This window comes from Triplophysa dalaica, chromosome 10 (genome assembly GCF_015846415.1).
Source record: "Triplophysa dalaica isolate WHDGS20190420 chromosome 10, ASM1584641v1, whole genome shotgun sequence".
NCBI classification, from domain to species: domain Eukaryota; kingdom Metazoa; phylum Chordata; class Actinopteri; order Cypriniformes; family Nemacheilidae; genus Triplophysa; species Triplophysa dalaica.
The window spans coordinates 19390713-19514016 of NC_079551.1; the positions used below are offsets into that span (position 1 = coordinate 19390713).

At 40.1% G+C, this 123304-nt stretch overlaps 2 protein-coding genes across 6 annotated transcripts; both read left to right on the forward strand.

The window, feature by feature from the left end:
- The first annotated feature begins 26561 nt into the window (after nt 1-26561).
- Nucleotides 26562-29776, forward strand: LOC130429747 (V-set domain-containing T-cell activation inhibitor 1-like). Its single transcript, XM_056758493.1, has 4 exons — nt 26562-26723; nt 27497-27552; nt 27623-27949; nt 28070-29776. Exons 1-4 carry the CDS (start codon nt 26713-26715, stop codon nt 28306-28308), a joined length of 633 nt encoding a protein of 210 aa, XP_056614471.1. The 5' UTR covers nt 26562-26712; the 3' UTR covers nt 28309-29776.
- A 31111-nt stretch (nt 29777-60887) lies between these two features.
- On the forward strand, nt 60888-121537 carry LOC130430116 (uncharacterized). Of its 5 annotated transcripts, XR_008907729.1 has the most exons (10): nt 60888-60989; nt 61505-61592; nt 80662-80793; nt 83063-83150; nt 107967-108334; nt 108413-108502; nt 119967-120287; nt 120404-120550; nt 120728-120816; nt 120947-121537. XR_008907729.1 is itself a non-coding variant. In XM_056759090.1 (5 exons), the coding sequence occupies exons 1-5, from the start codon at nt 119830-119832 to the stop codon at nt 121055-121057; spliced, it is 693 nt and encodes a 230-aa protein (XP_056615068.1). In that variant the 5' UTR covers nt 117053-119829; the 3' UTR covers nt 121058-121537. The 5 variants fall into 5 exon arrangements, 1 of the variants encoding a protein (XP_056615068.1); XR_008907728.1 differs by lacking the exons at nt 107967-108334; nt 108413-108502; XR_008907730.1 differs by lacking the exons at nt 107967-108334; nt 108413-108502 and having other exon boundaries at nt 60908-60989; nt 61484-61592.
- Nucleotides 121538-123304: the final 1767 nt, after the last annotated feature.

Consider the following 123304-nt stretch of genomic DNA (forward strand, 5'->3'; position numbering starts at 1 on the left):
ATGTATGATTATAATTTCAATGCACCTTTCAAGAGTAAATGATTATTAATAAAACATCAATCAATATAACATAATAACATGATTATACGGGTTATATTTCCCACAGAGGTCAGAACGAAAAATATAGCCAAGTAGTCTATATTAGGCTAAATTAACGAATGAATAAAAAAACTAACTGAAATACTGCAATAATAAAGACACCTACCTACGCATCTCATTCAGTCATCATAAGTTTAAAGAGGGTGAACTTGATCATTTATCTGAACTGTGAACATACATTTTAGACACTTTGCGATGAGGTGTAGGCCTACAGGTATGTTAGAGATCCGTATGGGTCCCGGCGGCTTCGGATCTAAAACGTTGACGAAGGTCGTGTACGATATGGCATTGCGTGTCTGGCAATTTAAAATGAATTTGCTTTTACCGAATCGACTTGAAAGACACAAATTAATTCAGTTTAATTATGTAAACAACAAATATTTGTTACACCAAAATGTGCAATACATAATTAGGTTAATACCATAACTGACATTTTTGCATTTTATTAACAGACAGCAACTCAAGCAGTTTGTCGCACATTTTGGGAAACACCATCTTTCAGCTGTTAGATCCATAACGCCGTGAGGTATCTTGATTGGCTGCAATCTGCACACGACATTTGGGGTCTAGTCTGGTTCTAAAGCAGGTGCTGTCTATTTGTATCTGGTCAATTTTATTTGGCTTACTCAAGAAGTTCGCTTGGCTAAAAGACCGTTTTTTCTATTTTGTTTAAACAAAATAAAAACGACGAACGTTTCCACAATTCCAGAACATCCAACATTTTCTGAGAGTCGCAAATTAAAACAAGATCATGTGAGGAAAATAAAAAGAAAGTCTGTAGAGATTGCTGCTATGTCATATAAACAGAAGCACATACTGAGAGAATTGCCTACGTGTTAAAATCGGAGCAGTTATCAATGAGATGCTGGTTGAGATCTCAGTATTTGACCGCTTTAAACAGTTAAACACAATAAATGTCCAGTAAATGCTGATGATGCATAATATTTATGTGAACATGATGTGTTGAAGTAAAACATAACCTAATTCCTTCTAGCCAGAGCAGGAGATTCATAGTCTGAGCATAATAGGCCTAGAGTGTGTCTGTGCAAACTACTGGCAGTGCAAGCGTCAGATACATTTCTGAAAATGTTGATGATGCATAAGAAGCTATCTATAAGAACAACTAAATTCTCTTAATCGAGCAGATGAGTGGACTCCGTGGCCAACATTTAAAGAGTATCTGCATTTCTTGATTTGATCTATGTTAGAACTGTCTTGCACCACCTGCTGGTGAAGCGGTCAGGTAGCAGGAAGAGATCATGCATTTGTAGAATCGGCGCTCTATTGCTTTTCCACGGATTCCCGGATGTGAGACTTTGAATTTCAAATATTGTCGAATATTAAAGGTTGTATTTAAAAACAAGTTGATTTTTTTTTTAAAAGGTGAATTTTTATTATTTAAATTTTAGACAGTGAAACCGAGTGTGAAATGTTTCAATTTGAAATATTCACAGCTTAAATGTACAACCATATTGAATTGCGGAACCTTTAAATGCAAGAACTGTTAATACAATGCATTTTTTTTCAGTTAGTGCTATTCAGCACGTCTCTTTGCTTCAAAAACATTTGTCACTATTTTACTTCCATAGATTTATAAGAGGTAACTTAGCCAGTCAATATGATATCGAAAGCAGACCTGTGTGGGCTCAGCACCCGGTAATGTTATTGGTCACACCAATGGTTATATGTACTTATTACATACACTTATAACTGAACTGAAATTTTCTGTTACACAGGTGACTATTATTGGATCCTGCTTGGACACAGGGGCTACAGAATGACTGCAGGCAGTGTTAAATGACAGCATTCCCTCACCTGAACCCCAGCACACAAACCTATTATCTAGCTAGGACAAAGTCATGCATTGAAATAACCTATGGGGAACTGAAGAGAATATTTCAGTGTCTAACATTGAGGATTGCACCTGACAGGATTTATCCGTCTAACCAATAACTGTCTGTGTTTTCTGTCTAATAGAAACAATTGTCTTTCATGTTGTTGCTTAATGCAGCTTTAAATATCCAAGTAACATGGCCTTGTATACTATCGGTACTGTTTAGTGTGTTGACAAAATGTTAATATGCTCTCCTATTTGAAAGTTGCTTTTGATAAAAGCGTATGCCAAATGAATAAATGTGAATGGCAGGGCCTATGACATTATTGTGGAATGTGCTATACATTATCATTAGCATGGTGTAAGAGCAGCATGTGGTACATTTTTGAAACATTATTTTTTATTTTTCTTCTTGACAAGACAAACATGCTGATGATTATAGGCATTTCATAATAATAAGAAGCAAGCACTTATCCTTAATCTGAAATAAGAGATGTAGGCTAATATATTAACAATGCAATGTACATTGCAAAGATGGGAACTCAAGTTAGTGACTCGCACTCAAGTCACACTCGAGTCGCATTTTATAAGACTAAAGACTAGACTAGACAAAAAAATATTCTTGTGAATATTGAAAAAAAACGAGCTGATATATTATTTTTGCTGATATCATAAGGAAAGAATGTGTATAGCTGTAAATAGAACTTTCATCATAGAATTTCATGATGGACGTTTCACTGCGTATTCCGCGTAAACTTCAGTAACATGAAATATGGAAGCAGCCTCGGCACCAAATGTTCTCACATTCGGTTTTATTAATGTGTCAGAATCAGGAACGTCGGAAGATCAGCTAAATGCTAAAAATGTGGGAAAATAATTAAAGACACCGGAACGACAACACCAACTTTATTAGGCATCTAAGAATGAATACACAAAGGTTAGCAAGTAAAGCCAGCTATTATAATGTGATGTTATAGTGATACAAGTCAATAAATATACAAATGTATTGGTAAAGACACCTTGTCACAACCCTTCTTCCTCCCTAAGCCTTTAAAAATCTTATTTTAATACCTCTTTTTAAACAGGATAATACTTGGACATTGCCTGATCACCAGACATAATCAATTGCACAACATTACTAACCCTACAGAATTACAAAAACTTTAGTGCGAAACTTAATATGTTTAAAGTTACCTTCCCTCCTAAAATTTTAATTCCCTTCTCTTTTAGAATTTTGTTTTAGAATTTTCACAGGGAGTAGGTGTGTATCTTGCTTTATACATTACTTGTACAGATTGAAAATGAATCAGATCATCTAACTTTATTCTATTGAATTTAGAAATAAAGAATTTCTCTGAGCTCTAAAACCAACATTATGAATTAACCTAATTGCTCTTTTTCTTGTAAAAAAATTAAAATAGCCTACTTTTATACGTACAGTATTACCCCAAACCTCCACACAGTAATTTAAATATTGTAATATCAGCAGATAATAAAGAATGTGGAGTGATTTGTAGTTCAAAACAATCTTTGCTTTATTCAGTACTGCTATTTCCTAATTATTTTGTAATCTATTGTCACCCTGAGAAGCTTTATTTATTTACTTATAGCTTTTGTATATTCCTCAATAGAATCAATTAATACGAGAGATGTAGAGCTGTTTGATCTAAATCCATATTGATCATCTGATAGGATGCAGTATTTCCAAAATATTTGAGGATTGTGGAAGAAGAGAAACAGGCCTATAATTTATGAATCTGTGTTTATCCCTATTTTTATACAGTGGCACCAGTTTAGCTATTTTCATTTTGTCTGGGAATTTACCAGTTTTAAAGGATAAATAACAACTGTAAGTTATAGGATTTGAAATCCCCTTAGTTAACTTTTTTGCCATTTTCATATCAAATTCAGTCGTTAGATGATTTGTATTTAAATGTATTCACTATATCTAGGCCTATTATTTCATTTTCTTCCACAGTTGGGATTCCTTTCTATTAAATTCTTGTTCCAATCTCCCCTTGACAGTGGTTCAGGGATTTCTTCTGCCAAGTTTGGTCCTAAACTAGACTAGACCTGTGGTTGAATCTTGAATCGGATGCAGATTTTTTCTCAGACCACTTACATATTTATCACATTCACACAAAAGTCTTTATTTAAAAAAAAAATGATTGTGTTCTTCCAAACATTAAATGGAAACTGGCACTTTGCTGCATTAAAATGTTTAATTCATCAGAGAATGTTCAGTTTTAGATATTCATATTCAGTAACTAACTTATGTAACAAAGATCTTTATACTTCATACAGTTTGACTTTAATCTATAAAGTCAATCTCAGGCATGAGCCAAAGAATTAAATAGATAAAGCTGCCCTTTCATTGATGTTAATGCAATCATTTAAAGTCTAATTCACACTGATCCAACAAATGTATTTTGTTGATTTATTTATCTTATTTCTATTTCTTGTTGTTTTAAATATAAAAGTCACACATTGCTACCTTTTGCCATATAGATAAAAATGTTTGGTCATATGTATAATGGCAAGATATAATGTCATGATTTCTCATGGACGAACCCAAGTGCAGGCAAGCACGAGACAAGAGGTAGGGGTAACACAGGAATTTATTAACAATAAAGAACAAAAGGACAAAACAAAACCTACGAGGGGGAAAACAGGACAAGATATATATATATATATATATAACTAAACAAGGACAAGGACTAACTAAACTACAAAACAAAGTACTTGAAATGAACACTAAACTAACACTTACTAGACACGGGGAAACAGGAACAAGGCAAGACTGGGTACGCTTACAAGCAAAACAGATACAATCATCGAAGCACAAGTAACAAACCAGCACAGGAAAAAGAAACATGAGAGGTATAAATAGGGAGACAACACAGGGTAACTAATTAGGGGCCAGGTGACACAGATCAAACACTAAGGGGAAGCTAATTAACACAAACTAGGAAACAGGAGGGAAGGAACGATGACGCGACTCGGGGAGAGTATGGAAGGCCACAAGGTCAAAAACATCTCTCCCCACACGAAACAAAGGATTCTGTATGATTCCACCTCTAAACCAAGAAATACCTGACAAGGAGAGGTGAAACCATGACATATAAGGCACTGTAGACACCTTTTTGAACATTGTGACATGTTTTTGTGGGCAGAGCTTAGGTGGGCGCAGAAAGATCCCCCTGACCACATAACTAAGGCTAGGTAGTATGTTTTTTTTTTTTGATTGCTTTTTGAAAATGACTTCATAAAAATCACTAACTGTCTAGGGCGCAACTGTTCATAAGAAGTTAACTTTAATGCAAAGAACCTGGCTGTACCAAACTATACGCGCTCCCTAAATGGATGGACGAACTGACAGGATTTCCTCAAGTTAATACCGTATATTCTCTTTAATTTAATTATTCTTATTAAAAAGTGTATTATTATTTAATTAGCATTACCTTTGAACTCATAAGTGATTTCCTTAGAACATTTTCCTGTCAAACACTTAATTCTCATTAGACTGCTAGTTTTAAAAAACGGTCTAACAAACCAAGTTTAATAAAGTGAAGTGTTGAACACCATGGCTGCTTTTTTGCACTCACTTATAGTTATTCTGATAATCCAATACAGAAAAAACGAATGGCTTTTGTGCGGTTGAACTAAAATAAAGGTAGTTAATTTAAACCCAGACATGTATCAGTATCTTTTTTATGTTTGGGCACATGGCTCATAATATTAATTTGCCATGTGCTCCTCTGGCCTGTGTTCAGTATGTTTGTTCCTTTATGAATGTGCTGTATGACCTTGTCATGTCTTGACCCTAACACCATGACCTTATAATAATCCAACTATAAGCTCGTGCCATGCATCTGCTCCCATCATTTACCTCATTGGTTCCGGATGTCATCATCTTGTGTTTTTCATCTATGTGAACACCTTGGTTGTTTTCTTTTTTAAAGCCTTATTTTTCCATGATATATTTGCTTCAGTTTTGTTCACACATATTTGACAGTTGAATGCTCATAAAGAGTAAACATTTGTGTTTCCATTGTGGGGAGAGCTATTGCACTGTTGTTGGAAAGCTGGAATGATTTTGTTGGACAATGCTGGAGACACAGGAGAAATAATTTATTATCATTATACTAAAAAAACTGTTTATTTGTTAAAATAAAATAAAGAGATATTCTTTGTTTATTACTGACAAAGTCAGTTTTTGCCAAAACTGTGAACGCGGGCACTAGAACTTCGTGCAACAACTGACCACAATGTAGTATGTGCTAGTTATGATGAACTGTACCTCACAATTGTTCAGATCTCCGCAAAAGAAGCTGTCCATTCCAATCTATATATGTGTAATGAGCAGGTTCTCATTGCACAGAAAGAGCGACAACCAAAAGAAGAGTATGTAAAGACTAACGTTACCTCGGCGGAGGCAAACTTATATTCAGGTTCCTGCAGAGTTTGTAAGGCTAGCGATCACACAACAAAGACGCATTGCTTTAAAGAGGGTTTGTGTTTTAAATGTTACAAGACTGGCCACAGAGGCTTCAAATGCCCCAAACGAAAGCCACTACAACAAGAAACGACCAGAGGCCCTTCTGATCTTACTGGCCTTTTAAACTAGAAAGCTCGCACTGTGAGGGCGCCAGTGTGGGCACTAGTGAACTAAAGCCTCCAGAGGATTCAGTTAATGTCCATGTTAACATGATTGACAGTATGACTCCAGGAACAAGCAGTGAAACAGAAGTGAGTACCTTTGAGACCAATTTGTGTCCCCCTCGAGAAGTCGTTTATAAGAAAATAAATGACGAGGATGAACTTTTCCAAGTTCCTGTACTAGTTGAGGGACAAGTAGAACTGCGAGCCCTTATAGACAGTGGATCTGTAACCTGTACACTTAGTGAGACAGCTGAACGCATACTTCAAGTGCGCAAGATCATTGATAATATTGTGAGAAAGCCCACAACAAAAGTACTTACTGGATGTGGTGGTAGCCAAGCAAAACCAAAATGTTCCTACGAGCTAAATGTAGACCTGCTTGGATGTAAGATGACTGTCAACTTTTTAGTCGTTCCTGGTCAAGAGGATGATATGATTGTAGGCTCAAATGTTTTGAGACATGTGACGAAGCAGGCAAAGATGACAAACTGGTACTGGGAGAGTATTTCTCAACCTGTCACAAAAAGCAATCAAGACCCTCTTCTCAGTCTACTTTCGAATGTCGATCGTTGGCATGGAGACACTATTCCGAAAAGAGTTGGCACTGTCTTGCTGAGGCAATGTGTAACGCTCGAGCCACAACATGAGCATCTGGTCTGGGGAAGGCTGAAGGAAGAGGTCCCTCTGTCCATTGGAAGTACTGTAGTTGTAGAGCCCTCGTCTTCTCGATCAGCCCCGAGGAACATCATGATTGCCCGTAGTGTGTGCCCACTGTGGGGTGACAGGTGGGTCCCCATGAAGGTGATAAACATGCTGGATCGCCCTGTTGTATTGCGTCGAAATGCAAAGATTGCTCAAGTGTACCCATGTCTTGCTCTTGAAGAGTTGGAGCTTACCGAGAGCATGAAGCCTGAACCCAGAGGGGCTTTTCAAAACGTTCACAGAGGAAGTGAGATGTTGCAAGCAGATCACTCAGCTAAATTGCGAGAATCAGGACTGAATGAGATCGATATTGACTCCTGTGAGGTAGACGATTTCTGGAAAGGGAAGCTGGTGGATCTCATTACACGGTATGAGAGCATTTTCTTCCGTCATAAACTGGATTGTGGAGAAGTCAAGAATATCGTCCATAGGATACACTTAAAAGACGAAAAGCCTTTCCGTCTGCCTTTTAGAAGAGTCCCGCCAGCTCACTACCAGCAGTTACGACAGACATTGAACGAAATGGAGGAGCGTGGTATCATCCGTAAATCCAACAGTGAATGGGCTTCACCTCTAGTTTTAGTCTGGAAACCCTCTGGAGAATTGCGATTGTGCACAGACTTCAGATGGCTCAATCAGAGAACGGAAAAGGATGCATACCCACTAGCCCATCAGGCCGATGCCCTAGCGTCTTTGGGGGGGAACTGTTATTTCAGTACCATGGATTTAACATCTGGTTTTTACAATATCCCGATCCATGAGGAAGATCGTAAATATACAGCGTGCACCACCCCAGTAGGACTTTACGAATACAACAGGATGGCTCAGGGCCTATGCAACAGCCCAGCTACATTTTCGCGGATGATGACTGCAATCTTCGGTGACCATAACTACTTATCCCTCCTTTGTTACCTGGATGACTTGCTGGTGTTCGGAAAGACTGGGCAGGAGGCGCTTGACCGCCTCGAGATGGTATTTTCTCGACTTCAAGATCACAATCTCAAACTATCCCAGAAGAAATGTTACTTTTTGAGAAAGACAGTCAAATTCCTGGGACATATTGTATCAGAAAGCGGCATCGCAACCGACCCGGCAAAAGTATCTACAATCAGTGAGTTCAGAGTGGTGGATCTAATGGAAGGAGATGAAAAGACTCCATCGCCAACAAAAATCAAGTCTTTCCTTGGGATGGCAAATTACTATTCCCATTTTATAGATAGTTTTTCAACGTTAGCCAAACCTCTATATAAACTGACTGCTGGACAAAAGATGAAGGGACGAGGTGGAAAAGTTGGTCCCAGAGCTGTCAAACCCACACGGTTAAGCCCAGCAGACTGGACTGCAGAGTGTGAGGTAGCTGTCGAAAAAATCAAACGTGCTCTCATCAATACAGTTACTCTGGCCCACCCAGACTTTCAGAGACCCTTCCTCTTATCCACCGATGCATCTATGGATGGATTAGGTGCTGTTCTGAGTCAGACACCAGAGGGTGAGAAAAAGCCAAGACCAGTAGCTTTTGCGAGCAAATCCTTATCCAGACCTCAGTCCCGTTACCCGGCCCACAGATTAGAGTTTTACGCTTTAAAGTGGGCAGTCTGTGAAAAATTTGCCCACTGGCTAAAGGGGACCAGGTTCACAGACAACAATCCTTTGACATATATTATGTCAAAACCAAAGTTAGATGCCTGTGAACAAAGGTGGGTGTCTAAATTAGCTCCCTTTGATTTTGATCTGAAATACATACCTGGTACTCAGAACGTTCCTGCTGATCTGTTAAGTCGACGCCCATTTGCTAAAACTTTGGAAGTCTGTGAAGCTCTTGAGAGTAAGGCTCAAGTCGTAACATCAGAAGCAGTTCAAGAGGCTTTTCGGTTATCAGTGAATGTTCTCCATCGAATGCCTGAGAGTAGTGTGCGGAGTGCTGAAGTGGAGAGTCTGGTCCAGATTGAAAATGAGGGTGTGAAAGCAATTTTTGAGTCCTGTCTTGACTGGGAATCTGCCAGAACTGTGCATGGTACTAAGATTGCTTTCTGTGCTGACAGATTACTTCAAGGAGGTGTGGAGGCATTCCCTGTCTTTTCTGCGGATGACATACAGAAGAGGCAAAGAAGCGATCCCACTCTGGCACGTGTTATATTCTTTGTTGACAGGAAAAGGCGACCATCACGGAGAGAGAGAGATAATGAGACTGTGCCAGTACTGAGATTGCTGAAACATTGGGAAAAGCTAGTAGTCAAGGACAGTGTTCTTTATCGCAGATCCAAGGATAGATTGGGGAAAATCAGACACCAGCTGGTACTTCCACATTCTCTTAGAGCCGCTGTTCTGAAAGGAACTCATGATGATGCTGGCCATCAGGGGCAAAGTAGGACTCTTCACTTGATGCGCCAGAGATTCTTTTGGTCTGGTATGGACACAGATGTCAGAAAGTATGTGTCACACTGTAAACGCTGTGTCGTTGGGAAGACTCAAGAGCCTGAGGCCAGAGCACCGCTAGAGTCCATCAAAACTAGTGCACCATTAGAGCTCGTATGTATCGATTTCTGGTCCGCAGAGGGGAGACATGGAGAAAATGTTGATGTTCTCGTAATAACAGACCATTTTACAAAGTTGGCCCATGCGTTCCCCTGTCCAAACCAAACGGCAAAGGTGGTAGCTCAGAAGCTGTGGAATCAGTTCTTCTGCATGTATGGGTTTCCGCAACGAATACACTCGGACAGAGGAGCAAATTTTGAAAGCAAATTGATTGCGGAGTTGCTAATGGTGTCTGGTGTCCGTAAGTCCCATACTACGCCCTATCACCCAATGGGCAATGGGCAGACAGAAAGATTCAACCGCACACTTGGAAATATGATCCGCTCTTTGCCTCCTCGAGCAAAAGAGAGATGGCCCCAAATGATACAGACACTCACATTCTCATACAATTGCACCACTCATGAAACGACAGGGTTTGCGCCCTTCTACTTGATGTTCGGCAGAATACCGAAGCTGCCTGTGGATATCATGTTCGGAAGTGCTTTGAAGAATGAAGAGGTGCAAACGTACGATGAATATGTAAACTCCCTTCAGAAGGATTTCAGAGAAGCGGTAAGAATCGCTCAGGAAAACACAACTGAAGCCCAACGAAAGCAGGCGAAAGTGTATAACAAGAGGTCCAAGGGTGCTGCTTTGGAAGTGGGAGATCGTGTCCTCCTGGTGAACAAGAAGGAAAGAGGAAAACGGAAGTTGGCTGATGTGTGGGACTCCGTGGTTCATGTGATAACTTGGAAAGACCCAACATTGCACATCTACAGGGTAGAAGATCCAAGGACGAAGAAAAGCCGGGTAGTTCACCGCAACTTTCTCCTGCCTGTCAACTTTCTTCCTTTGGAAGAGCCAGAAGCGGAAACCACAGTTTTCTCCACAGTCTCTGAGGAGGAATCATGTGAGGCAGAAGCACAGGAGCGCAGATCTTTGTTCCATTCTGACAGAGAATCCAGGTCCAGCAGGATTGCGACTTGGATATTGGAAGGCTATAGACCAAAAGGAACTCGGCCTGATAGAACGAATTCTGCTCAGGGAAAGAGCTCTAGACCAGCTCCAGAGATGGACACGTCTACCTTAGCAGATGTGACAAGAGACCAAAACCTCTCAATCAGAAGCAGTGGGAGCGACCACAGTGAACATTCTTGTGACAGCTGTGATATGGATAATGTCAGCCAAAGTGATCAGTATACGGATGATGGCAGTAACAATTCTAAATCAGCTGAGATCAGTGTTGATGATGAAGAAGTGGTTGCAATGTCTGTGATCAGTCAAAATGTTCAGACAGACTTGAGCACCGTGCAAAGCGAAGCCAGCTCTGAAAGAAGATCAGACAGTTCCCCCAATTGTCAAGTCCACAGAAGCAAATCTAGGGTAACACAGAAATTGTCCCCAAGAAGAGTAACTGTACCAGACACTGTCCTGAAGCCAAATGAAGGGTTTGTTAGTACCAGATCTGGCAGGGTTGTGAAGCCTGTCAAAAGACTGCTTGAGTGCATGAGCATGGTAATCAGTGAGCCACATCAGAAAGACCCATTAGCAGAATTGTTCAGAGTTCTTTCTAGCTTTATGGGAAATTAAGGCTTATTTGTGGAAGTGTATATTTTCAAGTCAAAAAGTGACCAGGATTTTATTAAGCAGAGAAGCTTTGAGAGGTATTGAGAAGTACTTTATTCGGGGATGTATGGTTGTATGTATTCGGGCATACTTCTTCCAAGCAATGTATTTTGCTATTCATTTGAATGACTGAAGTCTGGGTATCCCCTTTATGAGGAAAAATGTCTCGCCTATTGCCTTAAAGTTTGCTGAAATTTAGGAGGGGAGAGTGTAATGATGTGTGTTTTATTCAGCAAATCTTTGTGTCTTTTATTTTGAAATTGTTTGAAGAAATTCATTATTTTCATTATTTTATGTTTTTTATATATATTTCATGCAGACAGTTATTTTCTTTATACAGTATAAGACAAATTGTGCTTTTTCTAAAAAAAGGTGTATTTACAAGTAAGTGATGTCACTTGAGTGCGCCGTCGCGCTTTAATCTCTCTCAGTTCAGCCGGTGACTAGATTGTGTCAGCTGACAGACCATTGACTGAGGATGTGTGTGTGTGTCCCTTGTCTTCTGTTTGATTAAACTGCAGATGTGATCCACCAAAGAACTTGGAGTCGGTGATTTATTTGTGGGGCTGGGTGGAATCCGCTACATATGCCTCAGATAAACTTCAGATGATACATGCATTTTTTTTGTACAACAGAAGTCCTGTTTCTCTTTTTCTCCCCCTGTAAAACTTTTATGTTTTGCAATAACATTATGTAGTCTGCTATAGGTTAAAGTTTGGTGACTTTTTTCACTGTTTCAACTGTTTATAGCTTAATATAATGCCATAAAAGTGAAATGCCTGTACTATCCATAACAACCATGAAATGTGTGATCAATGCTAATCCAGCGTGATGTGTTAAATAAAAAAAACATTTTAAAACATTTAGCAAGCTGAAATGTTTTTTGGTTAGCAAGTTGTCTAATATATTTCGCTTTTTTGTGCATATATCATAACAATTTTAGGTTCTGATTCCTCAGAAGAAGAAAAACTGTGAGAGAGAAATTCATTGCAAGTTTAACTTCCTCTCTTTGATGTGACTAAAATGTTCTCAGAAAACTTTTAAAGCAGAGTTTCATCTGTAAGGCTATTTTATTTTTGATAGGTAGTATTGATAGCATTGTTCATAACAAAATAACATACTTGGGGAAAATTTACATATGCTTTTTTAAAGACAGAAAATAATTCCATGGGTTTGGTCACTTGGTAACCGTTTACTGAAATAGAGTCTCAACTTTGACTAGACTTGAGGTTTAACCTTAAAGAAAGCGGTGCGTGATTCTCATACCTATAAACATATCTGTATCTGTATCTGTATCGCAGTTGTCTAAACCTCAGATGGAAACAGAGTGGCATTGCAGTTTGCTCTTTGCAATGATGCTCTGTTTGTGCAAATGTGCCCTTGTGTCTAGATTTAACCATACCATAGACTCACGAATCAGAGCTTGTTCTAAAATACAAAACAACCTTTTTAACCTGAAGACTATAAATAAAAGCAAAAAGCACAAAAATGTGAAAATTGTGTGATTTCAAAAAAGTTACACAGTGAATGTATAACAGTGTTATACAGTATTTTTATTAATATTATGGACAGAAGGGTTTTAGAAAATGACTATTAGTTGTTGAAAGATTCGACATTTGTGAAAGGTATTCAATTTTTCACATAAGCTGGGATTTATATATTTTTTTACCTGTGAACAGCCTACAGACACGATACAAAGTTTTATACATGAGGTGCCTTAATGTGCATTTTTTGTTTTATTATCTAAATTTTCTTAATGCTTTCGTTTTATTGAAATTTAAACAATAAGATCAATCCCCAGATAGCACAGACAGTTTTTTTAAGATGTCTGCTATTGATTTGGAAAACATCTGCTGTTTAAAAACATCTGATGTCTTTGAAAGGGCAGTTTTATAAACACATAATTTATATAATTTTAGTGTATTATTTTTAATCCCGCACTTAATACACTAATGCGGATTTAAATCTTCGGTGGAAAAAAATGTGTGAATGTGTTAAATCAGACTATAAACTGTGTGTCATGGTTTCGCCATCTTGGCTCTGCCCCAAGACCAAGAATAAACAAGACATGACATGGTGTGAGGTTGGACCTTACACATCCTCTCTCTCTCTGTCCGTGTCTCGTCGGTGTGTCCCTTTTGTCTCGTTACCTTTCCCATTAGTGTTTCATAACCGTCTTGGTTACGTATGTAACCTCAGTTCCCTGATGGAGGGAACGAGACGTTGTGTCGACAACGACAGATGGGGTTCCCCTTGAGACCCAATCAACTCTAACTACTATAGAAAAGTCCAATGAAATTTGGCGAATGAAATTTGCATGTCGGTCTCCGCCCCTGAATGTCCGGAATAAAAGGAAGCCGGCGTGCAGCATTCATTACCCACGGGGAGGAATATGGTGGATATAGGTATCGTCTCGTCCTTGGAGGAGAACGCATGGAACGTGCGGACTGAGTAGTTAACTGCGAGGTGGAGGTCCAACTGGGGAAGCTCATGGTTTACCGAGAGTGGGAACCATTCTCATGAGCATATATCAGACGGAACAGCCCAGGGGGGGGGTGTTACAGCGTCTGGTAGCACTAGGTCCGGTTAGAGCTATCTGTGATAGTTCACATGGTGTCCCGGCCTAAGGGGGAAGGCTGCTCTGCCCAGCCAACCCCCAGGGGGTGCTTGCTTAGTGATGGATGGAATGCCTGTTCTTAACCAGTGTTTGTGTAAGAAGGAAGGTTGGTGAGGTACCAGTTTCTTAGCCATGTGTTTGGGTAAGAAAAAAAGGTAGATAGCACACTGACCCAACCTCTTGGAGGGTGGGAAGGTGCTTTCGCAGACATACGCCCCCCCGGACGCCAGTCCTACATGTCGCCACGCAGGACGTGGGCTGACACCGGGTTTACGCAAAGGTTGTTAACCCTTGCGAAGGTGTTTGGGCGTAGCCCAACCTGCAGCTCTACATATGTCTGCTATACTCCGTGTGGAGTAAACCCTCACTGCCAGTGGGCATGGGAGATTCTGAGATCGGAATGCCATCGTAACGGCATCCACGACCCAGTGCGCCAGCCTCTGCTTGGAGACAGCCTTCCCCTTCTGCTGTCTTCCAACACAGACAAGGAGCTGGTCAGAGCTACTGAAGCTCTGCGTGCGGTCCAGGACACAACACGGATGGGGTTGGGTCTTCCTCCCCTATAGGGAGCGCCTGCAAGTCCACCACTTGGTCACGGAAGGGAGAAGTAGGAACTTTGGGCACGTATCCGGGCCTGGGTTTCAAGATAGCATGAGAGTTTGCCAGGGCCAAATTTAAGGCAATCCGGGGACACAGAGAATGCTTGGAGGTCCCCTACCCTCTTGAAGGAAGCGAGCGGCAACAGGAGGCCCGTCATACTCGTCAGGTGAGGAAGATTAGATCCTCCGAGGGGCTCTTGGACCCACGTTAGGGTCCCAAGAGGGTATGGAGCGGAGATGAGGCGGATTCCGTCCTTTTGCGCCCCTTAGGAACCTGGTGACCAGGTCTTGTTGCCCTAGAAACTTTCCATCAACTGAGTTGTGATGAGTGGCGATAGCGACTACATACACATTCAGATGTTAGTCTCCAGTCTCGTAAGAAGGACAACGCAATCCTGATCGAGCACCTCAGTGGGTCTTTCTCGTTAAGAGAGACACCAGGACGAGAAGAGGCGCCATCTAGAGGCGTGTTACCGCCTAGTAGATGGGGCCCTAGCCTGGGTGATGGTGTCCGCCGTAGAGTGGGAGTAGCCAACTCAGGATCTTCTCGTCCCGTCTAGAGACCAGACATGGGTGTTCCAGAGGTCTGATCTGGGATGCCAAAACGTGTCCTTCCCTTGAGAGAGCAGATCCTCTGTCAGGGGAATGGTTCAGGGGGAGTCTCTATCCAGAGTATCAACTCTGATTCGGTTAGTGTGCGGTTAGACCAGTGCGGTGTAACCAATAACAATTGCAGAGTGTCTGTGCAAGGAGGCTCCTTGGGGGGAAGTAGTGCTTCCGCCCGTCCCGCGGTCAGCTGTGCGCAAGGGTATCCGTGCCGAATGGTGGTGTTGCGGGAGGCGAACAGGTTTACCTGGGCCTATCCGAACAGCATCCAAATGAGCTGGACTGCGCGGGGGTGGAGTCGCCACTCTCCGCGAGGCGTATACTGACGAGAGAGCATGTCGCTATCTAGTCTGTTTGCCCGGGGTGTGTGTGGCCCGCAGGGAACGGGTCACCTGTTGACTCCACCAGAGGAGGCGTCGAGCAAGTTGTGTTAGCTGCTGTGAGCGAACGCCAACCTGACGATTTGATGTACGCCACAGCTGCAGTGCTGTCATCGGACCAGCACGTGCTTGTCCCGCACAAGAGGCCGCAGCCTGCTCAGTGCAAGTAGCACAGCCCACAACTCTTGGCAATTGATATGCCAGCGTATGCGGGGGTTCGTCCAACGCCCCGCCTGCGTGTGTGTTACACACTGCACCGCACCCCTGCAGGGAGGCGTCCGTCGTCACCACGACTTGCCTTGTATCCTGCCCAGAGGGACCTTAGTCCGTCGAAAAGTCATGGAAGACCAGGGGTTATGGTGCGTCGGCAGCAGGGCATCATCAACATGTGCCTTTTGCCGGTGTGCCACGCTCTCCTCTCCTCGGAACTCAACTCTGAAGTAGAATCTGTACATAACAGCTCTCGCAAATGTGCCAAGATAGGCCGGTCGTTGAGATAGTTTAGTAACCGCACGCCTTTTTCCCGAAGGGGAGAAGGGTTGGCTTCCACGATCTTCGTGAAGACCCGCGGAGACAGGGACAGACCGAAATGGAGGACTCTGTACTGATATCCCCTCCCCTTCGAACGCGAACCGTAGGAACGGCAGGTGTCTAGGGGGATCGAGACATGAAAGTAAGCGTCCTTAAGGGCGATTGCCACAAACCAATCCTGACACCTGATAGATGTCAGGATGCACCTCTGCGTGAGCATCTGAACGGGAGCTTGTGAAGGTGCTTTGTTCAGGGTACGCAGACCTATGGGGATCAACCCACCGTCTGTCTTGGGAACGATGAAGTGCGGGATGTAACCCACTGAACATCTTGGTTTTGAGGGATGAACTCGATGCCTGTTTTGCCAGAAGGGTGGTGACTTCTACCCGAAGTACGGAGGGAGACGTCCCTGCCTCTGACAGATGGAGAGATGATGCCCCGAAACTTGGGAGAGTCTCTGGAGAACTGTATCGAGTAACCAAGACGAACCGCCCTCATTAGCCACCGAGACAGTGTGGGCAGCTCTCGAGCTCCCAGGGACTGTGACAGGGGGACCAAGGGGACGGTCTGCTTCATCATTCCCACGGTTGGTGGTTCGTCGCCTTTTTGCCTGCCTGGTGGGACAGCTGCACGCACTGTCGGTGTGAGAGTGGTGGCAGATGTCGTGTGTGTACGGACTTTCTCGGTGTCACTCTTCTGCGTAAGGTACAGCCGGGGGTGTCTCTCTTGGACCACAACCTTGGACATCGCCCGACCCAGGGCCCGTGCCGCAACCTTGGTCGCCCGTAGAGCGCTGTCAGTGGGAGCCGATGCGGAGCGGGCAAGGACGTCGAAGAGGAGAAAGAGAGCGAGAGAGGGATCGACGGCACCGAAGCGAGGAAAGAGCCCAGCCGGCAGAGAGTGCTGCACCGCCGACCGAGAGCGGTGCCCAGCTACCAAAGAGTGCTGCCCAGCTGTCCGACAGAGCTACCCAGCCGCCAGAGACTGATGCCCAGCTGCCCGACCGAGCTACTAGCCGACCAAGGACGAGGCCGAGCCGTCCGAGAGCGCTGCCAAGGTGGGAGTCCCGTTCGCATGCCAGCCGGCGAGAGTGTACAGTTTTCGTGCCAGCCGGTGATCAAGTCCATCTTCCATCCAGCCTGGCAGTCCGTCTTCCAGTCAGTATGGGGCGTACTGTCAGGCGACATTTTCTCTCCCACCCCTACATCTTTCCGAGGCGCCTACCGGAGCCGCCCGGATACCAGGTAGACGCTTGGGGGGGGGAATGTAGCGAGGCGCAGATCGGAGATCAGCGTCGCCTGGGAAACGGCCCGTGCTTCTAGCACCCTTATTGACCCCCAGAGCGCGAGAGTGGAGGAACAGTGAGGGAGACAGAGTGATAGCACCCCAACACGAAAACGCAAGGCGAGTTTTAAAGAGGAGCACCCCGCCTTTTATTTATGTTGGACGCATGTTAAAAGCTGTCTAATAAATTCCCCGGTGGGGTTGTTTGTACCGCCATCTTGTGTGTGTGTCGTGTCTCTTAACCCATCACAGGGTGCTGTAGTTAGTTTGTTCAGCGGGTTTAACTTCAGGTTGCATTGTTATAATTTTTTCTCTTATATCTTGGATTTTACTAGTGAAGTAGTTCATAAATTCATCACTGTTATGCTGATAATCAGAATCTGACGTCGCTGACAACTTATTTTTTGTTAATTTAGCCACAGTGTTAAATAAAACCCTAGGGTTGTGATGGTGTTCCTCTATTAGTGATGAAAAGTAGGCGGATCTAGACGTTTTTATGGCATTCCTGTATTTTCGAGTACTATCCTTCGATGCTATACGAAATACCTCTAATTTAGTTTTCCCGGATTCATTTTCCGGGACGCTTTCTTTAGAGCCTGAGTGTATTCATTATACCACGGTGTTGGGCTACCATTTTTAATTTTCTTTAAACGCAGAGGAGCACCTGTGTCTAATATTTCCTAGAAGGTAGAGTTAAAATTTTCAATAGTAATGTCAAAATCGTCAACGTTTTTACTCATACAAGATATTTTAGACAATTCAGGCAGATTATCGAGAAACGCATCTTTGGTAGTTGAATTAATCGTTCTATTGTTCTAATTTGTAACAAGGAGTTTGATTTGCAGCCGTAGGCCAGTGTAGGATCTTGCCCAGATCAAAAGATGACCATTTGGGCCATTGTGAAATAGCCTGACCTCTCAACAGGGGTCTAACCAGTGATCAACAGATTTAGGTTTTGAAACAAAGAGGACCATTTGGGGCATCGTAAAACCCCTTTTCACCCCTCAATAGGGGTCTAATTGGCGTCAACCGATCGGGGTTTTCTTGAAACAAAGAAGACCATTGGGGGTCGTTAAAATCATGACCTCTCAGTGGAACTCTAATCGCTGCCAGCAAGTCTGACCCAACTGCCCTCTTTGTAGCATCATTCATTTGAACAGGACATCCCAACACATTGGTTGACCTCAAAGGAATTCCAACAGGAAGAAAGGGGGTCTGTCGTATACCAGATGTGTTAAACAGGAATGAGGGCAATTAATTAGATACAATCCAAATCTTGGAAGTATCTATCTCTTGCCCTTTTCCACAAAAGAATGGTTTAAATGAGTATAAACCTATATTCCCCACATTGTATGTTGTTCCCCATGTTATTTGGCCTCTCCTATAACCTCAGACGCATGGGTGTTTAAGTGTATTCTTCTTTATTGTGTTCTTGTACAAACTTCAGGTCAATGTACTTATAATCCTGGCATGTTTTATATCTAAATGTTTCTCTCTTCATTCCTTGAAAGATTATGTATAGCACAGAAATGTGTTGTATACAATACTCGTTTTATGTCATTGTAAAAGTTTTACAGCACCAAACTCCTAAGTGATCCTGAATGCAAATGAGCTAATAAGCGGAACAAAGAAACTTGATCTCGCCTCCAAAATCAGCTCATCACATTGGATCGCTCACCTCGTTGGGGCGTGCATCCCCCCAAGCTTAAAACATCCGTACACGGAGCAATCGAGGCTCATCTCGTGTCCTCGCGCTCCTGCCCGGCACGTCATCGAGACCTGTCTCTCCCCTTGGAGACAGTTTCATCCGGTAGTTTACATCGGCTAACTTCGTCCTACCTTCGTCAGCCAATCCCGGCTCTAAGAAAGAAGTAGACGGACTCACCCGCCTGCTTTGAAACCATCAGGACTCTTAGAACCTTTTCAACGGGCACAGAACTTGTCCCAGCACACTCAGGGAACCAATGCAAGTATCCAACTATATCCTAAATAGCCGCGTTTAAGCTTTAACCCCTTGTTACAAGGAGATTGTCCTCGATGGTTCATGCAGATGTGAATAGCTGTTTGTAAAACTGCCACTCTTTACTTTGACTATTTCTTACCTTTCTTTACTGCATTTATGTTTCATGTTTTGTTTGTTAGCATTTGTTATTTTGTTAGTCATTCGGTTTGTTTTCCCTTTAGTGTAGTAAATAAACCCGCATTTGGTATCTACAATTGAACTGTTGCTGTGTTTCTTTATCGCATATTAATGTCACTTAAACTGCTTGAATTCGTTATAATATCTGAGGCGGTACTGTACTACAGTAAGAGTGTTATGTTTCCAAGGCCAGGAAAGTAATATTTCTTAGATTTGATATACGATCTGCTGATCACTCGCTGGATGAGTGAATCTAGTTTGTCGCTATTATTAGGTCTGCTGAATCCGATAAAAGGTGTATAAGATAGGTATAGTTAATCATCATTAATTATCCGTATTTGACTGTGATCAAACTCATAGTTTTCCCCTAAATACACTACACCAGTGAAGCAAACATAATATCAGATAATGATCCGAAATGTCTTCAGTCTGCTGAACAATTTTAACATCGTCCACATCTATACCGTAAGAAAGTATTAAATCTAAATTATGATTACGAAGGTGAGTGGGTCCTGACACATGTTGACTAACGCCCATGGAGTTAAGAGTGTCTTTGAAAGCCATTCCCAAGGCATCTGTATCATTGTCTACATGGATGTTAAAGTCACCAACGACAAGGACTCTATCTGCGGCCAGTACTAGTTCTGATAAGAACCCACCAAAATCTTTAATACAATCTGTGAGCTGCCCTGGAGGCCTATATACAATAGCTAGAATAAATAAAAAAAAATGTTTTGTCCTTCGTATTAGGTGTTGATACGTGAAGTACCATGACTTCAAAAGAATTGTATTTAAAATTAGACTTCTGAGAGATGATAAAAGAATTATTGTAAAGTGCAGCGACACCTCCCCCTCTACCATTTAGACGAGGCTCGTGTTTATAGTAATAATCTTGGGGAACCGATTCATTTAGAGTAATATAATCATTTGGCTTTAGCCATGTTTCTGTTAAAAAGATCAGGTCTATTTTATGATCGGTTATCATATCGTTAACAAAAAGTGCTTTATTTGAGAGAGATCTAATATTAAGCAATTCAAGTCGTAACAGTTGATTATCTGTATTTTGTTCATGTTTGATTTGTTTAACGTTTATTAAATTACTTTCAAGAGGTTTACGCAATATCTTATGTTTGTTAATCCGGGGGACAGACACAGTCTCTATATTATGTTGTTTGTGAGAAGGGAGTATTACATGTTGTATATTTTGTGTATTCTGTAAAGTGAGACGGAAAGCAGACAGTTGGTTAATCCATTCTGTCTACTTCCTGACCTGGGCCCTAGGTAGTCAACCTTTAGCATTATTAAGACTGTGTGCCAAATTTCTAGAGAGGAGGGAAACCCCATCCCAGGAGGGATGGATGGAGACCATCTCGTTTCAACAGGTCAGGTCTGCCCTCAAAACTCTTTCAGTTATTTATAAAATCTATATTATTCTGCAGGCACCACTCAGACAACCAGCCATTTAGTGATGATAATCTGCTATAAATCTCATCACCACGGTAAGCAGTGAGGGGGCCAGAGAATATTACAGTGTCTGACATCGTGCTTGCGAGCTCACACACCTCTTTAATATTAGCTTTAGTGATCTCCGATTGACGGAGTCTAACATCATTTGTGCCGACGTGAATAACAATCTTACTGAATTTACGATTAGCCTTAGCCAGCACATTTAAATTTGACTTGATGTCATGCACTCTGGCTCCCGGTAAACATTTGACTATGGTGGCTGGTGCGTCTATGTTAACGTTCAGGACAATAGATTCACCGATCACTAGGGCACTTTCAACAGGTTTCTCAGTCAGCGTGTCACTGAGCAGACCAAGCCTGTTCGAGAATCTAATCGGTACGGTTGAGTGATGTTTTGTCCTGCGACTATGCCGTCTCACTGTCACCATCAGTTTCCCAGCTGGAGAGGATTTTCAACCGGAACCGAGCTGTGTGCGCTAACATTGCTCGCATCCAAAATGTTTTCTACGGTCCTAACACTCTTACTATCCTCAAATAAAGATTGGATGCGAGACTCTAATTCTAAGATCTTCTCCGTCAGCCTAACTACTTCCCTGCATCTATCACATGTAAAACCCTCGCCGCTGACAGAGAAGGCTAAGCTAAACATATGACATGAGGTGCAAGTAACAATAATAGGAATAGATGCCATGACTCACCGGGTATGAAGTGCAATCCTAACTTTAATAATGTAAGTTGATGGTTTCTGCAAATATCTTATGCTAATGTAAAATAAGATGTCATTTACAAATGGCCCTTGAGTAGTTTATACTAGGTGTACTTAACATTTTATTATAATCAGAAATAATTCCTTAAACAATAATTGAAAACAAAAAGTAAAGAATATTGTAGCCTCAGGATACTTCAATACACAGCCAGTACATGGTGCATATACGCCATTCATTCAGCGTTTTTTTTACCGAATTAATCCCCAGGTTTTGCAAACGATACATTTTGTGGTTTTAGTTAATTTAAATGTATGCTTTCGGTAGAGACTTCAACAAATTTATATACAGTGAATACATCGGCCATTTTCTATGTGCAATTTGTATAGTTTCAAGCCATCAAATCACGGAATGGCCAATTTTAGTCTCTATGGATTGATAATGATTTAAATGTTAAATCATATCTTATAGAAGTCTCAACTTCCAGACTCGGGATTTTCTGTATACGTTACAACACGCTGTTCAGTTCCCCAATTAATTAAAAATGACCCCACACACATTTTGAGAAGCCTACCAAAACAGCCGTGTTTGACTTCTATTAGTCTGTGTGGACTCTCTAGAAACATAAAGATAACTCCCAAAATGATGTTCTTCGGAATGAATCGGTCGCTCTGCTTTTAAAACAAGCGTGTGCATGACGTAGAGAGCGTAAAAACGATCCTCTTGGTCAGCTGTATGATTACCAGGCGCATATCCCCAAAACCCCAATCCCGCCACCAATTAAAATAAACCAAATGTATGCGATTTACTCAGGTGATCCCAGCGAGGTCAAAAATACGGAAATCTGTATTTATACGGAAAAATCACATGCCTGAGTACTGATCACATAGGAACCTTAACATTGACCATTACATTTATATTAAAAGGGAATACTCATTGACATTGAATATTAAATAACCTCATCAATTCAGTTTTAAAATTGACAATTATTAGAAGATATTGGAAATATAATAAATGTGGTAAGACTTAACCTGTTTCGCAGTGTTGATTCAATATACCACAGCAGGAAGGTTGAGGTGCCAATAACTGTGGTTGTTGTTGACATACTTCTTGAGGGTAATTTTGATGTTTTGATTTGTTCTTTCGTCCTTTACATATCAATGCATTTATTGCAGAAGGATCATCAGCTAGATTTGAAAGACTGGAGTTATTTGGACAACAACATGGATGTTGAGGCTGATATATGGGGAAAAACAAAAATAAACCACTAAAAAAAACGTAACTTTGTTGACAAACTCCTTCGCATAGTTGACTATTGTGGACCAATAGTAGCCAGCAATAACCCTGTTTTGAGTGCCTCTGCTCTGACACCACTGTGATTGTCAGGTCAAGGCGGATAGTCGCATGTACTGCCTGTTAGGTCTGTAGTAGAATAGTCATCTGTTTAAATAGAAAAGGTTGTAGTTCAAAGAAAAATAAATCATATTATCTGACTGAGATTAAACTACATTATGATCACTTATATGATATATATCAATGCCTTGCTGAAAAATATAAACAATTCTATTGCATGTAAAGGTTATAATATAACCGTTATTGGTTGGGAGAGAAACTGAGGTCTCTACTGTGGAAGATGTAAACCTCTGAATAATCCACTAAACACTACAAAAAATAATTTTGTAATGGTTTTAATGGTAAAAAGCTAAGGGTTCTGCTATCAAATATATTTTTCTTCAGCAGGGAACCCAAATACGGTAGCTGAACAGGTAATGTACAGTTAATGTATAAATTAAGCTCATGCCATATTGTGTAGACCAGGGGTGTCCAAAGTCAGTCCTGGGGGACCGGTCTCCTGCAGAGTTTAGCTTCAACCCTAATCAACACACCTGAACAGCTAATCAAGGTCTCATAAAGCAGACTAGAAACTTCAAAACATGTGTGTTAAACAAAGTTGGAGCTAAACTCTGCAGGACTGTGACGCTCCAGCAGAAGCGTCGCAACACCCACACTTTTCCCGGTGAGGGGGTAAAACACCCGCAGTTTTTCTGGTCGCTCTGTGTCTGCGCTCGCTGCGGCTGCTTCCTCTCCCCTCCCTCTGAAACATGACACCGGCTCTGAGTGTGACCGGATGATGACTGGCTGTTCTGCCTTAAGTCCCGCCTCTCTTGGTGTGTTAGATTTATCGGTCAGCTCGTGCTGAGGAACTTATTGTTATGATTATTTACGTCTCCCTTTTCCAGTTACTTTGAATGAGTGTTTATGCTTTCGAGGTTTTTAAATAACCTTGATATGTGTTTGGGGAGATGTTCTGTTTATGTTTTGTTGATATGTCGAGTGTTTCCTGAATTATATTTCGTGTTTTAGACTAATGCTAATTGCAAATTGGGATATTGTTCAGAAGCTAGCTTAATTCGATTATTTATGTGGCATGCAATGTATAAAATAACTGTGATGAAGAAGGCAGGGAATTGACGAGGAGGGACAAATTTTCCTTGTTAAGCAGTATGTTTATGGGTTTATTGCCAGTGCTATTGATTTTGATATTTTGAGCAATGTTTTTTTGATTAGCTGGATACTTTTGTGCATACTTACTGTAACAAGATTCAAATTAGGGAAGGAAGGAGACGGGAACCGGCAGACAAACATAAACAAACATTTAATAAAGTAATAACAGCCGGCGGCCCCTCACGGACGACCGCCGGCGAAAAAAACACAAATACAAATATAAATACATAAGCAATGTAATGTTCGGGCCCGGACCTCTCTCTTCGACGGTCCGGTCGCTCGTTCTCTTATATGCTCCCATCTCCTCCGTGATTCGAGCCCGGTGTTCGCACAGCTGGCGCTAATTCACAATTACTCACCGGACTCAAACCACGGTCTCGCCCCGCCTAGTCTACTATATACCCCCATCACCCCTCACAGGCCGGGGGGTACCCCCGCGACTGTGCATGCTCCCTCCCCCTCCCTCAGGGGGTGGGGTGGGGGGTATGCAGCGACGAGACGAGACAACGGAGACGGGAGCCCTCGGAGCGACCGGAAAGAGACAGGGGAGAGAGGGAAATAAAATTATAGTCCGGTTCCCTGACATGCTGCCGCTCGGTCCTCAACCAGCCAATGTACTCTCCTTTGCGGTGCCTTGAGGTGGCCCTGGGCCCTCGATGGACGGCTTCACCGTCCGCCCCCTGGCGGCCGGCGGTGGCTCCTCCTTTATCGGGGAGTCGGGGCGAGATCCCCGTCCCCTGCTCCTCCCCCTTGGGCGGACGGAAGCAGGCTCCGGCCACTAGCAGGCGGTGGCCCACTCGGCACTCCCGCCCCCTGCTCCTCCCCCTCGGGCGGACGGACGCAGGCTCCGGCCTCTGGCGGCAACTCCCCCGCACCCGCTTGGATGTTAGCTACCCCACCTCGACCCAGGGGCGCGGCAGCACAGGTCGTGTTCCACCGAGGCTTTGACGGTGACCGCACTGTGCACTTCCCTTTCCCAAGAGCCACTGCTTCGGGCAGCCACTGGCGGACGCCCTTCGTCCGCACTGCCCGAACTCTCCGGCACCGCGAGGCCCCTCGGCGGCGAGGACTCTCCGACAGCACGTCTCTCCTTCCTCCCGGGTTTCGGCACCAATGTAACATGATTCAAGTTAGGGCAGGAAGGAGTCGGAAGACATTTCAAAACATTTATTAAAGTAATATAACAGCCGGCTAACAAACAAATCAAAACATAACAGCCGGCGACCCCTCACGGACGACCGCCGGCGAACAAAACACAAATACAAATATAAATATAAATACATACACAAACATGTTCGGGCCCGGACCTCTCTCTTCGACGGCCCGGTCGCTCGTTCTCTTATATGCTCCCATCTCCTCCGTGATTCGACCCCGGTGTTCGCACAGCTGCCGCTAATTCACAATTACTCACCGGATTCGAACCACGGTCTCGCCCCGCCTACTCTACAACACTTACCTATTATGTTTGATTGTACCTATTGAAAAACTATGACAGAGAAGTGTATATTATTTTAATGTTTAAAAACAGTAAATTGTTACATTATTTATACCACCAGAGAAAAAGCTTCATGTAGGCATTTTTTTATATCTCCCCTTTTCAAGGCTCAAGTAAGCAAACTTTAGCAGTCTCAGTCACAGTCCTGTCAGACCCATGTCACTATCAAGCTTACCACAGTCTTTCCCCCCTGGGATTGTTAAAGTATATATGATTCATTAGAAAGTCTACTGTTGTGTATTTTCACAACAGAGTTTTGACTTATTTTCTGTGTGTTCCGAATGTGTTTTTATCCTTTTCTAGTAAAATTCATTTAAATGGGAAGCTTTTTATATATTGTATGTTATACCTTTTGTACCGTTCTATCATTACATTCATCGTTTTCATTGTTAAAAAACATACCACATCCATCCCCCGCACTTTTGAAAAGCTTGCTACGCCCCTGCCCTCCAGGCACGACATTGGACACCCTGGTGTAGACAGTCAGTTTCTCGGGATGGCGTTACATATGAGAGTATAATTCGTAGACTTTCGTCTCACCTTCCGACGCTCCGTGGGCTTTCAGACATTTCTCATTTTAAGATATTTTTTAAAGTTGTACATGAAATGCAAAATAATCCATACAGATATCATATTTACTCATCACTCTTTCCCACGAATCTAATCGAGCTTATCCGCAGAACTAGAAACGTAGATGCGCCTTGGCACATGCGCAGTAAATATCGTTTACCTGAATGGATCAAGTCGACTGTCGTAAAAACGGGAATAACAGGAAGTGGCGAAAGTTTCAAGCATACGCAACACAAATCATGTTTCCTGGCCTGATCGTGTTGTGAGTAGCATAGAGATGAACATACAACATTAGGCTTATAAAAATGAGACAAGTTTCTGATTTCGGACTCTCAAGTATTTGTACAATAATCATCGATTCCTAATACTGTGGAACCATGATCATTGGGTATGTTTAATGAATTCTCAGTAAAATGTTATAGATCGTCAACGTCGTCGTAACGTTAACGTATGTTGTTAGCATTGAATGGCTAATGCCATTTCCATTTACGAATTCTAACTATATAAAGAACTTTAACTATGCTCAGTGGTCAGGCTAAATATGCGCTTGCATAGTTAACGGCTTTATACATTTTTTCATTTGTCTTAATATAGTTTTGACTGGGTTAAGTTTAACGGTAAAAAGTGGAGGTGAAATCAACAGCCCTGTTTTAGCATTTGACGGGAACATAAGTCTATTGGTAGTTGTGTATGAAGTCTACGATCTTGATGTTGCTAGTACTATAATATAGTACAGTGGTTCTCAACTCTGGCCCGCAAGATCCACTTTCCTGCCGAGTTTAGCACCAACTGTGATAAAACACCTGAAGAGGATAATCAGTGACTTCAGTAACAGACGCGTTCAACTTAATGTTCGGCTGCGCAGATTGTTTGGCATATCGCATCAAAGTACCGCGAGAGCGAGTCAAATGCGTACCTCGCAATATGCAATTGAATCTCTTTTGCGGTGCTTGAATGTCATACGCTGATAGATTTGCGCAGCGCCGCATTAAGTTGAACGCATCTATTCTAAAGACGCTGATTAGCTTGTTCAGGTGTTTTATATCAGAGTTGGGGATAAACTCTGCAGGAAAATGGATCTGGCGGGCCAGAGTTGAGAACCACTGTACTATATTATCCTAGTAGCTACAGAAAAATGTTTTCTTTTATTTGTTCCTTCAGTTGTTGGTTCATCGGTGTATTTGTACTGCTGAAAAACGTCTGCACTGCTGATACAGGTAAGCAACAGAGTTGAAAAAACAAATTTGTCCACATGCAAAAACAAAAATTCTCTACTCTTTATTTCAGTGTATTCAGACGACAAAGTTGAAGGGGTTATTGGACATAATGCTTCCTTGCCATGTGCATCAAATATAAATGATCATAACCTTCAAGATATTAATGTGCTATGGAGACACAATGGCAGCACAAATGTCTTGGCCATCATTAATGGTGAAGCTTCTTTAGACTATCAGAAGCCCAAGTACAAATACAGAACTCAAACTTTCCCTGATAATTACAAGGATGGAAACTTCACCTTAAAGCTCAACAATCTCACACACACTGATGCAGGGATGTACCAATGCTACATCACACACTCATCTGAACTTGTGACTTTACAACTGCTTCTTAATGGTATGTCAAAACAATTTTTTACATACAAATAATTTTACCAATGTTTTCTTGAAGTCTAAAAGCAGCAATTGATTGTCTAAATGTATAAAAGCTAAATTAATTAATATTTATTTTGCACAGAATCACCAGAAGAGAAGTCATCAGATGTAGAAGGAGGAAAGAGAAACATATTAATTCTTGTGTTTTGTTTTTCCCTGTTAATTGTATCTATTGTATGTATAGTAATTGCCTGCGTGATGAAAAGTGGTAATACAACCTCTAGTCAAGGGTTTTTTGCTACTGGAGCATGCCTGCCCTGCCAATTTTGGTTCAACCCGATATCAAAAACACCTGAAAAAAAAAACAATCAGAATAATTAGGTTAACTCAAGGCACCCCTATAACATACAAGAACAGTGGCACTGATGCCTCAAAGTAAATATTATTTAAATGTTGGCTCAGCCTACATGATTACTAGGCCTCCACCTTCCTGTTTTTGGGGACAATTCTTCCTAAATACCTCCTCTACCCAATCTAATATATTCCACCTTATATCAATTTAGAAAAAAAACATTTGTGTATCATTATTTCTTTTAATACTGAATGGTTTTGTATAGAGTATTCTGTCTAAATGGGTTGCAGTGATGTTCATCTTAACTACCTTAAAGCGGCACTACGTAGGAATTGTCTCTTTGTCACCAACTCAGTTTGTAAGTGCTACTGAAGGTGATGTGCGGATGAGTCTGATATTTTGAGTCCTGGCCTGTGACAGTGCAGCAGTGGGAATCTTCACTGTACATCAGTAGTAGGGCTGGGTATCGATTCTGATGTTCCGATTTGATTCCGATTCACACGCATTCGATTTGATTTGAGTCGATTCTCGATTCAAGTCAATGATAACCCACATAGCAAGCAACCATTGAATCAATGTTAAAATAAATTATTTGTGAATGTTAATTGCATTGAATCAATATCACTTTCGCACCTGCAATTAATGTAGAATTGTAATTGTAGACATTTCAACAAATCTCCATTATTGTGATCAGGCAACTCTTTTACCACTTTCCAGATTTACACTAGTGCTTTGATAGGAACACTTATACATTGATAAAGAAATAATTGTTCGGAAAATTTACTTTTTATCATGACCAGTTAAAAACTTAACATTAACATACAAGAGTTGAGCTAAATCAAAAACTGATCACTATAATGGTGATTTGTTGAAATTACAAAACATATTCAACATTAATTGCAGGTGCAAAAGTGATATTGATTCAATGCAATTAACATTGACAAATTAACTATTTTTAACATTGATTCAGTGGTTCCTTTCTATTTGGGTATATATTTAATACAAATCCTATAGATATTTCTAAAAATGATCAGTAAATATTACTTTACAATGGTGAACTAAAAATTAAATGAAATCAGCCAGAAACCTGTATATTAAAATTAAAACATACTTGGGTATATTGAAACAGAACATTTATTTAAAATTTGAGATGCAGTATGTGAGAATTTGGATTTTGCCTGTGTCCCACATATTATGTGAAATGTATTTCAATGATTATTGTTCACAAATCATATTATGTGAAATGTATTTCAATGATTATTGTACATGAATTAGGACTAACCTTACTTGAGTTTAAGTGCTGACCAAGCTAACAGAATGTTCAGAACAATAATGTTAATGTACTTCTAAGAATTTCTAAGAACAAGGAACTAACTCGCGTGAATAACATCAATATAGGTCTTGTTTCAATGACATATTTACTTCCTCTTTTATGAATATAAGATATATATATATTGAAACTATATTCAATAAACTTTGAACTCTGATTGAACTGCACTTCTGTGTCTGTGTCATTCTTAGTCTCCAGGATCCTGAAACTCTGTGTGTTCCATCGACTAGTCTCTTTAACCTTATACCTAGACAAAAAGTAATATTCTTACAGTCTGGGGCTCAGTCCGTGAAAGAAGGAAGACTTCTTTGAACCGTGAGACCGAAGCATACCGGAGGCAGGCGCACTTACTATCGGTCACAGACCTACATTAAAAGGGGTAAGTGTTTTTTAATATTTTTAAAGAAATATAACGCTTACCCTGTAGGATTCTTGTGAGTGATAACTATTTCGTAGAGACGAAATAGGGGTTTTTCAACTCTTTGTTAGTGGGATTTGATGTCCCATTTTTGTGACAATGTGGCTGGGAACGTTAATTGATTGAACAATTATTAACCCACGAGTGAATTTGATATACAGTCCTGATCACACTGTTTTTTTGGATCACGGTGCACCTTTGCTACTCGGAGAAATAGGCTTTGTTACCCAGAAAAAAAATCTGTTTTGATGTTTATTCTGAAAAAAGAAATTTTTATTCGAAGAAGGTTGTATTAAATTGGGAAACAAATAATTGATATCACTATTACTGTATGTTGATACATTGTGATCGGTGAATTTGGTAAATCACCCACGATTGCAATACGATACATGCACTATAGTTGAAACTCTTGGTATTGAACACAAGAGTTATATAATATATATTGGTACCTAGAACCGAAACTTTTCAAAGTTCCTGTTGCTGTTATTTTTGTTGTATTATTTGTGTCAGTTCCGATATTGAAGTGAAAGATGGGGAGTTCTGTTTCATGACCGTTACCTGGCGAAACGCCAGTTACATTTATGTACAGAAATAATCAATGTTTTTACGTCGAACCGTATGTTAGCAACCTCGCAGGATGGTTGGAGGAAATGAAAACGGCAATTGAGGTTCCCTATTCAAGGGACGGTTCATTTTCTCATGACGGAATTGAATTTGGCAAAGGGCATGGTGAAAGAAGGTTGTGGCGACCCATTATGGGATTATCCATGCATGACTAAAGCTTATGCCGTATGGAAAGACATGAAAAAGGTTTGGGACCAGGGTCCCGAAAAACCCCCGAAGTGTTGCTTATGTTGCAAACCAAAAGCGATTGTTGTCAGAAAAGCCTCCGGCCTACTCTGCCCCTCGCCAAACCGAGTGATTTCCCTCTGCAACTCTGCTGCCATCGCAACCCAAAATTGTTGCGAAACTTAAAACTACGGGGCAGGAAAAAAGAGTTGATATGAAACCGCCTAATAAAATTGTTGCTAACTTGATTGATGATGAATCTGTGTACAAAACCTTAAAACTCAATGGTTTGGGTAAGAGCTGGAAACACTGTAAATGTGAGACCGTTAAGAATGTCTGATTTGGAAGCAATTTGTAAAAGTTTGCCTTCCCCACAGAAAGCGGGTAAATATGTGTCGATTTTGCAAACACACACACTCACCTAAAGGATTATTAGGAACACCAGTTCAATTTGTCATTAATGCAATTATGGTGGTGGTGTAATGGTGTGGAGGATGTTTTCTTGGCACACTTCAGGCCCCTTAGTGCCAATTGGCCATCGTTTAAATGCCACGGCCTACCTGAGCATTGTTTCTGACCATGTCCATCCCTTTATGACCACCATGTACCCATCCTCTGATGGCTACTTCCAGCAGGATAATGCACCATGTCACAAAGCTCGAATCATTTCAAATTGGTTTCTTGAACATGACAATGAGTTCACTGTTCTAAAATGGCCCCCACAGTCACCAGATCTCAACCCAATAGAGCAGGGGTATTTAACTAATATTTGAAGAGGTCCAGTTAGAGAAATGTATTGAAGCAAAGGTCCAGAATATCATAATGTCTAACTAGGTAGTATGATAGCTTATATATTTAAGTAGCCTAGTAGTTGTATCAGCATGTGCATGTAATAAATAACTGACTACCAAATCAAATGAATTCAGTACAATTCAAAAACGTTTTGACAATATTTATTGTCATGTAACATAGAACTGAACATGTATGCATGACTGTAGATATGTATAATGTTCTCTCATTAACAAAATAAAAGTAGGACTGTATTTCGAAATAAGGGAAAATAAATTAAATGTGAAAATTGTGTATGTTCAAATAAAGTGCTTAACTTTAGACAAATAAAATAAAGGGAGGAAAAGCTTGAATTTCTCCTTTTCTGTTTTACATATTGAATCAACAATAGCAAACAATTTTACAAATAATTAATCTCAACACATCTTAACAATTTAACAGTTTTAGAGTATAACTTTCTTATATCCCACTCCCCACTTTTTTGCTCAGTGAGAGAATTGAGCTCTAGCTTGTCTTGCCAGGATTTTAAACCTGGGTTTGAATGGAGTCAGGGCAATTCTCATTCACATGTGAAGGTGCTCATTGGTGAGCCTGGAACGATATTTAGTTTTGATTATGTTCATTGTTGAGAAAGCTGCCTCGCAGTTGTATGTGGAGCCAAACATGGTCAAGATGTGTAGAGCAACTTTCCTCAGACCTGGGAAAGCTGTCTCAGGGACCATTTGAAGCCAGAATGTGGAAGAGTCACTTCTTACAAACTGCTCTTTCAGAGCCACATCTGCTTGGAAATCAACCAATTGCATCTGGAGAGGCTCAGCATTTACCCATTTAAAGTGCTGTGTGACTTCCTTTGAGAGCTCCATGACATCTGTGATGAGAAATGGGTTCTGAATGAACATGGTGAGCTGCTGTCCAAACCTGAAGCTGTCAAAACGGTTGCTGAAGTTTACAATCAGCTTATCAATAAAGTCAACAAAGGAAGACACATCTCTCTGTCCTTGAACCTGATCCTGCACTGCTGGGAAGTGTACACAGTCTCCCTGCAGGTCTTCCTTGAACACCTCAAGTTTCCTTTGAAAGGAGCGGACAGCTGTCATCAGTTCACAAATTGAATTGTCCTTGCCCTGTAGCCTTAAATTCAGTTCATTCAGATGTTCATTCAGATTCAACCAAAAAGGCCACATTATCCATCTGTTTCTTGTTTTCTAAAAATAGTGAAAACTGTGTTGCTTTCTAACTTACTAGCTCTGTCAAAAAATATGCTACTTCCCTCCTGATGGACCAAAAGCGTGCTAACACCCTGCCTTTGCTGAGCCATCTCACATTGTTGTGCAGCAAAAGATCATCAGCATCGGCATCAACTTCTCTGAGAAATTCCCTAAGCATGCGATGCTGGTAGGAAGAGGATGCCCTGAGAAAATTTATCATTTTCATCATTGTATTCATCACCTCAGCATGCTCCTCTGACAGGGAGGCGCAGAGGACAGATTGATGAATGATGCAATGATAAGCTTTGAGCTCAGGATTGTCCTCTTTCAGTCTTGCTACAGCTCCTTTTTCTCTTCCTATCATAGCAGGGGCTCCATCTGTGGTTATTGAAACCACTTGTTTTGGCTTTATTCCTGTCTTTGTTAACATCTCTTTTATGGCCAGGTAGATGTCTTCTCCTCTTGTACTGGTCTGAAGGGGAGTGACACCTAACAGGTCTTCGCAGAATGCTTTCTGGTCTGTGTTGAAAAACCTTACATACACTAACAGCTGAGCATTATCACACATGTCAGTAGACTCATCCACAGCTAAGCTTACACACGATGCCTTATGCACGGCTTCATCTAGCTGGGTTAGCACTTCCTGAGCTAATATTTGGCTTTTCTTTGTGGCAGATGATGCTGACATGGGTATTTGCTTTATTTTATCACAAAGTTCTTGTTTTTGTTTTCCCTCAAGTAATGTTTCAGCTACTGCAGTCATGCATTCTTTGACAACCCCTCCATCAGTAAATGGCTTTTTGTGTTGACCCAAAATCCAAGCAACTCTGAGGGAACACTCATGAGCACGTTGTTGGGCAGTGAATGTGTGGCTCAGGATCCTGGTGGACTGCTCATATTGGGCTCGGAGACTACTTATTTTCTGTGATCTCCCTTCAGATTTGAGTGGGTATGTTTGTTCATAACCTTTATGTTTTGTCTCATAATGGCGTTTCACATTGCCACTTTTAATAAGAGCCACGGTTTCTGAACATATGAGACACACTGGTTTAGTGCTACCAGTGGGAAGTATGAACATAAATGAATCTGTCCATTCTGGATTAAATGCTCTATTTTCGCTGTCCACTTTTCTTTTTTTAGAGAGCGCCCGATTGTTCCTTATTTTTCTCTCCCTTCGTCTCACTTGCCTGTTTCTCTCTTTCTTCTTCAATTGTCTATTTCTCTCTCTTTCTCCGTCTCACCCGCCTGTTTCTCTCTCTTTCTCCGGCGCAGTCGTCTGTATCTCTCCTTTTGATTACATACACTACATATATCGCTATCTTATTTTCTTTCTACCGTCTTTTAATGTGTAACTTGCCGCAACTTTCTCATCTGTCTGCACTGTCGAGTCGCAATGTTTACCAGACTTTATTGGCTGAGCGGTATCACGTGGGATGGCTTCACTCGCATGCAATTGGTCTGTGCGTTTCCACTACCACTACCGTAAAGACTACAACAGCTGCGCCGATGAAATAGAAGCGCCCCGCCAGTTTTTACATCATAACGTTATATTTTTGGCTGTAGGTCCGGGTCCGTAAGGGATGACTTCTGGGTCCGGACCCGGATCGCGGTCCGCCTGTTAGTGACCTCTGCAATAGAGCATCTTTGGGATGTGGTGGAACGGGAGCTTCGTGCATCCCACAAGTCTCCATCAACTGCAAGATGCTATCCTATCAATATGGGCGAACATTTCTAAAGAATGCTTTCAGCACCTTGTTGAATCAATGCCACGTAGAATTAAGGCCGTTCTGAAGGCGAAAGGGGGTCAAACACAGTATTAGTAGGGTGTTCCTAATAATCCTTTAGGTGAGTGTATATAATATGCACATTTCACAGGTAGCAATTTCCGAGCGGTTTTGTTAAGAACACTCGAGAAAGATGTAACAGAAGAAATGCTGCTTGAAAAGTGTCCAGCACTATCAATTGACAATGATAAAATTACCAACAGTGGTACGGCTGCAAACCCGTATGAATTGTTTTTGGAGACTTCTGCAAATGTTGAAACATTTTTAGATGCTAGACGCATCCGGAGGGTTTACTGTCAAAGTTGAGAATCCTATGTTTACAGGCTACCAACCTAGGGGGAACAGCAGCCGTACTGCTCCAAATTTGCAGGAGCTGCATCCGAGTCAAAAGAGGAAGTCTGGTGTAGTATGTTTTCACTGTGGCAAAAGGGGCCATTTCAAACGAGAGTGCAGGCAGTTGCACAAGTTTGAGTCAACTCCGATGACTTCTGGTGACACACACAAACCACTGCATAGGGACGAGATTTGCCTTATTTTTCCCTTATGGTGAATGGGCAGCCTCAAACCTTTCTGCTTGATACAGGTGCAGATGCTTCGTCTATGACTTCTAATAGTTATGAGGGTCCTATAACGAATCAAATAATTCACTCTGTGGGAATTTCCGGAACTGACATTGCCTGTACTCTGACGCCTCCAGTGGACGTTAAAGCTTGGAATAATTTTTCACAAATTCACAATTATTCCAGGTGCTCCATTAAATCTTTTAGGTCGTGATATGATGCATAAATTAGGTATGGATATTAAGTTTGCTGATCGAATGCCGCAGCATGCCTACACGGGTATACTCCATGATTAACACTTTGTTATGGTCTCAGTTCAAGGATGACACTGGTTTCATTGACCTGGAACCTTACAGGGCTAAACTTAAAACAAACAAGACTGTATACATTGAACAATACCCTTTGTATAAATATAAGGAAGAAGGTATTAAGCCTTTGATTGAAAATTTTGTCAAGCAGGGTGTCCTCGAACAAACACTTTCACCATACAACACACCAATTAACCCTGTAGTGAAAGCTGATGGGAAAACTTGGAGATTAACTCCAGATTTGAGAGCAGTTATTCAGTTAATCATACCACTCGCACCAATTGTGCCTGATGTTTTGACTGTTATGAATTCCGTACCACACTCGCACAAGTATTTTACAGTCATTGATTTGTGTGCAGCTTTTTTCTCTGTACCTGTACACCCAGAGACTCAGCCTTTGTTAGCTTTTACATTTAAGGGGCAACAGTATTCTTGGAAACGCCTTGCACAGGGACATACGGACTCAGCTGCTGTTTTTTTCTGTAGCAGTGCACAGAACTTTGGCCAAAATGACTGATTTGCCTTCAACAGTGTGTGTGCTTCAGTTTGCAGATGATATCCTCGTGTCGGGGGAGACAGAGGAGGACTGTGAGAAAGTATCTGTGATTGTTTGCAATGTACTTGCTGAAACAGGTTTTAAAGCCTCGAAAGAGAAACTGCAATGGGTCAAAACTAAAGTGACCTATTTGGGGCATGTGCTGATGCAGGGTCTTAGAGCAATATCCAAAGACAGGGTCCAGCTGATCAGACATGTTAAGTCTCCACGAACAGTGCAGCAGCTCCAAAGCTTCCTGGGACTAATTAACTATTGTAGTTCGAGGATACCTGACTAGGCGATTCATGATAGGGACCTGAGGGGTTTGATAAATCACAAAACTCCGCCAAACACACCACTGAAATGGACTGCGTAAGCAGATGAACAATTCAATGCCTTGATAGCAGCTATCACAACCGCACCAGCATTGGGCCTGCCGGACTACATCAAGCCTTTTCACTTGCACGCTAGAGAGGCAGTGGGTGCAGCCTTAGGGGTCCTTTTGAAACAGCATGGGTCGGAATATAGACCAGTAGCATATCTGTCCAAAACATTAGATAACATAGTCACAGGTATGCCAATGTAACAGAGTCAAGCCAGTGAAGTGCTGAGCAAGTATGTAAACCTCACTCCTCTGCCTCAAGGAAACTGCGGTCTTTAGCCTCCTCGCTAGAGCGCTTGACTCCCATGCAGAACCGAACCGGTTCGAAGCCCGCCTGGAGCAGGTGTGGTTCGTTCCGTCACATTTGTGCCGTGACCCGGATTGGGAGTGAGGTTTAGGGGGGTGAATGTAACAGAGTCAAGCCAGTGAAGTGCTAAGCAAGTATGTAAATCTCACTCCTCTGCCTCAAGGACTCTCTAGCGACAGACGCTAGAGACTGCGATCTTTAGCCTCCTCGCTAGAGCCTCCAAACTCCCATGCAGAACCGACCCGGTTCGAAGCCCGCCTGGAGCAGGTGTGGTTCGTTCCGTCACATTTGTTCCGTGACCCGGATTGGGAGTGAGGTTTAGGGGGGTGAATGTAACAGAGTCAAGCCAGTGAAGTGCTGAGCAAGTATCTAAACCTCACTCCTCTGCCTCAAGGACTCTCTAGCAACAGACGCTAGAGACTGCGGTCTTTAGCCTCCTCGCTAGAGACCCCGACTCCCATGCAGAACCGACCTGGTTCGAAGCCCGCCTGGAGCAGGTGTGGTTCTTTCCGTTACATTTGTGCCGTGACCCGGATTGGGAGTGAGGTTTAGGGGGGTGAATGTAACAGAGTCAAGCCAGTGAAGTGCTGAGCAAGTATGTAAACCTCACTCCTCTGCCTCAAGGACTCTCTAGCGACAGACGCTAGAGACTGCGGTCTTTAGCCTCCTCGCTAGAGCGCCCAACTCCCATGCCGGACCGACCCGGTTCGAAGCCCGCCTGGAGCAGGTGTGGTTCGTTCCGGTTACACCAGCATGTCTTCGTGCTGTGACTGCAGCGGGTCTGATTGTGCAGATGGCTGAGAAAACGGTTCTGTTGCACCCTTTAACATTGTATGCATCCCATCAGGTAGGCGCAATTTTACACAACATCCAAACACAACACATGACAGCAAAACGACGCTCGGGTTACGAGGCTACTATGCTGGCAACAAAAAATCTTAGCATTCAAACAACAACAATCATTAATCCTGCTTTGCTGGGTATTTTGGGTATGGTAGACATGGCAGAATGTTGAACATGATTGCATCTTTGAACTGACAACCTCTTACTCTTCTAGGGTCGATATGTTGGATACGCCCCCAGAGGGGGCACAACACATTGTTGTTGATGGGTCTTGTTCAAAGCCCTGTGATGGTGTCTACCTCTGTGGCTATGCTGTGGTTTCCCGGCAAAAAGTAATATTCTTACACAGTATAACAAACAAAATATCCTGTAAATAGAGGCTGCAATAATGTGAACCGCTGCCTTTTATATGAAGATGATAGATCTGGATAGAAACATACACTTGTTTCTTGTTTTATTTCATTGTATTATTCTATTTCATTTATTACAATATTCATCTATCATATGTATTCAATAATTTACAATGTGCGCGTCATTTCTTTCAGTTCCTTCTTGTCCAACAAGTAAGACTCGACCACATTAATAACACTATACAAAATGCACTTACCAAACAGTAGTATTGTAATAATGCTCCGTCACTTTTCGAAATAAACCAAAAAGCCATTCCCGAGTCTTCTTCTTCTTTACAGTTTATCGCGGATGGTAAATCAACTGAAGGCGCATTACCGCCACCAACTGGACTGGAGGAGGAATCACGGATTTTGACAGCACGGTTTTGGCAATCATCCACTTTAAATTGTGAAAGCAGATATTATAACATTATATCTGATGTATATGTTTATGCATAACTTTCATAAAAGTAATCAATTGTAATGTCGGCCTACAGGAAACGTCTCGAATAACGACTGCAATCCAGTGGCTTTGTAATCACTTGACCACACAGGGCGCTTTGCAAATAAAATTTGTCATTTAACTAAATTAGATGAATACAAATGATTGTGTATTTAAAAAAAAGATTTCCTGCTTTTTACAATGTGTGTTGCATGATGTGTAACGTCAGTGGACGTCTATTCACAACATTTTTAAAACTAATTGGGCACTCAAATGAATCATTGCAGTATTATTCAAGGTAAGCACAATTTATTTTGCTTATTTCATAAGAATTTTACAGAGGGTCACGATGGACTAAAAATGCACGTGTAGAGGACGTCACAAAAGGACGCCCTTTCAACCGCTTCAATATTTATATAATTACACGTAGCAAAAGTCAAAGTAACAATCATACATGCAACCCTACAGATCTGATGACATGTACACATGTATCTGAATGCATTTTTAGGAAATGTTATATGTCACATATTTTTACCGGTTTATGCCGTCCTACCGCGACTATTTTAGGCCAGGGACACGACGTTGCCGTCGGACCAATGTTTGTTGGGCTGCGAACGTAAACCCGCCAGCCAAGTGCTCACGGGCCGATCGCACCCCGATTCGCTCTTCTGAACGTTCCCCAACCGGCGGTGGTATACCGCCCGGATCCTCAGCCACGCATTCGGAAACGATGTGTGACGTAGATGAGATGTCGCTCGCAGCATCGGAGGGAGACTGGCATCCGACTCTGACGAATCCGAGCTCCACCCCCAGCGGTCGAGTTCAGGAGGGGGCAGAAGTGATGTCATCCGTGCTAACCCGGGGATACGTGGTTTCTGAGGTCGGAGCGCGGAGCCTCCGACAATTAACTTTAATGTGTCAGCTCATGGTTTTCTGAACCACAAATGGAAACAGAGAAGCATTGTAGTATGCCCAGCCGGCATTTCAACGTTGATTCACCGTTGAAACAACGTCAGGTACCATGGTTGAATCAACGGTGAATTACCTTTCGATTTTGCAAAGCGGATCAACGTTGATATTGTGACGTCGTTTCACCGCGGAAGAAACAACGTTGATTCACCGTTGAAATCGCGACGTCGTTTCACTCTTGCCTTTCGGGTTATGGTCTTCTGTCGACGTTGAATCAGCTTTCGATTTTGCAAATTGAATCAACGTTGATATTGTAACCCTGTTTCACCGGCGTACCTGTAATTTTGCTTAAACGTCAACATTGAGATGTAAACTATGATTTTCGGTATACATAGTGTTTTCAGCAACTAATAAAGTTTGCTGTACATGATTTGCAATTGAACGGCATAAAAAAAAAAATCTCTTTCTAACAATTAGATGTTCATTAATCTGCAATGCAGGGATGAGATGCTTCATTTTCTAAAGGAAAAGTTTTGAACAAGTACACCAAATGGAAAAATAATTTTCTTAGAATTTAAATATACTTTCACATAATTTATTGAAAAAAATTCTCATTCAACAACAAAGCACTTTCTTAAGGGTTTAATGATATCAGAATGCAGAGGGAAAAAGCTTTTAATTCTAATTTCATACACACTGCAAATATACACAATAGCCTATATATAAATAATAACAAACATATGTACTCATTTCGTAACATTCTAAAATCTCAACAATTAAGTGAAAAAGAATCCAAGTAAAAGTAAGGAAAGTTTGTAGAACAAGAAGTCAGTAGAACTTAACATTTTACTAGCAACAGTCATTAAAAAAGAAGGAAAAAAAGGTGTCTTCAAGGAAGAGTCTTCTTACGGCCACCACCACCCATCCTCTCTGGTGCATATTTTAAATATTTGGACATGGTCTCCATTACTTTTGTACTGGTTGTGTTGTGTGCATTGACGACTGCATCTAAAGGGAAAAATCAAAACAGCCAAGATCAACAAAATTGCTATACATTTATGGAAAAGCTTTTAAGGATGTCAAAGTTATTATGATCACAATTGACCTTATGCACAGTAGCTTCCCTGTTTTCGATAAGCCAGCTCAGTCATTCTCGCACATTATACATATCATATATGTCTGCTTCAATTCAAACATCTTGATCCAGTAATACCAATTTTCTCTTCCATTCTATTCTGTTCTTTAAAAAAAAAATGAATTACATAAAATTGTTGTCCTACTGTTAGTTTAACTGCTTCTATTGTTCTCATTTGTAAGTCGCTTTGGATAAAAGTGTCTGACCATTTTTACATTTGACATTTTATTCATTTAGCAGTGTTAAAAAAAAAAAATACTGTGAAAATTACTTTATGTAACCTGATTAGAGTCATTACTGATATGCTCTGTCAAAAAAACTATAATAATAATTTAACCAACTAACTTTCAAAGCTGCTACATAGGAACGACTTTCTACTTTGATAGAAATGTAGTGGAGTGAAAAGAACAATATTTTTCGTTCAGATTTAGTGAAGTTACAAGTCAAGTTTCCAGGAAAAAAAATAATACGCAAGTACAGATCCTCAAAAAAAGTGTACTTAAGTACAATACTCAAGTAAATGTACTTCACTACTCTCCACCTTTGCTCACTGCCTTCAGGATCTGCATCAGGTCAACAATGATGTGATCTAGATACACTCAAAGGCTTCATCAAGCAAACAGGAGAAAGGACTTAAGTTGTACATTTCTAGTTATATCCATGACTATGAAGGTAAGTAACAAAGTTTTTGAGCTGGCTTATATTACTGCAGAACTAAATCAGAACGTTCTGTGCATCAGGTCAATTAGGTGACAAAAGAAATGTGCACAAATATTTTACAGAAAAATACAGATTTACAGTGGCAAGCTGAAAACACTATCTTTCTCAAATATAACTTCATATACAAGAACAAGATGTACTATTAATATAAAACTAACTAACAATGATAATGTGGTACAAGAAAACGAATGTGGAGACATCGTTTCAGTCAGTATTTCGAATCTAAAAAGACATCTCTCGAAAACATGAAAGTGTACTACGTGAACACGCTGGAAGAAAGAAAACGGTTAGCAAATTGAATGCGGTAACTTGTAACAAAGTGTAAATTTTCGAATTAATTTGACAAAACAAATGGATTGTTTTCCATATCGCCCATCTCTTTCATGCTCTTTCCTTTGGCCAGTCTCGCTTCCAATCTCGCGATATTACCGTGAATGAACAGTAATGACGACGACAAACGGAACATTTAGCTTATGTAACGTTACACTTTTTTTCCTGAAATTTTGTATCTGTGTGCACACGTATAATGTCTTATCCCTTAAAATCGACGTAGCAACCGCAAAAGCACAAAACGACACAGAAGCGGCACGAGTAACGTTAGGCCTCAATCGACATCTGTAAAAGTAACGTTAGCCCTCCGCGACACAAATGTGGAAAAGCATTCCCTGAATATCGAGTTAGTAAATTCATTCAACTAACTGTGCATTTACAATTTTCCAAGAACTGACATAATGCGTTTAACTCATGACCTTGCGTATATTTGTGAAATCAGACTTACCTTTTTGATCCCGCGCCCTCGCAGATCACTTTCTATCGTGCTCTTCCCTTGGCCAGACCAGTCTCGCTTCAAATGACGTCCTCCTCGATCAGAAAGACGGTCAGGATAACGGTCATATTTTCAAACTTAAAATTGCGCGCACAGTTTCATTGGCCAGTTTCATGAATGACAGACAGATTAACCAATCATAATCAAACCAAATAAGGTTAAATAACCAATAGGAGTTGTTTCAGTGTGGTAAAGCAGCGCAATCTTTTATTGCTGTTGATAATATTTATACCAGAAGGTTCATGATAAAAATGTAAATGGATAATAAAATAATAATAAAAATGATCTTAATAATTTAAAAGGCAGAAATTATTTATTCTGTGCATACATTAATTGATTCAACATATGGATCTTGTAAAAAAAAAAGTTGATTTATAAGTATTTTTATTACCCTTTTTCAACCATCTAGCATTTCAATCAAAATTGAAACAACAGCTGTCATTATTTCAACCATATTTCAACGTTGAAGGTTGGTAATGTACCGGTTGGTTTTCAACCATTTAGCATTAAACGTTATATCAACGTTGTTTCAACGTTGAAACAACAACTGTCATTATTTCAACCATATTTCAACGTTGAAGGTCGGTCATGGGTGGTAACTTGGGTTTATACATTTACTCACAAGTTATGCATATTTAATATCACACACAATACCACACAACCTTAAATACTTTTTCATAGACATGTTAATAGGAGTGATGGTGAATGAAAATACTGTCGTCATGTATCCAACTTTGCTTGCTGTCACGCAACATATGTGAAAAACTGCAATCAGAAGTGAGCAACACTATACGCTATTGTACAGGGAAGAGCTCTTAAAGTGGGAAACAACAATATAACTTATTATTTAATATTAGTATCCTTTTCCCTAAGCACACAAAAGCACATAGATTTCAATCACAGACTTAAACAGACAGTATATGATGCTCAAACACATCCGAAGATCCAAAAATTGTCATTCAAATAAACAATTTGGATACATTTCCATCACCTGTGGTGTCCTGTTAAATATCCACAATGACCTTTACTTAGACATTGTATAAACAAAGACAGTGCTGGTTAATCTTGAGTCTAACCTTCATGTTCCTGGTGTTAAAAAATAAAAGGCTTGCAACAGGACGTCAAGTATAGACATTTCAAACGTAAAAGTTTATTCATGATAAATGTTTTAAAATATAAGACAATATAAGCATAAGTGCACATTACATGTACATTTTGTACAAGTGTACATTTGGGAGAAAAATGTGACAATAAACTGAAATCTGAATTCAAATGTTATTGGGTTCACAATAAACAGATTCTCCTACAGAATTCGGTCATCATTTACTCGCCAGAGAGTTTAAAACCTGAATAAATTTCTTTACGTCACGATGAACATAGAAGAAACATTTTTAAAGAATGTTAGAAATTTTCAGTTCTGGGACATTATCCACTACCATAGTAGGAAAAATAATTGTATTTTTTTTGCTATGTTGAACACAAAATTAGATATTGTTAGAAAAACAAACATTTCTGGGGCACATTTAACTGCAATCAAACAGAGAACAGAGACGTCAAAATACACTGTAACACACACACTGCAGTCAACAGATAGTCAATATAAGGAGGGCTCTAGTTGGTTTGTGGGATTTTTTATTTACTTTTTAATGCTCTCCGTTATCATTGTATTTTATCAAATCTAACACATGCATGCACATGAGATCATTCATTGTGTAGAAAAAACTGCACATTGTCAATATTATCAATTATCAATATTCATCCCCACTTTTATGAGTGAAGTGTCACCAACATTTCTGTGAGAACCTATAAAAGTATGCAAATAAAACAACCTGTGAGTACATGTGATTTAGATAAAGCAATATCAAATTGTGTTTATTGCAGTATTTTTTTTATTTTCACATATCATCTTTTTGTCGTGCATTCCAGCTAATGAAAGACTATATAGGTCCGTCACACAACATTGGAAATTGTGACCAAAAGAAAAAACCTCAACACGAGGCAAAATCCCCCCTCAGAATGACTCTATTGTGATGTTTCTGTTTTTAATTCAAGAAAAATGTTTGTGTTCTGGTGAACTTACTGAAATATTTTATATTGCTATTAAGTGTTAACACGCAAAACAAACAAAACTAAATTGACTTGAACTGCTTGTTCAGACACCACGTGCATGTTCATATACACTTTTTGCAAAGATCATTGGTAAATTGACAATTTAATAGCATAAAAGTGTATTTTTAGTTTTTTAATAAGCTTACAAATACTTTGTCCTCAATCGCATCTGATCGTGTCACTTCCGGAATCAGAATTGCGCTTGTTCTTCATTCGCTGAAACTGTCACAAAAACACGACTATACTTGTGATTCTGTCCATTGTGCTTTCATTGATAATAACGGAATAAAACACATCAGAATTGAATGAACTCCAGTGTCCGTAGGGAGAGCTGTGCTCGTATTGTGACTTTCTGTTGATGATGCTGACACATGGCACGTGGATGACATCTGCTGGTTAACTTGTGTAAATGCAAATACTCGAGACCTCATGACACAATCATGTTTCTGTTAAATAACATTATTTCGCCAGAACAAATGCATCAGAGATTGTATATTTACAATAAATTGAACATATCTGTATATTTTCCTAAACCCAATGTTGCAGTCCAGACATCAGAAAAACATGAAATTATACACAGTTTCTATTAAAATATGGAAATAAACATGACCATGTAATGAATGTGATGAAAAAGGTTAGTTTTTGAGAGATGACATAGTTTGTAGGATTTCAGTGAATAAAAATGCACAAAGAAGAAACGATAATACACAACAAATAGAAAAGGGATAGCTCTTCACATATCATACAATTGTTATTGTATTTTATTTGTGTGAGGAAAATTGACCATTATGGACGTGACAATTCTGAAAGTGGCTTGAATAAATCATGCTTATAAACAAACAAAGATGTCTTTAAAACTGAGAGAATTTACATGGGCAAATATTGAGATCTGTGTTATAAGTGGCCTATGCTGAAAACCTTTAGTAAGAACTTTAGTTTACAGTCATGTTTACCTTTGTATACCCTTATTTACGCAAAGGGTGCTTGTTGTCGCCTTTCCTCTTCCTCCTCGCCATCGACTGGATTATGAAGACGTCAACCAACGATCGGAACGGAATCCAGTGGACTTTGTGGAGCCAGCTCGATGATCTGGACTTCGCTGATGACCTTGCTCTTCTTTCACATAGCGGACAGCAGATGCAAGAGCAGACAAGCGTAGCAGCCACATCTTCGGAAGTCGGCCTCAACATCCACAAGGACAAGACAAAGACACTGAAGATAAACTCCACCAGTACCGAACCAGTCACCCTGAACGGAAGTCCCCTGGAAGAAGTGCAGTCCTTCACCTACTTGGGTAGCATCATAGACCAGCAGGGCGGCACAGACGAGGACGTCAGGGCAAGGATCGGCAAAGCAAGAGCCGCCTTCATCCAGCTCAAGAACGTCTGGACCTCCAGAGAACTGTCCTTGACCACCAAGATCCGATTGTTCAACTCCATTGTGAAGTCGGTCTTACTATATGGAGCAGAGACATGGAGGACAACCAAGACCACCATCAGGAAAGTCCAGACCTTCCCAAACAGTTGCCTCAGGAGGATTCTCCAGATACGCTGGCTCGACACCATCAGTAACGCCGACCTTTGGGAAAGGACCCGCCAGCTTCCTGCTGAAGAAGAAATCAGGAAGAGGAGATGGGGATGGATAGGGCACATACTACGCAAGCCAGCACCTACCGTTACCTGGCAGGCAATGAAATCAACCCCCAGGGAAAGCGGAAGAGAGGCCGCCCAAGAAACACCTGGCGACGCGATATTGAGACCGACACCATCAAGATGGGCTACAACTGGAGTCAGTTAGAAAAAATGGCCCAGGACAGGGGACTCTGGAGAGCTGTTGTTGGCGGCCCATACCCTGGCAGGGGTGACGGGCATTAGTTAGTAGTAACCTTTGCGTGGGATTGACACATTACAAAAAGCCTTTTAAGGATGATACAAGAACTCTTCCTAATCACCCCGTCTGGATTTATTTTATTGTGATAACAACCTGCTTGAGGGATGGATCTTTTCTGTGTTGAATGTTTGTTCATATTATTTGCCCATAGAATCGGAGTAAACATTAATCTCTATGCTTTGAGAGCCAGATTGAACAAGAAAATCTGTCCTAAATTACTCTTACTATAATGATAAAATGACAACTGTTAAGGCAGATTTTAAAAACAAATACATGATAAATAAATAAAAAATGCTTTCACTTTGTAAGTTCACTTTCTCTCATGTCTGTTCTCCTTCACATTCTCCTAGGAAATATTATTTATAATACATTTGAATGTCAGTGTGTATTTTTCAGCAGATGTGAATGATTTTTGATTTAGTCATTTCAAAGCTCAATTCATTAGATAAAATGTCAGACAGTTTGGTTGACACCTATTACAGGAGGTTCACATAAAGTCACATGAATATTTGTTCATCCAACACGATCTCACCCCTCATCGTCACTTATCGACGTTTGGTCATTGCCCCCTGGCGTCGACATCACACACGTGAATAAACATTTCAGTGACCAGTTTCAGCTTATTCGGTCAAAAAGAACCGCTAACCTAGACAAAATCCGAGATCCGAGACACGAGAAAGCACATGCCATGTCAATATATAAACACAGCCATGTCTACCTCACACTAAACACGTGATACTATCATGGTTCTACCTCAAGGCTGGAAAAGCCTGAACAGAAATGGCAGAACCATGACATGTGTGGGCTCAGCACCTGGTAATGTCAGTGGTCACACCAATGGTTATATGTACCTATTACATACACTTATAACTGAACTGCAATTTTCTGTTACACAGGTATCTATTTTTGGATCCTGCTTGGACACAGGGGCTACAGAATGACTGCATGAAGTGTTAAATGACAGCAGTCCCTCACCTGAACCTCAGCCCACAAACCTATTATCTAGCTAGGACAAGGTCATGCATTGAAATGACCTTTGGGGAACTGAAGAGAATATTTCAGTGTCTAACATTGAGGATTGCAGCTGAAATTATTTATCTGACTAACCAATAACTGTCTATATTTTATGTCTGATAAAAACAATTGTCTTTCATTTTGTTGCTTACTTCAGCTTTAACTCTCCTAGTAACATGACGTTGTAAACTATCGGTACTAGGTGTTGACAAAATATTAATATGCTCTCCTATTTGTAAGTCGCTTTGGATAAAAGCATCTGCCACATGAATAAGTGTAAATGACAGGGCCTGTGAAATAACTGTTTCATGTGGTATACATTATCATTAGCACAGTGTAAGAGCTGCATGTGGTACATTTTTGAATTTTTTTTTTTCTTGACAAGACTAGCATGATGATGTCTATAGGCATTTAATAATAATAAGCAGCAAGCACTTATCCCTAACCTGAAATAAGAGATGTGGGCTAATATATTAACAATGCAATCTACATTGCAAGATGGGAACTCAAGTTAGTGACTCGCACTCAAGTCACACTCGAGTCGCATTTTAAAACACTTAGGACTTGACTCAAAAAAAGGACTTGTGAATATTGAAAAAAAACGAGTCTTTTATCCTTGACTTACTGATATCATAAGGAAAGAATGTGTATAGCTGTAAATAGAACTTATATTATAGAATTTCATGATGGACATTTCACTGCGTATTCCGCATAAACTTCAATCACATGAAATATGGAAGCAGCCTCGGCACCAAATGTTCTCACATTCGGTTACATTAGCTTTCCTGTCACGTTCAGCTTTCCTGTAGCTCAGTGGTAAAATCATTGCGTTAACAACACAAAGTTGTGGGTTCGATCCCAGGGGATTGCAAATACCTGTGCAAAATGTATAGGATAAAGCAATGTAAGTCGCTTTGGATAAAAGCGTCTGCTAAATGCCTAATGTTAATGTATATGTGTCAGAATCAGGAATGTCGGGAAGATTGGCTAAATGTAAATTATGTGGGAAAATAATTAAAGACACCGGAACGACAAGGTCATCTTCATTAGGCATCTAAGAATGAATACACAAAGTTCAAAACAATCTTTGCTTTATTCAGTACTTCTACACTTTTAGAAAGTTTATTTTCTACTTGATTTATATGAGATTTCAAAATTATTTTATAATCTATTGTCACCCTGAGATACTTCTTTCCAGTAACCCATTCTAGGACTACGCCATCAACCTGTATCTGCAGTTGTGTACTCCTTTTCAAATAACATACGTTTAGTTGTATTAGTGTTTAATGATAATTTATTACTATTGAAGCACCTTTTAATTTGCCCATTTCTGTAGCTATAGTCTGTACCAGTGTTTTTAAATCCCTCCCAGAAAAAAAAATATTTGTATCATCTTCAAATAAAAAAACTTTGCAAATATCATTTATGTAAAGAAAAATTATTTTTGGGCCAAACACTGACCCCTGAGGAATACCTCAAACAATATCCAAACATGACGATGAATATTCTCCCAACTTCACAAATTGTCTCCTATCTCTTAAATAACTTTCCATACAATGCAATACTACACCCGATGCCATATCATTCCAGTTTTTTATTTAATATATTATGATTGATTGTATCGAAAGCTATCTTAAGATCTATAAATACTCCAACAACATATTGTAGCTTTTGTATATTCCTCAATAGAATCAATTAATAAAAGAAATGTAGACCTTTATGATCTAAATCCATATTGTCGGGATCTAAAGCGAGTACTTGTTTATGTTTTTGTGTGAGTGTATTAGTGTCTGAGCACAAGGGGATTGGTGGTAACAACCTCACATGCTCACAGTCTGCGTGTTTGTGTATACTCAACTGCCACTTATTAGCCTTCATTTTCCACAAGTGTTTTCACCTAGTTTTCGGTAATTTTGTCCCTATTTAATCCCCATCACTCCTCACCCCCATTGAGCGATCGTCAACTCTGGTTGACCCAGTTCTGTATGCTCTTACAAGTATTCCCCATGTAAACCTTGCTTAGCCTTGCCTTGCCTTGCCTTACCTTGCCTTGCCTTGCCTTGCCTTGCCTAGCCTAGCCTAGTCAAGCCTAGCTGTATCTGGGTGTGTTGTGGTGGTTATACCTTGGTTGTGGTTCGCGTTTACTCTATGGATTGCTTTACGCTCTAGTTTCACAGCCTCACTACCTTCGAGGAGTCCACGAGGCCTTCACTGATCTTCTCTCCACACTGCTGATCATCTCTCCTTCCTCCTCGCGAGAGACTCTGACCCTTGGCGGGTTCAACATCACGAACAGTTCTATTGCATCCGGTCTGGGATTCACTGCTGATCATCTCTCCACATCCTTCGCTGGCGCTGCCTTATACTGGGATCTCCCAATTGGCCTCGCAGCCACCGCGAGAGACTCTGACCCTTGGCGGGTTCAACATCACAAACATTTCTATTGCATTACCTGTGTACGAACATTAATAAAGTTATCCTTACCCCGCTATTGAATCCGAGTGTTCCATCCCCTGACACATATTGACCGTCTGAAAGTATACATTTTTCCAGAATATTTGTAGATTATGTAAGAAGAGAAACAGGCTTATAATTTATGAAGCTGTGTTTATCCCTATTTTTATACAGTGGCACCACTTTAGATATTTTCATTTTGTCTGGGAATTTATCAGTTTGAAAGGATAATTAGAAATGTATGTTATAGGTTTTGACATTCCCTTAATTAACGTTTTCACCATTTTCATATCAAATTCATTGCAGTCGGTAGATGATCTGTATTTAAATGCATTCACTATATCTAGGCCTATTATTTAATTTTCTTCACCTTTGTTAGGAACATTGAGTTGGGATTCCTTTCTATTAAATTCTTGTTCCAATCTCCCCTTGACTGTGGTACAGGGATTTCATCTGGCAATTTTGGTCCAACACTCACAAAATAAATCAAGAAATGTGCTTTTCTAGCAATATCCGCGTTTTCTTTCAATAGATGTTCGTTAATGAAGACATTAGATCCTTGAACCTTTCTTCCTTGTTTTAACAGAACCATTTTGTATTTTCTGTCAATCAATCTCAAAATGATTGCTATAGCTTTTGTTTCTCAGAAGAACAAAGAAATAGATGTTACACTCAACATGTTTTTGTAGGGAATTAATAATTTCACAACACATAAAAAAGAAAGTGTCTTAAAACAGTTGAGTTTTTTACCCTTGTGATGTTAAACATGCTTCATTCTCCACTTGCCTGGGAACTGTTAAAAGTGTTGGTGTGTTACATTTTGCCATTGTGGTGATCTACAACTGCACTGTAGCACCAGTTTGATTACCACTAAACATCACATCACCTTGGAATTCAAACACATATCATTTATTAATTGTCTTTTCCCCAAACAATATGAAAAACAGTAGCTATACATTACTGCTCTATAATAATTGACATAATAATCATGATCTTACTTGAGATGATTATTAAAATGATTTGACAAATAGAGCATTCTGTTTTGAAAAAGAGTGTAAAATGTGGTCAGAGCAAACTTGACGTACTTCCTCTGCTTTAGACGTTTTTTCCTGTCTGTGTGTCAGAGCTCTTTGGTAAAGTTCATTTTAAACACGGTGAGATGAAGCAAGTTTCAATATATTGAAGGTATCAGAGCAAATCAACAACATGAGGATTATTTACCTTCAACTCTGTAAGTTTATTACAAATGTCTTCTTGTATTGTTGTTTTTACAATTGTTATACTGCATTTGAGTCATCCTAAAATCCTTATTATTGTCTTTTATAGATCTATTAATCTGGTGTCGAGCTGCAGAGGCTTTAGATCAACTGACTGATTTTGGACAAAATGTGACTATAAACTGTGATCTGGATGATGAGGACGTTTATTGGGTTTTACAGAAACAATCAGATTCTCCTACAGTGATACTGCGCTCATTCTCAAACCCAACATTAGCCTATCACTTCAATGAAACATTGAAAAACAAATATTCAGTACAATCTAAACATCGTCTTGTCATATATAATGTCACTGTAGATGAGTTAGGAGTTTATTACTGTATGAACAAAGATACACCTCCAAAACTCAGTCACAGCACAAGACTGAGCATCATTGGTGAGTACTTTTGCTCTCTCAGAGACCAAAACAAAGTAACTTGTAATACATTAGAAGTCATTCACAACAATGTCAGAAAAAGTACAGAACTTTCCCCAATACTGGAGTGGTACCCTGAATGGCTCCTTTTTGTTCATAAGGTACAAAACATAAAGTATTTTGTTTGGGTACATAGTTGTATGCACCTATTGTTTATCGTTAAATGTACTGTTAAATCCTGGAGAACATAAACATTTAATATGTACCAACTCTGTGACAACTATTGTACTATTGTACTGTATAAATGTTTCAGTTTTGTACATTTCTCCTCACAGTACTGCAGTTTTTGATTAATATAATTGATGTTTATTTGTTGCTTGACCCACAGATGAATTAACTTGTTTGTAATCCCTAATGTTATAAAATCAAGTAATCATGACCATGGAGTTCCGCATAAATTAAGGGAACAAGTTTACTCAGTCAGCTATCTATAGTCAAATTTCAGTCAGTCAATTTTCAGCATAGATATTAATCTCAACAAGTCAGATTTTGTCATCCACAGACAGTAAAACTCATTTCTAAAACAGACTAATTTCTTTTCAGAACCTACTCAACCAAGTGAGTTCAATACAACTGAGTGCAAGAATCACACAAATGTAACAGAACAAAATTCAACACATTGGACGACTTTGACTCTCATACTTGGTCTTCTGAATGCTGTTTTATTCATTTTACTCATAGGTGAGTTCTTTTTTCTAAATTCAGGCTCAATATACACATTGTGCTTTAAGTGTTTAAACATGTTGAATCTGATTTTATTGTGTTGTTCTGAAGGACTATTAAAAGTTTTTATTAAAGGAAATAAAACATTTGAAAAATGTCCTCTGCTACTTCATAATACTGATCTACAGCAAGTGACCTATAGATGCTTTTCTAATCCCAATCCAGTTAAAGGTAAATATCTCAAATCACAATACTGTACAGTATCTCAGCATCATTTAGATAAATGTAACATAAATCAACTGCCTTCATCTTGCTTAGAGATGTATTCATTTGTTCTTTCAGTGTGCAGAAGTGAAATGTTCAAAGCTTCATAAAGTCTTGATCGGGAAATCCAACAGCAACTGTGCTGCTTCACAGCTGCCAAAATAATCTGAAAAACTACCCTGACATACAGTATACATCTCACAGTGTAAAGAAATATGTATGATGAATTACATTACCTTACCAATTTAGTGATATTGGCTGTGATGCTGTGATGTAATGATGTTTCTATTCTTTAAAATAATTATGATAGCGCATGATAGTCTCATGATGTTGTCAGTTTATTTTAACATCCACTCATATTTCTACAAAGGAAGCTATCAATTGGGAATTTCTATGAGCATATATGTTTGACAATAACCATATAGATCTGATTGGTCATTTTGTTCGATCTGTAATAAAGCGATAATTTTCTCACCTTACCAAACTGTGTATAGCTTGAGCCAAAGAAAAGTTAAATGATTATAACTTATTAATGTCAGTCATCACTGAAAGTTTCTCTTTTAGTCAATAATCATGACAACGAAAATGTGACTTATGCTTATCCACTGTGGTTTTGGTATAAAAATAGATAAAGTGTGAAGTTTTGCATTTCTGTTTTTTATAAATTATAAATGGTTGGTATAATACATTTTTAGTTCAACTAAAGTGGTTTGGCTTTAAGTATTGAAAAATGAGTGTTGCCAAACCAAATAAAAAACCCTGTCAGTATATGTTTTATGTATTTTGATTAAAAAAATGTATGGTTGTTACAATGCTGTTACACTCAACTGAAGTGTTTAATAAACCCAGAAATGTGTTCCAATGGTCTCTGTAACCAATGACTAAAACACTCTCACCTTTGACTAAACATGTGGTTTAATCTTGAACCAGATGCAATTTTTTTTTCAGACAACTTACATATTTATCACATTCACACAACAGTCTTAAGTCTTTATTCAATTTGTAAGTGTTACTCCAAACATTAAATGGAAACTTTAGTACTTTGCTGCATTAAAATGTATAATTCATCAGAGAATGTTCAGTGCTAGATCTTCATATTCAGTAACTAAATTACTATATGTAACAAAGATCTTTATACTTCATACAGCTTGACTTTAATCTCTATAGTCAATCTCAGGCATGAGCCAAATAAATAAAACATTTTTTTTTTCAATATAAAAAGTCACACATTTCTACCTTTTGCCATATAGATAAAAATGTTTGGTTATATGAATAATGCTGTTAGTGACTATAGACACCTTTCTGAACATTGTGACAAGTTCTCTGGGCAGAGCTTACGTTGGGGCAGAAAGATCCCCCTGACCACATATCTTACGCTAGGTAGCATGTTTTGTTTGCTTGCTTTTTGATAATGACTAGATAAAAATCACTCACTGTGTAGGACCGCGATTGTTCTTAAAAAGTTCACTTTAATGTAAAGAACCTGACCAAACTCCCTCAATGGATGGATCAACAGGATTTCCTCAAGTTAATACCGTCTATTCTCTTTAATATTCTTGTAGTATTACACCTCATACGACCACTTTCAACAAGTCGGTATGATTTATTAGGGTCTCCATGAAATTTCTGGAACATATTTTGCTTAAAAAGACTCAATGGCTGTGTGAACAAAACCCTTCTTGCCTCCTCAAAAACATCTCTGCTCACAGCAAAACGATGAGTTACAGTGCACCCCACCCCTTCCGTCTGGCTTTTCAACACACGAATAGTGTCCAAAAATATAAGTAAATCAACTGCTGTCTCCTCCTAAGTTTGGACTCTGTGCAGCGACCACATTGCATGTTGTTCACAAACTGTAACCATGGCGTCAGTCACATTTCTGTGTTGCTAGATGCACCGGGGCCCGATTATAGCACTTAAACACAGAAAAAGTGAGGTAGTCTCTCTCTAGTGTTAACATTACAAACACTTGACTTCCTATTTGATGATTGAGACCTTTTGTATAGAGCTTTGCAGATCAGTTCACTTTATCCAGTGTGTGGTGTGAAGCAGTTTTTATTATATTAATGTCCTCAGATCACAGCAACAACATGAGGATTATTCAGCTTCAGCTCTTTAAGTGTATTGTGTGTTATGATGCTCTTTATTAGAAAATGTTTTCTATTTTTTTAAAGGTGGTTGATAATACCTGCCACTTACAGTGTTGCATTTTTATTAATCCATGTGACATTATTAATGTGTGTGTTCCTTGTTTTTATCTTAAAGATCTATTAATCTTGTGTCAAGCTGCAGAGACTTTAGATCAACTGACTGCTTTGGGACAAAATGTGACAATAAATTGTGATCTGGATGATGAGGACGTTTATTGGGTTTTACAGAAACAATCAGATTCTCCTACAGTGATACTGCACTCATTCTCAAACCCAACATTTGCTTTTCACTTCAATAAAACATTAAAAAACAAATATTCAGTACAATCTAAACATCGTCTGGTCATATATAACGTCACTGTAGATGAGTTAGGAGTTTATTACTGTATGAACAAAGATACATCTCCAAAACTCAGTCACAGCACAAGACTGAACATCATTGGTAAGTACTTTTGCTCCGTCAGTGACCAAAACATTTTGGATACTGTGATTATTAACATCAGTTGAGCTTCTCTTTGGTTCATCTATCCAAAAGTGAATATTTTTTAGTATAACAAAAGTCTGTTTCCATTGACTTAATGTGTTTGAGAAGACTGACAGTCATTACTGTAACTGGATGCAATGCCCCTTTAGTTTCAGAACCAACTCAACTGAGCGAGTTCAATACAACTGAGTGCAAGAATCACACAAATGTAACAGAGCAAAACTCAACACAATTGAAGACTTTCACTCTCATATCAGGTCTGCTGAATGCTGTACTTATCATTACAGGTGAGATCTTTCAGATATACAGTAATGTGATTTTAATCTAATGCTGGTAATCGAAGTGTCGCTCTAAGTGAGGTTGAAATTGTGGAATGACTTAATAATAATTAGAAAATAATTAGGAATTATTATTAATGACCAGAAAATATTGACTCTAAATTCACTGTCATTAGGATTCTTAAATGTTGTTACTGTTGAAAGTGGATGTTGGAACAGATCTGGAAACAGTTCACAACTTTATAACACTGAACTGCAGCAGACGCAACATTTAAAAGAGCCTCAAGAACCAAATCAATTACAGGTAAGATTATTAATATCATTAATGGTATTCATTAATGAAAACAACCAATAACTGGATTACTGTCTTTTCTTTGTTAATACTGATTTCCTTTTCATCTTTCAGTATGTGACAGTGGTTTTCCAAGCTGTTTAAAATATTAAGAGCAGCCAGATCATCAGCACCTACTGTATGTTGCTAAAAAGCTGCCAAAGTAAATCTATATTCATTTAAAAAATATATGGATCATTTACTGATTAATTAATGAATAACAAAAATTCTTGTTTTCAATTAAAATACCACAAGCTAAATTGCATCAAAGATTTTAGGAACCGATCCATGATATAGCTTGTCTGTAGTTATAAAAATGCCTTGGAAACCATTTCCCGACCATTGAAATTATTTGCAATATCTGAAAGATTATGTTGAGAATGGTAATGTTTATTTCAAGAGTTAAAATCAGTATCTATTTGTATAAAAATGCCAATTCTGAAGAAGAAAATAGCCTTAGTTTAAATATCACTGGTTGATAATGACTATTTTCAGTTAAAAACCTTCTGTTTTGCCTTGATGTGCAAACAAAAATGTTTTATTACCAAATATATCCAATAGTTGGAACCTGGAATTGTATTTTAACATCACATGATCATGTCAGTTTATCTGTTATGTATTTTCAATTTCAGCAAATACTTGAATCAAATGTTTCCAATGGTTTGGTCATGCAGCCCATGACTAATATAGTCTCACCTTTGACTAGACCGGCGCTTTAACCTTGAACCAACTGCAGTGTTTTTCTCAGAATAATTAACTTTAATGTGTCAGCTCACGGTTTTCTGAACCACAAATGGAAACAGAGACGCATTGTAGTATGGTTGCTTTTGCTTTATAGTATACAATTTCACACTTTTGTAACATGGAATAACCTTAAAGTGATAGTTCACACAAAAAAGAAAACTCGTTCATCATTTACTCAAACCCGAATAAATGTATTTGTTCTGATGAGCATAGAAGAAGAAATTTTAATGAATGTTAGATATGTTCAGTTCTGGGACATTATCCACTTCTATAGTAGGAAAAATAATTGTATATTTATGTTGAACACAAAAAGAGATATTTTAAAGAATTTGGGAAAACAAACAGTTCTGGGGCACATTTAACTGCCATCAAACAGAGAACGTCAAAATACACTCTAACACACACACTGTAGTCAACATCTAGTCAATATAAGGAGGGCTCAAGTTGGTTTGTGGGATTTTTATTTGTCTTTTAATTCTCTCCGTTATCAATGTAGCATTTTAAATTGCTGTAGCTATTCATTCATTTTCATGTATTTTATCAGATGCTGGAACAGAACAATTGCAACTGTGAACAGGTCACAGAACATATGAAGAGTTCATCTATAAAGACAGATAACTGCTTTTTAAAAGTTTCACATATCATTTTTTTGTCTGCATTCAAGGTAATATCAATCAAACTCCAGTTGGGTTGTTTTGATTAATAATTCAAAAATACAACTAGCTGACACAATAAAAACATAATAACACAATAAAAACTCATTCTTCTAAAATATTAATTGAGATAGAACATTAATAAAATTGGAGTTATCGGTTTCTCCACAAAATTAATCTATTGTCGTGTTTTTTTAATTCAAGATATGGCTATTTAGTGTTAAAACGCAACACAAACACAACTAAATTGACTTGAACTGCTTGCTGAGACACCACGTGCATGTTCACACACACTTATTTGAAAGATTAATGGTAAATTGTCAAATGAATCACATAAAAGTGTATTTTTAGTTTTTTAATTAAACTTACAAATACTTTGTCCTCGATCGCAGGTGATCGTGTCACTTCCGGAATCAGAAATGCGCGTGTTCGTCATTCGCTGAAACTGTCACAAAAACACGACTATACTTGTGATTCTGTCCATTGTGATTTCATTGATAATAACGGAATAAAACACATCAGAATTGAAGGGACTCCAGTGTCTGTATGGGGAGCTGTGCTCGTACTGTGACCTTCTGTTGATGATGCTGACACATGGCACGTGGAGGATATCTGCTGGTTAACTTGTGTAAATACAAATACTTAAGTCACCATGACACAATCCTGTGTTTGCTTAATAACATTATTTTGTCAGAACAAAGGCATCATAGATTGTATTTATTAACAATATATTGAACATATCTGTATATTTTCCTAAACCCAATGTTGCAGTCCAGACATCAGAAAAACATGAAATTATACACAATTTCTATAAAAAAATGGAAATAAACATGTGCATGTAATGAATGTGATGAAAAAGGAAAGTTTTTGAGAGATGACATAGTTTCTAGGATTTCTGTGAATAAAAATGCACAAACCAGAAACGATAATACCCAACAAATAGAAAAGGGATAGCTCTTCATGCAATTGTTATTGTATTTTATTTGTATAAGGAAAATTGATCATTATGCTGTAGATGTGACAATTCTGAAAGTGGCTTGACTAAATCATGCTTTTAAACAAACATAATATGTCTTAAAAACTGAGAGACTTTACATGGGTAAATATTGACGTGCTATCAGTCGACCTATGCTGAAACCTTTAGTAAGAACTTTATTTTACAGTCAGGTTTACCTTTGCGTGGGATTGACCCACTTCAAAATAAACCTTTTAAGGATGATACAAGAACTCTTCCAAATCACCCCGTCTGGATTTATTTTATTGTGATAACAACCTGCTTGAAGGAGTTTAATGTTTGTTCATATTATTTGCATACATTCATCTGTGTAGGCTATAAAAACACAATGACTCTAAATGACTTATGCTTTGAGAGCGAGATTGAACAAGAAAATCTGTCCTAAATGACTCTTACAATAGTGATAAAACGACAACTGTTAACGCAGATTTTAAATACAAATACATGATACATAAATAAAAAATGCTTTCACTTTGTAAGTTCACTTTCTATCATGTCTGTTCTCCTTCAAAATATTTGAAAGCTTTCAGGATGTACCATTGTTTTTTTTGCTACCAGAAGTTCTTGACATTTCTGTCGGTCATGTACAGATGTTTATCTGTTTCACCCTCACACCCTGAAACCATTTGTTATCAGCCCAGGATCAAGAAATAAGATGCAAATATGAGTAGAGCATATACATTCATTTTCACATTTTGTTTTACAACATTTTTGTTATTCAAATGTATGATGTATTGCACATACAGTATGTTAGTCAAATAGTGGGGGTACTGTATGAAAAGTAACTCATTTGATCACTGTGTATTATGGCTCATTGAACTTAATTTTGACCCTTTATTGCTATCGTTCAGTTATTTTAAGAGTAATTTGGCCCCAATTGTGAATCAGTTAGAATCATTTGTGCCCTTTATGACGATGGTGAAGTCTATTTTCAGAATGACCTGTTTGTCTTGTTTAAAAGCATCCACAAAATCCATTCAGTGTACAAAACAGTATCAGTTCAGTGAGTTATCATTGTTATGTGAACAGATGAGGTTCAATCTCTGCTCAACTGGGAAATGATGATGATTCTGTTTCTGTTTGTCTGGTGACAAATGTAAATACTTTACGTGGAACATGAACACACTGACCACATGAAGTAACCAAATAATGGCAACTATTCACCTTCATTGAAACCTAGCATTGCTTACAGAGAAATTTGCAGCTGTTTTGTTCAACAACCAGTTAAACTAAAACTGCCTTCTGCTTGCACTGAAAGTTGCTTTGTTATTTTCATCTATCAGTCTTTTGCTTCATGAATACTTATTGAGATCAAAACTGAACAGTATATAAGCCACAAAATATTTGTTTAAATCATGTTCAAAGCTACACTGGTTAATAACATAATGCGACCACTTCTTTAGCCTTCTTAACTAATCTTGTTTGTTCAACACACATCAAAATACTAAACCTTAATTCAGTTTTCTGTCTGATTTTAGTTCTCTTATGGCGATTTCTTCATACCTTATACTTAAAACAACAGATTACAGTGTTTTTGTATCACGACAAATACGTTTTGCTGATCTCAATTGAATAATTACAACCTCCAATGATACATAACATAAGAATGCAGTACATTCAGTAGGAAAACTGAAAGAGGGAACAAAATGAAGGTATTTTTTAATTTGCATCGTGACTTTGCTTTGCAAATTCTGCTTCACGAGTTACCTTTCTCTAGCTTTCAGAGTGTCTTTGACATATTTTCTTTACCGACTACATGGGTAGAGGCCTTATACAAAGACAGGGACCCTAAACATACTTAAAGCATGTCGAATATACTTTGCCACAAATGTCAGATGACCTGATTGACAACTTTCTCAAAAGAAAAGACAGAGTTACCTTACAATAGTGGTACATTTGAGTAACCATATGAACAAATGCAAAAACAAACAATATCTCTATCTCTTGTCTCTATGGACACAAGTAAACATGCCAGCTGTTGTCATTAACATGTTCCTGGTTCAAACAAGTCTGTCTGGAGGGTAAGCATTAACATTTTTGGGCATTTTATACAAAAATATACAAGGCATTTTTTAAAATAAAATTATATATTATTGCAAAACAGCAACAGTCTAGCTGTTATATAGTATAACCTATAACCAGTTTATTATTTACAGTCGTTATTTTTTATAGTTATCTGCTGTTATTCATTTTTGATATTGCCTTTTTTTAAATGAGCTACAAAAGAACATTTGACATTTTACAAAACATGACATGATTTGTTGGTAATGCTATAAGTGCGATGCACAGTAATGTACAATTTAAACAGTTCTTATTTTGAAAGATGTAAAAGCAGAGATACACTTAATAACCTGATCTGACATTCATGAAAAACATATTTGAATCTTTCTGTTAAAACTAAAGTCTATTGATAAACTTGGCCTTTGCTTTAAATTATCCAAAGGATGTTGTGGGAACAAAGTCTGTACAAGGCTGACCTTCATATGCAATATCCAGTACGTTTTGGGCTAAAAGGTTGCTTTAAACTGTGCATTGTAAAGTTTGAGAGTGAGATTATCATGAGGCCACTGTGTTTGATTTGCTTTTACAATGAAAAAGAAGAGAAAAACGATTTCAGATCCATGTGTTACAAGACAAACATTGAATAGCCACTGACCAAAGTCATTGACATCAGCAGAGAAGTTCCAAAGTCAAAGATTAGATAAAGGCATGATAACAAATAAAAACAAATAAATAAATGAAAATAAATAAAATAATCGGTTGATATGTTGTGGAATTTTCAATATACAGTCTTAACTGGAAAATCTGTATATTTCAGCTCTATGAGTTTAAAGACATTAGGCTATAGGAGTATATCTACCTTCCTCAGTATTTTGCATAAAGCCAAATAAGTTTACATTTGCAAATAAACAGACTGAATTCAGGTTGATGTCTGTTGTCGTCCCAACTCAAAGAAGCGCAGAGAGACATAAAAATGACGAGAATATAATGACAAATGATTCAAATGGCGTCCAAGAACTGCAATATCATTAAACGTGTATGAATTAGTAAATGATTGAGTTTCCACTTGACGCATTTCCTGACAGGTGAATATGACACGAAGCTGATGCGGTTGTGATAATTCTCGGTAAGCGATAATGATTGACTGCAAAAAAGCTCCTCCCTGATGCTTTAACTTTCGATTGTTATTTCAGCTGTTTAGTTGATGTCCTTGCCGTTTATAACGAACATGTATGAAGAAAATATGGAATATCTTCTGCGAAGCCGTTTAAAGCCCCGTAAATACAGATCGCAGGTGCGTAACACGACTAATAACTATTAATATTAATACTCTTGGGATCACAACAGGTGCCGACACCAGTAATAATGATTTACTTGTATAGCTTTTGCATGCCTTTGAAACCATTTAAGACTTATTTACCGTTGTCAAAGAATGGTTCAGTAGTCTAATTATGAAAAAGGGTTTTCAGATATCAATACGTACTTTCTCTCTACAGAGAATAAGGGTGATAACCAAACAAGCAATGTAAAATAAAAATAAAATATGGTAGAAGAAACATACTGGAAATATTCTGGAAATATAGAAAAAGTATGCTGGAAAAGTAATAGTCAACCAAATTATTTTTTGAAATATTTATAAAATATAAAATTGATTTATATTTAATCGTCTCGACTATCCCTTACATAACATACATAAGGTTTCTATTTACACTGTCTTAATGGAGCTTGCTCGGGTGCTACAAATGCGTTATACAAAATTGTTAAAACAGGGATTTTTATATTTGACAGATTTCTCAATTTGTTTCTTAGTTCCTGGATCACGTGTTCTCCTGAACCTATTTACTAATGTGTAAACATCACTGGTCATTGGCCGTGACATTTCTGGAAGTGGCATGAGGTAGGTCACTTACTAAATCCTACTGGAGACAGAGCATGTGACATAAAATAAGCTGTCGGTCTAAACATAAGCAATATTATTTTTGGGTTAGGGGGTAATTATGATGTTGTTCATTTGTTTAGTGAAGGGTTTAGCCTTGCCTAGTAGTTAAACAGGTAAGTTAAGATGTTTGACGTGATTGTTGAATTCCGAAATGACGTACAATGATGAGAACTTTAAAACCACACTCCACTCCTTAAAAACAAGCTTTACATGTTTGACGCATCAATTACATTTTTTACATAAGCCTACACTTATGTCTGTATTAGGAGTGACATAAATTAATTAACGATAACCATAATATTAAAAAAGACTATGATCAATATTGTGTGCATTTGTAATACACTTTTTAATAGCCATTAAAAAAAATGCCTTGAGAGTTGCAATGCTTACCAAATCTCTCTCTGCCTCTGTTCTTGTGATTTTGTTAGACACAATAACCTTGTACTGACACATTCATTTATTTATGCACATATACTTTGGAATGAGCAAAATTCAGATGACAGAACCTTACAAAGGTAATCTAAACCTAATGCTGTAACAATTGGGCAGAGTAACCAGGCAGAGAAGCGGACCCACATGCTGTTTAAGATTTAATAAGATAAAACAAAACAAGGTCATCCATAATCTGAAAATAGAGACAAGAGGAAACATGCAAAATGACTGACAACCATCAAATGAAACATAAGGGCGTAGATACACTGGGAAAACAAGAGCACAAGAAACACCCGGGGCAATGATTAACATAGAACCACAAAGAACTACATAGGACTACAAAATCAAAAAGGAAACAGGAAGAAATAAAAGTCCACAACAAACTGGAGAAACACAAAACAGATCATGACAACTGCTCTGTTAATAAAACAATGTTACACAGGTTACATAGATAAATACATACACTAAATATAGATATAGGCCTACACATATATTGACCGATATTAAATTAACAAAGTATGTATAGATTCAGCAGAATAAAAAAGTGCTTAAAATATGGGCTCACAGTCTTATAGTTTAATTTAAGGTAAGTCTATAAACTATGGGAAAAGTTAAATTATTGCAGATTTAAATTAAGTTCACTGTTTGCATCTCCTGTGTGCTCAAATTTTACAAATTCTTTTTGTTTGAGAAATATATTTTTGGAGACTGTTGCAGGAAAACCTATTGTGTATCTTTCTGTTTTGTTATTTGCACATAAATACACTCACCAACCACTTTACTAGACACCCTTCTAATACCTGGACGGACCCATTTTGCTTTCAGGACTGCCTCAAGAAGGTTCTGTTCACTTTCCTCTGATATATTTATCATATTGCCTTGAAATATGCAAATGTGTCCGCTGCAAATGCATGATGCAAATCTATTGGTCCACCACATCCCAAAAAAGCTCTGTTAGATTGAGATCTGTTCACTGTGGAGACCTTCTGAGAATGTTGAAGCAAATCCTGAAGAAACCATGCTCAAGAGATGATCTGATCAAAATGAAATGACATTGGACAGACACACTGCTGTAGCACATCTGCTTCAAGGTTGTACATCAATGGATGGTCATCTGAATACATATCATTTACTCTTGCCTTTTTTCAGCTTGAGCTTCCTTTGACATCAACGAGGCATTTTCACTCAGATAACAGTTTCTTACTGCATATTCAATTTTCTTTCTTCCCATTCTCTGTGAACCAAAAAAAGGATTCTGTGTGAAAATCCTCAGATCAACGGTTTCCTAAATACTCTGGCACCAACAACTGTCATGCTCAAAGTCACCTTTTAAACCTATTCAGCGTCTGCATGCCTAAAAGCATTGAATTGCAGCTCTTTGATTGACTAATTGGATATATAAACATGTACCTAAAGTGGCCATCAGTTGTTTACATTAGGCAAAATCAGAGTTATGTGTGCCAGAAGAACAGCAACTCCATGTAAAAAAGAAAAAATAGTGGTTGTAAGGTTCCTAGCATTATATCAACTCGACCTGCCATCTAGTGGACACTAAATGTAAGTTAAGTTCAGGAGGGAGTGTCCTCAGATTCCCATTGAGAACAATGGAATATCCACCTGCTTAGTAGTCAAGGCACAGATTTATTCCACCAAATGAGCATACTTCATGAAAAACAAAATGTAAATCCCAGCATTTGCGTGCAGATAAAATCAGGACATCCGTCAGGATTGGTGGGACACCAGACAAATAAGGTTGGCGTTTAGAACCCAGTGTATAGAGACCAATTAAATTGTTCACCAGTCTGTTTAGGCCCTAATAGATCTCTTTGGGGTTTGATGTCATTGTTTTGCTGTTCAGCTTTCATCCAAAATATGAATGAAACCTGCTTAGACCACTATAGTTCCACAACATTGTGAAAGGTGCACTTTGAATTACTGTTTCATCTTTCTGAGAAACAAGTAAAAAAGAAACCCAATAGTAAAATAAATGTCAATGTAGGTGAAAATAAACTTTTTGTTTAAACTACAATCTAGATTTGAAAAAAATTAAATTGATTCGATCATCAATAATAAATGAATTAGAATATAGTACTTTTTTATCTTTCAACTGAAGTCACAAAAAACATATATAACATGGGGTATAAAATATGACTTTGCTAAAAAGCTTTCCTGTGACACTTGTCCCACGTTATAAAAGCAATAAAAGCGATTTCTCTCCTCACTAATCAACTGTTTCTTGTTTTTCACTGACATGTCTTTAAGTGTTGAGGACTAGTGCTTCTTTGAGCCCACATTCAGTACGAGTAAAATACTTAAGTACTGTTAATATCAGATACTTTTACTGAAGTCATTTTGGAATTGGTGACATGTAACTTGTAACTTGTAATGGAATAAGTTTCGCTGCAAGGGATCTTTTACTTAAGTATGGTTTTCAGGTACTCTTTACACTTCTGCTCCAGGTTCGGTCCTGGAGGGCCGGTGTCCTGCAGAGTTTAGATTCAACCCTAATCAAACACACCTGAAGCAGCTAAACAAGGTCTCACTAGGCACAGCAGAAACTTGCTGGCAGGTGGAGCTAAACTCTGCAGGACACCGGCCCTTCACGCCCAGGAACAAGTTTGGGGATCCTGCTGTAGACTATAAAAACACACTTACTCTAATGCTTTGAAAGACAAATTAAACAAGAAAATCAGACCTACACTCAAAAATATTCTGTAAAATAGGGCACAATATACTGTATTATTATGAAGAAATTTTCTGTATCCATTATCATAGTTGTTTTACATGTATTTTACATTTTGCATTAAATTGCATTTTAACATTTAAAACTGTGTTTTTCTGTAAATCAATTGTCCAATGTGCTGTCATCTTTATTTAACACTCAACTCTCCTCTCAACATTATTTATATAGAGCTTTAAAAAAAATCAATTGTCACAAAGCAGCTGTACGAGACATATTGACTATAAGCAAAACAACTAAAGTTAATATACCTGTAAAAACAAGACACACACGGACGGACACACAAACAAGCATGTGCGCACACACACACAGACAGACACGCATGCACTCACCGTGAAAGCACACATTTAAGATAAAGTAGAGAGAAACACAGGTCAAATATTAAACAGAGTATATAATTCTATATGCAATATTAATTATGTAAAACTTTGGTATTCTAAAGCAGCCCCCCCGGCCAGCCAAATAGTGCAAAACAGTAAGCAAACGGTGGCAAGGAACCCGAAACTCCAGTCGAGAAATAAACCTTAGGAGAACCCAGGCCCAACCAGGGGATTACAGTTCCTTTCTGCAAAAAGCTGCTGCCTCTGCACAAGCTTGACAGTGCTTACAAAACAAGGCATTATTAAAAAATAAATAAACTTACTAATAAGGTAAATCATAGATTTAAGATTATCATTAATAATCTAATAGCATTTGAAAATAATACATTAATAACTGCATTAAGATATTGATGTGATAAGATAAGCTACACAAAATTAGAAACATGAGAAACATAAAATCTTAGTCTTTTGTAATTTACTGCCTTTGTTTTAAATATTCTATCAAATGAGCATTATTTGCTGATATGGTTTCTCTACGGCTTCCCCTGGTGGTTCTTTTGTGCAACATATTCTGCAAACCCATCCAAAGTAAAACAAATAAGTCCAGTAAACAGATAAGGGTTTACATCTTAAGTCAGGGAACAAACAAATACATGTAGTTATCACATAAAATTGATAAAAAACCTAAACCCAAATTATTATGTCAAACCAGCAGAAAAGGTGTTTTGTAGGTGTGGCAATGAAACAGCACACATTACAGCAACATTTATTTTAAAAGCAAAGATTAAAGACTTAATCTTTGCTACTGAAGCGAATTATGATATATAAATATGATAAGGTGTGATATATTGTTAGGGCACAATGTAAAGCAGAATATTAACATTACTCCACATCCTCCTTCCAGTTTCTTACAGCGGTAAAAATGTTACAATATATAATATATATAATATAATTGGGAAAGTCCTGAAATAGCTCAGAAAAAAATAAGTTATTTTTATAAGTTACAAATTATGTGAATAGCACTTGCATTAATTGCTTAAAGTTAGAGATTCCATTGGTTTTAGTTATCTGAATGGATTGTACTATAGGATGCATACACAGATCTAATGGGACCTGCATATCCTTTTTTAAGTACAGAAAGATCACAACAACAAAAAGTTAAACAGCAACAACAACAGATACTGTAATAAGCTCCAGTGGGTTTTTTTGGAGCTTGGAATGTCAAATTTATTTTCCTTGATGAGAAGATGTTTCACAGTCATTTAAGGTAAGTCTATACAGGGAAAGTTGAATTATTTCAGATTTACATTAAGTTCACTGTTTGCATCTCCTGTGCACTCAAGTTTCTCTAATTCTTGAGAAAATCTTTTCGGAGACTGTTGCAGGAATACCTACTGTGTATCTTTTGTTGTGTTATTTGCACATACATACACTCACCAGCCACTTTACTAGACACCATGCTAGTACCTCGATGGACCCCTTTTGCTTTCAGAACTGCCTCAAGAAGGTTCTTTTCACTTTCTTCTGAGATTTGTATCATATTGCCATGAAATATGCAAAATTGTCAGCTGCACATGAATGATGCAAATCTCCTGTTCCACCACATCCAAAGATCTGTTTACTGTGGAGACCATCTGAGAATGTTGAGAATGTTGAAGCACATGCTGAAGAAAAATACTCAAGAGATGATCTGAGCTTTGTATCATGCGACATTATTCTGCTGGATATGCCATTAGAAGACTGGTGGATGGTCATCTGAATACTTATCATTTACTCTTGCCTTTTTACAGCTTGCGCTTCCTTTGACATCAACAAGGCATTTTCTTACTGCATATTCAGTTTTCTTTCTACCATTCTCTGTGAATGATTCTGAAATCCTCAGATTAACGGTTTCCTAAATACTCTCGCACAAACTGCATGTGCATATATTAAAAGAAACATGAGTGATACGTGCCAATAGAACTTAAACTCCAAATAAAAAAGGACAAAATAAGAGGTCCACCTGCTATCTAGTGGACACTAAATCCAACATCCACCGGCACATTTATTTTCCACAAGATGAGCATACTTCATGAAAACAACCTATAACAATAATAAGACAATAGATAAATTGTATATCCCAGCATTTGCATGCAGATAAAATCAGGACATCTTTCAGGACACCAGATAAATAATGTTGGCGTTTAGAACCCAATGTATAGAGACCAATTAAATTCTTCAGCTGTCTGTTTACACCCTGATCGATCTCTCTGGGGTTTGATGTCATTGTTTTGCTGTACAGCTTTCATCCAAAATATGAATGAAATCTGCTTCAACCACTAAAACTAATTCCACAACATTGTGAAAGGAGCACAACCTGAAAAAGCACAATGTTTCATCTTTCTGAGAAACAAACAGTTAAAGAGAAACCAATAGTAAAATAAATAAATACATGTAAATATAGGTAAATATAAACTTTAATAAAAACATTATTATCATCAACGATAAAATTAATTAGAATATAGTACATTTTTTATCTTTCGACTGAAGTCACAAAAAAACATCTATACTATGGGCTATAAAATATGACTTTGGTAAAAAGCTTTCCAGTTACACTTGTCCAATTTAGGATGAATAACAGGCACACCAAAACAACATCTGTCAGTATTTACTCACCGTCATATAGGGTTTATACTATAGGAGTTTAACAGGAAGGGATACAGCAACATCCACTGGGCATGTACAATTCAATACAGCATAATTTTTGTCTCGCTGAGAACAGTTGATTATTTTTTTTTTATTTTGTAAGGTTGGGTTTAGGGTTGGTGTAGGCTTTAGCTAATATAATTTATTGTTTTTGTACGGCGAGATTTTACACCACTTCCGGCCGTAGCTGTATCCCTTCTACCAACAACACCCCATTGATTCATAGACTTGGCGAGCACGCGCAATTTAAGTCCACCACGAGACCGTAAGTCTACATGAAGTATTTGGGAAATGTGATTGACACAACGTGAGGTCGTATTTATTTTTTAATGTTTACATTTCGGACTCAAATGTGCAATTACTAGCCTACAAAAAAAGTCATCTCTGAGGTCATGGATTACTTTATCCAGTATGATGTGGTGCAAAAAAGATACTGTAAAGCATATACAATTAGTTTAATTCAACTTTATGGAGTACTTGCACACTTTTAACAACAACCTTCCTTGGCCTTTTAATGTACAGAAGCATAAGGTTAGCTTTGTGCATAGAAAACAAACACAGCAACAATCACGTGCAAAAAATCATAACACATAGTACAGAGCTCTTTCAGTCACAGCAGTCCATTCAAATCTCTCAGTTTATAAGATCAATAAAATAATAAAATGTAACATAAATTATTGAAATAACATTTTTAGACTTGAGTATATAATTGTGTTTAAATACTGTATAATCCCTATTCTCTGTTAATCCTTTACTGTACTTTATCAACCTTGTTTTGACGAATGGTTCATATCATCCTTAATATGTAAGACGACTCTAGTCATGAAATCATATTTGTGTAACATGAAATCGCTCCGAGTGGGAGAAATGTGTTGTATTCAGTTCCGGAATTGATATTACTGTTTGCTCGTCAGATCGCAATTTAATGGGTTCATCACATTTTCGAAATAATCTGTCAAATCTATCCATCGGTCAAGAAAATTAAAACTGTATTTTTATATACAGCACTGCTCTAGGCATATTTCAGTAGCTGGACAAAGAAGACGTCCGTGTCCGTACTAAAACTCGACGCCCTTGATTTGTAACGTTACGTTACGAATAATAAAACATATCATAATTAATGAGAATACTCGTCCTGTGACTAACTCAGTTTCATTCTGAAGGTCATATATTACTATGACCTTATCGTTACCCTCCAGTCCAGAGTGAATGGGACCACAAAGGTGGGTATGACTTCCCCCTGTATGTATCGGCTTGAAAACGCACGGTTGACGAACCCAAATCCAATATCCAGTCGTCTATTCGATCTTAAGCACGACTGATTATTTATTAAATATAATGAAAGATATCCGGTGTTTCTCAAACGCAAAAGGAGGCGTCCTGAACAGGTTGCAAATCTGAAATATGATTGGAAGGAAACCATCAACAATCCTTTGCACACGTTCCCAAAGAACATCGCGCGAATCCAATCAGCACTTTCTTCACATAATTTGTATGTAATAAATGCAGAAAATGAGTAATTAAATATGTATAATGATTTATAATATGGTAACGTTACATGACATTATTAAAATGAAAAGTTGTATCTGTTAATATTATTTTTAAACCTGAGCTAACATGAGCTAAAAATGAACTGTTGCGTTGTTAAGCAGAACTGTATTATGCACGACATAAAATAAAATGAACAATAGGAGGTGCTCTGTCTATGATTTTATCTATTTTTCTATGGTCACATGACTTCTCTCTTTAAAGTAACCGCGGATGCGATAAAATGACTAGACCGTCCTTTAGAATGACCGCTCTAGGCAAGAGGAAGCCTCAGTAGTATGTATCCTTGCCTTCTCGTAAACAACTCCATCCCCCAAGAAACGCTTGATTTTTTAAAGACCCACTGTGAACATACCGACACTCTGTGGCGACAACCCAAAATACACTTGAATGTGCAAAAGCCTCCTGAAAATCCCAAATTGTCATGATGGTTCTACGGGTCTTAATCAATATTTAGATTTTTACTATGATGGTGTTACATTCCAAAAAAGGATGGGGTGTTTCAACAAATGCTGGAAAAAGTAGAATAATCAAACACCTGTGCTTAACCGTGGATATAAAGATGAAGAGGAACAACATCAGACAGTAGTGCACAGAGTTTATTAAATGGACATAATTATCATGCACAGTCTAACTAGAAACAGTTTCAACAGGTTATTATGCAAATAATTATAGTCTTATACCATTTCCCATGATGTTTTTGAACACTAAAAAATGAAATGTTTTTGTAAAATCAATACATCGCCCAAGATAAGATTACAAACAAAATTAAATACAGAACTAAAGACCCAATCTCAGTCAATTTCCAGACAGTCATGCGCACACTCGTATTTTATGTATAAGGTGAAGAAATAAAAAAAGAACAGGTAAAAGTACACTTTTTTACAATAAATAGACTGGTAAATATTTTGAACATATAAACAAAAAAAGGCCTTTAAGCAAGTGTACTCAGACTGAAAGAAACCTAACCTTATGCAACATTACTGCTTGACCTAATTCTAACAAGGCAACAAAGAAAATCAACTCTTAAACAAAACAATAAACCATCAAAAAATACTTTTAGAATAACTGTGAATAACAGTGTGGGTGTTAATACTTTCTACTTTAATTTGATTCAGGTAATGGAGTCAAGCAGAGTTAAATAGAGAAGGCCAAGTTAGTTCTTGTTATTAGTTTGAGCTTCAGGCACAACAATTCTGCTAGCGTGAATATAGAATATTTCAAAGCAGAATGAGTACAGAAGGAGAATAAATATTAAACTATATTTGGTGGCCTTTTAATTGTATTAATATGACTTAAGCAGCCATTTGTCATGCAGTCTAGTCGGATATACAAAAACGAAAAAAAAAATCCAGCCGGACCAGTGAATAACGTCTATGGACCCTGCGAAAAAGCATAGTGACGAACTTCTGAGTCTATTGATTAACAAACGAACAGTTTTGAAATGTAGCAGAGGAAATTAAATTTTAGACATCTATCTCATAGACAGCTCTTTTCAAAGTCACAACTTGGCTGTCATCTGGAATTCAGAGCATCTTAATCAGCTTCAGTAGCCCCCTAGGTCATTAAGATGAACATGACATGAGCTGCGACCCATTTCGACAGAATACTGTTACAAATTCATTCAGTCTAAAAATAAATAATGATACACACATGTGGTGTTCTGAAATGATGGAATAAGAAGGTGGAATAAAGTAGCTGGGGCAAAGGAGGTATATATATATATAGGAAGAATTGTCACTAAAAACAGTAAGGTTGAGGCCTAGTAAGCAGATAGGATAAGCCAGTAAATCAGGTACCTGAGCCAAAATGTACAGAACTTTTACTTTGAGGCATCAGTGCCACTGTTCTTATATGTTAGAAGGGAGCCCTGCGTAATCCTGATTATTCTGTTTGGTTGATTCAGGTGTGTTTGATATCGGTTTAAGCCAAACCCCTGAACTAGAGGTTGTATTACCCCTTTTCATCACGCAGGCAATTACTATATATACAATAACAGTAACAATAAACAGGGAAAAACAAAACACAGTAATTAATATGTTTCTCTTTCCTCCTTCTACATCTGATGCCTTCTCTTCTGGTGATTCTGTGCAAAATAAATATTAATTCAGTTAGCTTTTAGACAGATTTAAAGAAAACATTGGTAAAATTATTTTTAGGTTACAAATTGGTTTTTACATACCATTAACAAGCAGCTGTACCGTAACACGTTCAGATGAGTGTGTGATGTAGCATTCGTACTTTCCTGCATCAGTGTGTGTGAGATTGTTGAGCTTTAAGGTGAAGTTTCCATCCCTGTACTCATCAGGGAAAGTTTGGATTCTTTTCTTGTACTTAAGGTTCTGATACTTAACAGAAGCTTCACCATTAATGATGGCCAAGACATTTGTGCTGCCATTGTATCTCCAAAGCACATTAATATCCTGAAGTTTCTGATCATATTTCCTTGACTCACATGGCAAAAAAACGGAGCATCCAGTAACCCCTTCAACATTGTCCTGTGAATACACTGAATTAAGAGAAAAACTTATTTGGATCTGCTGTTTTAGCAGGCGTCCTGAAAACAACTTTTAAACTCTGTTGCTCACCTGTATCAGCTGTGCAGATTTTTCTCAGCAGCACAAATACACAGATTATCCACCAACTATTGAAAAAAAAAAATGTTTCTATAGCTACTAGGATAATATAGTAACTAGCAAAGCAACATCACGCTCACAGACTTACAGCTTCATACAAAACTACCATCAAACTTATGTTCCCTTCAAATGCTAAAACATAGCTATGGATTTTCACACGCTTTGTCTTTCTTTTTACTACTGTGCGCTTAACACTAAACTTATCCCAGTCAAAACTATATTAAGACAAATGCTAAAGAGAAAATGTATAAAGCTGTGATCTAAGGCGTTTGCAAAATCATATTTAGCCCGTAACTTTAACCTGAGCATAGTTTAAGGATCTTAATATGGTTAAACTTCGTAAAAAGGGAAAAGGCATTAGCCATTCAATGCTAACAATGACGTATTTGACGATCTATAACATTTTACTCAGAATTCATTAAACATACCCAATGATCATGGTGCCACAGTATTACGAATCGATGTATATCGTACAAATACTCGAGAGCCCGAAGTCAGAAACTTCTCCCCTTTTTAAATTGGCTTTGTAAACTAAGAACTATTTGTGCTTCCGTGTATACGCCTAATGTTGTGTTCGCTCAGTCTGATCGCAAAATACCGCGAGAGTACCGCGGTACCTTGATGTCTGTTGGTTGGTGCGGGATGGCATGATGTCACCCATATGACGTTGCGGGCTGCTTTTAACCCTCCTATTACTTTGATTTCAAACTTGTAGCCTATTTGAATTGAGAAGTACTTGGCTTGAGCCAACAGATATAATAGTTTAAATCACATGACATTATGTTGGATTTTTCATATGCTATAAGCAATTCAAATAATTGCAATTAAAAAAATCTCTTGAACTCTAGGGGGCCTGTAACTTTACTCTCAGAATTCTCCTTTTTCGCAATGCGCAAAATTACCCATTATGCCTCTCGTACGCTCGTTCCGGTTCGCCATTTGATCACATTGCCATTTTGAAATAAGTGGCGCCCCCCATGGCCATGGTTCGACTTGGCATTACTTAAAGGTTCTGTGTGTAAGTTTCAGAGGCCACTATTGGCGATGTAGGAAATTGCAACCTACAGCTCCGATACCCCCCTCTCCCTCCAATTAGAGAAGCTACGGTTGGCGTCATAGGACAAAAGGGTTCCGTAAATGATAGCGGCCATTATCGGTGGTGTTGATAATTGCTATCTACGTCTCACAGGCGAACAACAGACCGAAGCTACAGACACAGGACAGAGATGTCGTCGTCTGAGACAGCAGAGAGTAACCTTTGCAAGTCAAGTGACGAGGCATATTTTCAAAGAAAAATAAATAAATAAAGGTTACTTAATTCATCATTTACTGTTTAACATTGTGTCAGTGATTTTTTCGCTTATTATACAAAGCATTTTTTGGCACGGTAACTTGGTTCGTAACTTACTGCCTATTGAAACCGCTTGCTAATGCTAAAGGCGTGTAATCTAACCGCGAAAGTCTTAACAGACGTTTGGCATCAACCCAATTGATCAATTGTATCTTCTCAAATCTTCGTTGACTTGCTGATAAACTATGCAACTTGGAAGTTTGGATTTTATCCTATCAATTATTAAATTACACATTTGTATGCACAGAGGCTAAGCAGTATTATAATATAATTTACACCCGATTTATGCAAATTATGATTGTAAAAATGATTTCTAACTTGATTTGCACTCGGCCATGCAAAAAGGAATTATAGTACAATTACAAAGTGCTAAAAACAAGGAAAAACTCACTTGATGCTCATGCTCATCTATTAGCTAAAGCTATCAAACAAACAGTTCACTTAAATTTCGGAAATTAGACAAATTTACCGGTCCAGCAGAAAGCTGCCAATTTCGGCGTCGCTTAGCACCTTTGCAGAGTATGTGTGGTCCGCCATTATCGCCAATTTTGCTTCTTACAGCAACAAAGAACAGTTTATATTTCTAATAAAAAACACGACAAGTAAATGCTTTTATTGTTCTTCCTCTTCTTCTGCTAATCCTTCTATGTAGTTGCTTTGCAAGCTGCCTCAAAACACAGCCGAAGAAGATGAACTAGTCCCGTGCATCCTTCGTTTTACGAAACGCGCTTAGTTTGTCCGTGTAGTGCTACTATAGAAACATGGCTGTGCACATTGATAAATTACATGTAAGGATGTGCCTGCACTGTGTATACATAAAATGGCTCATTGTAAGGTAATATAAACATTTCGGTTCATTTTGTAAGGTATTTCTTCACCACTCACAACATAGTTTTGTATTATATATTACATATTGGTGAATAAATCCTTCAAAATCCTACACACTGTACCTTTAAGCACGTTGATTATTTAGTACAAAGTAGTAGGGTCTGTTTAAAGACCCTCTCTGAACATACTGCCACTCAGTGGGGACAACACAAAATTCACTTAATTGTGCAAACAACTCCCTTAACACTCCCCTCCCGAAAATCTAAAATTTTCTTGATGGTTCTACGGATCTTCATCAATATTTATATTTCTACAATGGTAAGCTGAGCATGGTGCTACACTCCAAAAAAGGATGGGCTGTTTCAAGATGTGGTAAAAGTAGAATAATCAAATTCAAACAACAAGGCAGATACAGAGATGAATAGGAACAACATCAGACAGTAGTGCACAGAGTTTATTAAATAGATATAATCATGCAGAGTCTGACTAGAAACAGATTCAACAGGTTATTGTTGCAAATTACAGTCTTATACCATTTCCATTGATGTTATTGAACACTAAAAAATGAAGAAAAAACAATACATCACCCAATATAAGATTACAAACAAAATTAAATACAACACTGTAAAACCCAATTTAAGTCAATTTCATGAATATAGAAAATTTCAAAAGTAGAATGAGGACAGGAGAAGAAATATTATACGCTATGTCATGGCCTTTTAATTTTATTAACATGACTTCAGCAGCAATTTATCATAAATAAAATGAAATTGTATAAAATTGAAATGTAGTAGAGGAAATTTAATTTCAGCCATCTACCTTGTGAACACGCTCTTTTCAATGTCACAATTTGGCTGTCACCTAGAATTCAGAGCATCTTAATCAGCTCAGTAGCCCCCTAGGTCATTAAGATGAACGTGACATGAGTTGCAACCCATTTCGACAGAATACTCTTAGAAAAAACATTCAGTCTTAAAAGAAATAATGATAAACAAATGTGGTTTTCTGAAATGATATAAGGTGGAATATAGTAATTGGGGTAGAGGAGGTATATAGGAAGAATTTTACTAAAGAAAGGAAGTTGGAGGCCCAGTAAGTAGGTGGTATGAGCCAGTATATCAGGTACCTGATCAAACATTCACAGAACTTTTACTTTGAGGCATCAGTGTCACTGTTCTTGTATGTTAGAGGGAACCTCAGAGTAATCCAGATTATTCTGATTGGTTGCTTCAGCAGCAGACACCCCTGAATTGGAGGTTTTATAACCCCTTTTCTTCACAATGGCAATTACTATACATACAAAAACAATAAACAGGGAGACACAAATCACAGGAATTACTATGGTCCTCTTTTCTCCTACATCTGATCTCCTTTCTTCTGGTGATTCTGTGCAAAATAATTAATTCCATTAACTTTTAGACAATCAATTCCTGCATTCAGCTTTTAGAAAACATTGTTAAAAATTGTTTTATGTTACAAGAATTGTTTTTAACATACCATTAACAAGCAGCAGCACGGACACATGTTCTAATGAATGTGAGATCAGGCATTCGTACATCCCTGCATCAGTGTGAGTGAGATTGTTAAACTTTAAAGTGAAGTTTCCATCCTTGTACTTATCAGGGAAAGTTTGGGTTCTGTTTATGTACTTCAGCTTCTGATGGTCAAAAGAAGCTTCACCCTTAATGATGGCCAAGACATTTGTGCTGTCATTGTATATCCAAAGCACATTAATATCCTGAAGTTTCTTATCATTTTTACTTGATGCACATGGCAAGAAAGCATTATGTCCAATAACCCCCTCAACTTTGTCCAGTGAATACACTGAAATAAGAGAAAACTTGTTTTGATCTGGGGTTTTTGAATGTGGCCTGAAAACAACTTTCAAACTCTGTTGCTCACCTGTATCAGCTGTGCAGATGTTTTTCACCAGTACATATACACAGATAAACCAGCAACAACTGCAGAAGAAAATAAAAAAACATGTTTCTGTAGCTACCAGGATAATATAGTTACTAGCAAAGCAACTTCGCAAAAGCATATTTAGCCTGTAACTTTAACCTGACCTGACCTTAAAGTTCTTTATATAACGTAGGTTAAACATCGTAAAAGCGAAAAAGCATTAGCCGTTCAATGCTTACAACTATGACGTCTTTGACCATCTGACGTTATAACATTTTACTCAGAATTCGTTAAACATACCCAATGATCATGGTGCCACGGTATTATGAATCGATGAATGTCGTAGAAAAATTTGAAGTCAGAAACTTCTATCCTTTTTAAAATGGCTTTGTAAAACAAGCATTATTTGTGCTTCCGTGTATACGCCTAATGTTGTGTGTTCACCTCCCTGCGGTGGCGCTCAGTGCCTCAGTCTGATCGAGTATGACATCAAAACACTGCAAGAGCGATTTAAGAGCTTACCTCTTCATATGTTTTAGAAATGCTCTCGCGGTACCTTGATGCCATCAGCCTGTTGGTTGGCCCGGTATGGCATCATGACGTAAAAACCCTATATTGACAAGGCGGGCTGCGTATAACCCTTGTATTGCTTCACAATTCAAATTTAAGTTTGAAATCAAAGTAGTTGGCTTGAACCAACAAATATAAAAGTGTAAATCACATGACATTTTGTTGAAATTGTTATATGATATAAGCAGTTAAACACATTTCAATTAAACACAATATATTGATGAATAGTGGGCATAAAACTTTACAGGTAGCATTACTCTCAGAAAATGGTCATAATGAACAACAGCAAGTGTAGGCCTACTGCATTTGATGACAAAATTAAAAATAAATGGCACCCCAAAGGCCGACCGTGGAACATTTGGTGTGGTTCGACTTGGCATGACTCAAAGAATCAAACTAGACCACTCTTTCTGATTTCAATGAAAGATTTCAGAAGTTATTCAATCAAAAACATCATTTTTTATCTTGTGACCAGTTGGCAGTGCTGTGCCGAAACTTGATGTGTCACCTCAGGTCTAGACCTATATACGTGACATATTTACAGTTTCATATTGATACTTGAAAGTTTGGCTAAGATACAGCCTTATTTGTTGATGCGCTAAACGAGAACATTAGCCAATCAAAGATATTCTGAATGTCTCTGCTTTATTCCAAATTTGGTGCAAATCGGACAAATAGTCTAAGACAGCGGTTCCCAATCCTGGTCCTCGCGACCCACCGCTCTGCATATTTTGTGTATCTCTCTTGTTTAACACACCTGATTTAAATCTCTAGCTCATTAGAAGAGAGCTTAATGAATGAACCGCGTTCCGATTGACGTGTTCCCTGAACTGTGTTCATTGCTCTCTACTCCCTGCACACATGAAATCGGCTGACGTTAATTTAAGAACACGAAGAACAAAACTTACTACGGAAGATTGAAGGGTAATTTAACCTTAATTTTGAGATTTGCGCAACATTATCCACATTTCGAACGGGATTTATGGCAGAATATCTAGTGATGTTTTCTTCGCAGGGCTCTTATGGGCGTATTAAACAAACCTCCGAAGCGGTAGGAGAAGCATACAAAATATGCAGAGCAGGGGGTCGCGAGGACCAGGATTGAGAACCGCTGGTCTAAGTTAAAAATAATTTTGTTCCTAGGACTTAGGATAGTGGTCAAATTATCCAAACACTAAGTCATACATTGACAACCAAAAAGGAGAGGCGCTTCAGGCTAGCCGTTTCAAGCTACATTCACAAAAATTGTAAAAAAATAAGTCAACTTTTTCACTTACTCGAGGCTTGATCACAGAGGCACACATCAATGCTCAGTTGTACCGCTGTCAGTTCGCTGTAATTTTTTGGAGGGTCTAATGACAGAAATGCAATAAAATATACATAAAAATGTCTTAAGGTGTATAAATAACTAACTTACATTATGAAGCGTTTTTATAACCTAAGAATGAGCTATTTTTATCTACATACACCAATTACATGGAATTCCCCATGTTGCACCGCCATGTTTCTCCAGTAGCCCTGAACAGACAAGTGGCTTTACAGATAGTGTTCTGTCACTGTGTTGTTCTTCTCTTCCTGTGTTGAGTGTCAGTAACTGTAATGCTTTGAATGGGAGGGGTGAGCAGTGGAGTGAGCCGTTGGTTGCAATTCGAAACCTCAAAGCTAGATTCCACTAAAATCTACTCACTGGTCCTTTACATTTAATTTACATTGATTCATTTGGCAGACGCTTTTGCCGAAACAATGTCTCATAATTTTTCTAAGAAAATTTTGGGAAGGGGCTGAATTGGCCGCCTCGATTCCCCCCAGAACGGTCAAAAGGACTGACCATAAGAAGAGCTCTCCCTGCTCCAGTGTCACGATCAGCAGCTTCCTTGCTACAGCCACCACGACTCCTACACTCCCAGCTCCAGCGTCACAGCCACAGCGGCCATTATCTCCTCCGCTCCCAGCTCCAGAGTCACTGCAGTCATTATCTCCTCACAGTCTCCTACAATCATTATCTCCTCCACTGCTGGATCCAACGTCATGGCCACAAGCCCCGTTATGTCCTATCGTTCCCAGTGTCATGGCCATGGCGGCCATAGTCTCTTCCGCTCCTGGCTCCATCATCATGGTGGCAGTCCTCTCCTCAACCTCGGTGCAGGCTGCACCACCCTGGCCCCCTGAACCTCCCCTACTTCCTGTGCCAACCTCATCGCCCTTAACCCTGGTGCCAGTAGCACCGTCCCAGCCCCCCCCTCTCCCTGGTTGTACCTGAGTAGACAGGAGGACGAACCTTCCTGGAGTACTGTCACGGTCCCATCAGTTCCCCTTGGTCTGCGTAGTGCCACATGATGTCAAACACTCATTATGACAAGCCAGGTGGTGTTTAAAGTGGGCTTCATATGTTCGATTGATTATAAATATGTGTCATTGTAGTGTGTTCAAACCCAGTCATTTTTATAGTATTAGATTATAATATTAGAGTTTTCTGCCTTCCCGTTATGTCATACTGACATAACTATTATTCCACAAAGGTGTGACTGTCATGGAATCGGCTGATTTTCACCTTACTCCCTCATGACACTCACAGATACCAGAATACTAATCATTCGCACTTGCAACTCATCACCAACATCATCAGCCACAGGATAAAAAGCTCACCTCTGCACCCACTCTTTGTCTGGTCTCACTTGTTGAATGAAGTCAAGTCCGAGTCAAGTCCGAGTCAAGTCCGAGTCAAGTCCGAGTCAAGTCCGAGAATCTTACCTAATCTGCAAAGTCTCCATTGTCCTCCAAGTCTTCCTGAAAGTCACGTCAGTCACACAAGTTATGTCATCATGTCACACCTGGAAGTTCAGCCTGTCATCCACGATCTCCTGCAACCTCAAGGACATTATCAGTACGCTTTTCATCTCAGTCCTTATCATATTTACTTGCCTGTTTGTTTTACTTACATGTCTTACTTAGCTGTGTATAAATGTCAAATGTCATGGCCACAACGTCTGTTGGGCCAGGGTGGTGTAGCCTGCACCGAGGTTGAGGAGAGGACTGCCACCATGATGCTGGAGCCAGGAGCGGAAGAGATAATGGCCGCCATGGCCATGACACTGGGAACGATAGGACATAACAGATGTTGTGGCCATGACATGACATTTGTAAGAGGTAACTTAGCCAGTCAATATTATGTAAAAACAGACCTTTGTGGGCTCAGCACCTGGTAATGTCAGTGGTCACACCAACGGTTACATGTCCGTATTATACATTTACATTTACATTTTGACATTTAGCAGACTCTTTTATCCAAAGTGACTTACAAAGAGTTTGGAGCAATAAGCGATAGTTCATACAGGAGCCATAATACATAAGGTGCCAATACAAAGTTACTGGTTTCAACAAAAGCTAGACCACTACCTGTTGAGAGAAAGGTTTTTTTTTTATTATTATTATTTTTCATTTGTTTGTCAAGTATTCACAGAAGGGATGGGTTTTAAGTAGTTTTTTAAATGTTGTGAGAGATGTGGTTGAACGGAGTTAGGAAGAATGTTCCACCAGGAAGGAGTTGTGAATGAGAAATAGCGGGAGAGCGATTTACTGCCCTTATGGGCAGTATATGCCTTATATACTGCCTTATATACACTTATAACTGAACTGCAATTTTCTGTTACACTGGTGACTATAATAGGATCCTGCTTGGATACAGAATGATTGCAGGCAGTGTTGAAGACATCATTCCCTCACCTGGGGCCTCATGTATCAACGCTGCATATGCACAAAAACGTTGCGTACGCCAGCTTTCACGCTCCCGTTCGGAAGTACTAACAGTGAAATTTAAGTATTTGTAAATGAGAACCCTAAACCAAAGCCCACAAACCTATTATCTAGCCAGAACAACTTCATGCCTTGAAATGACCTTTGGGGAACTAAAGAGAAGATTTCAGTGTCTGAACCAATCAACTCTGACTTCTATAGAAAAGGCCAATGAAATTTGCCGAATGAAATTTGCAGCTTTCATTTACCTTTTGTTCTTCAGAGCCTTTGCTCATGACTACGAACAAACAGAATTCAACAAATTCTTCTTCGACATTGCCGGATCTACGATGTAGAGCAGCGGATCGTCCCTACCTGCAGCGACCTTCCCCTGGGCGTCTCGGTGGTTCCGGAGGTATTCAAATTGTTTAACATTTGTGTATTAACAATGAAACAAATCTACTTATATTTATGCAACACTAAGCAACAATTTGATAAACAGAGTATCCATTCGTTTATTCAAATTCTCTATTAAAATTGGGTCAACTCAGGGAACAAACACTCATTGCAGGTGAGAGAGACCCATCATCATCTATCTGATGTTATAACCTCCAGTAGTCCACATTAAAAGCAACTTCTCATTAGGGCATATACAGTATTGTTCAAAATAATAGCAGTACAATGTGACTAACCAGAATAATCAAGGTTTTTAGTATATTTTTTATTGCTACGTGGCAAACAAGTTACCAGTAGGTTCAGTAGATTCTCAGAAAACAAATGAGACCCAGCATTCATGATATGCACGCTTTTAAGGCTGTGCAATTGGGCAATTAGTTGAATTAGTTGAAAGGGGTGTGTTCAAAAAAATAGCAGTGTGGCATTCAATCACTGAGGTCATCAATTTTGTGAAGAAACAGGTGTGAATCAGGTGGCCCCTATTTAAGGATGAAGCCAACACTTGTTGAACATGCATTTGAAAGCTGAGGAAAATGGGTCGTTCAAGACATTGTTCAGAAGAACAGCGTACTTTGATTAAAAAGTTGATTGGAGATGGGAAAACCTATAAAGAGGTGCAAAAAATGATAGGCTGTTCAGCTAAAATGATCTCCAATGCCTTAAAATGGAGAGCAAAACCAGAGAGACGTGGAAGAAAACGGAAGACAACCATCAAAAGGGATAGAAGAATAACCAGAATGGCAAAGGCTCAGCCAATGATCACCTCCAGGATGATCAAAGACAGTCTGGAGTTACCTGTAAGTACTGTGACAGTTAGAAGACGTCTGTGTGAAGCTAATCTATTTTCAAGAATCCCCCGCAAAGTCCCTCTGTTAAAAAAAAGGCATGTGCAGAAGAGGTTACAATTTGCCAAAGAACACATCAACTGGCCTAAAGAGAAATGGAGGAACATTTTGTGGACTGATGAGAGTAAAATTGTTCTTTTTGGGTCCAAGGGCCACAGGCAGTTTGTGAGACGACCCCCAAACTCTGAATTCAAGCCACAGTACACAGTGAAGACAGTGAAGCATGGAGGTGCAAGCATCATGATATGGGCATGTTTCTCCTAATATGGTGTTGGGCCTATTTATCACATACCAGGGATCATGGATCAGTTTGCATATGTTAAAATACTTGAAGAGGTCATGTTGCCCTATGCTGAAGAGGACATGCCCTTGAAATGGTTGTTTCAACAAGACAATGACCCAAAACACACTAGTAAACGGGCAAAGTCTTGGTTCCAAACCAACAAAATTAATGTTATGGAGTGGCCAGCCCAATCTCCAGACCTTAATCCAATTGAGAACTTGTGGGGTGATATCAAAAATGCTGTTTCTGAAGCAAAACCAAGAAATGTGAATGAATTGTGGAATGTTGTTAAAGAATCATGGAGTGGAATAACAGCTGAGAGGTGCCACAAGTTGGTTGACTCCATGCCACACAGATGTCAAGCAGTTTTAAAAAACTGTGGTCATACAACTAAATATTAGTTAAGTGATTCACAGGATTGCTAAATCCCAGAAGAAAAAAAATGTTTGTACAAAATAGTTTTGAGTTTGTACAGTCAAAGGTAGACACTGCTATTTTTTTGAACACACCCCTTTCAACTAATTGCCCAATTGCACAGCCTTAAGAGCGTGCATATCATCAATGCTGGGTCTTGTTTGTTTTCTGAGAATCTACTGAACCTACTGGTAACTTGTTTGCCAGGTAGCAATAAAAAATATACTAAAAACCTTGATTATTCTGGTTAGTCACATTGTACTGCTATTATTTTGAACAATACTGTATTACCCCTCGTCGTTGGATTTATAAAGTCCCTAAATGCACATTTCCCTATTTGAAGACTGTCCCAGATTACCCAAAGCATGCTGTCCCACATTATCAATCACATTTGACAATGTGGGACAACACAAAATGTTTGAAATAAAAAAAACTCTAAAAAAAACCTCTAAACACATTCTCAACACTTTGGTAGTACATATTCTGTTGCTAGAATAAACCACAGACATAATTTGACAGCTATTAGGAACATTCTCTTATTTTTGACAGATTTATGTCCTTAATTCGGTCAGAATATGTCATCAGACTGTCTTAATGGAGCTTGTCGGGTGGTACAAATGCGTTATACAAAATTGTTAAAACATGGATTTTTATATTTGACAGATTTCTCCATTATTTTTTCTTAGTTCCTGAATCAAGTTTTCTCCTGAACCTTTTTACTAATGTGTAAACATCACTGGTGATTGGCCGTGACATTTCTGGAAGTGACATGAGGTAGGTCACTTACTAAATCCTACTAGAGACAGAACAGAAGTGACATAAAATGAGCTGTTGGGTTAAACATAAGCAATTTTAATTTTTTTGGTTAGGAGGGATAATTATGGTGTTGTTAATATGTTTAGTGTAGGCTATAAACTTGCCTAGCATTTAAACAGGTAGGTTAAGATGTTTGACGTGATTGTTGAATTCCGAAATGACGTACAATGATGAGACCTTTCAAATCACACTCCATTCATTAAAAATAAGCTTTACATGTTTGATGCATCAATCACAATTGATTAGATTAGATTCAACTTTATTGTCATTACACATATACAAGTACAGTGTAACAAAATGTAGTTTAGGTCTAACCAGAAGTGCAATTAGCGAGTGCAGGATATACAGTGTGAATAAATACAGAATACAATATTAGGAAAATACTATACAATGGGCATGTACTATGAAAATATGACAGTCGGTATGTACTATGAACAATATAATATATACTGTGAACATTAATGTACAGGTGGTTATGAACAGATAACAATATAGACTATACAATAGTGCAAGTGACTTGAGTGTGCATTAGTTACAGACTTTAGCTATTAAAGTTACAGTGCAGTAGATGAGTTGATGCGGTTATTAAAGGTACGGTGCAGTACATGAGTTAATGCAGTTATTGAAGTTATAGTGCAGTATATGAGTAAATGCAGTTATTGAAGTTACAGTGCAATACATGAGTAGATGCAGTTATACAGTTACAGTGCAGTAGATGACTTAGTGCAGTTATTGAATTTACAGTACAGTAGATGCGTTAATGCGGTTATTAAGGTTACAGTGCAGTAGATGAGTTAATGCAGTTATTGAAGTTACAGTGCAGTAGATGCGTTAATGCGGTTATTAAGGTTACAGTGCAGTAGATGAGTTAGTGCAGTCATTGAAGTTACAGTGCAGTAGATGCGTTAATGCGGTTATTAAGGTTACAGTGCAGTAGATGAGTTAATGCAGTTATTGAAGTTATAGTGCAATAGATGAGTAGATGCAGTAAGTTATCCAATAGATGCAGTAATGCAATAGATGAGTTACAGTGCATTAGATGAGGTAATGCAGTTATGAGAGTAGTCCATTAGTGCAAATGAGCATTCAGTGTAATATTCCTGGTGTGCAAGTGAGCAGTATAGAGTGCAAATGATGCTGAGTGTGTGTAAACAGTCCGGTAGAGCAGATAACATGAAGTACTGGTGTGTACAGTTCAGTCATGCATGGCAGCCCTGTAGTGCAATGTCAACTATGTAATAGCAGCATTACAGTGTAAGTTATGAGGGGTAGTGGAATCAGTGGGGAGCAGAGTTCAATAATGAAACAGTTCTGGGAAAAAAGCTGTTTCCTAGTCTGCTGGTTCTTGCCCGGAGGCACATGAAGCGCCTACCGGAAGGCAGGAGAGTAAACAGTCTATGAGCAGGGTGAGTGGAGTCCTTGAGATTGCTGCGAGCTCGACGCAGACAGCGTTTCTTTTGGATGTCCTCAATGGAAGAGAGTGTAGTCCCTGTGATGCGCTGGGCTGTTTTCACCACCCGCTGCAGTGCCTTGCGCTCAGCAACAGAACAGTTCCCGTACCAGCCTGTGACACAGTTGGTCAGGATGCTCTCTATCGTGCAGCGATAGAAGTTCACCAGGATAGTTGAAGACAGATGGTTCTTCTTCAGTGTCCTCAGAAAGAAGAGACGCTGGTGAGCCTTCTTGACCAGGCATGAGGTGTTGGTGGTCCAGGACAGGTCCTCCGAAATATGGGTCCCCAGGAACTTAAAACTGGAAACACGTTCAACAGCCATCCCATTAATGTGGATGGGTCGTGTGTGCCTCCTTTCGCCTTCCTGAAGTCCACGATGATCACCTTTGTTTTGGAGGTGTTAAGGAGCAGGTTGTTGTTTGAGCACCATGTGGCCAGGTGCCGTACCTCCTCCCTGTAAGCAGTCTCATCGTTGTTGCTGATGAGACCAATCACTGTTGTATCGTCTGCGAACTTGATGAAGGAGTTAGGTCCATTCACAGGTCTGCAGTCGAGTGTGAAAAGGGAGTAGAGAAAGGGGCTCAGTACGCAGCCCTGTGGTACACCAGTGTTGAGGGTGATGGTGGTGGAGCAGATGTGGCCTAACCTAACAAGCTGAGGCCTGTTCATCAAGAAATCCATAATCCAGTTGCAGGTTAAATTGTTAATGCCTAAGTTTCCAAGTTTGATGATTAGCTTGGAAGGGATGACGGTATTGAATGCAGAGCTGAAGTCTACAAACAGCATGCGTACATAAGTGTCCTTATTATCCAGATGTGGGAGCACGGAGTGCAGTGCCATGGACACCGCATCATCTGTGCTCCTATTGCTATGGTAGGCAAATTGGTTATGGGTCCAGTGTGGATGGTAAAGAGTCTTTTAGTTGTGACAGGACCAGCCGCTCAAAGCACTTCATAACAATGGGTGTGAGTGCTACAGGGCGGTAGTCATTCAGGCATGTCGTGCTGGAATGTTTTGGAATGGGCACAATGGAGGTGGATTTGAAACAGGCTGGAACCACTGCTTGGGCGAGGGACAGGTTGAAGATATCCGTGAAGACCCCAGCGAGCTGCTCCGCACATGCCCTGAGTACGCGACCAGGGATGCCATCAGGACCAGCAGCCTTGCGTGCGTTTATCCGGCTTAGTGCAGTGTAAACATCTGTGGAGTTTAATGTGATGATTGGGTGGTCAGTAGAAGGTGTGAGCCTGATGGCGGGTTCCTTATTGTCTTTCTCAAACCGTGCATAAAAGTCATTAAGCTCATTCAGAAAGGCAGCGTCTGTGGCTATGGGGATGGAGTCGTTGGGTTTGTAGTCACTAATGGCCTGGATGCCCTGCCACATGCGTAGAGGGTCAGAATTGGTAAAATGCTCCTCTAGCTTCAACTTGTAGCAGTGCTTGGCCTTTTTGATGCCCCTCTTCAGATTTGCCCTGGAAGTACTATAGGCCTGTGCATCACCTGATCTGAAGGCAGTGTTGCATGCTTTCAACAGGAGGCGCACTTCCTTGTTCATCCATGGCTTCTGATTCGGGTATATGGTGATCTGCTTTTGAGCTGTGACACTATTGATGGTGGTATTGATGTAGTCCAATCCAGAGGAGGTGTAGCTGTCTATGTCCGTGTGAGAGCCACTGGTGGCCTGAGAAGCAAACATACTCCAGTCTGTGTGTAGAAACCTTTGCTGGAGTGTAAAGTCTGCCCCCGCAGGCCACACCTTGATGGTCTTCCCTGATGGCTTCACACGATTAATGAGAGGTGAATACTTGGGGGTGAGGAACAAAGAAAGGTGATCAGATTGACCCAGGTGGGGGAGGGGGGTCGCGGTGTAAGCTTTAGCCATGTTTGTATAGACATGATCCAAAGTTTTGTTTCCTCTTGTGTGCCAGGAAACATGCTGGTGAAATTTAGGGAGCACTGTCTTTAAGTTAGAGTGATTAAAATCTCCCGCAACAATAAATGCAGCCTCCGGGTGAGCAGTCTGTTGTTTACTGATAGCTGCATGAAGTTCTTTCATAGCAACCTTGGCATCAGCATCCGGTGGAATATACAGTTGAAAGAAAAAGTATGTGAACCCTTTGGGATTACTTGGATTTCTTCATAAATTGGTCATAAAATGTGTTCTGATCTTCATCTAAGTCACAACAATAGAGAAACACAGTCTGCTTAAACTAATACCGCACAAACATTATACGTTTTCATGTTTTTATTGAACACAACATGTAAACATTCATAGTGCAGGGTGGAAAAAGTATGTGAAACCCTAGGCTAATGACTTCTCCAAGAGCTAATTGGAGCCAGGAGTCAGCCAACCTGGGGTCCAATCAATGTGATGAGATTTGATGTGTTGATTAATGCTGGCCTGTCCAATAAAAAACACACACCAGTTTTGAGTTTGCTGTTCTGAAGAAGCGTTGTCTGATGTGAACCATGCCTCGCACAAAAGAGCTCTCAGAAGACCTACGATCAAGAATTGTTGACTTACATAAAGCTGGAAAGGGCTACAAAAGTATATCTAAAAGCCTTTATGTCCATTAGTGATGGATCATTTTATTGACTCGGACCTTTGAGTCTCGTTCATCAAAATGAACGAATCTTTTTTCGAGTCATATCGTTCCTTTCGTTCATTTAAGCAAAGTATAATTAAAATGTTACATGTCACTTTCCTAACAAATCTACTACTTATTCAAACGTTATTTAATATCACATTACAACAAATACAAAACTATAATTCTACAATAAACAGCAAAGATGAATTACTTGTTTACATGGGTATTTAGTCTATGATTAGCTCACCTCACCTCTTATCTTGATTAATTTGTCATTTCACTGTCTTTTTCTATCACTAAACAAACACTAGGACTAGGCTATTCACCCGTTTGTTAGGAAGGTTGTAAATTAGCTAATTTCTCTGTCCAAAGCTGTCACATCACATTACAAAAGACCGAACGACTCGAACCCGAAGACTCAGGAGGTGAACTAATCAATTCTCTTTCCGGCTCCAAATGCATTTGTTTAGTGTGCAAGGATGTCACGTGATGAACGAACGACTCGAACCCGAAGACTCGAGAGATGAACTAATCAATTCTCTTTCCGGCTCTAAATGCATTTGTTTAGCGTGCAGGGATGTCACTTGATGAACGAACGACTCGAACCCAAAGACTCGAGAGGTAAACTAATCAATTCTCTTTCCGGCTCTTACTGCGTTTGTTTAACATGCAGGGATCTCACGTGATGAACGAACTACTCGAACCCGAAGAGTCGAGACATGAACTAATCAATTCTCTTTCCGGCTCTGATTGCATTTGTTAAACGTCCGAGCGTGTTGCGCAATGCGCATGCGCGACTGAACGAATCACTTTCCAAGACGACCTTTTCTTCCCGAGTCACATTTAAGATTCGTTCAAAATAAACGAATCGTTCACGAACGACCCATCACTAATGTCCATGTGTCCACGGTAAGACAGATTGTCTACAAATGGAGAAAGTTCAGCACTGTTGCTACACTCCCTAGGCGTGGTCGTCCTGTAAAGATGACTGCAAGAGCAGAGCGCAGAATGCTCAATGAGGTGAAGAAGAATCCTAGAGTGTCAGTTAAAAACTTACAGAAATCTCTGGCACATGCTAACATTTTTGTTGACAAATCTACAATAAGGAAAACTTTAAACAAGAATGGACTTCATGGGAGGACAACACGGAGGAAGCCACTGCTGTCCAAAAAAGACATTGCAGCACGTTTGAAGTTTGCAAAAGAGCACCTGGATGTTCCACATCACTACTGGCAAAACATTCTGTGGACAGATGAAACCAAAATTGAGTAGTTTGGAAAGAACACACAACGCTATGTGTGGAGAACAAAAGGCACAGCACACCAACATCAAAACCTCATCCCAACTGTGAAATATGGTGGAGGGGGCATCATGGTTTGGGGCTGCTTTGCTGCCTCAGGCCCTGGACGGATTACTGTCATCGATGGAAAAATGAATTCCAAAGTTTATGAAGACATTTTGCAGGAAAACTTAAGACCATCTGTCCGCCAACTGAAGCTTAACAGAGGATGGACGATGCAACAGGACAACGACCCAAAGCATAGAAGTAAATCAACAACAGAATGGCTTCAACAGAAGAAAATACGCCTTCTGGAGTGGCCCAGTCAGAGTCCTGACGTCAACCCGATTGAGATGCTGTGGCATGACCTCAAGAGAGCGATTCACACCAGACATCCCAAGAATATTGCTGAACAGAAACACTTTTTGTAAAGAGGAATGGTCCAAAATTTCTCCTTACCGTTGTGCATGTCTGATCTGCAACTATAGGAAACGTTTGGTTGAGGTTATTGCTGCCAAAGGAGGGTCAACCAGTTATTAAACCCAAAGGTTAACATACTTTTTCCACCCTGCACTATGAATGTTTACATGTTGTGTTCAATAAAAACATGAAAACGTATAATGTTTGTGCGGTATTAGTTTAAGCAGACTGTGTTTCTCTATTGTTGTGACTTAGATGAAGATCATAACACATTTTTTGACCAATTTATGAAGAAATCCAAGTAAGCCCAAAGGGTTCACATACTTTTTCTTTCAACTGTAAGCTGCCGTTATAATGGTGGAAGTGAGTTCCCGTGGCAGATAAAACGGTCTACATTTAACCATGAGAAACTCAAGGTTAGCCGAGCAGTGTCTCCCGACAATAACAGAGTTTGTTTATTGACATAAATGCACCTCCTCTTGTCTTACCGGATTCCTGTGCCGTTCTATCCGCCCGGTGTGTGTTGTAGCCAGCTAACTCAATAGCGTTGTCCGGTATGCTGCTGTGTAGCCATGTTTCCGTGAAGATTATGACATTGCAGTTCAAAAGTCTTTTGTTGTTTATGATGCAGAGTCGAATCTCATCCATTTTGTTAACTAATGATCGTACATTAGCTAGGAAAATGCTGGGTAAAGAGAGCCGGTGTGGTGTTAGCTTTAGCCTAGCTCTTAGCCCTCCGCGCTTCCCCCGCCTTTGTTTACGATCTCGAACATTTGTTTACGAACATAAGCCTACTCTAATGTCTGTATAAGAAGTGACATAAAATAATTAACAATAACTATAATATTAAAAAAGACTATGATCAATTTTATGTGCATTTGTAATAAACTATTTAATACCCATTTAAAAAATCAGTTACCAAATCTCTCTCTGCCTAGGTTCTTGTGATTTTGTTGGCCACAATAACCTTGAACTGACAGTCTGACAGCCCTGACCTGTTTATTTATGCTTATATACTTTGGAATGAGCAAAGTTCAGATGACAGAACCTTACAAATGTAATGTAAACCTACTGCTGTTACAATTGGGAAGAGTAACCAGGCAGAGAAGCGGACCCACATGATTTATTAAGATAAAACAAAACAAAACAAGGCCATCCAAAATCTAAAAATAGAGACAAGAGGAAACATGCAAAATGACTGACAACCAACAAATGAAACATAAGGGCTTAATACACTGGGAAAACAAGATAACAAGAAACACCTGGGCAACGATTAACACAGAACTACAACTACATAGGACTACAAAATCAAATAGGAAACAAAATAAAAGTCCACAATAAACTGGGGAAACACAGAACAGATCATGACAACTGCTCTGTTAATAAAACAATGTTACACAGGTGACATGGATAAATACAGTATACACTAAATATAGATAGGCCTATAAATATATTGACCGATATTAAATAAACAAAGTATGTATAGATTCAGCAGAATAAATAAATGCTTAAAATATAGGCTCACAGTCTTACAGTTTAATTTAAGTTAAGTCTGTAAACTATGGGGAAAGTTGAATTATTGCAGATTTACATTGAGTTCACTGTTTGCATCTCATGTGTACTCAAATTCCTCAAATTCTTCTGGTTTGAGAAATAGCTTTTTGGAGATTGTTGCATGAATAACGCTATCTTTCTGTTGTGTAATTTGCACATAAATACACTCACCAGCCACTTTACTAGCTACACCATGCTTTACATGAAGCAAATCTCCTGGTCCACCACATCCCACAAGTGCTCTGTTAGATTGAGATCTGTGCACTGTGGAGACAATCTGAGAATGTTAAAGCAAATGCTGAAGAAACCATGCTCAAGAGATGATCTGAGCTTTGTCTCATGACACATTATTCTGCTGGATATGCAATTACAAGACATAGACACTGTGCTTTGGTCTACTGCTGCTAGAACATCTGCCTCAAAGTTGATGTGCTGTGCTTTCGTGTATGGTCATCTTAGTACTTGTTATTTACTTTTCAGCTTGAGCTTCTTTTGACATAAACAAGAAATATTCTGACATGTGTCTCCCTCATCATGTCATGTTTATTTTTGGTCTTGTGGCAGATTCACGACGAAGCCTTAGGTTTAATGTGGAGAGAGAGATTTTGAACCTTTCGGCCTTCTATACTCTCTCTCCGGTCCTCGTCTTTGTTCCCTCCATTTTGTTTCCTCGTTAGCTTTCCTCGAGTGTTTGATTCCTTACACCTGCTCCTTGTTAATTATCCTTTGTCTATATCCCTATATAAGATCCTCATGTCTATTGTCCTGTTCTCGTTCGTTGTAATTACCTGTATCTTTGTGCTTGTGTTTGCATGCTATCGTGTCTTGCTGTCTTGCTGTATTAATACGTAAATTGTTTGCCTTTCTCGTGTTCTCATTACCGTTCATTTTGGATTACCTTGCCCATTGTCTGGACGTTAGTTGTGAGTTTTAGTTTTGACCCTGTCGTTATGTTTTGCCCCCACGTGGGAAGTCTTTGTTTTCAGTTACATTATTAGTCCTGTCCGTTTTGCACCCCATTGTGGGTTTTTGTTTTGTTTGAATTATTAAAGTCTTTTGTTACCCTGTATTGCTGCCTGCATCTGGATTTTTACCTCACCGATCGTTACAATTATCACTCAGACAACAGTTTCATACTGGATATTCAATTTTCTTTCTACCCATTCTCTGTGAACCAAAATGAGGATTCTGTGTGAAGATCAATGTTTCCTTAATACTCTGGCACCACCAACCCAGCTAGCACATGAACGTCTGTAAGATGTCTACTAGAGATCTAGAAAACATCTCAAGTGTGCTTTATTGTCAATTCTTCCACATGTACAGTACATACATACAGAGAATCGAAATTGTGTTACTCTCAGACCCTTGGTTCATACAAATAACATTAAACACTGACAGTAGATGTTGAAATAAAGATAAATACGATTTAACGATATGTACATATAAACTATATGGATATACAAATGAGGACATTGTAGAGCAATAAAAAAATAAAAATAAAGAGAGATAAAGTGACAATTGGCACATGGCAGATAAAGTGCAAACCAGTTGAATAAAAATAATACTGTGCTGATGAGAGTAGTGCAAGAAAAAAAAGAACAGTCTTTTTATCAGACTGTCAGAAGAGGTAGATTTCAGACAATGCTGGGTGAGGTAGAGATCATTGCTGCAGTGACGCACAAAGTGACTGGTGCGGGTCACAGTTGTAAAGGGGGGGGGGGGATCGTAGTGTCAGAGTTCAGTGTTGCTTGGGGTTAAAAAGGGGAGGGGGGGCAAGGACGGGAGGGAGTTCAGCTTCCTGACAGCCTGATGGATGAAACTGTCCTTCAGTCTGCTGGTCCTCGCCTGGAGACTCCGCAGTCTCCTCCCTGATGGCAGCAGACTGAAGAAGCTGTGTGTCGGGTGGGTGGGATCGCCTGCAATGCTGAGGGCTTTGCGGGTGAGACGGGTGCTGTAGATGTCCTGGAGGGGGGGGAGAGAGACACCAACGATCTTCTCAGCTGCTCTCACTATCCGTTGAAGGTACTTGCGGCAGGACGCATTGCAGGCGCCATACCACACAGTGATGCAGCTAGTCAGGATGCTCTCGATGGTGCCTCTGTAGAAAGTGTACATGATGGGGGTCGGGGCTCTGGCTCTTCTGAGTTTGCGGAGGAAGTAGAGACGTTGCTGTGCTTTCTTGGCCAGTGCTGCAGTGTTGTTAGTCCAGGAGAGGTCCTCTGTGATGTGCACACCCAGAAACTTAGTGCTGCTCGCTCTCTCCACAGTAGCACCGTTGATGGTCAGAGGAGCATACTGAGTGTGCGCTCTCCTGAAGTCAACAACAATCTCCGTCTTCTCCACATTCAGTGAGAGATTGTTGACCCTGCACCTCCCAGCCAGGTGGCTCACCTCACTCCTGTAGTTTGTCTCATCTCGGTTGCTAATGAGACCTACCACAGTCGTGTCATCCGCAAACTTGATGAAAAGGTTAGAGTTGTGTGATGGTGTGCAGTCGTGGGTCAGCAGAGTGAAGAGGAGGGGGCTCAGCACACATCCTTGGGGGGCCCCTGTGTTCAGTGTGATGGTGTTGGATGTGTTTATGCCGACCCGTACTGCCTGAGGTCTTCCGGTCAGAAAGTCCAACAACCAGTTGCACAGAGAGGTGTTGAGCCCCAGCTGAGCCAATTTGTGAGTGTGCTGCTGAGGGATGATTGTGTTGAATGCTGACCTGAAGTCTATGAACAGCATCCTGACATACGAGTCTTTTTTGTCCAGATGTGTGAGGGCTGGGTGGAGGGCAGTGGCGATGGCATCATCGGTCGAGCGGTTGGACCTATATGCAAACTGGAAGGGGTCCAGGGAGGGGGGGAGGACAGACTTGATGTGTTGCATGACTAGCCGTTCAAAGCACTTCATTGGAATAGGAGTGAGTGCTACTGGACGGTAGTCGTTGAAGCAGGATGGAGATGACTTCTTCGGGACTGGAATGATGGTGGTAGCTTTGAAGCATGTGGGGACACTCAGCCTGACTTAGTGAGATGTTGAAGATGTCTGTGAAGACATCAGTGAGTTCCACTGCACAGTCTCTCAGTACACGCCCAGGAATGTTGTCAGGACCCGGAGCTTTGCGTGCATTGATCCTGCTGAGGGATCTCCTCACGCTGTCCGAGGACAGCGTCATCACCTGGTCGCCGGGAGGAGGTGGAGTTTTCTGTGCAGTGGTGCTGTTTTGTGCCTCAAAGCGAGCAAAGAAGGCATTCAGCTCGTTCAACAGGGGGATGGTGCTGTCACAGGTCTGTGGTGGGGGCTTGTAGTCCGTAATGGTCTGTATTCCCTGCCACAGGCTCCGAGTGTCTCTGCTGTCGCTGAAACGATGGGCTATCCTCCTGGAGTACTGTCTCTTGGCCTCCCTGATGCCGCGGGATAGGTTGGCCGTAGCTGTCCTCAGGCCCTCCTCATCTCCAGCTCTAAAGGCAGCGTTCCGAGCATTCAGAAGTCTGTAGACCTCCCCTGTCAGCCACGGCTTCTGGTTGGCCCGGACCGTGATAGTTTTTGTGACCGTTACATCATCAATGCACTTGGAGATGTAGGCAGTGACAGTCTCAGTGTATTATTGTAGGTCTGTAGTATTGTTGTATGTGGCTGCCTGCTTGAACATGTTCCAGTCAGTGGTGTCGAAACAGTCCTGAAGTGCCTCTGACGACCCTTCCGGCCACACTTGAATCTGTTTGTGTGTCGGTTTGATGACTTTAACGAGCGGCCTGTGTGCAGGCATTAGCATGACAGTGATGTGGTCTGAGGCTCCGAGATGGGGGAGGGGGAGGGCCTTGTATGCTCCTCTCTGGGTGGTGTAAACAAAGTCCAGCGTGTTTTTTCCCCTTGTAGGGAAGTCAACATGCTGGTATATTTTCGGGAACACACTCTTTAGGTCTGCGTGATTAAAGTCTCCAGCCAAGATGAGAAAAGCATCTGGGTGGGCTGTCTGCTGCTCACTGATGTGCTGGTACAGATAATTCAGTGCCTCACTCCTGTTGTTGTTGGAGTTAGGAGGGATGTATACAGCGACGAGAAGAATGGCTGTATATTCCCTTGGTAGATAGAACAGCCGGCACTTAATAATCATAAGCTCCACTAGGGGAGAGCAGTGTTTGCAGACCACAGCAGCATCGCGGCACCATACATCATTGATGTAAACACAGAGCCCGCCGCCGCGTCTCTTACCTCCCTCGACGAGAGCTCTGTCTGCTCGATAGCATGTTAGCTGCTCGAGCTGAATGGCGCAGTCCGTAACGCTGTTGTTAAGCCATGTTTCCGTAAATACAAAAACACAACAGTCTCTTACAGTCCTCTGAGCAGAGCGAAGTAGTCGGATGTAGTCCAGTTTATTGTCCAAAGAGCGTACGTTCGCCAGTACGATGGTGGGGATAGCTGGCTTGTGTGGGTTAGCACCTAGCCTAGCTCGGATACCTCCGCGTTTACCCCTCTTCTGCTTCCTCTCACACCGCTTGTAGCGCCTCCGCTGTGGGCGAGATGCAGTAGTGGGGGTCGGTGATGGAGTGGGCCTTTGGAGCAGACCGAGGTCCCGCAGCTGTTCAATAACATCTGCTAAACATCTTGGAGCAGTTTTACATCCATAAAGATCCCACAGACATCTTTTGGATGTCTATATTACATCTGACAGCAGATGTCCCAGAGACTTATTGCAGATGAGCAAACTATGTCTTTCAGATGTAAATTTAATTCAATTCAAGTTTATTTTTATAGCGCTTTTCACAATGTGCATTGTTCCAAAGCAGCTTTACAGGGGCAAACAGGAAAAACAGAAAAGGAAAAACACAGCACAGTGAATGGTGTTTATAGAACGAGCAAGATCATTCTAATAAATAATATCTAATTAATGAATAATGCAGTCTCCTGGTGAGCTAGCCAATACTGCCCTGCTGTGGCAAGGAACCCAAACTCAAATGATTGATTAATGGAGAAATAAACCTCGGGAGAAACCAGGCTCATCCGGGAGGGCCAGATCCCCTCTGACGTGTCATAGCTGCACTTCGTCACCACGACCAAAAGCCACCGCGCAAATATCCACGAGGAAGAGGGTGAGCCCACCATCCGCAAACCAGAAAGTCCCACTCGCCGAAATTCGTGTAGGTTTAACCCGGTCCCTCTCCACGATCGACACCAGAAAACAGATGAAGAACCAGGGAAACTACTAATGGGAAGCTGTAACTCTATTCCTCTGTTGTCCGACAACGACCACAAAACAAGGCCAAACCGGACCCACACAGCCCCAGCCATGAATCCCCTCAACCACAACCAACAAGCCCCCTCACTCCCAACAAACACCCACCCAGGAACCTCCAATCAGGGCCACTGAATGCAGCTATAGCTTCAAACTGCTGACATGTTTAGCATTAAATACCAAGTATTGTAACTTCAGCATTAATGTGACAAGTAGTCCGTTTTTCCCCTAGGTTGGGGATGTAGTGGTCTGAGCTGGGATGGTCCGATGGTCGTATTTCTCCTGGGTGGTGCCAGAATTGTCTTAGATGGAGCTTGGTTGGTCAGTCAGTCTGTAGCTGTAGCTGGCGTAACCTCTAGTTGGGGATGGGCATATGTCGATCATCTGGACATGGCGGAATTTCTTCCTACCTCGGGGTGGGCATCCCGAGGCAGAAAGAGTATAATTAGCGTTGCTTCTGTTCTTTAACTATGCATTAAGTGAAAGCTTGGCTGAAAAGATGTGTCTTTAATCTTGATTTAAATTAGGAGAGTGTGTGTAACAATGTTCGCAATGCAAGGAAGAAGGAGCCTGGGTCGGCGTGGCTGGGAAACGTAAGATTCTTTTATTACAATCACTTCCGGGTTTACAACTTCCAGCATACACAATCACTTCATACAACTCTCTGTCAAGTAAGATTCCTTCAGATAATCCTGGACGCAACGTTCCGAGGCTTCTTTCGTGGTCCGTTTCCGAGCCGGTCTCTCTCTCCTCTTCCATCTCCTCCGCTGGCTTTTAAAGCGTCTCCTCGCAAATTACTACAATGAGAAGCAGATGTTTTCAATATGTCGTTGATCTGCTTACTCACCGTTCTTCTCCCGTCTCTCTCTCTCCGCACAGACCGTGCTGAACCACGGCCCCCTTGCTACATACCCCCACCGCCCGACTCAGGCCGGGGCCCCATCCGGCCTGCCAGCTCCTGCCCTACCCCCTTCTGGAGAGGAAGTCAGTCACCGCCATCTGTGTCCCCGGCCTGTGGATCACCTGAAACTTGAAGGGTTGTAATGCAAGTTACCAACGAGTGATCCCCGCGTTGGTATCCTTCATGTGGTGGAGCCATTGGAGGGGTGCATGGTCTGAACAGAGCGTAAACTCCCATCCCAGGAGATAATAGCAGAGGGTGAGGACCGTCCACCTGATCGCCAGGCATTCCTTCTCGATGGTGCTGTACCTCGTCTCCCTCCGCGAGAGCTTACGACTGATGTACAGCACCGGACGATCCTCCCCCTCTATCTCCTGGGACAGGACCGGCCCCACGCCCCTGTCCGACGCATCAGTCTGTAAGAAAGGGATTAGAAAAATCGGGAGAATGCAATAACGGCACGCCACACTGAGCAGCCTTCACCTGGGTTAACCCCTGCTGGCACTGCTCCATCTATTGGACGGTATCTGATGCCCCCTTTTTAGTGAGGTCAATCAGCCGGCTGGTGAGTTCCGAATAATTTGGTACAACCAAACCGTCGTTAATATCCCCCCAGCCCCAGGAACTCCCGCACCTCCTTTTTGGTCTTGGGTCTCGGTGAGGTCGCATTCGCGGCCGTCTTATCAATTTGGGGACGCACCTCCCTGTGACCCAAGTGGAAGCCCAGATAGCTTACCTCTACCCGCCCAACCGCATACTTCTTCGGGTTAGCCGTCAGCCCCGCACCCCTCAACGAGCCCAGAACCGCTCTCAAATGCTGCATATGCCGCTGCCAATCATTGCTCTATATAATGATATCATCCAAGTAAGCCGCGGTATATGCAGCGTGAGGTCGGAGTAGCTGGTCCATGAGACGCTGAAAGGTAGCTGGAGCTCAGATCAACCCGAACAGAAGTGTGACAATTTGGTGTAAACCTAACGGCATTGTAAAGGCTGTTTTGGTAACACTTTATAATAACTGCATGCTATGAATCATTAGTTAAGCATCAGTACAGAGTTAATTAATCATTTATGAAGCATTGGCCCCACATTAATAGACATTAGTAAGCAGTTTATAAATACAGCTATACATAGTCCTCACTTTAGACGAGCTCACAAAAAATAGTTATCTAACAACTAGTAAATGTTTTATTACTACCTTAATTAATCATGAAATACAGCAGGCATGTGTGTTAAAAAAGCATTTATTAACAAATTAAGTAACTGTTACTATATGTCAGAATAATAAGATGTATAAATGTGCATTCAAAGAGTTTATTAATCATTTACTTACACTTTCTAAATGATCTCATGAACCACTGACAACTCCTAACTAACTGGTTTGTAAGTAATGTAATCCTTAATTTAGAAAGGATTCATCCTTAATAAAGTATGAAAATTTGATTATTAATCATATTATATACATGCTTATAAATCAAGAACAAAGCATTTATAGCTATATTTATAAACTGCTTACTATTGTCTATTAATGTGGGGCCAATGCTACATAAATGATTAATTAACTATGTACTGATGCTTAACTAATGATTCATAGCGTGCAGTTATTATAAAGTGTTACCCTGTTGTTTCTTTGGATAAGGGAGATAGAGGGATCTGTTATGTCATTTCGTCAAATGAGCCGTCCCTAGCTTGTCAAGTAATTTGTCAATTCGAGGCATTGGATATGCGTCGAATTTCGACACAGCATTCACCTTTCGATAGTCCACGCAGAACCGGACTAAGCCGTCGGTTCTAGGTACTAAGACTATCGGGCTTGCCCAATCACTGCTAGACTCTTCTACTGCCCCCAGGTCCAGCATAGCTTCCAATTCTCTCTGAACCCCAATTTTCTTGTTTTCAGGTAGCCTATATGGACGTCTGTGCACTGCCGCACCCGGTTTGGTCTCAATGTGGTGCTCTATGAGATTCGTTCGGCCGGGCAGGGGCGAGAACATATCCGCAAATTCTGCTTGCAATTTTGCAACATCCGTGATCTGGGAGGACGAGAGATGATCCCCCCTGGAGCCAGAGCGAGGGATTGGACCTTGATGTTGGCCTCTGCTCCGAGATCATCCACTCTGCTCACTGTCGTCGCCAGCATCACGGTGTTCGCCTCAATCCTTTTTTTTTGAGGAGGTTGGGGTGGTAAATCTGATGTGCCCGGTTCCTGTCCGATCGAACTACCTCATAATTGAGATCCCCTATACACCGTGTGACCTCAAATGGCCCTTGCCACTTAGCGAGTAATTTAGAACTGGACGTTGGGAGTAATACAAGCACTTTCTCTCCTGGTGCAATTTTACGTAACCTGGCGCCCCTGTTATACTGCCAGCTCTGTCTGTCCTGGGTCTGCAACAAAAAAAGAATCGCCCCAGTGTATGGAATTTTGTTCTCAGGTCCAGGACATATTGAATTTAATCTTTACTCGCGGAAGGTCCGTCCTCCCAAGATTCCCTTAGGAGGTCTAAGACCCTGTGAGGCTGATGACCATAGAGAAGCTCGAATGGGGAAATCCACGTGGAGGCTTGGGGGACCTCCCGGACCGCAAATAACAGGGGTTCCAGCGACTTATGCCAATTTTTGGCGTCCCCGCGAACGAATTTCCGGATCATGGTTTTCAACGTACGATTAAAACGTTCAACCAGGCCATCTGTTTGTGGGTGGTAGATGGTGGTACGAACCGTTTTAATCCCCAATAACCCGTACAGTTCGCGGAGGGTCCGCGACATGAACGCCGTGCCTTGGTCTGTGGGAACCTCTTTCGGGATTCCCACACGGGAGATTAATCGAAAAAAGCCACCCGCAACACTAGTCGCCAAATGCTGCATAACGGCACTGCCTCGGGGTATCGTATTGCGTAGTCAGCGATGACTAGCGAAAATCGATGCCCTCGTGCGGATCTAACGGCCCGATCAGGTCCATGCCAATTCGGTCGAAGGGGACCTGCATCAGGGGAAGCGGGGACAATGGCGCCCTTGGGGTGGCCGGTGGGTTTACAAACTGGCATTCAGGACAAGACGCGCACCACCTGCGCAAGTTCTCCTGAATGCCCGGCCAGAAAAACTGCGTCGTTAGGCGATTTACAGTTGCGGCTTGTCCTAGGTGCCCCGCCATTGGATTACAATGAGCTGCCTGGAAAAGCATTTCCCGACGGCTTTTTGGTATGACTAACGGGGTTGTATCCTGTTTTGACGAAGTGTCCTGGGTCACTCGATACAATCTGTCTTTTAAAATGGCGAAATACGGATAGGATAACGGCTGCGCAGGGTGGAGAGTTGGCCGTCGATGGTACGGAATTGATCAAACATGTGTTTGAGCGATTCATCCTGAGATTGCTCCATAGGAAAATCATCGCCCTGGGAGAGATTCCTTTTCTCCACAGCTCTCCGCTCCTCTGTGGCAGTCATCCGAGGTCCCGGCTCATCCTCTCCTACCTGTGCGACCGCCCCTCCCCGTCGCCGTTGGTTGCGCCCAGAAACATCCGCACATAATTGCCCCAGTAATACCGAAAACAATGGCCAATTTGTTCCCAAAATTGTTCGTTAACAGCCACCTCTACACTATGCTTTTGACCCCGAAATTGTATGGTCAGCGGCACCAAAGGGTAGTTCACCACGCCCCCGTGCACAAACATCACTTTAACCATGCGGCCGTATCCATTGCCACAAATTGAATCAGGCTTTGATGAATTGAGGTTTGGTTACAGCCTGAATCCATCAAAGCCTGATATGTACTCCCCTCGGGCGTCTCGGAGCTGGTGAGCAAAGGTGAAAGGCTGGCATGTATATGGAGAAAAGCAGGGGTCCTAAAACCGATCCCTGAGGTAATCCATAATTTAGTTGCGTGAGATTTGACAATTTCCCGTTTAAATGGACATATTGATATCTGTCTGTTAAGTAAGATCTGAACCATTGTTGTGCTTGTCCCTGAATACCGGGATAATTGTGTAAATGATCTAATAGTATTTTATGGTTTACAGTATTGAAAGCAGCACTAAGGTCAAGAAGGACTAAGAGTGAGATTTTTCCTTTATCTGATGCAATAAGAAGGTCATTTGTAATTCTAACGAGCGCAGTTTCAGGCTATGATGCGGTCTAAAGCCAAACTGAAACTTTTCGTGTATGTCATGATTTTGTAGGAAAGTACACAACTGAGTGGACACTACTTTTCCTAGTATTTTAGACAAGTACGGGAGATTTAAATTCGGTCTATAGCTTCCAAGTTCATTGCGTCTAAGTTTGGTGACGTCTGCCAGATGTGTGAGTGTATCAGGGAACTGTCATGTTCAAGTCACCTTTCAAACCCATTTTGAACTCTAGCAGATCCTCTTGACCATGTCTGCATACCTAAAAGCAATGAATTGCAGATCTTTCATTGAATAATTAGATATTTGAACATGTACCTAATAAAGTGACAATAAGTTGTATATATTAAAAGAAAACGCCTTGGTTACGTATGTAACCTCAGTTCCCTGATGGAGGGAACGAGACGTTGTGTCGAGAATGACAGATGGGGTTCACCCTTGAGAGCCAATCAACTCTGACTACTATAGAAAAGGCCAATGAAATTTGGCGAATGAAATTTGCATGCCGGGCTCCGCCCCCGGATGTCCGGTATAAAAGGACGCCGGCATGCAGCATTCATTTACCTCCATCAGGGAACTGAGGTTACATACGTAACCAAGACGTTCCCTTTCTGTCAGTCTCTCGACGTTGTCGCAGAGGCCACCTCATACCAGTGGGGAAGAATATGGTGGATATAGGTATGGTCTCGTCCTTGGAGGAGAATGCATGGAATGTGCGGACTGGGTAGTTAACCGCGAGGTGGAGGTCCACCTGGGGAAGCTCATGGGTTACCAGGAGTGGGAACCATTCTCATGAGGATACATCAGACGGTACAGCCCACGGAGGGGGTGTTACAGACGTCCAGTAGCACTAGGTCCGGTTAGAGCTATCTGTGATAGCTCACATGGTATCCCGGCCTAAGGGGGAAGGCTGCTCTGCCCAGCCAGCCCCCCAGGGGGTGCTTGCTTAGTGATGGATGGAATGCCTATTCTTAACCAGTGTCTGGGTAAGAAGGGAGGTTGGTGAGGTACCAGTTTCTTAGCCATGTGTTTGGGTAAAAAGAAAAGGTAGATAGCACACTGACCCAACCTGTTAGAGGGTGGAAAGGTGCTTTCGCAGGCATACGCCCCCCCGGATGCCAGTCCTACATGTCGCCACGCAGGACGTGGGCTGACACCGGGTTTACGCGAAGGTTCTTAACCCTTGCGCAGGTGTTTGGGCGTAGCCCAACCCGCAGCTCTACAGATGTCTGCTAGAGAGGCGCTTCTGCCAGTGCCCAGGAGGTGGCTAAACTCCGTGTGGAGTGAGCCCTCAATGCCAATGGGCATGGGAGATTCTGAGATCGGAATGCCGTCGTAACGGCGTCCACGCCCCAGTGCGCCAGCCTCTGTTTGGAGACAGCCTTCCCCTTCTGCTGTCCTCCAACAGACACGGAGCTGGTCAGAGCTTCAGAGCACTGCGTGCGGTCCAGTACGTCCTGGACACAACACTGATCGGGTTGGGTCTTCCTCCCCTATGGGGAGCGCCTGCAAGTTCACCACTTGGCCCTGGAGGGAGTAGTGGGAACTTCTTGGGCACGCATCCGGGCCTGGGTCTCAAGATAACGTGAGAGTTTCCAGGGCCGAATTTAAGGCAATCCGGGGACACCGAGGATGCTCTGTGGTCCCCTACCCTCTTGAATGAAGTGAGCGCCGTCAGGAGGGCCGTCTTACTCTGTGAGGAAGATCGGAACCTCCGAGGGGCTCTTGGGGGGCACGGAGGCTCCCCAGGACCACTTAGGGTCCCAAGAGGGTATGGAGCGGAGATGAGGCGGATTTCGCCCTCTCGCGCCCCTTAGGAACCTGGTGACCAGGTTGTGTTGCCCTAGAAACTTTCCACCGACTGAGTCGTGATGAATGGCAATAGCGACTACATACACATTCAGTGTGGAGGGGAGATGTTAGTCTCCAGGCTCGTAAGAAGGAAAACACAATCCTGATCGAGCACCTCAGTAGGTCTTTCTCATTGAGAGAGACACCAGGACGAAAAGAAGCGCCGTCTAGAGGCGTGTAACCGCCTAGTAGATGGGGCCCTAGCCTGGGTGATGGTCTCTGCCAGGGGGAGTAGCCATCTCAGGATCTTCTCGTCCCGTCTAGAGACTAGACATGGGTGTTCCAGAGGTCTGATCTGGGATGCCAGAACGTGTCCCTCCCCTGATAGAGTCGCCACTCTTCACGAGGCATAAACTGGCGAGAAAGCACGTCTGCTGTCTAGTTCAGTTTGCCCGGGGTGTGTGTGGCCCGCAGGGAACGGGTCACCTGTTGACTCCACCGGAGGAGGCGTCAAGCAAGTTGTTTTAGCTGCTGTGAATGAACACCACCCTGACGGTCTGTGTACGCTATAGCTGTAGTGCTGTCCATGGACCAACACGTACTTGTCTCGCACCAGAGGCCGTAGCCTGCTCAGTGCAAGTAGCACAGCCCACAACTCTTGGCAATTGATATGCCAGCGCAGGCGGGGGTTCGTCCAACGCCCCGCCTGCGTGCCCGTTACACACTGCACCGCACCCCTGCAGGGAGACACCAGTCGTCACCACGACCTGTCTCATAACCTGCCCAGAGGGACCTGAGTCCGTCAAAAAAGTCATGGAAGACTAGGGGTTATGGTGCGTCGGAAGCAGGGCGTCATCACCATGCGCCTGCTGCCGGTGTGCCACGCTCTCCTCGGAACTCGACTCTGAAACCAGTGTTGGAGCGGTCTCATGTGCATCAACCTGAGGGGTATTAACCCGCGAGGACGCCATGTGTCCCAGGAGCCTCTGAATTATTTCAGGGGGACCACTGTCTGCCAAAAATTTTCATTTCAGACAGTTCAACACTGGTTCCATACCGAGAAAGAGGAAGCTCTGCACTGGGGAGAGCTTGCCCCTCTCTTGGCTGACCTGGAGTCCCAATCGATCTAGGTGCTGGAACACCTGTTCCCTTTGTGTACATAACAGATCTCACAAGTGTGCCAAGATAGGCCAATCGCTGAGATACTTTAGTACCCGCTCGCCTTCCTCCCCTCAGGGAGAAAGGGCGGTTTCCACGACCTTCGTGAAGACCGTGGAGACAGGGACAGACCGAAAGGGAGGACTCTGTACTGATATGCCCGCCTCGGCCGGTGTCGAGGAGGATCGAGACATGAAAGTAAGCGTCCTTCAGGTCGATTGCCACGAACAAATCCTGACACCTGATAGATGTCAGGACGCACCTCTGTGTGAGCACCCTGAACGGCAGCTTGTGAAGGTGCTCTGTTCAAGGTACGCAGACATTCGGGGACAACCCGCCGTCTTTCTTGGTGTCACGGGTAGAGCAACGACACGTACACGAGAAGTGCAATTAGTAGCCCCGGAGGGTATGTTTATTATAATTCTTAGAATTATTTCAGCCAGGTAAGCCGGTTAGCCTGCTTTCCTCGTGGGTACAAGTCAGATATCCGGTCGGGAGGTTCTTGTTTCTTCCGGGTGATCCAGGAAGTGGTTTTGCTCCTCCAGGAAGGTTCTTTACCAGCTCTCTTTAGTCTGAGCCTAAGGGTAGAAGAAATGACAGCGTGGTTAGGCTTCCCTGTCTGGGAGACGTTGCTCACCAGTGAGTCTGTTCCCGTATCTTTTGTAGTGGTCCGTAAACGAGCCGCTGATGAGGAATCCGATAAGCTGCAGGTGCGTTGTTCTGATTTCTCCCATTTCCATGGCGACGCTGATTGCGCCAGGGGTGACTCGTCACACTTGGGAACGGTGAAGTTCAGGTCGTGACCCACTGAACATCTTGGTTTTGAGGGACGAACTTGATGCCTGTTTTGCCAGAAGGGTGGTGACCTCTACCCGAAGTACGGAGGCGTCCCTGCCTCTGACAGAGGGAGATATGATGCCCCGAATCTTGGGAGAGTCTCTGGCGAACTGGATCGAGTAACCAAGACGGACCGCCCTCATTAGCCATCGAGACAGTGTTGGCCGCTCTCAGTAACCATGCATCGGCCGGTGAGCACTTGGCTGGCGGGTTTACGTTCGCAGAGTTCCCCATATCACTAACGCTGCTAACTTGGGTGGTCATCTGGGCCTTAGCCACAGATGTCACAGCCCAGGTAGCAGACGAAATGGTGGCTGGTTCCCGTAAGAAGACAGCCACCCGTGACCGCAACTTCTAAATGACAATGATGTGTCAACGAACACTGCTTCAGCATGCTGAACGCCCAGACGCCTAACGCAGCGATCGTGTCCATCTCCCTCCTTGATGAGGGTGCTGCACCCAAGAGAACAGTGGGACATGCCGCGCTCTAACACCTCCGGAACCGCTGAGACGCCCAGGGGAAGGTCGCTGCAGGTAGGGACGATCCGCTGCAACACGTCGTAGATCCGGCAATGTAGAAGAAGAATCATTGAATTCGTTCTGTTCGTAGACATGAGCGAAGGCTCTCAAGAACAAAAGGTAAATGAATGCTGCATGCCGGCTTCATTGTATACCGGACATCCGGGGGCGGAGCCCGGCATGCAAATTTCATTCGCCAAATTTCATTGGCCTTTTCTATAGTAGTCAGAGTTGATTGGTTCTCAAGGGCGAACCCCATCTGTCGTTCTCGACACAACGTCGAGAGACCGACAGAAAGGGAACCAGAGTTATGTGTGCCAAAAGAACAGCAGCTCCACTTCAAAAAAAGGGAAACATTTAGGTTTAGCGTTCCTGGCATGATATCAACTCCACCTGCCATTTAGTTATTACTAAATATAAGTAAAGTCCAGGAGCGAGTTTCCTCAGATTCACATTGAAAACAATAGAATATGAACAACCCTAGTACTCAAGGGACAGATATTTTCCAAAAGATGAGCATGCATCATGAAAACTTATAACAATGATAATAGTATTAGAAACAGTAAATCTCAGCATTTGCATGCAGATAAAATCAGGACATCTGTAAGGATTAGTAGGACACCAGATCAATAATGTTACAATTTAGAACCAGCTATATAGAGACCAATTAAATTGTTCACCTGTCTGTTTATGTCCTGATGGATCTCTCTGGGGTTTGATGTAATTGTTTTGCTGTACAGCTTTCATTCAAAGTATGAGTGAAATCTGCTTAAACCACTGTTAAACTTCAGGTTCCTTTCGAACACTAAGTTTCTTTCTGTGTTTTGGATTACACTTAAAATCAAATCAGAAATAGGTTGGATGTTGTAAGAGAATTCTTCTGCAGATCTGGGAGCACAAGAACTAGACACTAAGGCATCCAGCTTTTGAACTCATTTATTTCAGGGAAGACAAATCCTTATATACTGCACAATATGACACCTGTTATACCAAATAAGGTATAGAAAACAGCATGTCAGACAAAGAATGTTTAGCTTTAAATAAATCCTCTTCCTCCACATTTAGCCAGCTGTCCGCTCAGCTAGTAGCTATCCACTCTGTGAGCCTTAAAACCACACATAGGCTACACTTACTCATTCATTTATGTGGGCTTATTTATCTATGGGAAAAATAAAATCTAACAACCACTAAAGCTAGTCCCACACCATTGTGAAAAGAGCACACCCTGAAACTGCACACACTACTATTTCATCTTTCTGAGAAACACACAATTATTTTTTGCTGTTGTGAAATTTGTCAATTCACTTCAAACCTTATAATCAATCAATAAATACATGTAAGCAGAAATAAACATTTGATTTAAACTACAATCTAAATTAGAAGAAAAGGTAAATAAAATCAATTAGATCGTCAATAAAAAAATAATTTGAATATATTTAGTTTAGTCTATATTTCAACTGTAGTCAAAAAACATATTTGAGCTATAGAATGAATTCTCAAAAAGCAATCCAGTGATAGAAATTGCCCCATGTTAAGATAAAAACGCTGCCACCCCCAAAAAATGAAATTTCCGTCACCATTCTTCTAACCTTCATATTACTTTTATTCTGTATGGTTGTGCTACAAAAAAGAAGACTTAATGGATAGGCTATACGATTGACTCAATTGCAAAACATTTTTTAACTCTTCATAAAGTTCTTGCATGCCATAAACAACAACATTTAAAAAAAAAACATTACGGAAACATTATCTAAAGTACATCCTGCTCACATGCTAAAACAGTTAGCAAACACGGTGGAGGAAAACAAGAACAGAACTAAAATAGAACAGAAAAAAACACTTCCCACAGGGGGCAGAAAATTAACTATCCAACAGTGACACAACGTCTGCAACATGGCAAGGGTAGTAAAGGTCAAGGCAACAAACTGCCTAACTGCAATCTCCAGGAAAAAGTACACAGTGAAGACCTCAGCACCATATTCGGTCACTCTGCATTAGCCCTCATCAGGTTGCTTGTCTGGATGTAGGGCCCTAAAACTGCTAGTCATCTGTCAACAAAGCAGACTTCATCCCAGCCTTCTCCAGTTAGTCTAATCTCAATGTTCTGGAATTGACTGAAACATGGATCTGTAAAGAGAACACTGATACTCCATCAGCCCTCTCCAACAACGTCACCCACAAGCCTCGTTTTTCTGGGCGAGGAGGGGGAACAGGTTTGCTTGTTTCCAACACCTGGAAGTTCAATCCTCTGTCTTTTCCTTACAGCAACACCTCATTTGAATACCGTGCAATCACCATGTAATCTTATGTCAACCGTATGTAACCAATCAAATGACGACTTTGAACATACTGAAGTGTTTCCAGAAAAGTTTGCCTTATGCATCAGACGTTCAGCCAACGGTCCGTGGGTGTGACGTCTGCCGAGACTACCTCCACCCCAACCCCGGCCTTCGTATGAGACATGAAACCGAAGTCCTGACTCTCTGTGGTTATTAAAGATCCCATAGCACTTCTTGTAAAGAGTAGGGGTGTAACCCAGGTGTCCAGTCCAGATTCCTTCCACTGGCTTTTGCCAATTATGGCCTCCTAATAATCCCCATCCTCTCAATTGGCTATATCTCTTATCCTCTCCACCTATAGCTGGTGTGTGGCGAGATCACTGGCGCCGTTGTACTGTTGGTGGTTGAGGAGAGACCCCCCTCATATGATTGTAAATGTCTCTGGGTGTACAGCAATACACAAAAAAGCGCTATATAAATGCTTTATTTATTCATTCAATCCCTCTCTCCCACCTGCTTTTCGTCAATGGTATCTTCCTCCCTTTCCACCACAACCCTTTACTCATCTCTCAACGTTGAGGAAAATGATGATAAGCTCTGTACAACCTTAACATCCTGTCTTGACAGTGTCTGCCCTCTTACCTCTAGGCCTGCACGTGCTCTTGACACCCTTTTGGCTTCTGAGACTCTTCGGGACCAACGGACCAAGCTAAGGGCTGTGAATGGGAAGTGCCTTTGCCAACTTCTTCACTGACAAAGTGGGGACCATCAGCAGGCAATTCTCTGCTCAACGCATCCCTGATCTCTCTCTTACACCTTGCTATCCTCAACTCCCTTCTTTCTCTCACCTCTCGGAGACCGAGATCCTTTCCAGCCAGTCTACTACATGTCCCTTCTACCCGATCCCTTCCCGCCTCCAACAGGCTACCTCTCCGTCTCTACTGCCTCAACTCACACAGATTATAAACCCCTCCATCACCACTGGTACTGCCCCCACCTCATTTAAACAAGCCCTGGTAAGCCACTCAGTAAGACCCTCACTAAGAACACTCAGCAAATACAGACCAATCTCACTCCTACCTTTCCTATACAAGGTCCTGGAAAGGGTAGTATTCAACCAACTCTCTGCCTATCTCTCACAGCACGACGTTTGAGGACGGGGTGATGTATGTGCTCTCCTACTCGTAAGTCGATTTGGTAAAAGCATCTCCCAAATTAATAAATGTAATTGAAAATGCATAAAAAATTGCAAAATGACGGCATTTTATGTTACATTTACAGATTTCAGTTATTGGACAAAGTCTTTTTTTATGTAGGAATGTCAATCCGATAGTAGAGTTGTCACGTTGTCACGATAAAACTTATCTACAGATAGTGTGGTGTATTAAAGGAACATTTGAGCTGCTAAGACTCCTGGTAAAATGCAGCCCAAACAACAACGTGCAATGGCCAATTTTTTATTAATGAACATTCTTAACCCTAAAAAAACTGAAAGTAAAATAAGTTCTACCAACCTTTGTGTATTCTACAATAGCAGCAGGATGACTTCGAAGGTGTTTAATGAGGTTGCTGTTGTTTCCACCTTTGGTCTGAAATCTCTGGAGACATTGACGGCAGATTGGTTTTCCGTCGTCGATTGGTTTTCAAACTAATACCATATAAAGTAATCTTCACAGGATTTCGCACTCATAAAGGGCACAGCAGAAAGGTTACGCAGCACTCCAAAACACATTTATGCAGACATTTATGAACAAAATGCAGGTGTTTATATGTAACTGGCATGCGCACAACATTAGTTACGGTACTACCGTACTGACGATGTTACCATTTTGAAAACACTGTCATCGGCAGTATTTTAAACTTAAGCATAGCAATCCTACCATGGCACCGACCTGTGCACTGTGCAACCATATCAGAAAGTGTTGTTGCTTTATTTACTAGATTATAAGATTCGTAGTATTCACACAATATCTGTTGTCTTGTTCTTTAATGTCTCAGTTACTGCCACATCTTTATTAATAAAATTATAATATGGGAAGTATTAACACTGCCTAAATTATTACATTATTTATAGTCTCTCTCTCAGTAAAAAGGTAGATAAGTTTGTGTAGGTTAGTTTGTGTGAAGGTGTATTCTTTTTTTACTCCACTGTTGTATGTCTGTATTTATCTAGCACTGTGGTCCTGTGAGCCACTACGTTTTGTTCCACTGTATGTCTCTACGTGTAGCGGAATAACAATAAAGCTGAACTTGTTTTCAGTAAAGCAAGTCGAATATGAAAACTATAAAAGGTTAGTATGACAGATGTCATGGATGATGCTGCATCCGCATAATTTGAATTATTTATGAGATGGAAGAGTGCTATGCGACACACCAAGGGTTTATAAAAGTTTTGCAAATGTACGATATGAATAAAAAGTACTAATAAACAGGTGTTTAATCAGTACCCTCACTTGAAAAGAGTAGAGGCTTGGACTCAGACACCATTCGTTATGACACGTATTGGCAAGCTGTACCAGAGCAGCAAATGTTCATGATCATAGTAAAAGTATCACTTAAATTCTTTACAAAATACCAGGCCGTCATGATTTATCAATATTCCGACTGTAAATAAATGCTGGAATTAAACTGAAATTAAGGTGACAGTAACCTTCCTCGGTCTCACCAAGTAGTAAGAGGCACCTTCAAAACACTGCTTCCTGATGCTTCAAAAGCAACACATCTTTTCCCTCGATTCAGTGTTTCAGAGCGTATATTCAACTGCATGTACATCAGATTGGCTAAATCACGTGATTTTGGCAAACTATGGGAACCATGGTAAACCACGATGGATCAACACTAGGGGGTGCTGATCTCAAAGGCAACCCGTCACATGAAATCCCGCCCAATTTATAATAAAACAAAAAAGATGTTGTGTCTAAGAAGTGAGTACACCCCTCAAATTTTTGTAAATATTTTATTTTATCTTTTCTTGTGACAATACTGAAGAAATGACACTGCTACAATGTAAAGTATTGAGTGTACAGCTTGTATAACAGTGTAAATTTGCTGTCCACTCAAAACACAACCATTAATGTCTAAACCGTTGGGAACAGAAGTGAGTACACCCTTAAGTGAAAATGTCCACAACTTAGAACAAAATATAAACTAATTTGTCTAGCCCTTACTCCTTTCCTTCCTTGCATTTCCCTCAGTTACAATACAGTCATTTGATCATTCATTGAAACTGAAAAATTAGCTGCTTATCTTTAAAAGTGTATCTTGAAACAGCACATTAAAACCTTGTGTTGAAATTAACCGCTGAGGACACCTTTGTGGACTTGCACATTGAGCTTTAACCAATAATTGGTTCAGCACAGAAATTGCGGACCTTATCGCCAAGTTGTCTATTTCAGTTCTGTTTCTATGCTTTTCTTAGTAGCAACAATCATGCTTAGGTGAAATGCATGAGAGGAAAATTATACATTTTGTTCAGGAAATGTAGTGCAGTAAAAGTATGCAGAATTATAAAGACTCAAGTAAAGCACAGATACTCCCAAAGAAATGATGTACTTAAGTATTTTTACTTCCTTACATTACATTACAACACTTACACACGCAATTAAGATCTCCATTCTGCCCTAAATAAACATTAACATTGGAAAAAAAAACATCACAAGTAAAAATTTATTTAAACATTCATTTGCATGATATGTTGCAAAGCAGGTTATTTAGATTGCTATTTTGACTGCAAGTCAAATCTTCTCTGTCAGTTGGGTATACCAACATGGCGGCCCGAACACTTCGGGTACCTTCACCTCCTGCCGTTGGTTAAGTGTTCTATGCACAATCCAGTCATTTATATGGATCACTGCATAACACTCATCATACCCAAAACAGTTTTAAAAGTGCAAATATAGCCAAATATTTATACAATTCCTGTGCAGAAAAAAAAATATTTTTAATTGAAATTTAACAGTTGACCTATGGTATTGTGATAAGGCCTCTAATACAATTTTATTTTCCATATAGGCACTTTAAAATTTGCATCACAGGTCTATAGATGATGTGTCATTCTAAGAGAAACTGATTACATTTATCAAGGGCTGTTGGTTACAAATCACTGCAGCTTAGAAATGAAATATTAGAAAAGTTCCGGCTTGATATACTTTTTGGATATTTGTTATGATAACTTGAAATGTAATGCAACAACAATATTTACATTTTTACTGTGACTTAAACACGGACAGTTTTTTTGCAGCATAAACAAGCAGTAACACCAAACAGCAGAAGACAAATTGTTATAGCACTAATTATTGCAGCTATATGGGTTCGTTTTTTTTCTTCTTCAGCAATTGCCAATGGTGATTCGTCTGTAAAAAAAAAAGTCTAAATTAAAAACTACACTTCTATTATAAAGACTAGGGATGTAACAATATCAAATATCACTGTATGATAATACATTGGTATAAAGTACATGGTACACATTTTTTTTTGCAATATTTTAAATGACAAGTGATGACTTGAATTGTGCCATAAGCATCCTCATTTCGTTATCCTTTAATCATAGCCGTTGCTTATAGGTATGAGTTACAGTATGAGGTGGGTCAAATGACCTAAAATCCCTTGTATAAAATAAAACAATTGCACCAGATGAACCTTGACGAAGGCAACATCTATTTTTTTTCTAACATTCTCTAAGTTAGGCCCTGAAGACCTAAAGTTTCATACAGTCCTGTGACCACGATAATGTTGAGACAATTTTGCTACTCAAATTGTTACATAAAAGACTCTTTTATAAACTGTTTTTAGTACTACATAGTAATGTTGAAGCATGACTAGCTAATGCAGTCAACAACATTTGTCGTTTTCAGATGACAGATTAAGGTTTGGGTTTTTCTGCTGAAGCAGATAGAACAGTGTTTTCACATGATTCTCTAGTGTTCTTTGTGATTTTCATCCTTTTTATAAAAACTCCACAGGATAATTCATTTTTACAAACCTCTGTCTTCGATGTTGAGATGTATGTTCTCATGATAATATGCTGGAGTAATGAAGCAGGTGTACACGCCTGCATCAGTTTTTCTGAGATCGTTAATTTTGATGGTGTAGTTTCCAATTTTATAGTCTTCAGGACAAAATTCAACTCTGCTGTTGTTCTTTTTACCCTGCAAACTACTCCCTGTATTGAATTCACACACTTCTATACTATCATTGTGTCTCCAAAAAACTGAGTTTACTTGGTTAATTCCGTTTCTGTAAAAACATGGTAAGATAGCAAAATCTCCGATGAATTCTGTAACAGTGACCTCCAGAGAAACTGAAAATAACATTAAAATGGCATTAATACACAGTTTGGATTTTTATTAAATGGCATGAACCTTTAAAATTATTTGTTTGTAAGTTACTTACCCTTGTTTGTCAACAGGACAGTTGTAATGAGGATAAGGCAACTGCAAAAAAGAAAACAAAAAATATTTTCAGAAAAAAGACAGGCAGATAAGGTAGTAAAGTTGAACATGCTGCCAATATCTAACAAAGATTTAGAGATATATGGCTCTAAGTAAAAATCATGGGTCATACACAAATATGCAGTCTAGAAAGAATAGAAAATATGGAGAATTTCTGAACATAAACAATGTGAACCAGAAGTTGTGATCGACTTGGTGTGATCTATTTTCGAATAACGGGGTACAACGAAAATAGAGGGCGTGGTCAGTTTTATCCACTACAAATTGATTGGATCTAGAAAAGTAGGCATTGTATTTTCAAATGGAACTAGCAGCAGACTGACAGTTGAAGAGAAGGAGGCAATAGATATTCTGCATAAACCGTCTAACTGACCACATCAGAGGACTGCCACTCCTGACGGGATGATTACAAATAAAAAAAAGTTATTCAACATACAAAAATGGTAACGTTTGATTTTATGTTGACCTAAATTAAATGCTGCAGATACTAAAGAAATCTTTCCAGGAAGAGCTAATGTTATTTTTGCCAGGGAGAGTGTGACCAGATGCCTATTATTATAGTAAAAAAACAAATTCTAATTTTATGTGTGACGTAATATACTCTTACAAGCACGCACATCGCAAGCACATCCACATTTAGATTTAACACACTTACATTTTTGTTGATCAACCTTCTCTCACAAATGGCCAAACAGTGATGTCCATTGAGCATTATTTATAATATATGAGCTTAGATACCCTTCAAGGTTAAACTTGATTGAAATTTCCTCTTTTATATTGTCCTGAGATCACGTTCTTTTCTAATATGTATTTTGTTGGCTTTTCATATATGAATGCTAATGCTTACACGATTAAATAAAGTTTCTTGCGGAGTCTGGCCTAACTACCAGTTTCGTTTCGTTTCATTCTTCAATGCTTATGTCGGAGCTTTCATAGAATTTATAGTCGCCGCCTTGTAATTGCGAGTTCCACGAATACATTAATAATTTTAAAAAAGTAAAAACTCGCGTGTACATTTGACATGACAGCATTACAACATAAGTCGCAGCAAATGTTCCTTTTTTTTTTTTAAAGCCTGCCACATACTTTAGCAGGGGCCATGCTAACCTAACCATCGCAAGCTGATAATACTGACACTACTGTTTCCTCGGTTTGAAACATTTAACTTAAAGTTCTTTATACCATACCTTAGAGTCATTGTGCACAAACATTCAAATATTTAATATAAAACAATCCAATATAAAACACAAACGAAAGTGACTTTCGAATAACGTTAAAACAAGCCAAAAACATCCGCTACACGACTTCCGCCAACATACACTGTTTGATTCAACAGTAGCTAGATGGGAACTTCGATTCATTCTGCGAGTCGGTTCTTTTGAACGATGTCATTTTATCTTATCAAAACTAGCTTTCGCCACCTACTGGAATGGAGTGTGCAGCACTCAATCTCCCCTAGTATGGGACACGTCCTGTCCAGAATTTCAGGTGCATCCTCAGGATATCCCGTTCGTCGACCACTTAGGCTACGTCTTCGAGGTTCTCACATTTCAGTTAAAAGAAAAAAACATTATGAAAGTAACGTTTATTTCTCTTAAGATTTATAATCATAGAAGTTGTATTATCATCTTGATATATAATAGTTACTTTTCTGAAATAATAAACCTCGATGAGATATGCGATAGACAAATTGACTTCCGGAGGATGAAGGCAAAATCTTTGCCAAGATGTGTTCAGGAAAATCAGCTCCCATAGGATACTGATCTGGAAGTTGGCCATTTTAGTCTCATTCGTAAAATCATTCCAGTGCCTGAAATGTTTGTTCATAAAAAATCTGCTTTCACGGAATGGAAGAGTGAGTATGACCTGGAGTGCCAGTCTCCAGACGAGCAAGTGTGCAAACTGGACTCATGGTTCTTTCACTTGGGCCAACATGCTGCCGATTCCAAGGAAGCGAGTCCCATTCTTACCTCCATTTCAAAATTGTGAAGGTGTAGGCTATGCCTCAGTTAGCTCGCATCTACGATGGAACATTTCTATCATGTAAGATTACAATGTTTACTTCACTTTAGAAAATGCACATGCACTCATAACCTTCAGTTAAAATCTGGAAATACACTTCAGGCCTGTTTTAACACTCCCAGTCAATTTGCATTTAAAATCACAAGCCATGTGCACTATTCATGCTTATTTAAAATTCCATTTTACATAGAAATGAGTCAGAATACGGAAGTATGGACGAACACAACTTCCAGTTAACAAGAACTTTTAGTGGATACCATTATGAGGATGATTCACTTCTTGCTGCTTTGCACATCGGCAAAGACTTGATCAGAGGGAGGGTTAGCACTCCCAAAACACTCTCATTACAGATACCTTAATTTAGTCTCAATTTTAGTGCCTGATTCGAAACTCGTCCAGAAAAGGAAGATTGCAATCTGTGCACCAATATTGGCAAACCATAATGGCTTACATTTGGTTCCTGAGGCACTTTAGCTTACAAGTTAGTCTTACAAGTTAGGCCTATTCATCTAATTGTTTTCCTCATAGGTGGTCATGACTTCTTTAAATCCGTTATATAAAAAGGTCTTATACTGATTGGTCCTAAATAATTGCTACTTGACATGCTGTTCCCTTTCTGTCGGTCTCTCGACGTTGTGTCGAGAACGACAGATGGGGTTCGCCCTTGAGAACCAATCAACTCTGACTACTATAGAAAAGGCCAATGAAATTTGGCGAATTAAATTTGCATGTCGGGCTCCGCCCCCGGATATCGGTATAAAACGAAGCCGGCGTGCAGCATTCATTTACCTTTTGTTCTTCAGAGCCTTCGCTCATGACTACGAACAGAACGAATTTAACGAATTCTTCTTCTTCTACATTGCCGGATCTACGACGTGTAGCAGCGGATCGTCCCTACCTGCAGCGACCTTCCCCTGGGCGTCTCGGCAGTTCCGAGGTGTGTGAGATTTTATCTAAAAGTCCTTTTCAGGACTGACTGAGCATTTTCCAGCGTGGCTGTTCTCTATGGTGCGGCAGGGGATTGAAACGATCGCTGCATTAGGTGTGTGGGCGTCCAGCACACTGAAGCAGCGTTCGTTGATCTGCGCGCACTGGGGGCAGATTGTCATTTAGAAGTTGCGGTCACGGGTGGCTGTCTTCCTACGGGAACCAGCCACCATTTCGTCTGCTACTCTGCTTCTCACGCACACACATCGGGAACGATGTCTGACGTAGATGAGATGTCGCTCGCAGCATCGGAGGGAGACTGACATCCGACTCTGACGAATCCGAGCTCCACCCCCAGTGGTCGAGTTAGGAGGAAGCAGAAATGATGTCATTCATGCTAACCCGGGTTTCCGGAGGTGCATGAGGAGCTGTGTAAAACTTGGAGCGCTTCACTCACGGACCGCTCCAGTAAAAACCAGCTCCACCTCCCTTACTTCCCTCGATTGTGGGGCAGCCAAGGGCTGCCTCTTCTCTCTTCGCCATGGCCTGCAGGTCCGCCAGGCCAGGCGTTGAGAGAGCCCCACGAGGGTAAGGCCGACCTGGGTATAATGCAGGATCTCTGGATTACCCTTGGGGTAATGCACATGAGACCGCTTCAACGCTGGCTACAGAGTTGAGTTCCCTTGGAGGTTTACGATCTTCCTCACCTGAGTAAGACGGCCCTCCTGTTTGAATCTCCCATGCCCATTTGCAGTGAGGGCTCACTCCACGGAGTTTAGCCACCTCCTGGCCACTGGGAGAAGCGCCTCTCTAGCAGACATCTGTAGAGCTGCGGGTTGGGCTACGCCCAAACACCTTCGCAAGGGTAAACAACCTTCGCGTAAACCTGGTGTCAGCCCACGTCCTGCGTGGCGACATGTAGGACTGGCATCCGCAGGGGGCGTATGCCTGCGAAAGCACCTTCCCACCCTCCAAGAGGTTGGGTCAGTGTGTGCTATCTACCCTTTTCTTCTTACCCAAACACATGGCTAAGAAAATTGGTACCTCACCAACCTTCCTTCTTACCCAGACACTGGTTAAGAACAGGCATTCCATCCATCACTAAGCAAGCACCCCCACTCAGGCTCTTCAGAACAAGAGGTTAATGAATGCTGCACGCCGGCTTCCTTTTATACCGGATATCCGGGGGCGGAGCCCGGCATGCAAATTTCATTCGCCAAATTTCATTGGCCTTTTCTGTAGTAGTCAGAGTTGATTGGTTCTCAAGGGCGAACACCATCTGTCGTTCTCGAAATAACGTCTCGTTCCCTCCATCAGGGAACTGAGGTTACATACGTAACCAAGACGTTAGGACAGTCCCTGTGCTGCTAGCCATGATTGCTGGCTTTGCCTTCAATGGCTTTGACTGCCACCACAAAAATAAAAACTATATAAATTAAAGTGGCCATAACTCAGACCCTTTCTGCATATTTCATGTTAATCTTGAGTACTTACAGAATAGAATGGTACCCTTCAAATATCAGTAGTTGTATCAGTTTGATCTCATTTTAAAAGACAGATACAGCTGTAGGATTCTTTCTGAAAACATAAGACGCGTGCGGGGGGAGGGATAGTTGGACCTAAATTATGTGCGCACCAATTGCTAACAAAACACAGATATCAGTTACACTTACCGCGCGTGTGGTTCAGGTCCAGTATCTTTTAGCGCTGGGACAACGCCATATATCAGTTCCCTAAATCCAGTGTTATATCCATCGTTTATATAACATCCAGTGCAGGCGCCACGGGGAGGAACATGCCCCCCCAGAGGGATATTCAAAATGAGCTCATTGGTTTACTCAGCTCTGTAGTGACTGAGACCATCGTGAAAGTGGGAAACTCCTATTACACTTTAAAATTGAATTGCACCCGTGACCCAAGAGGCTGCGAAAATATTTCAATTGTCATTCGATTTGTAAAAGAGAACAAGTCCTGCGAAGTGGTGGAGCGCCTGTTAACCATTGCCACAACTGAAATGGATGATGCCTAGATGCTGACAGATGCCCGTTCCCGTGCCCAGGAACAACCCCTGGGGGGCCCGCAGAAAGGATCACATTTGGGAGGGCCACAGACAGGAACAGACACCAGAGGGCCCGTCCCCAGGAACATCCCCTGGGGTGCCCGCAGACAGGAAAATACACTTGAGGCTCACAGACAGGAACAGCCATCAGAGGGACCCGCAGACAGGTTGACAGGTCTTCAACGGAATACAATTCATTGACATAGGAGAAAACATAACCCAAAATCCCTTGAGGGGGAAAACAAGAACAATAAACTTGACCAAAAAAAACTTGACTTAAACTTAACTTAAAGACAGACCAGGTGCAAAAGGAAAAGACAGGGATGAAAACTAACGATCCAGGAAAGCAAACAAAAAGGGTATTAAATCAATGAGGAACAAAAGTGGCAAGTTAAGGTTATGAACTGAGAATGGGATTATGAATAAGGAAACAAGTGGGCGGGGCTAAGATGCAGGACGGGAGAGCACAAGGCACAATCAATGTCAATGTGCCTTTCCAAAAGAAATGGGGCTGTCATGATCCCGTCGGCCAGGGCTGGGTTTCCCACTAATGATGGATCTTAGCATTTAACATAGCAGTGCTTTAAGTGCTACTTAAAAGTCACTATCCATTTGTCAGGTGCTGAAACGTCACATTACATTTAGTCATTTGGCAGACACTTTTATCCAAAGCGACTTACAGTGCACTTATTACAGGGACAATCCCCCTGGAGCAACATGGAGTAAAGTGTCTTGCTCAAGGACACACTGGTGGTGGCTGCTGGGATCGAACCAGCAACCTTTTTATTTACCAGTTCAAATAAGTTCAGTGGTTTAACCCACTAGACCACCATCTCCGCTTATTATTACAATGGCTAGTTTTTGTAGCACTCTTGTTTTCGAAATGTTCAGGTTAATTACTTTCACCGGATGGGCATTGGCAGGTGAATATTGTTTAATGTTGTTCAACATATTTTTTGTGCGACTTGTAATACTTTTATATGTGTAGATAGGACTTATTAACAGTAATTGTACAATGTATTTAGCACGTTTTAGGGAAAATAAAAAAGTTAAAAGGCTTTATGTGTTTACCACATTTTATTATAATTTTGGGTGGTGTCAAGGTGGCAATTTCAAGTTAATTTTTTTTAAAGCATACTGTATGTATAATCTAGCTTTCTAGCTATAAACAAAATGTCTATTGTACACATACATTACCAGCACTTTTTTAATAATAAGTACAAAGTGTGTTCATTAGAATATGAAACTTTCAGTTAGAGAACGATGAAGTGAAGAGCTAATAAATCCAATTCCTAAGCAAATCAGGCATTCAGTTTCTTTATGTATTGTCTTCAGCAGTTGTTGAAAAAACAATAGGCAGTGTGTGAAATATAAGGTTTGTAACAGCCTGAAAATCTTTAATCACATGGTTCCTCTAAATAATTAGAGGATAGTTCACAATAGTCTCAAAGAAGAAATCATGGCTGGACAACAGCAACATTAGAAAGACAAAGACACTGACAACCACCAAGCATTTAGACCATTTCCCTTTCAAACACAACATTTTTACTTTAATACCACAATCCAGCAACATCCATGCATCTTTTGTTAGAACTAACACCATGCCTCTACTATATATTTTTTTATTCTTTATTTTTATTAATGTATGTTCAGTCTTTTTTTTATGACCTTACTTAAATACCTAAATAACTTTATAATTTGACAGCACCTTACAAAAATTTGTAGTAAATATAGCCTAACTTTATGCTATATTTGTTGTGTATGGTGAATGCACTGGGTTTGAAACAGATTGTAATACTCTTAGTTAATAATTTGTACAAGCTTTCATCTGAAAAGGATGATTTAAAAGAATTATATAACAAACATACATCATTTTATTGAAATAACTCAAATTAAATGTCGCAACTTGATTAAAATGATGATGGTCATAGGATGTTGAAAGTGTAAAATGGCATGCACAGTGTGGTCAGAGCAAACTTGACTTCCTCTGCCTGATGTGGGTAAGAGTATAAGAAACAGCAGCTTGCTCGCTTGTGTTTATTAAGACAACAACATGAGAATCACACAGCTTCAAATCTGTATGTTTATTTACATGAAAATTATTTGCTTTGCCTTGTCAGTTTGTTTATAAATTTATTTTGTCTTTCATTGTGAAATCTCAATTATTATGGCTTTGTTTTTGTCTCATAGATTTCTTCATATGGTGTCAAGCTGCAGAGGCTTTAGATCAACTAACTGATTTGGGACAAAATGTGACTATAAACTGTGATCTGGATGAAGGAGACATTTACTGGTTATTACTGAAAGTACCAGATCCTCCTGTGATGATATTACGCACTTTATCAACAACATATTTTCTCTTCGACACAACTCTGAGACAGAAATATTCAGTACAATCTAAAAATCATCTGTTTATAAATAACATCACTGTTAATGAATTAGGAGTTTATTACTGTATGAAGACAGATACACCTCCAAAATTCAGCAGTGGCATCAGACTGCAGATAAATGGTAAGTGTTCATGTTGTAATACTTTTTTATTCATAGTCTATTAGACACAAACACATCTTTCATTTGCTGTAATGAAGTAGAGTAAGTCTGAAATTGATTAAAGCTATTATTTGCAGAGCCAACAGAAAGTCCAAATGAAGAGATCAGGTATAAATATCAGAATCATACAGAAGTGAAATATATTCAACAGAATCAAAAACTGTGTACAAATCTTACCATCATACTTGGTGTCCTGGTTGGTGTTTTGTTGATTGTGGTTATAGGTGAGTTATTTATTTTCAAAACAGTTTCAATAAATATTAACATTGTGCTATTTGTAGCATTATTAAGTCAGTACTTGTTAATGCATTAATATTTCAAGTTTCCTAATTCTTTTACGAAATGAACAACCATAGTGTTCAGCCCTGCTTAATATGTTCTTATTGTGTTTAATTCTTCAGGGCTATTAAAGGTTTTTGTTGTTAGAACTAAAAGATTGGGAGAATGTTCACAACAGAATCAAGTCCATGAAGACCCAAACCAACTACAGGTACATCATTTGTTAATAAATTGCTTGATCATTCTTGCAGATCTAAATATCTTGAATATTTTAGAATTGTTGTGTTATAAAAGAGCTGAACTGACAATGCTTTCACATACATCCCCATTTGCTCTTTCAGTATGCAGAAGTGGATTTTTTAAAAGTGCGTAAAAAGTCACGGCCCAGTAAAGCCGACAGCACCTATGCTGCTCTAAATCTGCCAAAACTGCGAACACAACAGTATGAGTAACCAAACATATATCTCACAACATACAACTGTTTGTTTTTATTATTTTGAGACATTCTTACAAAATTTAGAACTTCATGCAACAACCAGCCAATAGGCCTATGTAAAATACTCAGAATCATGAGTTGTACCCTTAACGCTGACATAAATTAATGCAAAACAAGTTACCAGTTGTTGAGTATTCTGAAGTACTTTAAAACCCTAATTTCAAATAACAGTATATGTTAAGAACCACTTTGAAAGGCCTGCTCATTTCACTTCCTCCTAGAATATCTTGTCTAATAAACATATAATTAGATATGACTGCTTGAAACAAGTTCTGACTGTTTATGTATATCTTTTATTATTTTCCAAGCTATGCATGTAGTTTGACACAAGTTAAGTGAAATGACGCTTTGTCGAATGTCTGCTTTAGTCAATGAGATGCAGCCATTGCTTATCCAGTGTGGTTTGGTTAAATAAAGTGTTTTCACAAACTTAAAATGTGAAGTGCTAAACTGAATGTATTTTTTGTCATTTAAAGTTTTTTTTTAATTACCACGGTCCCTGTGCATCGGTTATAAAAATGGTTTATGACAGTTGTGCCCTAATGGTTGGAGAGTCGTTCTCGTCACCCCGAATTGCTTCCTGGGCGCTGCAGTGATAGCTGCCAACTGCTCTGAGTGTTGGTGTGTTCACGGCTTGCTGTGCGTGTGTTCACTACTCTCTGGATGAGGTCACATTTCGAGTATGGGTCACCATATCTGACAAATACTTCACTTTCACTTTATCTTCTAATTTATAAGAAAATGTATGTATATCAATGAAATTGAATATGAGTTTAATTTCCTCTCTTTGATGTGACTGAAATGTTCTCACAAAACAAAGTTAAAGGTTTGAAGTAGTTTCCATATGAAAATGCAATAAACTGGTAGACATAAAAAAATTACATCAGCCACTGTGCAAGTTCACACTTTTTAAACTAGATATTCAGTTGAAAGTTTTATTTTTTGTCTCAGCTGCACAGTTTAGTATTACATTTTAAGAGACCGTTTACTGTAAGCTGTTGCCCGGATTGCATAAATAATATTACCAGATATTATCAGACATTAAAGCAAATTATTTTGTTTCATAACAGACTTTCTGTTTAATATAAGCATGTCACTACAGTTATCAAGAGTAGCTTTTAGGAAATGTAACTGGAAAAAACAAGTCATTTTCATATACACTATTTTTTTATTTTAATACTTGATATATTGATATCTAAAATTTAAAAAGTTATGACAAGATAGAAGGAAAAAGAAAATAGAGTTGCATATAACAGTGTATGCCAGTGTATCCATGTTTTTTTATCTTAAAAACCATAAAATAATTCCACGGGTTTGGTCACTTGGTAACCGTTGACTTAAATAGAGTCTCAACTTTGACTATACTAGAGGTTTAACCTTGAACCGAGTGCAGTGTGTTTCTCATACCTGTAAACATTTGTCTAAACCTCAGATGGAAAAAGGGTGGCATTGCAGTTTGCTCTTTGCAGTGATGCTCTGTGTGTTTGTGCACATGTGCCCTTGTGTCTAGATTTAACCATACCAAAGAGTAACGAATCAGAGTCTCTTCTTTTCTACGAAGCAAACTTTTAAACCTGAATGATGGGAAGAAAAGCACAACATCTTCATGGACACACCTCACGTAGAGTAGGTTTTAATAAAATGACTGAAACTTGTTGAAAGATTAAACATTAGGCTTGCTTTCAGTCATGCATGATTTTCCAGTGCTGAACTAAAAGTAATAAATATACAGGAAATGAATCACCCAATTGAAGACTTGATCCTTATTTGAAATTTTTATAACCAGGCATTTGTTGCATGCTATTTTTAAAGGTCTTATTTAAAACAGCTACTGAGTCAGAAAGTGTGTTCTCAGCCGCAGACCATTCAAGCCAGGGTGATACTTTGAGGTTTCTATGAAGTGTATTTAGTTCCTTTAGTTGGTGCAGTCTTGTTGAAGTTATCATTTAAGCATGACAAAATCCAATCCTGCATTTGAAACTTGTTCAATTAGTTGCCATTTTAAGTTGCAGTAAATAAAATGTGACGACCATCAACAACAGTTATGAAAACATTCAACAAGACGTGATTGTAACCAATGCTTTTCATTGTGTTATTATTGTGTAAATATAAAACCGTTTCTTAATTTTTTATAATAAAGAGCATGAACTTCAGCTTCCATGAGTTAATATCGATATCAGGATCACACCAAGATCACATCATT

Coding starts and splice junctions, on each gene's coding strand:
- LOC130429747 (XM_056758493.1), top strand. Junction 27,553..27,622: donor CGTCTGCACTGCTGATACAG/GTAAGCAACAGA, acceptor TCTTTATTTCAG/TGTATTCAGACGACAAAGTT. Junction 27,950..28,069: donor TTTACAACTGCTTCTTAATG/GTATGTCAAAAC, acceptor TATTTTGCACAG/AATCACCAGAAGAGAAGTCA.
- LOC130430116 (XM_056759090.1), top strand. CDS start 119,830: ATGAGAATCACACAGCTTCAAATCT. Junction 120,288..120,403: donor CATCAGACTGCAGATAAATG/GTAAGTGTTCAT, acceptor TATTATTTGCAG/AGCCAACAGAAAGTCCAAAT. Junction 120,817..120,946: donor AAGACCCAAACCAACTACAG/GTACATCATTTG, acceptor TTGCTCTTTCAG/TATGCAGAAGTGGATTTTTT.